The 144179-nt window shown below is 43.6% G+C and overlaps 5 protein-coding genes across 9 annotated transcripts in view; 3 read left to right on the top strand and 2 right to left on the bottom strand.

The window, feature by feature from the left end:
* LOC110500478 (sushi, von Willebrand factor type A, EGF and pentraxin domain-containing protein 1) overlaps window positions 1-1740 on the top strand; it is a 130114-nt gene extending 128374 nt beyond the window's left edge. For both annotated transcript variants that reach the window (XM_036957868.1, XM_036957867.1), the window contains 2 exons: window positions 26-119; window positions 1466-1740. In XM_036957868.1, the coding sequence (XP_036813763.1) occupies window positions 26-119; window positions 1466-1496 (125 nt within the window). In that variant the 3' untranslated portion in view covers window positions 1497-1740. The remainder of the gene's footprint in view (window positions 1-25; window positions 120-1465) is intronic.
* Window positions 1741-2448: 708 nt separating this feature from the next.
* LOC110500479 (thioredoxin) lies at window positions 2449-14828 on the bottom strand. Its single transcript, XM_021577868.2, has 5 exons — window positions 14669-14828; window positions 9526-9630; window positions 3970-4035; window positions 3013-3078; window positions 2449-2855 (listed from the first exon to the last, which is right to left on the bottom strand). Exons 1-5 carry the CDS (start codon window positions 14792-14794, stop codon window positions 2790-2792), a joined length of 429 nt encoding a protein of 142 aa, XP_021433543.2. The 5' UTR covers window positions 14795-14828; the 3' UTR covers window positions 2449-2789.
* Window positions 14829-25704: 10876 nt separating this feature from the next.
* On the top strand, window positions 25705-58291 carry haus3 (HAUS augmin-like complex, subunit 3). 3 transcript variants are annotated; one of them, XM_036957884.1, is made up of 6 exons: window positions 25705-25833; window positions 47987-49021; window positions 49213-49425; window positions 49659-49897; window positions 56491-56785; window positions 57591-58291. In XM_036957884.1, the coding sequence occupies exons 2-6, from the start codon at window positions 48014-48016 to the stop codon at window positions 57819-57821; spliced, it is 1986 nt and encodes a 661-aa protein (XP_036813779.1). In that variant the 5' UTR covers window positions 25705-25833; window positions 47987-48013; the 3' UTR covers window positions 57822-58291. The 3 variants fall into 3 exon arrangements, with proteins under 3 accessions (XP_036813779.1, XP_021433539.2, XP_021433538.2); XM_021577864.2 differs by lacking the exon at window positions 25705-25833 and adding an exon at window positions 45985-46129 and having other exon boundaries at window positions 56491-56734; XM_021577863.2 differs by lacking the exon at window positions 25705-25833 and adding an exon at window positions 45985-46129.
* Window positions 35995-45939, bottom strand: LOC110500477 (prostaglandin reductase 1). Of its 2 annotated transcripts, none has more exons than XM_021577865.2 (10): window positions 45805-45939; window positions 44476-44600; window positions 44296-44341; window positions 43472-43531; window positions 42551-42718; window positions 41397-41553; window positions 41170-41286; window positions 40845-40950; window positions 39614-39732; window positions 35995-36339 (listed from the first exon to the last, which is right to left on the bottom strand). In XM_021577865.2, exons 2-10 carry the CDS (start codon window positions 44579-44581, stop codon window positions 36229-36231), a joined length of 990 nt encoding a protein of 329 aa, XP_021433540.2. In that variant the 5' UTR covers window positions 44582-44600; window positions 45805-45939; the 3' UTR covers window positions 35995-36228. The 2 variants fall into 2 exon arrangements, with proteins under 2 accessions (XP_021433540.2, XP_036813787.1); XM_036957892.1 differs by having other exon boundaries at window positions 44476-44613; window positions 45805-45892.
* Window positions 58292-58468: 177 nt separating the features above from the next.
* On the top strand, window positions 58469-140074 carry poln (polymerase (DNA directed) nu). Its single transcript, XM_036956511.1, has 24 exons — window positions 58469-58615; window positions 63411-63584; window positions 68992-69837; window positions 71331-71512; window positions 71610-71722; window positions 71819-71961; window positions 72694-72762; window positions 73115-73175; window positions 73365-73429; window positions 75889-75972; window positions 76051-76146; window positions 76236-76292; window positions 76408-76464; window positions 76866-76931; window positions 107470-107527; window positions 110353-110430; window positions 114859-114970; window positions 117769-117851; window positions 125769-125900; window positions 136907-137017; window positions 137224-137302; window positions 138132-138199; window positions 138547-138608; window positions 139358-140074. The coding sequence occupies exons 1-24, from the start codon at window positions 58469-58471 to the stop codon at window positions 139448-139450; spliced, it is 3036 nt and encodes a 1011-aa protein (XP_036812406.1). The 3' UTR covers window positions 139451-140074.
* Window positions 140075-144179: the final 4105 nt, after the last annotated feature.

The following is a 144179-nucleotide window of genomic DNA, read 5'->3' as shown; positions in this document are numbered from 1 at the left end:
CTTGACAGTGCGTGTGTTTTCACAGCGGTGTGCTTGTCGCCCTGTCTGAATGGTGGAAGGTGTATCAGGCCCAACCGGTGTCAATGTAGTCCAGGATGGAACGGGCACGACTGCTCGAGGTGAGAGGACAAACATACACACACGGAGACAGACAGACTCACACTACAAACATAAGTACATCCTCACAAATACACACAAATCCCTTCTCACATTCACACACAAACTGACAATCAACACATGCATGTTCACACAATACTGTACTTACTGTCGTTCCTGCAAATACACATACTAGTACTATCAGACCACCCACAGAACTAGTGTGCTTGAGTATCCCTAGACTGGATAGAATGACAAAGCAACATTTCCCAGGAAATAATATGCACTCCACTTCCTTTTTCCCTGAATGAGGCTTTGTTTGTGTCATCATTTGAGACGCACACTAGCACAGTATTCCAAAGTGCACTATACAATCTCTCTGTAATATGAGTGGGGGAGAGGAGCACTCTCACCAGACCTGGGTTCAGATACTACTAGAAATCATTTCACATACTTTACCAGTGCTTGATTGAGCTTGCCTGGCTTAAAGGCTAATAGAATAGTCCCAAAACGGCAAACCCACCCCATCTGGCATTCTAGGCAGGCTAGAGCAAGCACTCAAAGTATTTGAAAGATTTCAAATAGTAATTGAACCCAGGTGTCTCTCACCTCAGCTCTCCCTCTGTTGGAGGTAGGCCAAGGTGTGGGTGGATAGAGATAGAGGCCCAGTACTAACTCAGCACATGTCAGCTTAATTGGAAGTAGATATACTGCACCACTCGAAAACAGAACGCTCTTCTCATCTGACCACGTTGATTTTTTCCTGACAATGTGAATTCTTGGAATCTCTACCTATTATTTATTTTTTTAAAGAAAAAACTCAGCTTTGGGAGTCAGTTGTGGGAACTCTGTTGAGCAGTGGAGGCTGGTGGGAGTAGCTATAGAGTGATGATGTCATTGTAATGGCTGTAATGGAATGGTATCAGACAGATTTGGAAACCACATTTGACTCCGTTCCATTTAATCCATACCATTCATTACAATGAGCAGGCCCTCCTATAGCTTCCCCCACCAGCCGCCACTGCCTTCGAGTCCGTTCCAATGTACTGTAAAACTTAAGGCTGACAGGTATAACTGATTGAGAAACCACTCACTTCTGTCTCCACGGAGTCATCATATAACCCATTTGGCTCAGCTACGCTGTAGGGCTATCCATTTATTGTGAAGCTTTCTCACATGGAGAACAGCCAACGGGGCTTTTTAAAACCCCAACAGTCAGCGCAAAACAGGAGGGCACCAATAGGACATCTATACTGGCTAATGGCAATGTTGTTCTCCATTTAAAAGCTCAGGCCAGAAAGAAAAGGATTTGAAAATGCGATAAAAAAGAAAGCTGTAGTCTAATTCTCTTTTTCTCTCCACTTTACAGGAAAAGAAAATCAGGATATTTTCATTTTTAAGAAGTCCAGTGTGAAAGAGCTTGCTCTCAAATGAGAGTTTTGTATAATTATTTCATAATTGTAAACCATGCATTTGCCTCTCAAAAAACAAACCCGATACATTGTAAAATAAAGCTGTATTTTTTCATATAGAAAATCAACAGTATTAACTATATGCTGCTATATACTTGTATGATGTGTAAAAACTGTGATTGTCCAATGTGTAAACTATTCTCACATTTTTATTAAAGCAGAAAATACAGTACAACGTTCCATTCCCTCCTTTTTCAGATGCAAGCATAGTGTATCATTAGCCTCTCCTTCACTTTACTTCTTTAATGATGCTTCTAGTCAATAGCCATAGTGCTTGAGATGCATAGGAGTAAATAGTCATTTAGAAGTCTTAATGGTCTATCCCTCCACTGTAGTTACTAAATTAGGCATTACATGATGCTTTAGAACATATAGAATCTAAAAGGCCAAAACAGACATTTCTATAATGTTATATCAAAAAAGTCAAATTGGGGATGCTTATGTTTATCCTCTGTCAAACATGTATAAGGGAGTGTAAACTGTAAAAGTGGCATGAAATAGATTTGTTGTTGCACATCCCACTCCCCCAGAGACACCAACGGTAAGGGATTCATTACTGACCGTGACCATGGAGCAAGGGTTAAGTGCCTAGCTCAAGGGCAGAGCAGATTTTATACCTAGTCGGCTCGGGGATTTGAACTAGCAATGTTTTGTGTACTGGCCAAATGCACTAACCACTAAGCTACCTGCCGCCTAATAATTCTAGATAAACATTAGGCTATAAACAAACCATCCAGATGTCACACATGCACTCAATTCTAATCTAGAAGGTTAAATATACAAGTATTGACTACACCCGCATGCATAGTGCAACACTTACAGTATGTGTCCCATCCTGTCCCTTAACTCATCCATAAAAAGCATGGGAACACAAACCAAATTTCAGAATGAATCTTAATTTATTGAGCGCACCCACACAACAGAATATAAACAATACAACATAGCTCTAAGATTTAAAAACAGGTTTATAATATGGTCCTTTTAAAGAGAAACTCCTGAGATGAATAATAACATAATACTCATACACTGGAGGATTTAGAGGTATGATTTGGTCTGAACATTTAGAAGAGAAAATAATATAATTAAGATGTACTTTTTTTTAAACTGAGTGTTAGATTGTACATATGGTGGAATCTTTCCGTTGAGAGGGAGTTGGAATATGTTTTATAGACATGGTTGGTGGAGGTTTTTCTACAGCGTCTGTGTGTGGCAGCATTAGCCTCATGACCTCAGGGCCTTGACCTTCTCCTCCAGCGTGGCTTGGTTGGCCCCAGAAAAATCATCCACCTGGGAACGACACCAGGAGAACTTACAATCACTTTCAATGTACTGTAGCAACGGTTCAAAAACATGGGCTAGTATAGTAGTATAAACACTATACTACTAGGCCTGTACTAAATCTAACATCGTCTTAGTCATATAGAAAAAAGCATAAAAGACCCACCTTTTGCCCATTCTTGTAGAAATGGAACGTTGGCATGCATTTGATTTCACAGTGTTGGGCCACATCCTACAGTAACAGAGAGAGTGAATGGTGATTTAAACAGACCCTTGTTTTTAAACCCCTTATCCATGGGGATAAGGAGCTATGATAAGGTAGTAGTCCAAAAATAGTCAGAGTCTATAAAAAAACATCCATGTGGTTGAGTAACACCCAGTAAGGAAGGTCTTAGTTAGGACAACCCTGTCCAGCTTAACTGACTGTGCAGAATGCCTCAAGCCTTCTGTAATCAAGCAAACGAGTAGGTCTTGGAAAACCCCACCTTTACACAAAGCGACTCCTTGTAACCACAGCAACCACAGTTTACCGCAAAACAAAGATAAACTGAGACAGGAAAGCAGGGTCATTAGTAGAGCTGTCTAACTAGTGGAGTATGAGTTGGAGCCGTGCACCACTAGTTAGACAGCTACTAATGACCCTGCTTTACAAAATCTTGGTGACTCAATCTTGGATATTTCTGAAGCGCACTCTACACTGAGCCTATTCTTTGCCATGTTATAGCCCTATTCGGACGGGTATTAGAGACGTTGGTTATGTGCGTTATTCCAGAAGACGATTCACACAGGATTAGTCCCCACTCCCCAAACTGTAATTCTGAATTTTATTGACGGAAACCGGGAGGTTTTTATTGTAGGCGTGAACATATCTAAAACGCCATGTCTAGACGATAATAGGCTATACGGATAACTTGTGCTTGGCTGACAAATGTATAGGTGTCCCCACAATATTAAAATAGTAGAGAGAAGGAAAAAAAAAAGTGATCCTTATTATTTTAGCGATCCATGGTAGACGTCCTTCCTAATAACTTAACTATCTTCTTAAAAATCGTTAAGTCTCCCAGGTACATTTAAGCGTCCATATCCCTAATCTGTATTCAGAGGACACTGCTGTGTGACTCACCGCTGCGTCGTCAACGTCCACCTTGAGGAAAACCACGTTACTGTTCTCTGGTTTTTCCGACAGCCCCTGTACAGAAGTAAAGAGCAGAGGTTAAAAGGTCATGGGTCAGCAAAACATCAATGGAAAAACAAGCCTAATACTGTACTGTCTCGTCTCAACCAGTTGACTTGGGCATAACAGCTCGTGTTCATAGTCATAACATACAATTGACAGATAGAGGACGCACACCATTGTTTTGTGGCGGACTTGATTTACACTACCACCATGTAATAGAAGTTGCAGAGGTGACAATGAATCTTTTGAGTCAGTGTAACATGGGTTGCAGGCAGCAGTATCACATCTACAGCTGTGGTGAGAACATGCTTTACTTTGCCCCAAGCCATAATGCCCCAAGTCGTGTTCAAATGGACTGAAACTACTGGAGTTGTCCAATAGAAAAGTCATTTTTGTTTTCTGTTTCCTCTTACTGAACATCCTCAGTGGGCTTTTGATTCACCATCACACATTAGCATTCTGGTTAGAGACCATATTATGGGTCTTTCACATGATAAGCGCCGAGTCCTGGAGGAGGCTCTCCCGATGGTCACCAAGACAACACACGACTCAGTCAGAGACACGGTCAGTGTTCCAAATGCCACCCCATTCCCTATATAGGGCACTACTTTGACCAGAGCCCATATGGACCATGGTCAAAAGTAGTGCACTATGTAGGGAATAGGGTGGCACTTGGGATACAAGCCAGGGTTCTCTCATTATAGCTCTGGCTCAGTCCAACCGCTTCAGACAACTCCCACTTGGCATGAGGCCCCTCACTGGAGAACGTCAGACAGCTACAACTAGCAGAGGCGGTTGTTCCATGTCATTTCTGGAAGCCATGACACCCACCAGCGCCGATTTTCTGGAAATAATTTCTGTAGTTAGAAACAGATAAGATTAGCGTTCCTACAACATTTTGTAACCAAATTGTGCGTTTTGTCGCGTTATTTGTTACTTATTTTGTACATGATGTTTCTGCCACCGTCTCCTACGACCAAAAGAGGTTCTAGATATGACAGCGCTTACTCACAAAATACAAACACAAATATCCTACCAACAAGACATTAAAAACAAATATCTTATGTTTCATCGAGTCGTGGCCGAATGACGACATGAGTAACATACAGCTGGCGGGTTAAACACTGTATCGGCAGCATAGAACAACAGCCTCTAGTAAGACAAGAGGTGGCGGTCTATGTATATTTGTAAACAGCTGGTGCATGAGATCTAAGGAAGTCTCAAGGTTTTGCTCATCTGAGGTAGAGTATCTCATGATAAGCTGTAGACCACACCATCTACCTAGAGAGTAGCTATATTCTTCGCTTCGTAACTGTCCATTTACCAACACAAACTGATGCTGGCACAAAGTCCGCACTCATGGAGCTGTATACGGCCATAAGCAAACAGGAAAATGCTCATCCAGAGGCGGAACTCCTAGTGGCCAGGGACTTTAATGCAGGGAAACTTAAATCCGTTTTTATAAATGTCTACCAGCATGTTAAAATGTGCAACCAGAGAAACAAAATAACTCTAGACCACCTTTACTCCACACAGATGCGTACAAAGCGTTCCCTCACCCTTCATTTGGCAAATCTGACCATAATTCAATCCTCCTAATTCCTGCTTACAAGCAAAAACTAAAGCAAGAGGCACCAGTGACTCGGTCAATAAAGTGGTCGGATGACGCTGATGCTAAGCTCCAGGATTGTTTTGCTAGCACAGACTGGAATAGGTTCCGTTATTCTTCAAATGGCATTGAGGAGTACACCACATCAGTCACTGGCTTCATCAATAAGTGCATCGATGACGCCGTCCCCACAGTGACCGTGTGTACTTACCCCAACCAGAAGCCATGGATTACAGACAATATCCTCACTGAGCTGAAGTGTAGAGCTGTCGCTTTCAAGGAGCGGGACTCTAACCCGGAAGCTTAAGAAATCCCGCTATGCCCTCCAACGAACCATCAAACAGGCAAAGCGTCAATACAGGACTAAGACTTAATTATACTACACCATCTCCAATGCTCGTCGGATGTGGCAGGGCTTGCAAACTATTACAGACTACAAAACGGAAGCACAGCTGCAAGTTGTCCAATGACACGAGCCTACAAGACAAGCTAAATCACTTCTATGCTCGCTTCGAAGCAAGCAACACTGAAGCATGCAACTGGCAAGTGTCTTCACTGACATTTTTCAACCTGTCCCTGACCGAGTCTGTAATAACAACACGTTTCAAGCAGACCACCATAGTCCCTGTGCCCAAGAACACTAAAAGTAACCTGCCTAAATGACTACCAACTAGTAGCACTCCCGTCTGTAGCCATGAAGTGCTTTGAAAGGCTGGTCAAGGCTCACAAAACCATTATCCCTAAAATACTAGACCCACTCCAATTTGCATACCGCCCCAACAGATGATGCAATCTCAATCACACTCCACACTGCCCTTTCACACCGGGACAAAAGGAATTCTACTAATTGACTACAAAGCGCATCACTAAGCTAAGGACCCTGGGACTAAACACCTCCCTCTGCAACTGGATCCTGGACTTCCCGACAGGCCACTCCCAGGTGGTATAGGTAGGTAACAACACATCCGCCATGCTGATCCTCAACACGGGGCCCCTCAGGGGTGCGTGGTCAGTTCCCTCCTGTACTCCCTGTTCACTCACGACTGCAACACCATCATTAAGTTTGCATACGACACAACAGTGGTAGGCCTGATCACCGACAACGAGACAGCCTATAGGGGAGGTCCGAGACCTGGCCGTGTGGTGCCAGGATAACAACCTCTCCGTCAATGTGATCAAGACAAAAGGTAATGATTGTGGACTACAGGAAAAGGAGTACCGAGCACGCCCCCAATTCTCATCGACGGGGTTGTAGTGGAGCAGGTTGTGAGCGTCAAGTTCCTTGGTGTCCACATCACCAACAAACTATCATGGTTCAAACACCTCAAGACAGTTGTGAAGAGGGTATGACAAAGCCTATTCCCCCCAGGAGACTGAAAGGATTTGGCATGGGTCCTCAGATCCTCAAAAAAAGTTATACAGCTACACCATCGAGAGCATGGTTGCATCACTGCCTGGTATGGCAACTGCTCGGCCTCCGACCACAAGGCACTACACATAGGGTAGTGCATACGGCCCAGTACATCACTGGGGCCAAGCTGCCTGCAATCCAGGATTTCTATACCAGGCAGTGTAAGAGGAAGGCCCTAAAAATAGTCAAAGACTCCAGCCACCCTTGTCATAGACTGTTCTCTCTGCTACCGCATGGTAAGCGGCACTGGAGCACCAAGTCCAAAAGTCTTCTCAACAGCTTCTACCCCCATGCCATAAGACTCCTGAACAGCTAATCAAACAGCTACCCAGACTATTTGCATTGTCCCCCCCTCTTTTACACTGCTGCTACCCTTTATTGTCTACTCCCTTTTTCCACCCCAATTTCATGGTAGCCAATTGGTCGTTAGTCGTCCCATCGCTTGTCCCGTACGGACTCGGGAGTCCAAGGTCGAGAGTCATGCGTCCTCCGAAAGACAACCCAATCAAGTCGCACTGCTTCTTGACACAACGCCCACTTAACCAGGGAAGCCAGCCGCACCAATGTGTTGGAAGAAACCCCTTACACCTGGCGACCATATCAGTGCGCACTACGCCCGGCCCGCCACAGGAGTCGCTAGTGCGCGATGGGACATTGACATCCCTCCTGGCCTTAGACCACTGCGCCAATCTATGCGTAGTCACTTTAATAACTCTACCTACATATTACCTCGACTGACCTGTACCCCCACATATTGACTCTGTACTGGTACCCCCTGTATATAGCCACCCTACTTTGAGATATCAGCTGATGTACGAAGGGCTATATAAATAAACTTGATTTGATAGCCTGGCTAATGTTATTTTACTGCTGCTCTTTAATTAACCTACAACGCAGTTAAGAAATAAGTGTTAAAGGGCATATAAGTAAGTATTTCACTGTAAGGTCTACACCGGTTGTATTCGACACGTGACAAATAAAATGTGAAATATAATTTGATGTGATAATTGATTACACCCAAATTGGCCATTTTAATGTTTAAGATTCAAATAATGGCATGGGGAGGGGGCTTTTTACCATTTATTTGGATTCCTCATGTCTAACTCATTAATAGAAAAAAGTTTGGGCCAAATCAGATGTTAGGTATACATTTATTGAATATATGAATCCTATCGATTAAAAAAAAATTGCCAATTTGGGTGCAAGCAATTACATTAATTTCTGAGATAAAATAATATTTCAACAAAATAATGTTGCAGGAATGCTAATAAAATACTCTTTCTTGAGCTTTTTGAGGTTGACTGACCCTAGGGGACACATCATGGACCCATAGACATACACTACATGACCAAGAATGTGGACACCTGCTCGTCAAACACCTCATTCCAAAATCATGAGCATTCATATGGAGTTGGTCCCCCCTTTGCTGCTATAATAGCCTATACTCTTCTGGGAAGGTTTTCCACTAGATGTTAGAACATGGTTGTGGGGACTTGCTGCCATTCAGCCACAAGAGCATTAGTTAGGTTGGGCGATTAGGCCTGGCTCGCAGTTGGCATTCCAATTCATCCCAAACGTGTTCAATGGGGTTGAGGTCAGGGCTCTGTGCAGGCCAGTCAAGGTCTTCCACACAGATCAACAAACCATTTCTATATGGACCTCACTTGTGCATGGGGGAATTGTCATGCTGAAACAAAAGATGGCCTTCCCAAACTGTTGCCACAAAGTTGTAGGCACAGAATCATCCAGAATGTCATTGTATGATCTAGCGTGAAAATGTCCCTTCACTGTAACTAAGGGGCCTGGCCCGAACCATGAGAGCCCCAAACCATTATTTCGCCAATGGCAGCGAGCTTTAGACCCCTCCAGCCAATACTTGGTATTGCGCATGGTGATCTTAGGCTTGTGTACGGCTGCTCAGGCCATGGAAACCCATTTCACGAAGCTCCCAAAATGTTACTGAGTCGACGTTGCGTTTTTCCAGAGGAAGTTTGGAACTCGGTAGGGAGTGTTGCAACCAAGGACAAATGACTGGTACGCTACAGCACTCAGGGGTCCCTTTCTGTGAGCTTGTGAGGCCTACCATTGTTGCTCCTAGAATTTTCCACTTCACAATAACCGCACAGTTGACCGGGGCAGCTCTAGCAGGGCAGAAATTTGACTGACTTGTTGGACGGTGACAGTGCCACATTGACATTGCCACATTGAAAGTCAATGAGCTATTCAGTACGGGCCATTCTACTGTCGATGTTTGTCTATGGAGATTGCATGGCTGTGTGCTTGATTCTAAACACCTGACAGCAACAGGTGTGGCTGAAATGGCCAAATCCACTAATTTGAAGGGGTGTCCACATACTTTTGTATATTCTGCATCTGAAATGGTACCCTATCCCCTATATAGTGTACCCTTTTCAAAAGTAGTGTACTAGGGAGTAGGTCGCCATTTCAGGGGCAGACATCTCTAGGCTGGTAGACCACTCACTTTGAAGAAGGGAGCAATGTTCTTGCAAGGGCCGCACCAGGTGGCTGTGAAGTCCACTACCACCAGCTTGTCTCCTGCTTCTGTCAGGGCACTGAGAAAGGCCTCCTACAGAACAATAGAGTATACAAATAGGTTATTGGCAAACAATGGAGAATATAGAATACTTTATTGGTTGACAGGAACATGATAGTAGGACCTTGCTTAGTGCTAGGACAATAAGAAACATCTTAATCCAACAGTCAAAAATAAAGTAAAAAGCACACATCTCTGTAGACGAAGCAAATGTCTGTGCATCTTATAAGACCACACAAGAGCATGATTTAATCAATGACTTCAGAGGATTCATTCATCCCATGTCAAGATCACAACAGACATCAGTAATCGACTGCCTATGCGCTCTGTTATCATACACTTGCAATTAACCATTGATGCTCCTCAGGCTCGATTGAGCAGATCACAAGTCCTCTCCAAAGGGAGTCTTATCTACTAAAAGCCCACACTAATTCATATGTCAACTCGTTTGAGGCTGGACCAGGAGCCTTGATTGATAGCTTATTTTAACACCACCATCCATACTGCCTGGGTGAGATGCCATCTTCTCAACAATGAAGTCAAAGAATAGCCTCTACCTAGACAAAAGAAGTACTCAAGGAGCCTACCGTTACTCCTTTAGGGCCAAGGACCTAATTGAATATATTCAAAGGTAGACTGGCTCTGGCAAGCCAAAAACTCCATCTAAGTGTGATTTGATTCTAAATTGCGATACAGTTCTAGAAATAGGAAAGTAAATCCCTTTCACATCACATCAAAATGTCATTAATGCAACAAAAAAACACGGTTTCTACCGTCTTCATCACATTTTCAGCCGAGAGTATTTCAGTGACAACACATTTCTGTCAGCCTTCTTCCGTTACACACAGGTGTTCAGAGCATGCTAGATAGCTAATTAACACAGATGGTCCCTCGGTATTCCAGAAACCCTATAAAGAAAAGGTGTGCATCAATGTAATGTTTTTTGAAAATTATTGCTTGCTGATATGAAAAGGTCCTTATGCTTCCAACATTGTACCGCAAGCAACGCATGTTGATGTTCAGACTTAACAAAATACATCTTAGTCCAATGACTTGTGCAATGTAATGGAACTGAGATTCATGATCAAGGGCTAGCTTTTGCTCAGTCCCCAACACCCAGATGTTCCTGTTATCAGGGAAAATTTAGAGCCTGTGACGTAGCTTCCACTTTTGGCATTAACAAAGCGACATATTAGCTTCCACTTTTGGCGTTAACAAAGCGACACGTCATCTCAACTACTCTTCCACATTTACTGGATTGGTTTAACAGTGCAGAAGAGAAAATGGACAGTTCCCTCCCTCCCCACTAGTTATCGCCAGTTATTGTTGTCCATGGTGATATGTCTAACATAGCATGTGTGCCCATGAGCTGCCATGTGTAGATAGCTGGGTCTCTTGGCATCCACGATTAGCTAGCTAGTTGGCTACTGCATGGTCCCTTCTACTATAGCCATGATCATACTTGCATGGCCAGTGAGACAGAACACTAGCTAGCCAACCAGCTATCCTAAATGTGATGCTCACTGGATAAACTAGGAGTTGAATAGTAGCCGGTTGCTGCCACTCATGGTGGAATCATATCAAACCCGCAGGCTCCTGAAACCTAGCATGTCCACACTCGCTTCAGAGTTTATTTTACACCTCCTACATTATACAAGATATCCACATAGCACATTGGGGGTTATGAAACAACGGAAGCTCATTCAATTTCATTGAAGAAATCAAAGTGGGCAGAGACGATTGGGCAATGACAGCATTGGCGAGGGACATGAATAGGGCATGACCAAAGTTGGGGAAAGCTGAACTTTATGCAAATACTCTGCGACAGAGTTACTATTGACCAATCAAAGCGGACTTTAGTTTCCAGACGCTACTGGATTGGCTGTTGATACCTAGCCTGCTTGCACCAACATGAGTGTGAAGCAAGCGTGGCTATTACATTTAAACTGGTTAATCTACATAATCCCCAAAAGTAAATGATTTATCATGAGGAACATACTTTAAAAAAAACTTGTAATGCTGCATACTCAAAGGTTCAAAATCTCACTTTTCTGGTTATACATTTGATAAATTCCTGAGGTGCAGTCAATTGAGGACACATGCTCAAGTACACAGTACAAATATGATCAAAACATGACATTTGATATGACTTTCCTAGTGAACAAAATTGTATAAATAAGGCTTGAAATGACATGCTTTATAAATATAAAAACATATTTTTCAGGACCTTGTCTTTCAAAGATATTTGGATTTTTACGAATTAACTTCAGATCTTCATTGTAAAGGGTTTAAACTGTTTCCCATGCTTGTTCAATGAACCACAAACAATTAATCAACATGCACCTGTGGAACGGTCATTAAGACACTAACAACTTAGACGGGAGGCAATTAAGGTCACAGTTATGAAAACTTAGGACACTAAAAGAGGCCTTTCTACTGACTGAAAAACACCAAAGACGCCCAGGCTCCCAACTCATCTGCGTGAACATGCCTTAGGCATGCTGCAAGGAGGCATGAGGACTGCAGACAGTGCTACAGGGAGACAGGACAGACAGCTGATCATCCTCACAGTGGCAGACCACGTGTAACACCTGCACAGGATCGCTACATCTGAACATTACACTACGGGACAGGTACAGGATGGCAACAACTGCCCGAGTTACACCAGGAACGCACAATCCCTCCATCAGTGCTCAGACTGTCCGCAATAGGCTGAGAGAGGCTGGACTGAGGGCTTGTAGGCCTGTCCTCACCAGATATCACCGGCAACAACGTCGCCTATGGGCACAAACCCACCGTCGCTGGACCAGACAGGTCTGGCAAAAAGTGCTCTTCACTGACGAGTCACGGTTTTGTCTCACCAGTGATGGTCGGATTTGTGTTTGTTGTCGAAGGAATGAGCATTACACCGAGGCCTGTACTCAGGAGCAGGATCAATTTGGAGGTGGAGGGTCCGTCATGGTCTGGGGCGGTGTGTCACAGCATCAGACTGAGCTTGTCGTCATTGCAGGTAATCAAAACACTCTGCATTACAGGGAAGATATCCTCCTCCCTCATGTGGTACTCTTCCTGAAGGCTCATCCTAACATGAACCTCTGGCATGACAATGCCATACTGCTCATTCAGTACGTGATTTCCTGCAAGACAGGAATGTCAGTGTTCTGCCATGGCCAGAGAAGAACCCGGATCGCAATTCCATTGAGCACGTCTGGATTGGAGGGTGAGGGCTAGGGCCATTCCCCCCAGGAATGTCAGAGAATTTGCAGGTGCCTTGGTGGAAGAGTGGGGTGACATCTCACAGCAAGAACTGTCAAATCTTGTGCAGTCCTTGAGGAAGAGATGCACTGCAGTACTTAAAGCAGCTGGTGGCCACACCAGATACTGACTTTTACTTTTGATTTTGACCCCCCCTTTGTTCAGGGGCACAATATTCCATTTCTGTGGAACTTATTCCGTTTTTCAAATCTTATGTTCATACAAATGTTTACACATGTTACATTTGCTAAAAATAAAAAGAGTTGACAGTGAGGACGTTTCTTTTTTTGCTGAGTCTAGTATAATCAAATTATGAAATGATTAACTAAGATTTCACCTTCCTTAACTGTAAAATGCATATTTGTATGTATAGTTAAAGAAAATGTGCTTATTTTCTACAGGTCTCATGAGCAAAAGGTCTGCCCCAATCGCTGTGAACATCTCCCAGATTTTGGCTTCCTGAACTCGTTAGAAATTCACCTTTCATCTCACATTTATCTTGTCAGTCTATGACAAACAGAAAGTGTTGTTTTAAACACTGAATTATTTTAGATGAATGGCTATAAAATTGATCTCTAAAATGTGCTGCGGCTATGAAACCAATCTGCCCTGCAATGTGTGGTTCAGACAGGAGTTGATGGGGAGTGAAATGGTAGGAGGGACATCCCAGCTTCAAGTGGTTTCAGATTTCACATTACATCACACAGACTTAGAAGAAGAAAAAAAAAAGAAGAAGAAAAAAAAAAAAAAAAAAAAAAGTCTGTGGGAACCAGAGCCATCACTCAACATAAGCCATTTCCTTAGATGTAAGGTCCCCTGTTTTGGGGATCTTAAATCTAAGAGGTAAAATGCACTATGCAGAAATCTCTAACAGTTTGCCTAATTGAGTGGAGCTTGAAGGGTGGGACTAAAAACTACAAGATAACTCATGTATAATATACTGTGGCCATAAAATGTATGCATGTTCAGAACCTCTGAAACAGCACAGTTAAAAATATTTGGCAAATATAAATCAAGACTATGGTTTTCAGAGAGATGGCAGAGCTGCTGAAGGATGGGACTAAAAACAAAAGATAACTACTGTAAAATACACTGCGTCTAAAATGTATATAAAACTGGAAGTAGAAGCCCACATGCTGTGGTCCATTAGTTTACTCCAATTATTGAAACGCTGGTAGGGTTAAGTGAAAATACATATTTAAAAATGTGTGATTGGAAAGGCAAACTATATTGACGGAAACGACCATGTGCAATATTAAAGCTGATCTAACCCCTACTTTTTAAAATTAGTTTGCCTAGTTTCAGTTTGTGACAAAACAAGCTAACAATGTTGAGAATCATTGTACCATCTACAGTAAAATATATTTTCTATAACCAAAAATATTATATTTGTACCTGTTTGAAGCTGGTGTAGGCTACAAAACAGAAAGTGAAGGATGCGAAAAATTAACGGGAAGCATAGAACACATTCAAGGGATCTAAAGTTTAGACTTGCGTTCAATGACTGACAGATTTATAACTCCCATTTCTATGTGAATTTGGTCGTTTCGCCCAAACAAAAACATTTGATCTAGCCATGTTGATATTTAGCCCGCAAACTATCGCGATGAACACGTTTCCTTGGCCCTTAGGTAGCTAGCTAGTGCTATGGGTGTAAAATGGCATCAACGTGCCATTTTACACCCATAACAAAATGACATTCAAACAGCTAGTTAGCGGTAAACTAGGAATTAACATTTGATGACAGGCGCGGCAACGGGAACACTAATCTAAATGCTCTAAACGTTTCAAAACGAGCAAACTGAATAGGTCTTACCTTATCGTCAATGATAATAATCATGTTGACAGTACGCAAAGTTACAGCACACTCCTGTAGAAGCAAGCAGTTTCCTGGGTGAAGTGTGACAAACCCTGACGGTCTGGGCTTATAAACGCCGCGCATAAGCCCTGCCCTTCGAGGCCAAAGAATGAACAAACTTTTTGATCGGGATGATACATATAAATATTGTAGCATCTGCTACATGCAATGTATAGGACACATTCTCGGAAATTGTCGTTATTGAAATGTTTTATGTAATTTTCATATTTTATGTGTAGTCTGCAGATCAAGTATGCTAATGACTTGGGTCATGTAGATGGGGTAGTTTATAGTATTTCCTAACATGAATCAAAAGTGATCATACTTGGTTTGAAACAGTATAGTATAAATACTTAATCTCATCTGCCCACGGGAGATTAATGAATACTGCATGTTGTGTAGTTAGGCAACATGTACAGTAGTTTATTTTACAAGTCATCGTGGTAGTTTATAGTATTTCCTAACATGAATAAAAAGTGATCATACTTGGTTTGAAACAGTATAGTAAAAATACTTAATCTCACAACATGTACAGTAGTTTATTTTACAAGTCATCGTGACTTGACAAATTCCTGGTTTTACTACGGTCATGGGATTGGTTGAGAGACCCGGTGATTCAGAAGCGTCCAATAGCGTTGGAGCTGGGAAGTGCATGCGCAGACTCTGGATTTATGCAGCGTTCATGTGCTAATCGGAAACAGAAAATCGGAAATGTCCGACTTTTCTAACTGGTTATACACGTGCCGCGTGGTACCAGTTAGCATGTTCGACATTTCCGAGTTGCCTACCTCAGACTAGTGTGTGAACGCGGCATTAGGAGTTGCTTGTCAAGTGTGAAAGTAAACAGAGAGGAAGAGGCGATAAGTGTGCAGGATGGCATGAGACGAATGAACGTGAAGTATCGGTGGAGAAAGTTGTGTGTGTGTGTACATTGTGGCTGGAGATCGGAGGTGTCAGGTGAGAGAAAAGGCAGGTTGCTAGGGTAACAGTAGTACAGAAAATGTCGTATGCTGAAGCAGTGAAGAGAGTGGTAGAGGAAGATGGGTACAGGGTGAGGGATCCTTGAGGATTCCTGTGAGTACGCAGAGACCAATAGAGAGGGATGGGAATAATGTGCTTCAGTAAGGTGGGTTTCTTAGCATTCATAGCCATTGTTGTTAACTGTACTGCAGAAATGAAATGTCAATCACAGAAAATAGGTTGTGGTGGCTGCTGCAGAGAAGTGCTCGGGATTGACAGGTTTTACTGTAGAAGATTTCCAGGGGGTGTTGTGTGTTGAGTGTTCTGTCCTCCCGGAGTAGGATTAGATAGGGTTAAATAGTGGAATGGGGTGGTGTTTGTTTTTTGTTGTTGTGAGGGATAATTGTTGGCAGCAGGGTAATTTTTATTTTTCACAATTTTGTATTACCGGAAGTTAATGTAGGTGGGCCGTGACACTCAAGTACAGTAGTAGAAGAAGAGTCGATTCGATTCCGAAAACCTGCTGAAATGGCTGCAAATACACAACCTTGTCCTACTAGTAGTTGGTGGGCCAATGCCGAATATAGTGAAGTTGATCTATCCCTAGCGAGGGAGGAGGAGCAGATTTATTTTCTATTTGAGAGTAAGACATTGTTATGATGACAACAATTTGTTGGAACCTACAATTCTAGGACATTTTCTCATAAAGTATATTTAAACACTGTCTTCTCAGGCAAATTTGCCGAAATGTTAAACTTGGAACCAATCAGAACTCCTGTATATACCCCTCGTGATGTATGCAGCCAATGGCCTGCTTATATCTACAACGTAAATGCAGCCTCTATTGAAAACGCAAGCTACTGTCTGATGAAGACGAACATATAGCTAGCTAGCTCCCAAAGACTGAAATAAGACTAACAGGTCTTGGAGTCAAATTTGATGACTTGAGACTCGCCCAGAAGAGCCTCCAGGCTTCCTTCATGACATTCAAGTTTGAATGAGGAAAAAAAATGATTTCAGGGCCAGTTTGGAAAAACTAATCCGTTCCGAATCATCCACTGGAAATACTGTGCCAAGAACCCGAAGGTCATTCTGACAGAGCTCCAGAGTTCCTCTGTGGAGATGGGAGAACCTTCTAGAAGGACAACAATCTCTGCAGCACTCCACCTATCAGGCCTTTATGGTAGAATAGCCAGACGGAAGACACTTCTCAGTAAAAGGCACATGAAGATTTTGAACTTTTTGGCCTGAATGCCAAGCATCACGTCTGGAGGAAACCTGGTACCATCCCGAAGGTGAAGCATGGTGGTGGCAGCATCATGCTCTGGGGATGTTTTTCAGTGGCATGGACTGGGAGACTAGTCAGGATCGAGGCAAAGATAAACGGAGCAAAGTGCAGAGAGATCCTTGATGAAAACCTGCTCCAGGGCGCTCCGGACCTCAGACTGACGACGAAGGTTAACCTTCCAACAGGACAACGACCCTAAGCACTTCTAAAACTCGAACATCTCTGGAGATAACTGAAAATAGAGGTGCAACGACGCTCCCCGTCCAACTTGACAGAGCTTGAGAGGATCTGCAGAGAACAATGGGAGAAACTCCCAAAATATAGGTTTGCCAAACTTCATTCCCAAGAAGACTTGAGACTGTAAATTGCTGCCAAAGGTGCTTCAAAGTACTGAGAAAAGGGTCTGAATACTTACATAACTGTGATATCATTTTTTCTTTATACATTTGCAAAAAAATCTAAAAACGTGTTTTTGTCATTATGGGGTATTGTGTGTAGATTAATAAAAAATATAATACATTTTAGAATAAGGCTGTGGAATGTGGAATAATTCATGGGGTCTGAATACTTTCCGAATGCACTGTATGTCTAAAGACAGCTGTAACATGCACTACCTTCAATACATATGGGGTGAAGATATATTCTGATGAATTAATTACAATATTTGTGAGGAAGAAAAAGCCTACAGATAGATCATGCTTTCCATCCAATCCTGCAACCTCCGCTGCATACAGGTAGGCCATATGATCCTGCTTGCTCTTGACTCCAGAGAAGTAACGATATGACATGATATCCCTAGTTGTTAATTACTGCTAACATGAATGACTGACTTTAAAATGCATGTGTAAAACGCGGTTTATTTCTGTGTCTTACATTTTGAAAATGCATCACCGTTTTTGGCTGTAATGACAGGCTACATTTGCGCGGGGATTGCAAGCTTTGAACCACTCCTTGTTGGGGGTCAAGGGTCAAAAAGTTTGAAAACTGGCGCAATGTGCGACTGACGTGTTTTCCATTTGCTCCCACATTATTCTTAAAGTTTGTGAATTTTACAGCAAAACCATATTTATTTTCAAATATTAGCTTGGTGATCCTTTTCTGTAATACCCAAGATTACTTTTCTTTCAAATGTCTGCATGTCAACGAAACATAAGGCCAAAAACACGACTTTGAGAAAACCCGGCCTACAAGACACATTTTTATCACCGCCCTCTCCTGAGTCAGAGGGCCTAGAGACTCGCACTTTACCCAGGGGTGCGGCTTTGCCTGGTGGCGCTGAAATTAAAAATCTCGAGGCCATCAAGCTACCACGCTCTGAGATAGTTGAAAGGAAAACGGATGTAGTTGCTACGATTGAGGTCCGAATACAAGATGTTTCTGATACTTTTAAAAGCAGATTTAACTATCCTGCGAAACGAGACGGTGCCAGCTGTCACTCAAAACAACAGAGTTGCACACCATGACGATTGCAGCACTGGAGACCTCTGCTACCAGTGTCTCCAACCTGACTACCTCCTTGGAGGCTGACGTGAAACGCCTGGCTGCAGATCTGAAAAAGGTACAGGAGAGCTGTGTGAACTTTGAGGGATTTTCTCTCAGCAATAACTTGAGACTGGTATCGGTCCCAGAGTCAACGGAAATGCCTTGCACCACAGATTTCATCTCCAGGCTGCTGAAGGATGTTCTTGCCATGGATGAGAAACCCCTGATTGATCGTTCCCACCGGTCACTGCGCCCAAAGCTTTTTATTTTTAATTGTTTTATTTTTATTAATATCAAATCAATACATAAAGCACATGAGGGAACACAAGCATACATAGATTACAAACAATAGACAATCGAGCTAGGGGGTACAATATCACATTACAATTACACAAGGACCTTAAGGGACATGCATATACTTACAATTCTAACAGCTTTTTTGTTAGTAGAGCATTTAACCGTCTTAAAATACAGTTCAATTTATTTTTGTAGGGTACGAAAATGTGGTTTTCTGTTTGTAAATTTACATTTGTGTATATGAAATTTGGCCAAAAGAATAATGAAATTAATTACATAAAAATGATTCCGCTTATTTCTATTGTATGTAAAGAATCCAAACAGTACATCTCTCCACAATAGTGTAAAATCTCCATAAATGTGTTCAATTATAAACCTACTGATGTCTTGCCACAGTTTTCTTACATGCATACAATGCCAAAAAAGATGCACAACTGTTTCTGGGTGGTCATTACAAAAGGAGCAATTTGAGTTGATGTTTTCCTTAAACTTCTTCATATAGTGGTTGGCAGGAAAATATTTATGAATAATTTTAAAGGAAACTTCCTTAATTTTGTTAACAAGTAGGTATGTGTGTGGCAACATCCAAACTTTTTTTCCAACAGATATTATCAATAAATCCATTCCAATAAGGCATGACATCCTGCTGAAACAAGGATCATATCGCTCTGTTGTTGAATGGACCAAAAGAGAAACAAATCTTTCCTACTGATGAGTCAACAGGGTCAACAGAAGGTAGGCTCTGAGGGTCAGGTCTTGACACGTTCCTGAATAACATAGCAACACCTGAGGGAATGGCATCTAAAACAATTGCAAAATCTTTAGGTGTTACAGGGACCTTGTAAAGTGATAAGAATTCTTTATAACTGAGTAAAAGACCCTCTGCATTTACCAGTTGGCTCACCAATAGGATATTATTTCGGAACCAATATTCTAAAAACAGAGAGGTATTTTTAATACAATATATCCCGATTATTCCATATATAATATCTGTGTGGAGAAAAATTGTGTTTATAAATTAAGGACCATGACAAGAAAACCTGCCGATGAAAAGCAGAAAGTTTCACTGGAACTTTGTCAATATTATAATTGCAAAACAACATGAAGTTAAGGCCACCAAAAGTAGAGAAGACATGATGAGGAATAAAATTCCAGACAGAAGTGGGTCTTCTTAGGAATTGTTTTATCCAATTGATCTTAAAAGTATTATTTAAAGTAGTCACTGCGCCCAAAGCTCCGGGACGGTGATAGGCACCGTGACATCATTTTTCGAGTGCCCTTTTTCCATGAGAAGATGGATATTCTCACGAGCCCGCAAGACCACTGAGCTATCAAATCAAACTTTATCTGTGTTGTTGTATGTGTCGATCTGCTTTGCTTTATCTTGGCCAGGTCGCTGTTGTAAAATAACTTGTTCTCAACTAGCCTACCTGATTTAATAAAGGTGAAATAAATAAAAACATTATATGCAAAATAATTTAAAAAAATAAGTTAACAAAACAATGCAAAAAAACTAACAAAATAGCACAATTGGCCAGGAGCATGTAAAACGTCAGCCATCCACTTTGGCGCCATCTTAATATGCCAAGGACAGAGTTTCTCTATCTACCAGGACTACTCCCCCACTGTGTCGAGGCAGCGTGCAGCTTTCGGGCAGACCAAACGACTACCACGGGACCATCCATTTTTCATGATGGAAAATACTACACCTTTGATTCTCCGGAGGAGACTATGGCTCACATTCAACTCCACATCAAGAAGTCTTGAACTTGCTCATAGATCAGCAACTGTTGCTTGCTAACTGTGGATAGTAAGTAAGTAGTACCCGACCTGTGGAATAACTATGTTTAGTTATAACTAAAATTCCTGTAAAGTTCGGGAGTTGGCGAACCCAGGAGAGCTACTACTCAGGCTTATTTGATGTGATCGAATGTTTTGATCATCTAGTGTGCTTGCCTTAAAAGCATTCTGTAACGCTTGTCGTTGTAAGGAAGAGTGGACCAAAGCGCAGCGTGGAAAGTGTTCATGATCTTTATTGTCAAGAGTCACTCAAACAAAAATAACGACTACGAAAGCGAACAGATACTAAACGGAAAACAACACCCCTACAAAACCCAAACGGAAAATGACAACTTATATATGATCCCCAATCAGAGACAACGATAGACAGCTGCCTCTGATTGGGAACCACACTAGGCAAAAACAACAAAGAAATAGAAAACATAGATTCTCCCACCCGAGTCACACCCTGACCTAACCAAACATAGAGAATAAATTAGGATCTCTAAGGTCAGGGCGTGACACATAGTCATTTTTATTTCATTTTATTAAGGTTTTACGTAATTCCTTTGTTTCTATGCTGTCTCAATGACCTATTCAGTATGTTTACATATTATCTCATTGACTTTTGGTTATTTGTTTACCACATCCGTTTGTCTCAACCCAGTAAACAGTAAATGTTCTGAGGCTACATGTTTTTGGGGGTCTTTACTTCAATGTTGAAGGCTTTGAACATAATTTATACCCAGCAAACGTTCAATGTTGCACAGACATAGTTTTGTGGTCTTGGCTGTACATTGTCACATCGTCCAACTAGATAATTTTTTTTCTGGGGTTGTTTTACTACAATTTGCTTACATCAAATGAGAGGTTTTTGGCTGAGAGCTTGTCGTGGCAGAATCAGAATCCTTTAGGTAACATTTATAAATAAGATGTTTTATACATTTTTATAAGTATGCTTATGTGGAAAAGGTTACTTGGGCCCAGAGAGGGGAGAGGTCGGGTTAGTCTTATCTGTGAATGTGTCTAACTATTCCTAAACCATGTGAAGGGATGGTGTGATAAATGGGGAACCAGTTAGGTTGGCTTCACAATGTCTGTGTGCCAGTCACGTCTCTCTGTAAGCTTGTCCAGGAGGGGGTGTATTTGATATGGAGAAATGGGCCAAAATACCAACACCAGTGTGTGAAAACCTTGTGAAGACTTACAGAAAACGTTTGACCTCTGTCATTGCCAACAAAGGGTATATAACAAAGTATTGAGATAAACTTTTGTTATTGACCAAATACTTATTTTCCACCATAATTTGCAAATAAATTCATTAAAAATCCTACAATGTGATTTTCTGGATTTTTTTTCTCTCATTTTGTCTGCCATAGTTGAAGTGTACCTATGATGAAAATTGCAGGCCTCTCATCTTTTTAAGTGGGAGAACTTGCACAATTGGTGGCTGACTAAATACTTTTTTGCCCCACTGTATGCCATTGGGTGAGGTAATGTCTGGGTCCTAAGTGGTACCAAGAACGAGGTAAGAGCTTCGGTTTAGGAGACCAAACTGAACGATAATTTATAGCTAATGCTATAAATAATGGGATACTCTTTTTTCTGGTAAAAGGTTCTTTGTATAATGTTCCTAAGATCTGTTATTTATCTTGTGAGTTTTGATGGGTGTGTCTTGGCTATAATGATACTAAGGACTGTTTTGTAAGCACTCTCAGAGAATTCATTTATAGACACTGAATTGATCTGAGAGTCACAGGGCTATGGTGAAGCTCATATAATTAAAAATTAACTTTATGATAACTCTGACTTGTGTGTGGTTTGCTCTCTCATGATTTGGTAATACAGGAAATGTCCACGACAAGCCTTAGTACATTTTATTTATTTTCTCTCTCAATACCTGTTATAAGACTGGGAATATAATTGTATAAATCTGGTGCTTTTCAAATTTTGTTTGCACATGGGATTCACTTTTTTAAATTCATTTTTTTGCTGCTTGATTCACTAACGCAGAACGCTACTTTAAATGGCGGGACTGTGGGTTTGGGTTTAACACCGCACTCTCACACACATACTGTGTGAAGAAAACATGTTTGTACCTCGTTTGGGGAGGTATTGTCTGGGTTGGGGGGAGGAAAGAGTTTGAATTGTTCAGTTCTAATGTTGTCATTCTGTCTTCTTTTTAGTTTTTTCCCTGTACTTTTTCCAAGTATCTTACACCGTACATTATTACTCTGTGACAGGTTATTCTGGGGTTTTTGGCTATTCATTGTTTTTCCACACTATGCTCTAATGACAGGGTTGTATAACGGGAGTGCTCGGGGTGGCCAAAATAATACCATCAAGTACATTTCATGGAACATCAAATGGGCTAACAAGAGGGTGCTGACACATTTTAAAGGGTTTTAATTATTATTATTTTTTTTTTAATTTAGCAAGAGGCTTTCTTGAAGACTGGTGAGCACTTTAAGATTAGCAGGGACTGGGTTGGTCAACTGTGTCACTCAGACTTTCATAGTAAATCAAAGGGTGCTGCCATTTTGGTTGATAAATCTACTCCCTTTGTAGCTTCTGAGGTTATTGCTGATCCTAAGGGACAGTGCGTCATAGTAACTGTTAAACTTTTCTACCCCTCTTGTTTTGGCTAGGGTTTATGCCCCCAATTGGGATGACACAAGTTTCACTTCTACCTTTTTATCTGCTATACCCAATGTAGATTCCCATTTGTTGATTTTAGGGGGGGATTTCAATTGTACAATATCCCCAGTTCTTGACAAGTCCTCATAAAGAAATACAGGGCCATCTAAATGTACTCTACTTATTCAATCTTTTCTTCAGAAATATGCTATGTGTGAGGCCTGCAGTTTCCTTGACAGTATTCCTTTTTTTTTATCATGTTCATCAAACATACTCCAGCATTGATTACTTCTTTGTGGACAAAAAACGTCTGCCTAACCTTCGGCAGTGTACTTATGAGAGTATTGTTATTTCTGACCATTCACCGTTAATGCTTGAACTAGAGTTTCCCCAGCGACCTCTTATGTGTTATCAATGGCGTCTTAACCCCATTTTACTCTCAGATAAGGAGTTTGTCAATTTCATTTCTTCTGAAATCACCTTATTCCTAGAAATTAATTCAACCGCAGGGATGTCCTGCTCTTCCATATTGGAGTCCTTCAAAGCATACCTACGTTGCCAAATTATTTCTTATACAACCAATAAAAACAAAGCTCGCTCTCAGCGGCTTCGAGACCTGAGCGAAGCCATAGCTACATTGGATGAGAAGTATGCCACAAATCCGTTCCTCTGATCAATATAAAGAACGCCAGCTACTCCGATCTGAATTTGACAAGCTCTCTACCAGACAAGCTGAACAATTACTTTAATGAGGTCGATACAGAGTGTATGAGCAAGGCGACAATGCCAATAAATTACTTGCACATCAGATCTGTAAATCGGGGGACCCGGATGTGGTGGTTTCGCTCGATGCCTAAAAAGCTTTTGACCGCGTTGAGTGGGACTACCTAACAACTGCTCTTTATAGATTTGGCTTTGGTCCCAAATTCATTGCTTGGATAAAGACAATGTATTTCTCTCCCATAGCTTCAGTATGGACTAATAACTTGTCTTCTGACAATGTTCCCTTGCACTGTGGATCCAGACAGGGTTGTTTTTTTTTTGTAATCGAGCCCTTCGCCGTCATACTGCACACTAATGATGCTATTCAAGGTATACTCAGGAAAGGCTTAGATCAGAAAGTCTCGCTATATGCTGACGACCTCCTTTTGTTTATCTCCAACCCTGATGCCTCATTACCACATGCCTTGTCTATTCTTAAACAGTTGATTTGCTGTACAGCTTTTGGATCGGGTTCAGCGCAAACTGAAAATTGTAGGGAGAGAGGATTGACAAATTAATTTGCAGCTCCAATTGTTTTTTAGAATATGTTGATCAAGAATATGAACATTTTACTTTGCAAGCTCACCAGCAACGGGGAATAAAGCAACAATACTAGCATAGGACTGCTGGTCTTTTGGTAAGTCAAAATTGCTTGAAACATTTAGACCGACTTATGAAACTTGCATTTGGAATTTGTTAAAATGAATTACATAACCAAAATGTGTTGTCGACAAAATAATGGAATGGTCTATCTGGTAGCCTCAATAAATAAACAAAGATTTGTAGTTTAACAAGTCATTGCCTGTATAGATTTTTTATACTTGACTTAACTTGTGGCCTGACTTAACTTGCTCTTAGAATGCAAGATTTGGACGTGACTGAAGACTCGACCCATTCTACTGGAGACTCGACCCATTCTACTGGAGACTCGACCCATTCTACTGGAGACTCGACCCATTCTACTTGGGACTCGACTTGAGACTTAGAACTTGCTTGTGGCTCAAATAATAGTGACTCGAAAACCGATATGGGACCGAGTGCACTTAAAATATGCTGCATGCAATACGAATTGCCTTGATCGTAATGAAGAGGTACTCCGTTACTATCTACAGGCTTAAAGAAACATTCAATTATATACTTTGCATAGAAGCCAAATAAAAGCATGTTGATAAATGCAGGCATTAAACGAAAGCTGCATATGCATAGTAGCCAATACATGTGGCATAGCCTACACATATAGCATACCTTGCAATACAATCTTAACAGTTGTACAATGTACTCTGCAATAAGAACCAGAGTTTGATTTCTAAACCAGATCAGTTTTTAAATACCATCTGCCAAATACCATGGTGGGCATGCATAGGAATATAAGGTATGGAGAATGATAAAGACCCAGTAGGATTATAGAAAAAGCAGTTAGGAAATTAATGTTAATGAGTTTCAAATACTAAATGTTCAGTGAATGTGAGTGTTGGAGCCAATTTGGGTTTATCTTATTATGGTAATATTTGGGCAATTACACTCCAGACCACTAGGTACAGATAAATGGTGGCGGTAAACACACATCAGGGATCTATAAACACCAGTGGAGGCTGCTGAGGGGAGAACAGCTCATAATACTGGCCGGAACAGAGCAAATGGAATGGTAAACACCTGTAAACCATGTGTTTGATGTATTTGATTCCATTCCACTGGTTCCGCTCCAGTCATTACCACAAGCCCGTTCTCCCCAATTAAGGTGCCACCAACCAACTGCGATAAACACTGGTGTTTGAACATATGGTGTGTGTGCGTGGATGGTGGGAGAGCTCACGGTTCTTACTGCAATCAAACAAAGGTAAGAAAACGCACGGAACTCCAAACAAGATACAAAGATTTGCTACAGTCAACTCTACGGATCAAGAGTCATTCATTCAAGGTAACCCCTACTGCTAGTTTGAAGCACGTAAAGAAGTCTAACTGCTACCATCCACTCACCTGACTGAGTATATGTAGGTGGTTTACATGATTAACTTTCCTACTAACCTAAAAGTTGACAGTGCCAAAATCTTGTCAATCCATTCATTATTCTACTAAATATGACTTAAGTGTGAGACATGTTTTCTATAATGTACATTTCATGCATATACAGTCCATTCCAACAAAGAACACCATGTAATAGTGTTTCAGTATTTGAGTGCAGAGACAAGTAGCAAAATGTGTCTCAGGCAGTGTTTGAAGTATCTAAATATAATGTAACCTACCAACCAAGTGCCGTGGAGGGCACAATCTTACAATGCTGTAGTCCAGGAATTAGAGCTTTTCCAGCTATGCCAAAAGCCTGGGCTTCTGATGGAGACTGTAGAACTGCTGTGGCATGTATTCAAATCAAAGTTTGTCACGTGCACTGAATACAACTAGTGCCAAGGGAAGCCAGACTTCCCCAAAGATATTGACCAAGGATTTATTTTAAATTTATATTTGCTTTCGTCTCTGTGTTCCATAATTTTCCTTCAGTTCACAAGGCTGAATGTATCTGATCGGAAAAAGAATCAGAGTTAGTGAAACAGCGTGTCTCTGTATGTGTAGCCCATCTGACGCTGTCTGGTCAAAGTTTAATTTCAGTTGAATTGTTGAAGATGATGGGATGGTTAACGAAGATACAAAAGCATACATGGTAGTGATTTTCTATAAACCAAATACAGATTAACAAATGCTCATGAACTCAATAACATGAAAAAGTTCATGAACGAACATAGGCGAACATGAGTAAAGGAAATGCATAAAGCAAACATATTGATCAAATACAGTGAATGTTCTCAATCAAATTAGAGTATCAATTTAAGAAGTAAGAACAAACTTACTTTGTCATAAATGCATCCAAAATACACAAAGAAAGGGCTGTAAGACAGAAGGTGTCTTGTAACAAACTGAAATGGTAAGGTCTGCCACACTGATTATTGGCAGGTGTGGGTATTTAAAGGTGGTGAAGGCGCTGGAGTCCAGCCTCTGCTGGAGAGGGTTTGGACAGGGGATGGTGGTTGGTGATAGTCTCAGGGTAGGGGCAATTCGACCACAGCTGCCCCAAATATGGAAACATATTTCCCTCTAAGAATAGCCATTTCCATCTTCCTCCTTCATGGCTGGTGTAGGTGGAGATGGGAAGAAGGTAGGTCTAACATTTTGGGGACATTGGGCTTGGCTTTCCATTCCCTGCACTTGAGGCAGGAATGTTGGTGTTGACGCACAGCTTGACGTCCCTCCAGAACCCAGAAATGGTGGCGGATGTCAGTAAACACCGTATCGGCACCAGGATGGACAAGCTTGTCATCATAGTGATTGATGAGGAGCCAAGCGATTGGGTTATTCGGATCCAGCACCACTGGGTGCACCAAGTCTGGTTTAAGAGTCTCAGCTCTCCAGAGCCTGCCCCCAACTCAAAGGAGACCTGTAGACTTGTCCAATTCAGGAGAGAGGTTTTGAAGGTGGCTTTTCAAGGGGGCCACTTTACTTACTAATTAACAGCGAATGGAGGTGGGGATGGATGTTCTCTGGGAGTGCTGGAGAAAGAGGATCTCACATTAAATGTTCAGTAGCTGGAGAACCAGGGTTTTGAGAGTGAGTTTGGTTGATGGACCGGTAAGTGGCTTCAATCAGGTCCTTCCAGGTACTGAAGTGACTTGCACCTGGCAGAGGAAGCACAGCTTCCTGGGGGGCTTGGGTAAGTGGTTTCCTCAACTCTGGTAGTTGCTCCTGTGGCGCTATTGGGGGGGGGGGGGGGGGGGGGGGGGGGGGGGGGGGGGGGGGTGGGTGAAGGAAAGGAGGGCCATGATTCCACATGTGAAGAGCAAACAATTTAGCCAGACTCTTTCCTTGGGTGATGTCATCTGCTGTGGTGTTCTGTGTGTCAACATATCTCCAGTCGTGGGTGATATGTGGTCCAGGATTTCAGTTACAGGGTCGGCAACAACAAAGACTTTGTATCGACTGAATTCTGAGCGCAACCAAGTCAACAGTAGTGGAGTCTGACCACAGAACTGTCCTGTCCATAGGTAAGGTGATCTCGGTCTGTAACAGCTTGGCCAGCTGGTCACCTGTAAGGGTAGCGCAAAGTTCAAGGTGGGGAATGGCGAGAGGATGTTTAGGAGGTACTCGAGTGAGCCATGGCAGTAGGAGACATGGACTTGTGCCTGCTGGGTTTCTATCCTGAGAAATGCCACTGACTCATAAGCATTCTCTGAAGAATCATAGAACACACGCAACTCTTTGGAAAGTGGCTCTATGGGATGTACACTGGGACTATAGCATCTGGACCTTGATCAAGTCAGGGAGCTCACCTTCCCACTCAGTCCAGGCCTGATGGATAGTGCTCTCTGGGGGGGATTGGGTCATCCCACTCTGTTATTCATCCACAGTCACTGTAGCAGGACTTTACCTTGGGCGGTGAAGGTTGATATGAAACACAGCGGGTTATACTGACTTTCCAAGACTTTGTACACATTTTGTAGCGGTATTGTTAGAGAAAGGTAAAGATTTTAGTTTTGGCGCCAGGCAAGTATTAACTCCGCCGATATGAATGGAGAAGCATAGGGATATCGCTACCAGACACGCGCACACATCAGCAGAGGAGACTGCCTAGAATTTAGCCTGTTTGCTAGCTAGTTAGTGGAGAGAAAGGATAAGACACACCATATAACCACAAGTCACAGCACAGGGGTATCCCAACCAATAATGAATCATACACTAATAATAAATAGATCAACTCAGAGGCAATTTCGTAGAGGCAACAGACAATAACGAACCCAGTTATTAGATTTGCAAATATCTATATTCCTTACATAGAGTGAAAAGGGAGTTAGGTACATTAATGTGTGACTGTGTAGTTCAAAACATAAAAGCACTTTAAAAATGTCCCCAAAGTCTCATTGGCCAATACAAAATAAATCAAAATTGTAATACATAAAATCAATAATGTAATAACAAGCGATATACTCAAACCCACACCCCCTTTAACGCAAATGTCAATACCAGTGCATTTACAGATCCCATCTGCACTGAACAGAAAAAAGTCAGCTCCAGTGTAAAGCACTAGAGAGAGACGGAGGGAGAGGGCTATGGTTTTTGCTGTGAACTTCCGGCTTGCAGCGCATTTACTTCCTCCTACCTGACAGCTGGTGTGCTCTTAAAGTGCAGGATTTCGCCACACAATTATCAGGGTAAGGCTCTTGTACTCAACTGGTCAGTGCTTGCAGCCCAATCTATCCGATAGACAGTGCCAACTCAGGCCCAGGGTACCCTGTCTTGGTTTTGTTCGGTCATGACAACCAGAGTTTAGGCTTTCAGATCGTGCTTCAGGAGGTATGTGGTCAACTCCAGATAAACGATTTCAGAGCCCCTTGAAGCTAGCAGTTGTCGCATTCTGACCAGTAGTTGTTTGGACTCCTGGATGGTGGGAAGGCTTTGTAGAGTTTTGTAGAGGCTTTGTATGAGTGCAGTACTGAGTTGTTCTCTCAGTTGTACAGCACGTTTCTGCAATGCATATGTGGCACAACATGGACTGCAGGTGGTGCCAAAGGATAAGACTTGCCACTCATATACATCTGGGGTTTTTCCTTTCTCATTCCCCTCCACATGAATCTCAGGAGAGAGCAGTGTTTGGGAGGCAGTCGTACCTGGTGAAACATGGACTCGATGTCAGCACTGCTGGCGATGCTGTTCTGGTGGAATCAGAGGAACACATTGAGCAAGGGTGGGTCCAGGGAGATGTTCATTCTGGGATTCTCCTTGGTACAGGAAGGAGTAATTGAACATCATGATGATGCGGGATTTACCAGAATGCTTTGTTGGGGTCCCTCTACTTGATCTGTGTTGAGATGGCAATGTAGCCAGCATTGACCAACTTCATTACCTTTTGGTAGTAGATGGTAGCCAACTCAGGTTTGCGCTCTAATTGCTTCTCTCTACGTCGGAGGATAGGTATGACTGCTACCTTGGGGGCATGGATTTGGGGTGCCATATTAGTGTGAAGGAGGTGTGTTGAGTAGTGGTCAATCCCATTAATGGAGTCTAAGGACATGGCTTCTGTAACTTGCTTGGATCAAGTGGTTATCTTCTCATCCTGGAAAGGGAGCACATCAACTTGCCATAGTTTCTCTATGTTGTAGAGTAAGTTAGATTTAGGAGCAAGGGATGTTGTGAGCAGGCACTGCTGCAGAGTAGACTGGTCTAGGAGTTGGGTATGGCCTTGGAGTGTCCATCCAAGTCTAGTCTTTAAGGCTGCTGGTGCTCCTGGTGGACCTAGGTGAACGTGCTCAATTGGAGTGATGAGATGGGGGGTTATCAGATCCAATGAGGAGGAGGTTAAACTCTGGAGAAGGCACGCAAAGGGAGGCCTTTGAGGTGATGGTGGCATCTCTGCATTATATCTACTGGGTAGCTTTGTTCTACAAGGCCCATCTTGTTGGAGGTGAATGCACCCTGGATGGTGAATGTCTTGTTGCAAGTGGACTGTGGCTCCTGCTAGTGTGTCTGTCTCTTGTAGGATTGTCCAAAGCACTAGGTCTTCAGCTGCTCCTTTGCGCCCTAAGTGCTTGGTAGCAGCTGACAGTAGCAGTATGCGTTGTGAGCCATCATCCAGAATAACAAAGATCAACATCTTGAGATTTATGCCACTCAGGAAGACTTAAACAACCTTCAAGAGTACTTTGGGGGAATGGCTTTGTGGGTTGACATAGACTCTAGAGTCTGGTTTTCTGTTGTGGACATCATGCAGGATGCCAAGATGCTTTCTGTGACACTTGGTGCAGGGTTTCTTTAAGTTACACTCTGAAGCCATATGTGGGTGTATGGAACATTGTCTGGTGGGTGAGGATTTGGAGGTAGAATTGGAACCATGCAGGACTGTAGCTGTATTAGATGAGGGCTTGGAGAATGTCTGGCAACCTTTCCTTTGTGTCCAAGATGGTGCTTGGTGGAGCTCACAAACCTGGGCAGTAACGGCTTGACACTCTGCTTCATCTTGCAGCCACAAGGAGAAGTCCTTCAGATTGTACTGGACACCTGGCCTGGTTCTGTGGGCATGATGGGCATAACTGGCAACTTGTTCTCCTTGTTCTAACTTACTGAGGAGTTGCTAAACATGGGAGGAGCAGGCCAGCTCAGCAGATCCCTCGCCGTGCTGGAATGACTGGAGCATCCCCACCAGTGAGCGGATTCTAAGGGCAAAGCTACTGAAAGCTCTTGCTTGAATCACCTGGGCATATTCTGAATGGTTGCTATCTCTCTCAGGACTAGGTGGTGGGGTTGGCCATACTTCTGGTCCAGTGCTGAGGAGTATGGCTGGGGGTCATTAGCATAAGCCAGGCCCATGTGGCAGGCAGAGACCAAGGGGGGGGGGGGGGGTGGGGGGGGGGTTCACCTGAGGTCTCTCTGGGTTCAGGACGTTCTGGGTTTGAGTGGTGGGGACGTTTCAAGGTTTGTACGCTGGGTAACGAGGCCGACTTGGTGTAGGACTGGCATAGGACGGGGTAGGATAAATCTCTGGGTGGAGGAGGCTGTTCAAGGTTGGAATAGACTTGAGGTTCTGGGTAGTATTGTGGTTGTTGGTGAAACTGCACAGTAGGTTGAGAGTTCATGAGAGATTCCGAGTGCACAGGAGGTCGATAGCGTATGGAAGGCCGGTACACATCAGGTAGGGATGGAGCTTGTGAGGATGCTGATTGTTCAGGCTGAGGGGTTGGTAACATGTAACCTGTAGGGAGGGGAAGAGACTCCGGTTTACTTTGTGGAGGGTTGGGGGGATATGCTTCTTAATAAAAACCTATTTGAAGCAAGCCATTACACTTCGTTAATATCATGGCATTGCATTATTATTATTCATGTTATTACTTAAATCAACAAATTAAGAAATGCCAGGCTGGAGAGGATACGTCACATTTTTTTATTGACATTATTGGAATCAAAATAAAGATATAATGTATGCCTACCTGGTCTTTGTCTGTTGGCTTTTCTGCATATAATTTGTTATAATACAGGTCCTATTTCGACGCACAACCATTCAAGCAAAGTCCGATGGGTTTCCTCGGATAATGTCACAAACCCTGCTGCTGCGGTCCTTCGATGGCCGTGGCATTGACATATGTTCTTCAAAGAGAGGATGGCGTAATGAGAGAAATAAGGTAGCCTAAGCTACTGAAAACAGGCATTTTATAAGATTAAATCCTGACAGGCGCATTTCATTCTTATTAAAGAGAGATGGAGTCCAGACATGCTACTTTAGGAAACTTTCTGAATAGAGATAGGCCTATGGAAAGAATCTCTCTCTCTCTCTCCCTCTCCTCTCTTTCTCACTCTCTCTCTCCTCTCCTTTTTCTCTCTTCCTCTCCTCTCTATCTCTCTCTTCTTCTTCTCTCTCTCTCAGCACCCGTCAATCATATCAGTTACAAGAGCAAATATTTATCCTTTGCTTAAAATTGATTTAAAAACCTAACTTAGGCTATAAGATAATGAATTGACAAGGAACGTATGAAGGGGACAGCTATGCCATAGTATGGAGAGGAAATAGACAATCATTAAAATAGAAACGAAGACACGTAACATGTCCATAGACCTTTTTATCAGCGACGTCACTTATCGAGGGGGCGAGTGTTGGAAATGTTTTTCAAATACTGTGAGGAGCTATTATAATTTGAACGGCTGTTAAAACAGATATTTACTTTGACTCACGGTGTTGAAGAATTATTATTATTATTATTTTACTGAGAAGGTGAGCTTGGAACTTTCCTACATTTGTGAGAAGCAGGTTTACTTTATTTACTATCAAGTTAGCAAGCAATGAAAACGTGCATTGTATAAAAGAAAGTACACACAATGTTTTTACTAAAGTCCCATAGCTGATAGGCTCTACATACCTGCGCGTCTAGGGATTAGCTGGTCAAGCATCAAAGGTCAATTGGAAAGAGATGTAGAACATTTGAATAGACAGTTAGAAAAACAACTGCTTTATAATCATTAGTAAATACTCCCGCTATTAGGTCAAGTTTATCTTCATAAAAATACAGTTCATAAAAATAAATCCTAAAATGAATGTAGGCCTATTTAAAATGGTTTTTATTTTATTTTCATGGTCTTCATCCCTGTCAGTTACATGGTAAACGTCGCAGCCCTATGCATTTGGGGTCTCAATGTCTTAATAGTGATGGCAGGGCTAGTTCTAACTGCAGGACTCGGTGACTAGATAATGGGAGACGAAAGTGAGAGACGATAATGAGTCATGAGTAAAGACGAGTAAAGACGCCTGGCCTTCCATCTTTGCATTTCCATTGTTAGAGCGGTCACTCTACAGTGTAGACATTGTTAATGTCATAAATGACTATTGTAGCTGGAAACGGCTGACTTTTTAAAAATTGAATATCTACATAGGCGTAAAGAGGCCCATTATCAAATCAAATTTTATTTGTCACATACACATGGTTAGCAGATGTTAATGCGAGTGTAGCGAAATGCTTGTGCTTCTAGTTCCGACAATGCAGTAATAACAAGTAATCTAACTAACAATTCCAAAACTACTGTCTTGTACACAGTGTAAGGGGATAAAGAATATGTACATAAGGATATATGAATGAGTGATGGTACAGAGCAGCATAGGCAAGATACAGTAGATGGTATCGAGTACAGTATATACATATGAGATGAGTATGTAAACAAAGTGGCATAGTTTAAAGTGGCTAGTGATACATGTATTACATAAGAATACAGTCGATGATATAGAGTACAGTATATACGTATGCATATGAGATGAATAATGTAGGGTAAGTAACATTATATAAGGTAGCATTGTTTAAAGTGGCTAGTGATATATTTACATCATTTCCCATCAATTCCCATTATTAAAGTGGCTGGAGTTGAGTCAGTGTCAGTGTGTTGGCAGCAGCCACTCAGTGTTAGTGGTGGCTGTTTAACAGTCTGATGGCCTTGAGATAGAAGCTGTTTTTCAGGCTCTCGGTCCCAGCTTTGATGCACCTGTACTGACCTCGCCTTCTGGATGATAGCGGGGTGAACAGGCAGTGGCTCGGGTGGTTGATGTCCTTGATGATCTTTATGGCCTTCCTGTGACATCGGGTGGTGTAGGTGTCCTGGAGGGCAGGTAGTTTGCCCCCGGTGATGCGTTGTGCAGACCTCACTACCCTCTGGAGAGCCTTACGGTTGAGGGCGGAGCAGTTGCCGTACCAGGCGGTGATACAGCCCGCCAGGATGCTCTCGATTGTGCATCTGTAGAAGTTTGTGAGTGCTTTTGGTGACAAGCCGAATTTCTTCAGCCTCCTGAGGTTGAAGAGGCGCTGCTGCGCCTTCTTCACAATGCTGTCTGTGTGAGTGGACCAATTCAGTTTGTCTGTGATGTGTATGCCGAGGAACTTAAAACTTGCTACCCTCTCCACTACTGTTCCATCGATGTGGATAGGGGGGTGTTCCCTCTGCTGTTTCCTGAAGTCCACAATCATCTCCTTAGTTTTGTTGACGTTGAGTGTGAGGTTATTTTCCTGACACCACACTCCGAGGGCCCTCACCTCCTCCCTGTAGGCCGTCTCGTTGTTGTTGGTAATCAAGCCTACCACTGTTGTGTCGTCCGCAAACTTGATGATTGAGTTGGAGGCGTGCGTGGCCACGCAGTCGTGGGTGAACAGGGAGTACAGGAGAGGGCTCAGAACGCACCCTTGTGGGGCCCCAGTGTTGAGGATCAGCGGGGAGGAGATGTTGTTGCCTACCCTCACCACCTGGGGGCGGCCCGTCAGGAAGTCCAGTACCCAGTTGCACAGGGCGGGGTCGAGACCCAGGGTCTCGAGCTTGATGACGAGCTTGGAGGGTACTATGGTGTTGAATGCCGAGCTGTAGTCGATGAACACATTCTCACATCCTCTTGTCCAGATGGGTTAGGGCAGTGTGCAGTGTGGTTGAGATTGCATCGTCTGTGGACCTATTTGGGCGGTAAGCAAATTGGAGTGGGTCTAGGGTGTCAGGTAGGGTGGAGGTGATATGGTCCTTGACTAGTCTCTCAAAGCACTTCATGATGATGGAAGTGAGTGCTACGGGGCGGTAGTCGTTTAGCTCAGTTAGCTTAGCTTTCTTGGGAACAGGAACAATGGTGGCCCTCTTGAAGCATGTGGGAACAGCAGACTGGTATAGGGATTGATTGAATATGTCCGTAAACACACCGGCCAGCTGGTCTGCGCATGCTCTGAGGGCGCGGCTGGGGATGCCATCTGGTCCTGCAGCCTTGCGAGGGTTAACACGTTTAAATGTCTTACTCACCTCGGCTGCAGTGAAGGAGAGACCGCATGTTTTCGTTGCAGGCCGTGTCAGTGGCACTGTATTGTCCTCAAAGCGGGCAAAAAAGTTATTTAGTCTGCCTGGGAGCAGGACATCCTGGTCCGTGACTGGGCTGGATTTCTTCCTGTAGTCCGTGATTGACTGTAGACCCTGCCACATGCCTCTTGTGTCTGAGCCGTTGAATTGAGATTCTACTTTGTCTCTGTACTGACGCTTAGCTTGTTTGATAGCCTTGCGGAGGGAATAGGCAACCATCACTCCTGTGTTCCAATGGCACGTTGTTTTAGCTAATCCATGATTATAATTTTAAAAGACTAATTGATCATTAGAAAACCCCTTTGCAATTGTTAGCACAGCTGAAAACTGTTGTACTTATTAAAGAAGCAATTCAACTCGCCTTCTTTAGACTAATGTTACGTAAAAGAAAGTTACAAATAATTAAAGAGCAGCAGTAAAATAACAGTAGAGAGGCTATGTACAAGGGGTACCGGTACAGTGAATATGTGGGGGCACAGGTTAGTCGAGGTAATTTAAGTAATATGTACATGTAGGTAGAGTTAGTGACTATGCATAGATAATAAAGAGTATCAGCAGTGTAAAAGGGGGGGGGGCAATGCAAATAGTCTGGGTAGCCATTTGATTAGCTGTTCAAGAGTCTTATTGCTTTGGGGTAGAAGCTGGTAAGAAGCCTTTTGAACCTAGACTTGCTTGCCTTCGAAACCCTATTCATTCATTTGAAACTGATTTGTGAGTAAAAATATGTAGTCAGACAACCTTTTTACAAAACAAAAGCCTGAAAGGACTTTAATACTTCATACAAAGTTAACATTTTTGAGTCAAGGACAGACTATGATGTGCTGGTATAATAGGGTTGTTCTACGAATACACTCTACAATACAAATAATTCCAAAATGCATTGTCATAGTTACACTGTGGCTTTCCTATGGGTAGAATAGAATGCTCCTTGAATCCTAATTCTATGGGTTATAGAGTATCTATTGAAGCCACATCAAACTTTAACAATAGCTTTTCCAATGTTTTCTCCCTGCAGCATTCCCATAAAGGCAGCAGGCATGTTCTCAAAGCCTTCAGTGACTTGCTCACGACACTGCAGTTTCCCCTGTGGATGAAAACACTACATTATGACATGGTCATTCAGCAGTCACCTCCCAGCTAGCACATTTGGTTCCTTGGAAGTTGTGGGAATGTACGTTTTTGGTTTCCCATTGATTCTGGGAACGAAGCCATAATTTTCTTGATTGTTAAAACAAAATGTTTTTTAAACGTTCTGAGTACGAAAGTGAAAATTGCAAAAGCTGGCAATTAGGCCTACCGGCTAATGGAAACACTGGTGTGCATGTGTGTAGACAACCTGCCCCTCCCCTCAGAAGCATAGTCTAGTAGCCTACTGACATTACAAGTGATTCAGACATTTTTAATTAGAGAAGATTTGATAAGCCTTATCAATTCTAGTTAAGGATACGATAGTTATCACGTGTTTTTATTTTAATTCTGATGCCACAAAAAAAACGATATACAGTCACTTTTCTGGGGTTCGAACTGGTTCAGAACTTTATTTAGCTTGTCAGAACAGTGGAACGGAACGAAAAAACATTGGAAAATCATTTGTTCCAACCCTGCTATTAACTTATTTAACTCATACAAAGCTGTTCATTTTAGTCTATTAAAACAGACCCTATTTCAAAGGAAACTAGCGCTCAATAAGATCAGGTGTGGCCAATTAGTGTGCGCGGCCAACAAACATGAACACACTTTCAGCAAGAAAGAGATAAAAAAAAAAAAAAAAAATCAAATAACATTCTTTGAACGTTGCTAATGTTTTCTTATAGGTTTTCTTAATGTTCTGAGAACGACTAATTAGAACCATGAGGAAACCTGTCAAACGGTATGCTGAACTACTGAAATTCCCACAGAAGAACGTTGTTTCTTAAGGTTTCAGACGATTGCTTTAAATAGAACCATGAGGAAACATTATGGGAAGGTTGTATGCAATATAACAACCATGCTTTAAGAAACATATGGTTCTCAGAAAGTTATGTGCTAGCTGGGTATAATCTAAAGTATACAGTGGCAAGAAAAAGTATGTGAACCCTTTGGAATTACCTGGATTTATGCATCAATTTGATCTGATCTTCATCTAACTCACAACAATAGACAAACAGTGTGGTTAAACTAGGAACATAACATAATTTAAACATTCATAGTGTAGGTTGGGAAAAGTATGCGAACCCCTAGGCTAATGGCTTCTCAAAGCTAATTGGAATCAACTAACCAATCAATGAGACGAGATTGGAGATTTTGGTTAGGGCTGCCCTGCCCCATAAACACTCAGAAAATTTGAGGGTTGCTATTCACAAGAAGCATTGCCTGATGTGAACCATGCCTCGAACAAAATAGATCTCAGAAGACCTAAGACTAAGAATGGTTGACTTGCATAAAGCTGGAAAGGGTTACAAAATTATCTCTAAAAGTCAGTCCACGGTAAGACAAATGGTCTATAAATAAAATGTCAGCACTGTTGCTACTCTCCCTAGGAGTGGCCGTTCTGCAAAGATGACTGCAAGAGCACAGTGCAGAATGAGGTTAAGAAGAATCCTAGTGTCAGCTAAAGACTTCCAGAAATCTCTGGAAGATGCTAACATCTCTGGACGAGTCTTCAATACGTAAAACACTAAACAAAAAAGGTGTATATGGGAAGATACCATGGAAGAAGCCACTGCTGTCAAAATAAACATTGCTGTACATTTGAAGTTCGCAAAAGAGCACCTGGATGTTGCACAGCGCTACTGGCAAAAATATTCTGCGGACAGATGAAACTAAAGTTGTGTTGTTTGGAAGGAACACACAACACTATGTGTGGGGGAAAAAAAGGGACACCACACCAACATAAAACCTCATCCCAACTAAACTATGATGGAGGGAGCGTCATGGTTTGGACAGCTTGCTATCATCGACAGAAAATTAAACATTCTGTCTGCCAATTGAAGCTCAACAGAAGTTAGGTGACGCAACAGGACAACAACCCAAAAGACAGAATTAAATCAACAACAGAATGGCTTGAACAGAAGGAAATACGCCTTCTGGAGTGGCCTAGTCAGTCCTGACCTCAACCCTATAGAGATGCTGTGGCATGACCTCAAGCTGTTCACACCAGACATCCCAAGAATATTGTGGAACTGAAGAGGAATGTTCCAAAATTCCCCCTGACCGTTGTGCAGGTCTGATCCGCAACTACAGAAAATGTTTGGTTGAGGTTATTGCTGCCAAAGGAGGGTCAACCTGTTATTACATCCAATGGATCACATACTTTGTCATACTGCACTGTGAATGTTTACACGGTGTGTTCAATAAAGACATGAACAATTATAAAAGGTTTGTGTTATTAGTTTAAGCAGACTGTTTGTCTATAGTTACATGAATGACTTTCAGAGCATTCTCCTGAGTAGCAGAGCGCAGAATAATGAATTTACGAGTGCTCAACACCGGTTGAATATGGCCTGTGTGAGTTAACGTCGGCAAAAACGCGTAATTAAATTGTTGCCAGAAACAGTCACCAACGCTCTGGATAACAAACTGCCTAACCAGCTCTGTCAGGGTGAGTAAAATTGACAGAGTGGTCACTCATTTGTGTCTGGAAGTAGCTAGCAAGCTAGCCAGTGTTAGCTTGGGTGCTTGACTGCAGTTATAAGGTCAGAACGCTCAAATCAACCCTATTCCTCGGCCCCAGCGTCCAGTGTGCGCTCCGAGAGCAAAATGTTAGTTTGTAAATTCAGAGCCTTGTCAGATTGTTAGTTTGTAAATTCAGAGCGATCTGACAACGCTCTGAATTTACGAGCGCACTCTGACACTCCAGATTGAACTTAAGAACACACCCTAAATCGTAAAATGTCAAACTAGTAATTTGTTATGCTACCTAGCTAGCAGGTGGTTGCATAGCAACATCATCAACTTCTGCTAGACCGGCGAAGAGCTAGTAGGCTCAACTGAAAGGATACTGTTCCGTTTACAGTGTACTAAAATGAACTAATACTATGTAGTATACACTATGTTAGTATGGGTATTTGAACACAGCTATAGTCTGTGACAAACATTTCATATTGTAAATGTGAATACCTGCAAGCAGGGTGTACAGTTAACAGACATATTCAGAATATGTAAAACATGGTGTCCAAATTGATTACCATAGAATTGTCATGGTATGATTATGATTGGACAGTTTTATCTAGCCTGAAATCTCAAACCTGTTTTGTGCTAACATTCCACTCCTGTACTCCATGTCAATGCTAAACTGTGTGCATGACAATGAACAAGGAGTGGAATGATGGCACAGACTGATACCCAGGCTAGTTTTTTATCCCAAGTACTGTACTTGCCTCTTTCTTCCAAGCCATGAGTCTCCTTAGAGACTCTGGGTTCTTATGCTCCCACCTGCCCACCATGAAGCCCTCCATCTTTAGCTGCTTGAAGATCATGGTCAGGTGGGGGTATGGGCCTGATAGATAAGATTAGATACAGTGCATTCAGAAAGTATTCAGACCCCTACACTTCTTCCAAATTTTGTTGTGGAAAAAAACTGAAATTACATTTACATCAGTATTCAGACCCTTTACTCAGTACTTTGTTGAAGCACCTTTGGCAGCGATTACAGCCTTGAGTCTTCTTGGGTATGACGCTACAAGCGTGGAATACCTATATCGCAATTTAGAGTCCCAAAGGGTCTGAATACATATGTAAATAAGGTATGTTTTTTAAAAATGTTAATCACTGTGCACTAATTTCTAAAAACCTGTTTTCGCTTTGTCATTATGGGGTATTGTGTGTAGATTGCGGAACATTTTTTAATGTTATCCCCTTTAGAATAAGGCTGTAACTTAACAAAATGTGGAAAAAGTCAAGTGTTCTGAATACTTTCTAAATGCACTGTAGATAGATTGATATAGACAGAAATAGGAGAGAGGTGATGTATAGGCATATTTCTTATGTTGATTTGACCATTTAAAATATATAAAGAAGCCACACCAAGCAACAAATACATCTACCGAAAGGGCAGAGGATTATATACACACAAAGTCTAGACTTGTTTCCATTGTGGTCCTTTTATAATGGAACACAGAGTTCCAATATGTTAATTCATATATTTCTATGTAATCTCTCACGGCCAGATCTATGTAAACATAACTGGTACAGTAGAATATTTTGTGACTGAGCGAGAGGCATACGGTTGTTCCGGTGTTTGGGTTATTCGTTACTGGTTTTTCGGTGCTAGCATCTATTCAAACATGGGACATTCAGAGAGGGTGAATGAAGCGTCTTGTTCCGGTTCCTCTCCTTGTTTTAGCATTTCTTGATCCCTTCTCTTTAACATGTTTGGACCCAGAACTTAATCGAGTAGTTGACCAATTACGTGAGACTAGTTCTGCGTTAATCAAGATGATTTTCTATGCAATGAAACATGAGTGAAATGCATTCAGTTGGTCACAGGTCAGTCTGAGTGTAATGCTGGCTAATGGTGCTCTCTAGTGGAACGTACCAATACAGTATGAGAGTTAGGCAATGTAGACTTGAGATCTTTGAATGGTTTTGAAGATGAGAGAGAGATCAGACCTGTCTGTGGATTGGTGTCATTATAGGTTGAGATGCTGCCGCACACAGCTATCCTTCCAAACTCCTTCATCTGAGGAATGGCGACACTGGAGAAAAGTCCTCCCACCTTGAAAACGGAGAAATGTCCATTATGTCGAGCTAAATATGTTAAGATGAAGTAACTATTACCCAATACTGACAATTTATATCCATGTCTAACAATATTAAAACCAGAGAAATACTACTTTATCACTAAATATTAACCCTCCATATCTAACAATATTACCAACTACCAGAGTGAATTACTACACTTTATATAACTACAACTAACTACTTTATAACCTACGTTCTCAAAGAAGCAATCGTATCCGTCGGGCGAGGCAGTCTTCAGGACCTCCTCCAGTGAGTTGACTGTTTTGTAGTTGAAGGCCTCATCGAAGCCTAGCTCCTTGAGGAAGGCCACCTTGGGGGAAAAAAAAGTGAGTGCTGGCCCCTTTTTCATTTTCAGGATAAGTAAGGATAGAGATCACTAGAATTTGTGCCTCCCAGTATTTCATCTTAATCCCTTTTTACCTTGCCGTTGGACCCAGTGGAGCCCACAACTCTGCAGCCCTTGATCTTAGCGATCTGGCCCACGATGGAGCCCACGGCCCCGGCTGCAGCGTTGACCAGTAGGGTCTCTCCAGCCTGAAGTCCCAGTACCTCCTCCAGACCGTACAGGGCTGTCAACCTGAAGTCAGAGCACAAAGGGAAGATGGAAATGGTTTGAATGTTCCGCGCTCACTTTTAGTAAGGGAGATCGGGGAAATTGTAACAGTGTTTATCTATTATAGGCCTGTTTGAGTTCGGAATCATTTGTAGAGTGGCACTCTATTTGCCCTCAGCATCCATTTGTTTCGCCATTCTGACTGGCTAAAGAATCCATATGTTGTTCTGAAATATGAACACAGAAATACTGGACATTTTTTGCTCTTATAATGGTGGCGATTTGACAAAATTACAATTTGCTTCGGTCTCGAACCCAACACTGCTTGTAATATTTTAAATTCAAAATAGTTGTGATTATCGAATTAAAAGAGTTGTGATTCAGTAAAATCTGCTTTTTGTTCTATGTTGCTATGTCTGTATACTACGTCTTGCTTGTCCTATGTTGCTATTATCTATATATTGTAATTGTTTTTAATAACCCGCCCAGGGACTGCGGTTGAAAATTAGCCGGCTGGCTAAAACCGGCACTTTTACTGAAACGTTGATTTAATGTGCACTGTCCCTGTAAAAATAAAATAAACTCAAACTCAAAAACTCTTTAAAAGAGTTCTGTGGAAAAGCGAAACAGGACCATAAGTGGTGACCGTGACCTGCTCGCGAAGATTGCTGGGGCCCAAATGTTTATTTTATCAACCTAGAAGGAAAACCTGCAGCTGCTTTTCCTGGCAGACTTGAAGTCCCCCAAAAATTCTGCCTTTATTCTGTGAGCTAAAACTATGAAACAGTTGTGCTGTAAGCTCTCCCACACTAGCTCCACTGTTAGCATAAACGGTTATGTTAGCATTTTAGCATCCCTCTTTACCCAGGACGCCAGAGCGTGACATGCATTTCTCTTCTGGCATGAAAATATAAATGTTCTACTCTTTGTGGCCAGAGGTTCATAGTGACCCCCCCCCCCCCCCCCCCCCCCCATATTTTACCCAGAAAGCACTGGCACTCAGGAAGCCCCTCCTCCTTACCCTGGCATGCCGATGGCCCCCAGAGCCAGGGACATGGAGACATCCTGAGGCCAGTCAGACAGAAGGCATCTCAGACCTGTCCCGTCAGACACAGTGTGGGTCCTCCAGCCGCATCTACCAACCACATGGCACCCCACAGGGAAGGCTGGGTTGATGCTCTGGATCACCCTACAAAAAAAACACACACACACAAATAAACAAACAGAATTAATGAGGGTTGTTTATTATAATTAAAGTCTGTCTACAACAAGCCTGTGTCAGAAGACACAGATTGTAAAGTATGCTTAATGGAGAATCTTCCATTGAAAGTGCTTTTTAGTTACAGAGAATGCTTAATCTGGGTCTATATGAACCACCCTTAGTGGTTGTTAAATGGTTTTCTCTGGAGGCTAGATCGAAGACATGCTGTAGGAAGAGTCAATGGAAGCCTTTGGGATTTTCCCGAAGTATCTGTACTCCTTTATAAAGACAGTACTCAGGCAATTTAAATTAGTGATTTTTTTTTAAAAGCCCTAGGGGGCAGGGAAGAGTCATTGGGTTCTGTATATTTTCCCAGACTGACTCACTCTCACAAACAAACTTTCTCAGTGAAAACACATTGAACCACTCACTTGTGGCAGGAATGGAACCTCGGAACACACTGCCAAGTACATGCAATTTGATCTCTTACAACTGAAGTCATGAAGAATAATCTATGGCCTCAGAAATTAAAAACAGGTGCAGGACTTTTTTTCTTCCAGTAAACAGCAGGCATGCATGTCACCTCATGGTAGAGAGATGAAATGCAGATAACTTGGCCTGCATCCAAAATGGCACCTCATTCCCTGCATAGTGCACTGCTTTTGACCAGGGGCCTAAAAGCAGTGCACTATATAGGGAATAGGGTGCCATTTGGGATGCAAACTTGTTTATTTTCCTTACTTGGCCACTTGAGTTCCGATCATCACTTCCCCCTCCTTCATACGCACTCGGCTGAACGGTCTGGAAACAACCACAGATGGCAGGAGAACAATCAGATGCAATGTTTTTCTGTACTATCTACTGAAGTATGTGATTTAGTAATGTCATGGAAAAGTCAATACTGTTCAGAGAACTTTCAATGTTCTAATATGCCACACTGATCCTCAACACTGGGGCCCCTCAGGGGTGCGCGCTCAGTCCCCTCCTGTACTCCCTGTTCACCCCCAAGAGCGTAACCAACCACAACACCATCATTAAGTTTGCTGACGACACAACAGCGGTAGGCCTGATCACCAACAACGATGAGACCGCCAATGGGTAGGAGATCAGAGACCTGGCAGTGTGGTGCCAGGACAACAACCTCTCCCTCAATGTGAGTAAGACAAAGGAGCTTATCGTGGACTACAGGGCCGAACAGGCACCCATTAGCATCGACAGAGCTGAAGTGGAGCGGGTCGAGAGTTTCAAGTTCCTTGGTTTCCACATCAAGACAGTTGTGAAGAGAGCATGAAAACACCTTTTCCTTCTCAGGAGACTGAAAAGATTTTGCATGGGTCCCCAGATCCGGCAGTGCCGGAGCGCCAAGTCTGGAACCAAAAGGCTCCTTAACAGCTTCTACCCCCAAGCCATAAGGCTGCTGAACAATTAAATGGCCACCCAGACTATTTACATTTGATCATATTCCGTATAGATATCACATTACATGAGTCATGACAAAAAGCGTTCAGTGGCAAACGTTAGGAGAATCCCTCCCTGTCCATTTTTCTGTCTGAATTTTCTCCTACCTCATGTATGGATCTACACTGAGAAACAGTGCCTCCAAAAGCACCTCTGAAACAGAAAAAAACAAAAACATTAATGTATGACATCACTTGGCTTTAGTCAGGTACAGGAATGTTGTATTTAGTACAAGTACAGGTCCAGATAGCCTCAGTAATAGTGCAGATGAGACCTTCAGTCATTACCTCCATCTTTAGGCTCTGGCAGCTGCTCCAGCTTCAGCTCAAAGTTGCTGTCCTTCGGGAAGCCTTCAAAGTGACGTGTCAGGACCCAGGTCTTGGCTTGAACCATGGCTCTTTGCTTTGGACAACTGAAAGAATAGGCTGTTTACTTACTACTTAGTTAGTTACTTGCTATGCCAAAATCTGAAGTGATCTCAGAGCTCATCTTGAGAACCGTTTTCTTCTTTTCTATATGTGCTAGGAATTTTAAGGTAAAGAGAAGAGCAGTCAAACAATATCTATTTGCTTTATTACAAGTTGTAAGAGGGAGACACCTCCAGCACAGAAGCAGAGAAAATGTCTAGCAAACCTCTTGGAGACCCTTTATATCCTAATCAGACAGCACCAAACGTTCTGTTAACACCAGCCCGGGAGGCTTGTAAGGAAGACAAACAAAAAGGAAGTGACTGAGCTGCAACAGAATCACACCGTGTTCACACAATGTCATCAATGCAACAGTGAATAATCTGTGTCCTCTGTCCTTGTTCTTGGACCTCCAGTCTGGTGTCAATCACTATCAACCCAGATGAGGATAATCCATAACTTTCAGGATCAAGTCGAGTGACCATCAACCCACACCTAGAGTTTCACAAACAGAACACTGGAAATAATGTGTATTTCAGAGAGGGAAAATATATAAATATGCTAAAGATCACTAAACTGAATTTGAACTTCAGTTACATTTCCCCATAACAGCAACCTTTTCTACTTCAGTATCCTACATTAAGCAACATGTTACTGTCAAGTCACCTATATACAAATATCATACTTTGAGATCTAAAATAGCCAAAATGAAGAAATGTAAAAGAGACAGTTGAAATACCCACATGCGTCTATCATAGCAGGAAGATGAGAAACTTGAATACTTCAACAAAGGTTGTTATTCAAAGACTTTAACTCACTCACTCACTCACTCACTCACTCACTCTCTCACTCACACACACACACACACACACACACGGGGGGGTGGGAAGATGCTGCACAACTTAAAAAATGCTGTTTACTTTGTTTAGTATATGCATTGATTTACAGTACTGAACAATTCTGACTGTAGTGCAGGTTGCTATCTAGAATAGCTAAATTCACATGGATTTATTTGAAATCTACTGCACTAGCTTAGCTTGCTAGATAAAGGACTTGCAGAACCTAGGAGAGCGCTGTGCATTGGTGCAAAGTGAATGCCATGCAAGCCCGCTTCACAGTGGGCTGTCAACCACAACCGGTGAAGAAACTATCTAAACATTTGTCTCCAAGAACGTGGTTTAATATCATGCGGTACTCGGTAAAACTCACCTCGAATCAATGATCAACAAATGGACACCTACAGGTCACTGCTCTCCATGCAGAATGAAAGAACTATCAACATTTCACAGAAAGGACAAAGAGAGCGTGGGTAGGCTGTGCTCGACTACTTTCTCATTGGCTAAAAACGGTTGTTAGTCGATCCGCCTCCGCGTGACGTACTCTACACAATGTTTCCGGCGTGAATTCATTTTGGATGAGAACGCGCGCATTTATCTAGCCGACCTTCGGCTAACTGTTACCCGTTTCCTTCTACCAGAGAAACTGTCGGAAAACAAGTCTGAAACTGATTTCTTCGTCGAAATTACTTGGCAAGGTAAAATAATACTTAAAACAGATGGACAAATTACTTCAGAATTGATGGTGGTTTTGGAAAAATTATTCACGAACCTCAGGCGTTATATAGCATGAATGATGCTGTGGCTAGCGGTTAATTAGCTAACGTTAGCTAGCTTGCATAGCTATCCGTGAAACAACTTCTTCTATCGTTAGCTAGCTAGCCTGTAACGTAAAGGACACTGATAGTTTCACTGTCATACCAGTTATAGGTAAACAAAACAAGTGTTTGGTTAAGTATTTCTACAATGATCAGCTCTATAATGCCTTTGCATGAGTAAAGTAACTTAGCTAGCAATCCTTGTTGTGATTTCTTTCAATTTCCTCGCCTCCTAATAAACGTGGGCTAACTAGCTACCCATCTAATAAATAGTGGATATTTTTGACTGACAGGCGATCATCAGGGCGGAGAAGCTCTGCTCCTGGCAACTTGTTTGTCCTTATAGATTTCACATTAAAATGGCAAGTTAAGACTGGGGAGGATGCCTCATTTCAGGGACCGTCTTCTCCACAGGAAATTGTCTCGCTTTAATCAGTGTTTCCCCTAGGATTTATTTCTGCAGGGTGGAAGCACCCCTGATAAATGAATATAGGGGAAGCACTGCTTGATGGTACCATTTCTATTAGGGGTGTAACGGTTCACCATGGTTCAGTACTTATTGTGGTTTTGGGGGTAATGATTTGTTTTCTGAACAGTGGAAAATGAGATGCCAACAGTTACTGTAGTTAATTTGTTTAAGAAAATAGAAAGAGTGTTGGTATTCCATATGAACATGAGTCATATAATGCCTGATGACTGCACAATCAGGAATAACAACACTTTTTATTTTCTTAAATCAACAACACTATCTGTGTGAAATCAACATGTTAACATGGCTCAGACAATGTATAAGCTTATGCTATGTTGCAAATAGGACAAATATGCTCACTTGTGTCACTCATAAAGGGGGCGTGTGTTTAGCACAGTAGTCCTACTTTTCGTTTCCCTCTTTTCATTTCCACTGCGGTGTAATGTGATGGGCTGTCACTTAACTAGCGATCTGTAATCCTGGAGGTCCATCCATCTGCAGAAAGGGGATACCCAGTCAGTTAAACAAATCAAAACTGGTTGAGAGAATGCCAAGAGTGCAAAGCTGTCATCAAGGCAAGGGGTGGCTACTTTGAAGAATCTCAAATATAAACACTTTTTTTTGGTTTCTACATGATTCCATATGTGTTATTTCATAGATTTGTGGTATTCACTATTATTCTACAATGTAAAAAATAAAGGAAAACCCTGGAATAGTAGGTGTCCAAACTGTTTGACTGGTACTCCCTAGGTGCGAGAAGACAAAGTTCGTAATTAACTGAGCACTTCCACGAGGCGTTGAAACTCCCCATTCTTCTCAACCACCGAGAATGGTCGCACATCTGTGGCTATAAGCAGACCTATTGCTCATGTAATTTATTTGGCCCGGTCAGAATCGACTGCGGTTCGTCTTGCTCCGGTGGTAGGAATACTGGGTTTATGTCACCGTAAATGTGTCAACATGTTTGAGGTGTTGGCAGTTGCATAGGCCGTTCTCATTCAGCAGTGGCGACACACACACTCTTTCCAGGCATAGCCTATAGGCCTAGTGTTTAATATTTTTATTTATAATTTTTATATGTATTAATTTGGGTTCACTGTGCGGACCGAAGAGGTCCCCATACCGAACAGTTTGTTACGAATACGTGCACCGCTACACCCCTAATTTCTATTAAGTGACTATGATTTCACAGTGTAAATATCGTTGATTATCTTTCTGTCAATTGTCATCTGTATAACTCCCACCCTTGACCCTACTGCTTCTGACAGTTTGGTAGCCTGTAGAGTGCTGTCATCATGTTAGACGGTGGTCAGTTCGTGGAGGCGTTGGGTCGCCTAGGTTACCCAGGCACCGCATCCCTGAAGGGCTCTGAGTTTGACTGGCTCTTCGACTGCGCTCCGGAAAACCTCCAACTCCTACGCTTCGTCTGCCGCACCCTCAACCAGGGAAATGTGCTCACCCCGGAGGAGGCCCGGGCCTTCGAGGCCCTCCGCAACTCTGGCAAGCCCATCCTCGATGGGACTGCGCTTGATGAGGTCCTCAAGACCTGTGGGCCTGCTGCTGGAATAGGTGTGGTCGGTCCTTCCTCAGCGGAGGGGGAGGTGAGCGTGGAGGATCTAGAGGCAGAACTATCTGCTCTGAAAAAGGAGAAGCAGCTAAAACAGCGCAGGTACAAGAAGCTGCAGGTGCTCGCCACCGCCCGGGCTGACGTTGCGCTCCGATTGGCCTCCCAGCAGGACGCTGCTGCCAGCAGGCTGAAGGACGCCAACGTGGCGCTGGGGGCGGAGAACGCTGGAACCAACGCCGCGCTACAGAACCTCATGGACGAGGTGAAAAAGCTAGGATCATTCCTCAAAATAGACCCAGTGTCCAACGAAGGAAAGGCCCAGGGAGAGGCTGCTGCCTCTGGTTCTGTGACCATCACCGCCCCTCCAGGGCCCCCTGTCCTGCTCTCCCAGCTGTCCCTGGAGCCCTACCTCCACCAGGAGGAGCTTAACACAAAGGCCCTGGCCGCCCTCACCCAGCGCCAGTTCTTCCAGGGCATCAGCAACATGGTGGAGACGTCCTGCTCCGAACGCTTCCAGCTCCTGGACCTCAGCCTCTGCGATGACGGGGATGAAATAAAGGAGAAGGGTGGAAAAGAGACGGAGGAGAGAGTTGTGGAGGAGAGGAGGAAGGAGATGGCCAGGCTCCAGTGGGGTCATATGGTGGCCCAGCACCAGCTGATCAAGGCCAGGGCAGAAGAGCAGGGAGCCAGGGTTGGGCTGGAGTGGATCACAGGGAACCTGCAGTCATTCACCAAGGTAAGGCACTGGAGTGTTAGAGACTAGAGTAGTACATCTACCACAGTTCAGCCTTAGTCTTTAGTGCTGTTGGTTTTGTAAGTGTTGCATGCTCTGTAGTCTGTACACACAATCACACCAGCCTTACAAACAAAAATCATCATACTTACTCTCTAATGCAACCTTTTATCGTTCTTTCTCTCCTCTCCCAGGGCACCACCAACTCCACCTCTGCTCTCCAGGCGCGTGAAGCTGTGTCTAGGCGTGAGCTGCAGGGCGTGGCGGCTGATCTGGAGTCTCTCCTCCAGGGGTCTCTACCGGCTGCTCTGAGGGAGAGCGCCAGGCTGCTCAACGTGCCTGTGGTGAGGGGAGACCTGGACCTGCAGCTGGCCAGACAGGACTACTACACCTCCAGACAGGAGCAGGTACAGTTACTTAGTTTTGTACAAATGCTGTTTTGGATCTTGTTGTTAGAAATCCATACTCAGATCTGCATGGGTTTTCCCATCATTTAGTTTTAAACACCAGGTGAAACAATTATCATCGTTCAGTCCATCATTATCATCTTGTACGTAATTTCAATGTTTCTATTGTTGCCATCCTTAGAGGATAATAATGTTCTTTCTCTATCCATCCATTCCTTCATCTCTCCATCTAGGTCCGAGACCACCTCCTGCGGCAAAAGGCCTCATTCGAGCTGCTCCTCCTGGCCCAGGAGATGGAACTGAGGATGGGTAGGCAGGTGTTGAAGCAGCTTGGGGAGGTGGCAGGCCGGTTGGGGGAGGGAGGAGAGGAGGCAGCCCTCAGGATCCAGGCCCTAGCCCATCCTGAGCTGTCCCATAACCCCAGACCCAGTCCTCAGTCCATCATCAGCTCCAAGGATGCATCCTTCACCAGGTAAGGATTAGAGGAGGACAGGAACCAGGGTCGTGCTCAGTCAGGGACACTGAAGCAAAATGCTTTTCAATGGAAAACAAGGCGTTCTTATTGGACGGGTTTAGGTAGTTATTTCCTGTTTCACTGAAAGCGACCCAGATGTATTTGCTTCTCTCACACTAAAATAAATATGGAACACAGTGCATTGATAATCAGTACAGTAGTGATTGGGGTGGGGGGGGTATCAATACAGTTGCATATCACAGTATTCTTTTTGGAAGCTATATCGATATTTGACTCCAAGTGTTGATTTGTAAATAAATAAATAAAAATATACAGTGAGGGAAAAAAGTATTTGATCCCCTGCTGATTTTTCACGTTTGCCCACTGACAAAGAAATGATCAGTCTATCATTTTAATGGTAGATTTATTTGAACAGTGAGACAGAATAACAACAAAAAAATCCAGAAAAACGCATGTCAAAAATGTTATAAATTGATTTGCATTTTAATGAGGGGCCCCCTCTTAATCAGAAAGATTTCTGGCTCCCAGGTGTCTTTTATACAGGTAACGAGCTGAGATTAGGCGCACACTCTTAAAGGCAGTGCTCCTAATCTCAGTTTGTTACCTGTATAAAAGACACCTGTCCACAGAAGCAATCAATCAATCAGATTCCAAACTCTCCACCATGGCCAAGACCAAAGAGCTCTCCAAGGATGTCAGGGACAAGATTGTAGACCTACACAAGGCTGGAATGGGCTACAAGACCATCGCCAAGCAGCTTGGTGAGAAGGTGACAGTTGGTGCGTTTATTCGCAAATGGAAGAAACACAAAATAACTGTCAATCTCCCTTGGCCTGGGGCTCCATGCAAGATCTCACCTCGTAGTCGCTCGTGCGCGATGGGACAAGAACATCCCTGCCAGCCAAACCCTCTAACCCAGAAGACGCTGGGCCAATTGTGCTGCCCCCCATGGGTCCTCCCGGTCACGGCCGGCTGCGACAGAGTCTGGACTCAAACCAAGATCTCTAGTGGCACAGCTAGCACTGCGATGCAGTGACATAGACCCCTCCACCACTCGGGAGGCCCCACCTGACCATCATTCGGTGAAATTGCAGAGCTCCAAATTCAAAAACAGAAATACTCATTATAAAAATTAAAAAATATACAAGTGTTATACATCGGCTTAAAGATGAACTTCTTGTTAATCCAACCGTTGTGCCAGATTTCAAAAAGGCTTTACGGCGAAAGCATACCATGCGATTATCTGAAGACAGCGCCCAGCACACAAAACATTACAAACACTTACCTGCCAAGTAGAGGGGTAACAGAAGTCAGAAATCATGATAAAATTAATCACTTACCTTTATGATCTTCATATTTTTTTTATTTCACCTTTATTTTACCAGGTAGGCTAGTTGAGAACAAGTTCTCATTTGCAACTGCGACCTGGCCAAGATAATGCATAGCAGTGTGAACAGACAACAACACAGTTACACATGGAGTAAACAATTAACAAGTCAATAACACAGTAGAAAAAAGAGTCTATATACATTGTGTGCAAAAGGCATGAGGAGGTAGGCGAATAATTACAATTTTGCAGATTAACACGAGTGATAAATGATCAGATGGTAATGTACAGGTAGAGATTGGTGTGCAAAAGAGCAGAAAAGTAAATAAATATAAACAGTATGGGGAAGAGGTAGGAAAAATTGGGTGGGCTATTTACCGATAGACTATGTACAGCTGCAGCGATCGGTTAGCTGCTCAGATAGCAGATGTTTGAAGTTGGTGAGGGAGATAAGTCTCCAACTTCAGCGATTTTTGCAATTCGTTCCAGTCACAGGCAGCAGAGAACTGGAACGAAAGGCGGCCAAATGAGGTGTTGGCTTTAGGGATGATCAGTGAGATACACCTGCTGGAGCGCGTGCTACGGGTGGGTGTTGCCATCGTGACCAGTGAACTGAGATAAGGCGGAGCTTAACCTAGCATGGACTTGTAGATGACCTGGAGCCAGTGGGTCTGGCGACTAGAGCATACAGGTCGCATTGGTGGGTGGTATAAGGTGCTTTAGTAACAAAACGGATGGCACTGTGATAAACTGCATCCAGTTTGCTGAGTAGAGTGTTGGAAGCTATTTTGTAGATGACATCGCGGAAGTCGAGGATCGGTAGGATAGTCAGTTTTACTAGGGTAAGTTTGGCGGCGTGAGTGAAGGAGGCTTTGTTGCGGAATAGAAAGCCAACTCTAGATTTGATTTTAGATTGGAGATGTTTGATATGAGTCTGGAAGGAGAGTTTACAGTCTAGCCAGACACCTAGGTACTTATAGATGTCCACATATTCTAGGTCGGAACCATCCAGGGTGGTGATGCTAGTCGGGCGTGCGGGTGCAGGCAGCGATCAGTTGAAAAGCATGCATTTGGTTTTACTAGCGTTTAAGAGCAGTTGGAGGCCACGGAAAGAGTGTTGTATGGCATTGAAGCTCGTTTGGAGGTTAGATAGCACAGTGTCCAAGGACGGGCCGGTATACAGAATGGTGTCGTCTGCGTAGAGGTGGATCAGGGAATCGCCCGCAGCAAGAGCAACATCATTGATATATACAGAGAAAAGAGTCGGCCCGAGAATTGAACCCTGTGGCACCCCCATAGAGACTGCCAGAGGACCGGACAGCATGCCCTCCGATTTGACACACTGAACTCTGTCTGCAAAGTAGTTGGTGAACCAGGCAAGGCAGTCATCAGAAAAACCGAGGCTACTGAGTCTGCCGATAAGAATATGGTGATTGACAGAGTCGAAAGCCTTGGCAAGGTCGCTGAAGACGGCTGCACAGTACTGTCTTTTATCGATGGCGGTTATGATATCGTTTAGTACCTTGAGCGTGGCTGAGGTGCGCCCGTGACCGGCTAGGAAACCAGATTGCACAGCGGAGAAGGTACGGTGGGATTCGAGATGGTCAGTGACCTGTTTGTTGACTTGGCTTTCAAAGACCTTAAATAAGCGGGGCAGGATGGATATACAGTGCCTTGCGAAAGTATTCGGCCCCCTTGAACTTTGCGACCTTTTGCCACATTTCAGGCTTCAAACATAAAGATATAAAACTGTATTTTTTTGTGAAGAATCAACAACAAGTGGGACACAATCATGAAGTGGAACGACATTTATTGGATATTTCAAACTTTTTTAACAAATCAAAAACTGAAAAATTGGGCGTGCAAAATTATTCAGCCCCTTTACTTTCAGTGCAGCAAACTCTCTCCAGAAGTTCAGCGAGGATCTCTGAATGATCCAATGTTGACCTAAATGACTAATGATGATAAATACAATCCACCTGTGTGTAATCAAGTCTCCGTATAAATGCACCTGCACTGTGATAGTCTCAGAGGTCCGTTAAAAGCGCAGAGAGCATCATGAAGAACAAGGAACACACCAGGCAGGTCCGAGATACTGTTGTGAAGAAGTTTAAAGCCGGATTTGGATACAAAAAGATTTCCCAAGCTTTAAACATCCCAAGGAGCACTGTGAAAGCGATAATATTGAAATGGAAGGAGTATCAGACCACTGCAAATCTACCAAGACATGGCCGTCCCTCTAAACTTTCAGCTCATACAAGGAGAAGACTAATCAGAGATGCAGCCAAGAGGCCCATGATCACTCTGGATGAACTGCAGAGATCTACAGCTGAGGTGGGAGACTCTGTCCATAGGACAACAATCAGTCGTATATTGCACAAATCTGGCCTTTATGGAAGAGTGGCAAGAAGAAAGCCATTTCTTAAAGATATCCATAAAAAGTGTCGTTTAAAGTTTGCCACAAGCCACCTGGGAGACACACCAAACATGTGGAAGAAGGTGCTCTGGTCAGATGAAACCAAAATTGAACTTTTTGGCAACAATGCAAAACGTTATGTTTGGCGTAAAAGCAACACAGCTGAACACACCATCCCCACTGTCAAACATGGTGGTGGCAGCATCATGGTTTGGGCCTGCTTTTCTTCATCAGGGACAGGGAAGATGGTTAAAATTGATGGGAAGATGGATGGAGCCAAATACAGGACCATTCTGGAAGAAAACCTGATGGTCTGCAAAAGACCTGAGACTGGGACGGAGATTTGTCTTCCAACAAGACAATGATACAAAACATAAAGCAAAATCTACAATGGAATGGTTCAAAAATAAACATATCCAGCTGTTAGAATGGCCAAGTCAAAGTCCAGTCCTGAATCCAATCGAGAATCTGTGGAAAGAACTGAAAACTGCTATTCACAAATGCTTTCCATCCAACCTCACTGAGCTCGAGCTGTTTTGCAAGGAGGAATGGGAAAAAATGTCAGTCTCTCGATGTGCAAAACTGATAGAGACATACCCCAAGCGACTTACAGCTGTAATCGCAGCAAAAGGTGGCGTTACAAAGTATTAACTTAAAGGGGCTGAATAATTTTGCACGCCCAATTTTTCAGTTTTTGATTTGTTAAAAAAGTTTGAAATATCCAATAAATGTCGTTCCACTTCATGATTGTGTCCCACTTGTTGTTGATTCTTCACAAAAAAATACAGTTTTATATCTTTATGTTTCAAGCCTGAAATGTGGCAAAAGGTTGCAAAGTTCAAGGGGGCCGAATACTTTCGCAAGGCACTGTAGGTCTGTAACAGTTTGGGTCCAGGATGTCTCCCCCTTTGAAGAGGGGGATGACTGCGGCACCTTTCCAATCCTTGGGGATCTCAGACGATATGAAAGAGGTTGAACAGGCTGGTAATAGGGGTTGCGACAATGGCGGCGGAGAGTTTCAGAAATAGAGGGTCCAGATTGTCAAGCCCAGCTGATTTGTACGGGTCCAGGTTTTGCAGCTCTTTCAGAACATCTGCTATCTGGATTTGGGTAAAGGAGAACCTGGAGAGGCTTGGGCGAGTAGCTGCGGGGGGGTGGAGCTGTTGGCCGAGGTTGGAGTAGCCAGGAGGAAGGCATGGCCAGCCGTTGAGAAATGCTTGTTGAAGTTTTCGATAATCATGGATTTATCGGTGGTGACCGTGTTACCGAGCCTCAGTGCAGTGGGCAGCTGGGAGGAGGTGCTCTTGTTCTCCATGGACTTCAGTGTCCCAGAACTTTTTGGAGTTAGAGCTACAAGTGGCACATTTCTGCCTGAAGAAGCTGGCCTTTGCTTTCCTGACTGACTGCGTGTATTGGTTCCTGACTTCCCTGAACAGTTGCATATCGCGGGGACTATTCGATGCTATTGCAGTCCGCCACAGGATGTTTTTGTGCTGGTCGAGGGCAGTCAGGTCTGGAGTGAACCAAGGGCTATATCTGTTCTTAGTTCTGCATTTTTTGAACGGAGCATGCTTATCTAAAATGGTGAGGAAGTTACTTTTAAAGAATGACCAGGCATCTTCAACTGACGGGATGAGGTCAATGTCCTTCCAGGATACCCGGGCCAGGTTGATTTAGAAAGGCCTGCTCACAGAAGTGTTTTAGGGAGCGTTTGACATATGGTTGCACTCACAAGACTCCCAGTTACCCAATACATTTTTGTTTTGTTCGATAAAGTCCCTCTTTATATCCAAAAACCTCAGTTTTGTTGGCGAGTTTTGTTCAGTAATCCAATGGCTCCAAGGCGGTCACAGTAAGTATAAACATGTCGAACGATGTTTATAATCAATCCTCAGTTTGTTTTTTAGTCATAATAATCAATAATATTTCAATAGCTTCTTCAATATAAAAGAAAAGCAAGAAAGGTGCGCTCTCGGTTGTGCGCAGTAAACAGCTCTGGGACACTGCAGGGTCCACTCATTCAGAGTGGTCTTACACTCTCATTTTTCAGAATACAAGCCTGAAACTATTTCTAAAGACTGTTGACATCTAGTGGAAGCCATAGGATGTGCAATCTGAGTCCTAAGTCATTGGACCATGTAAAGGCAGTCAATGTAAAATTACAAACATAAATCCATCCAGGAAGTAGGATTTTTTTCTCTCAGGTTTTTGCCTGCCATAAGTTCTGTTTTTTTTTTAAAATCAGTTCTGACATTTTTTAAACAGTTCTGGAAACTTTTCATTCCAAATCTACCAATTATATGCATATCCTAGCTTCTGGGCTTGAGTAACAGGCCGTTTACTTTTGGGGCACGCTTTTCATCCGGAGGTGAAAATAGTGCCCCCTACCCTTTTTTTGGGGGGGGGGGGGCTCTACTGTTGGTTTTGTCACAAACATTTTGTTTGCGCTCTGGTATTAGCCTACATAATAAGATTATGGACAAAATGGCACAATTATTTTAATTTGTCAAACGGCAGCAAAGCTTCGATCACCAGAATAAAACACTCAATATTTATTAGAAACAAGCATCAAGGTCATCACTGTGCACTTTCACCACCCTGTGAAGTTCATCATTTATTTCATCTGTAGCCAAATAAACTGTATGGTTTCCCGAGTCGTAGTGTGAGGACCACACACCATATCATCGTGTGACTCCAAGTTTACTTCGATATGATGGTTATTACATCATTATTTGCGCATAAAAGCGTTTCCACCTCCATTTCTCCCATGATGCAAAAAGATCCCACCTAATCTAGTGTGTTTACAGTATGTAAATATACAGTATGTGACACACCTCACTCCCCCAGGCTTCTCCGGATCCTAGAGTCAGGCCACGCCTCAGAACGTGGTGGCCGCGAGGAGCCCTTCCGTACCTATGAGGGGTTGGAAAGTGCTGCCCGTGACCTCCAGGAGGAGCTCCAATCCTGCCGCGAGGCCCTGGCCGGGGCCGCCCGCCAACAGCACTACACGGGCGCCCGTCTCCACGGCGACTGCGAGGCGTTGCGCCGGGCAACCTTCTCGGGGTTGCAGCAGCTGCTCTTGGCGCCGCAGGTATGTCCTACGGCGACGTCACTTGACCAGGATCTCTGCCCCAACGCACAGGTACGTTTATGAACACCCACACACTTCCTCGTTATCATCGTCTTCTTCTCAAAGTAGCGTGAGTTAGCAGAGTTTTATTATAACACACGTTTGGGAGATGAAGTGGTAGCACAGGTTCTATGGATTTTATACGTAATTTGCACTGCTGCCGGAGTAATTGCCCGTTGTTTGATAAATACAGTATTTTGAAATGAATGGAATTCTGTTTAGTGGTGGATTCACTGGAGATGTTTCACTTTTATAACACTGCATTTGTATATGGGTTTTGTATAGTGACTGGACAATGAGGCACTGGCACTTCTGTAATGTACAATATGTAAAGAGCACACGTTTTTTTCTTCCAGGTCAACAGGGATCCTTTTCACCCCCTCGGTTCTCTTCTTCTTCCTCTATGTAAAATGTACTAAATTCATGTTTGCTTCATACAGGGTTTCATCTCAGTTCCCCCTGCAGTAAAGAGAGACACTTTAGTTTCTCTCTAAAAACGTGTCGTTGTTTTTAAATGTCTTATTGTCAATAAAGCTGTGAATAACCATCTGTGCGAGGAACTGTTGGTGTATGTCAGTCAGTATTCTAGAAAAGCTCAACCACTTGTGGTATGCAGATGTGAGAAAATACTGAGTACTGTTCTTGCAGTACAGGATAGGACTTTTAAGTTAGTGTCCCCACTTCGTTACTTTATCAGCACTAGCTAGCAGTTATCTGATGTCTCTCTGGATGTCTACTAAAAGCCTCTTTCCCTCCACCCTTCCTCTCCCCTGTCTTTCCTTTCCATCGTACCCTCTCTTCCTCCCCCTCTCTCCAGGAGTTGACAGTGAAGCTGGGAGAACTGGAGGTCCAGCAGAACAGTCTGTACAGGCTGATGCAGGACGTGATGGGGGAGGTCCGGGGTAAACGCTCCCAGCTGGACCACAGCCCCCTCCTCAGGAGAGAGAGGGAGCTGTACGTTTACTTCCACCTGGACCCCAGGCTGCTGAACAAAGTAGTGGAGGAGCTGGAGAGCAAAGCGGCTGCTGCCAAGAAGGGCCGGTTGTAACGGGGCTCTCTTACCACCTCCTACTTCACCTCTCTTCCCCTCTCCACGACCCCTTTCTCTGGGTGTGAGCGCAAAACACAGCTCATACAGAACAGTGGAGAATCCTGCAGAAAGTAGTGGCGGTGCTTCATGGTGAAGTGGCCACTGAGAAAGGTTCCTGCTCTGCCTTAATGAACCCTGGCTTACCCATTTCCTCTTCCCTCTCGCCACCCCTGGTGCCAGTTAAATGTCAAGCACCTTGGATTTGGAAATACAATATGGAGAGAGGGTTCTGACCAAAAGACAATTGGATGAGGATGACTATTGGATCTCTTCTCTGTTTTCTTGTGGAAAAGTTTCAATTCAGATGTAATGTCACTTGTTTTACTGCTAGTGTTCTTTGTTAATGTTCCTGTAAGCGCCTTTGTGTAATTTGTTTGTTTCGTAAGAAATTATAATAAATATTAATGTCTTCACAACTAATAGAAAAATGTTTTGTGCGTGTGAGTATTCCGTTTTATATATTCCCCCCCCCCCCCCCCAATTTATTTGAAGACAATTCGGCTCCATCAACCAGCTTGATATAACCAGTGACAGGACAGAGAAAGCATGATCATAACTCTGATATTCTTCCTGTTCTTTGTGTAGGCAGCTAGGAGGAATAGGAAATGGAGAGGTACAGTAGCAGCAGTAATAGGCTGTACTCGGGGCCTCTGTCTGCGTCTGGACAGAAGATCCTAGCAGCTCTCCGAGCCCAGAGCCACAACCACTACTCTGACACAGCCAGGGCCCAAAGCTACAGACAGCGTGAGTCGGCAAGGACTGAATAGTGCAGTGCAATATTTAGAATGATGCCGATAGAAATGTGACCTACATATATTCTATAGACCTGACACCATTATTTTATTCTAAACAATCGTAAGCAGTGATGTAGTGGTAAAAAAGTGGGTAAAGTAAGTATTCTCTATTCTACTGTACTTGTAAAAATATATATTTTAAATTGTAAAGAAATTGTAAAAAAAAATTAAAAAGCCTATCTGTTCAAATGTTAGATGAGCGGTATGACAGCAGACCGAGAGGGTACCAGTCAGAGGCCAGCTGGAGTAGAGGAACACAGGAGGAGAGGAGAGGGAGAGAGGCAGACCGGTGAGGAGATGATACAGTAGTAGGGGAATAAAACATTTAAAAAAGCAATTGGGTTGGGTGTATAGGCAGTGTTAGTTGTCATTAGCAACCAAACATGGTACAGAATGAAGTGACATAAAATAGTTTATTTGGTTAGGGATAGGCAGGTAAGAGGTGTCGTTAGAAACCTGAAATGCAGTAAGACGGTATGCTCTTCAGGGAGATGGATTGAGTCCTTACTATATGACAGTGGTGCATGTGGTGAAATTCAATTAACTATTGGTCCCTTGAGGAAACATCTGGTGTGGTATTTCTTGTGCATGCAACAGACACAGAACATATAGGCCAGTTTCCCAGACGCAGATTATACCTATAGTCCTAGACCAGGGATGAGTAATTGGCGGGGTCCCTATTTTGAAGGCCCTTAGAACTCAGTCGGGGTCTCGACTTAATGTTGCGAGTTAGCATATAGTATAATAGATAATGTGCCACTTTGAAATTTGGTTGTGCATCGTCAGTTTTTCTCTTCTTTCGGTCACTGATAGTCAAGTAGCCCATGTCAGCCATTTTTTTTTTTTTTTAGATCGCTACATAATTTAGCGGCCAGCTAAATGGGTGCCCCCATTGATTTTGTTTGTCTCATTCAGATGTCATTTAAAATCTACTAACATTTCTTTCCACCCTCTGACAAAATGTGTAGAATTGCAGGAAATTTGTTGTACAACAGCTTATTTTCCTATCCGCCCCATGGCAAAATGAGTAGAATTGTATGAAATTAGTTATATAGTTGCAATATCTTCTCTAGGCTCCATGGCAAAATGTGTGGAGTTGCAGCAAACTTGCTTTAAAACTAGTGTTGTGTTTGAGACCAGCTAAAGCGAGACCGGTTCAAGACCAGAGGGCGGGGCGAGACTGAATAAAGACCGGGAGGAGGACAACGAGACCGAGTCGAGACCAGAAACATGCGAGTCCAATTCAAGACGACGATTGTGATTTTGTCAAATTGCCACTATAAAAAGAGTTTAAGATGTCCAGTATTTCTTGTGGTCATATTTCAGAAGAACATATGGATTCTTTATACATTCAGAATGTTAAAAAAAAAAAAAAAGGCATACTGAGCCCAAATAGAGCCACTACAAATGATTACGAACCCAAACACTGGGGAACAATGAGGGCTTTTATATTATTACATTCAATGATGTTCTGATTTAATCTCTTCAGTTTTTGTTTGAAAGGAAACCGTTAACACTGAATTTGAAATAAAATGTTTCTTTGGTCTCTGGGGAAATAAATCTAGCTAACTAAGTCAGCCATTGGCTAGGCCACCAGAAGCTAGATAATAAGCCTCTGCCATTCAACTGTATTAATTAGGGCAACATTTTTGGAGTGACAGTGGACTCATCACTTTTTGACTGGGACCGTTTTTACAAAAGCTTATGGAAACGTCTGCCTTCTGGAAGGCCAAGAACTCACTGCAATACCAAAGAGTAGTTTTCCCAAGATCTAGCTAGCCAGCTTTTGCTTTAGGCTTGTTTGCAGGGGCTGTAGCAGGTGTTATTCGAAGAGGATGTTTTGTTAGCTTCTCCCTTTTCAAAAATAACTTTTAAGAGATTAACTTTCAAATGATCATCGTATGAGTGGAAGTTATTTTTAATTGCTGCTTGCTATTGTTAGCCATCTCTTGGAAAATAACTTGTGTGTGAAACATGGTTGCATTTAAACTTTAGATCATCGGTTACTTTGTGTGCTAAATGTGAAATGTTTTTTTGCAATGGAAAGTAATAGTTGTACATTTCGATTAGGAAATACACATCATGACCAAAAGTAAGTGGTCACCTGCTCGTCGAACATTCCAAAATCATGGGCATTAAAATGGAGTTGGTCCCCCCTTTGCTGCTATAACAGCCTCCACTCTTCTGGGAAGGCTTTACACTAGAAGTTAGAACATTGCAGAGATATGCTTCCATTCACCCTCAAGCATTAGTGAGGTTGGGCGGTTAGGCTTGGCTCGCTGTCTGCGTTCCAATTAATTCCATAGGCAATCTGGGGTTGAGGTCAGGGCTCTGTGCAGGCCAGTCAAGTTCTTCCACACCGATATCGACGAACCATTTTCGTATGGACCTCACTTTGTGCACGTGGGCATTGTCATGCTGAAACAGGAAAGGGCCTTCCCCAAAGTGTTGCCACAAAGTTGGAAGCACAGAACCGTCTAGAATGACATTGTAAGCTGTAGCGTTAAGATTTCCCTTCATTGGAACTAAGGGGCCTAGTCCAAACCATGAAAAACAGCCCCAGACCATTATTCCTCCTCCACCAAACTTTACAGTTGTCACTATGCATTCGGGCAGGTAGCATTCTCCTGGAAACCGCCAAACCCAGATTCATCTGTCGGACTGCCAGATGGTGAAGAGTTCCAAAGAACAAGTTTCCACTGCTCCAGAGTCCAATGGCGGCGTGCTTTACACCACTCCAGGCGAGGCTTGGCATTGCGCATGGTGATTGTAGGCTTGTGTGCGGCTGCTCGGCCATGGAAACCCATTTCATGAAGCTCCCGACGAACAGTTCTTGTGCTGACGTTGCTTCCAGAGGCGGTTTGGAACTCGGTCGTGAATGTTGCAACCGAGGACAGACGATTTGTATGTGCTTCAGCACTTGGTGGCCCCGTTCTGTGAGCTTGTGCGGCCTACCACTTTGCGGCTGAGCCGTTGTTGCTCCAAACGTTTCCACTTCACAACAACAGCACTTACAGTTGACCAGGGCAGAAATTTGACGACCTGAAATGTGGCGTCCTATGACGGGGCCATGTTGAAAGTCACTGAACTCTTCAGTAAGGCCATTCTACTGCCAATGTTTGTCTATGTAGATTGCATGTAGATAGCCTACTACATAATTTATCAATTATATACAACTACACTACTTGAATATGCATAAATGAGGGTTAAGAAGTGAATATACGCAATATGAAAACAAAGTGGGTATAGGACGTATATCTGCATGTAGCATACACTACACCACTGGCCTTTTTTGTATTACAAAAAATCAGAGGTGTGAAGTACTTAAGTAAAAAGTACTTTAAAGTACTACTTAAGGTGTTTTTTGGGGTATCTGTGCTCTACTATTCATATTTTTGGTCACTTTTACTTCACTACATTCTTAAAGAAAATAATGTACCTTTTACTCCATATATTTTCCCTGACACCTAAAAGTTTGAATGCTTAGCAGGACTGAAAAATGGTCCAATTCACACACTTATCAAGAGGTCATTCCTACTGCCTTTGATCTGGAAAACTCACTAAACACACATGCTTCGTTTGTAAATGATGTCCCGAGTGTTGGAGTGCCCCTGGCTGTCCGTAAATGTAAAAATAAAGAGAATTGTGCTGTCTGGTTTGCTTAATATGATGATTTTGAAATGATTTATACTTTTATTTTTTACTTTTGATACTTAAGTATATTTTAGCAATTACATTTACTTTTTAAACTTAAGTATATTTAAAACCAAATACTTTTAGACTTTTACGCAAGTAGTATTTTACTGGGTTACTTTAATTTTTACTTGAGTCATTTTCTAATAAGGTATCTTTACTTTTACTCAAGTATGACAATTCTGTACTTTTCCCACCACTGCAAAAAGTACATTCTCCTACATAAGTGCCCTGGTATTACGGTTGTTATCCTTTCAGCATCACGAGCCTGTCACACACTGTAGCCTAGGTCCAATAGGTTTGCCACTGTGCAAACATGTCTATAATAGATATAAAAACTGTTACAAATCCCCCTCTCTCCCCTTACTAATAGTGAGGGCACAACTTTCCAACAATTTCCCTCACTCTTCCTTACCAGCGACTCAAGGAAATGCGTACATTTTGAGGATATTTTTTATTGAAAGTAAAGGACAGTACTGTTACTAGTAAAGTAGGAATCCCAGGTTTCAATACGTGATAAGATATTCATGTTTCAAGAAAGGAGTGTGTATATTTGACCTGGCGAAGCGGTTTTTATGCGCTGACTGAATGGAAGCTGATAATTCTGTGTTTTTTTACTCAGCTTGTCTCGGGAAGAAATTACAAGTCCTCATGTCCAAGATCAAGTAAAGATTTATCCAAATCTTGGAGGGGGGTGGGGGTGGATGTGGATACGCAGACCTGCGAGCAACTGCGGCCCCTCATGATGAGTTAATATTTTTTTGTGGCCCCCAGCCCCATTAAAGTTGCCCATCCCTGTCCTAGACAAACAAATATCATATTCAATGGAGATTCTCCATAAAAATGCTTCAAAACTAGGCTTAATCTGTGTCTGTGAAACTGTCCTGTAAATAATTAAATGGTACTATCCTTCTCTGTTCATGTATTTTTAGTACATGTAAAAGAGACAAAACATAGAAATAAATGGTAATATCCTTCTCTGTGCATGTATTTTTAGTACATGTAAAAGAGACAAAACATAGAAATAAATTGTAATATCCTTCTCTGTGCTGTGTACCAGGCCTTGGTCCAGACCCCAGTCCTATTCCCAGTCTTCCTCCTCATGGGACGCTGCATCCCAGAGGGACTACTCTCAGACCCCAGCACTGTCCCAGGACTCTGCCTCCTCTTCTACCCACAGAATGAGGTACCCTCTGGCCCTCCACACGCCCTCAAACGAGCCTCACTGGAGAGAGTGAGTATCTAAGCACCTTTCTAATACATAACAACAACTAGCCACTAGTACTCCTAGATTCTTATTTCTCCTCAGAGTGACGGATGCATCAAGCTCGGGTTCAGTAGGGGATTTTTTAATTTAAGAATCGGAGAGGTACTATCTCCGAACAGATTTTCATTTTCTCTGTTGACTGATAACTTTTGGTCTTTTCCCATAGCGCTCCTGAAGAGACAGAACCCACCTTCTCACTCCACTTCGCCTTGGAAGACCAGGGCCCTTCCAGACCACCCTTGCCCAGAGTGGAGTACCAAAGAGAGAAGCCAACTGGGGCCTGTGGACCACCATTCTCCAGAGCTAATGTTAGCGTAGCCCCAAAGAACCACGTAATAAGCCTAGAAACTCAAAGTGAAGGCTGGCACTTAGGCAGTGGAGATGGGGAATGGCAATGTCCTGAACGTAGCCAAGAAGAAACCTCCATAGAGGACCAAAGAGAGAGGCTGGCTAAAGCCAAGCCCATTGAAGTAGCCTTAGCTGGTGGAGGAGATGCTGACCGTCGGGCCCCAGTGCCTGTTACTAAATGGCAGTTTGGGAGTATAGTACTGCCTCCACCTCAGAGAGCTTACAAGGCCGAAGAGAAGGCAGACTGTGACAAAAAGAGGCCAGCGAGAGGGCTGTTACTTCCTGCACCAGAGAGTGAGGACTTCACAATGAAGGACATGGACAGTGGTCCGAGCTTTGAACTAAGAATGGAGGATGACATTGGAGAAAGTTGTGCATTGGAGAAGGATAGCTTTGGAGCAAGTCACACAGTAGAAAGGGATGGCTTTGGAGCAAGTCACACAGTAGAAAGGGATGGCTTTGGAGCAAGTCAAGGTTTGGAGAGGGGTGGCTTTGGAGCAAGTCACATAGTAGAAAGAGATGGCTTTGGAGCAAGTCAAGGTTTGGAGAGGGATGGCTTTGGAGAAAGTCACACAGTAGAAAGGGATGGCTTTGGAGCAAGTCACACAGTAGAAAGGGATGGCTTTGGAGCAAGTCACACAGTAGAAAGGGATAGCTTTGGAGCAAGTCAAGGTTTGGAGAGGGATGGCTTTGGAGCAAGTCACACAGTAGAAAGGGATGGCTTTGGAGCAAGTCATGCTTTGGAGAGGAATGGCTTTGGAGCAAGTCAAGGTTTGGAGACTGACTTTGGAGCAAGTCACACAGTAGAAAGAGATGGCTTTGGGGCAAGTCATTCAATGGAGCGAGATGGTTTTGGAGCAAGTCATTCATTGAAGAGAGATGGCTTTGGAGCAAGTCATGCTTTACAGAGGGATGGCATTGGAGAAAAACTGCTATTCAATGAGGGTGACGTCACTGGGGGCCACAGGGACAGCACAGAAAGCCCGTGTGTAGTTGGGTTAGCTGATCAGCAGGGGACGCTGCATGGAGACACAGCCCAGTCAGAGGAGGAGATCGTGACAGGAGGAGGACCAAGGGAGAACCTCAGCGAGAGAGACCCCTTTAAGAGGAAACGGCTCTTCAGTGATATGACTACTGACAACCAGAGAGGGATGGGGGGTGGAGAGATGGGGGGAAGAGTGGAGAGGGAGAGAAAGGATGACATCAATAAAGGGGGGTTGAAGAAAAAGCGGGAGAGGAAGAACAGCAGGAGTAGTACCAAACCCCACCAGCAGAGGAAGGTGTCACCCTCACTGGGGCAGATGAGGGATGGAGAGGGCCAGGGGGTGACAGAGATGGATAGTCACCCAGAAGAGAGAAGGAACATGGATGGGCCATTGGTGACAGCTGCACAGAGGAACAGTGGAGGAAACACAGGTTAGTTCAGGACAGGACCCGCACACACACACACACACACACACACACACAGGCTAGTTTAGGACACGGATAGATAGGTTGCCTTTTAGTACAATATATGAGTGCGGAATGTTGGGGATTTTATATGCTGGACATATTGGCACTTTAGTAATAAGCCACTAGATGGCGGTACAGCACTTCAGTCAGTAGTTACTCAATGAAGTTGTCCATAGATGCTGTTTTATCATCAGTTTTGCATTTTCCTTCTAAGCTGATCCTGGATCTGTGCCATGGGCAGCGCTGCTATGTCCAGCAATCTATAGGGCCCTGAGTTTTCCCCTGACCACAAGACCTGACTAGGGAAAACTCAGGGCCCCAGTGAGCTCATATATCACAGTGCTGATTAAATAAAAAGTGTGAACAAGTATACTGCAATTATAAAGGGCCAGTCTGAACACGCTGACAAAATCTGGACTGCTCTTGTTTCAGTACACAGGAAGTGTGTGCGTGTGTTGTGTGAAATGCTCAGTCAAGAACAGCGTAGTGTAGTGACAGAATATCAGTCCTGAGCAATGCGTCTGAGTTTAGCTGACCTCACTCAATATTCAGACACAGGTCTCATATTCTCATACTCATATTCAAAAAATTCAATCACACACACATTTACTCATTCAGACAGAAGCACACACACACACAATTTTAAGCAGAGAGAACGCATATTTATTTGTAATTTTTCCAGAACCCTTAGCTGCTGGACATTTCATTCCGAAGCCGTCTCAGGAGGGTGGGAGAGTATTCAGAGCCCCGACTCTGCGGGGCACCTGTCTGGGACAGACCCCCCTGGCTACTAATCATCACAACGACACTCAGGTATTTTACCGCTTCAGCCAGAGGACCATACTGCTTCACATAATAGAATGTTTTATCTGCAGTCCGTAATTCAAAAAAACAATACAAAATGGCCTCCCAGACACCATTTGTTGTGCTGAACAGTGAGGGATGGGCCTGGAGAAATGTAAGCTTGTAATAGTTGGTATTTAGCTACCGTGCAGAAAACCACTGAAACCTCAACCCCCTGTCCCTCTCACAGAAACCCCTTTTGCTGCATCCTAAATGTAACATTTTCGTCATTTAGTAGACGCTCTTATCCAGAGTTAGTGCATTCATCTTAAAGGGATACTTTGGGATTTTGGCAATGAGGCCCTTCATCTACTTCCTCAGAGTCAGATGAACTTATGGATACCCTTTTTATCTCTCTGTATCCAGTATGAAGAAAGTTGGCGCAATGACTGGAAGTCTATGGGTATCTGAAAATAGTCAAGCGCGAGTGTTAGTTCAATCGAGTACAGGCTTAACTGAATGAACAACAGAGACGAATACAATATGGAATTTTCTTAACTAGTTTGGGGTAAGGCCTCAACTCTGAGGGATGCTCCTCGGAGGCAGATGCTGATGACAGGTTGCTATGCTTTTATTTCTTTTTTTACGGGCAGGGGGGTGCTGTGGGGTTATTATGGATACTCTTTGAAGAGGTTTCAGATGTTTTCGGGGGTTGGGCAGGGACTCTGCTGTCCTACCATCAGGGAGAAGCAGGTTCAACTATTGGGGTGCCAGGACAGGGAAGAGATTTGACTGGGCTGAGCGGGAGCTGCCCTCCCATAGGGGTCAGAGGGCCAAGAGACCAGAGGTGGCAGAACGGAGTACTCGGGTTGGGGTGTTGGGTTTGAGCAGAGCCTGAAGGTAAGGAGGGACAGTTCCTCTTGCTGCTCCGTAGGTAAGCACCATGGTCTTGAAGGCGATGCGAGCTTCGACTGGAAGCCAGTGGAGTGCGCGAAGGAGCGGGGTGACATGGAGAACTTGGGGAAGGTTGATCTTGGGAACTACTTTTGACCAGAGCTCTATGGGTCTTGGTCTAAAGTATTGCACTACATAGGGAATAGGGTGCCATATGGGACGCACCCTAGAGGGTGAGGGGAGTGAAATAGAGAGAATTCCCCCAATGCTCATTCCCCTTCATTTCCATGGAAATGGAAGACTTCAGCAGTATTACACCACACCACAGGAAAGAGAAGTGATGACTCCCAGTTGGGTACTAAAGTAAAAGGCCTGGCGATCGGGCCTTCTAGTCTATTTACTGTATGTGTCTCTGTGTGTGTGTGTGCGCGTGTGTGTGTGTGTGTGTCAGTGTCAGCAAGTAAGCGTTTCTGTTTACAAGGAAATGAGCAGAGCTCTCCCTAGAGAGCTGAATCAGTTGATGATGTTCTCTTGGTAGAACACACACACACTGTTCCGGCTGACTATTTACCTCTACAGTCCTATATTCCCTAGAGCACAATTCAGTTCACTCACACACATACACACACACACACATTGACTCGAACTCTGCACTCACTTTGCATTAAAAATTGAGTTTCTTCCTTTGAATAATGCCGGTGTTCCAGTGCAGAGTAGAGAGACTTGGAAGGTTAGATGGCGGTTAACCTGTTTTCTCTGGACTGGGAAGTCTGGACTCACTGTCTGGGACTAGCTGTGTCGTAGAGAGCACTGTCTGGGACTAGCTGTGCCGTAGAGAGCACTGTCTGGGACTAGCTGTGCCGTAGAGAGCACTGTCTGGGACTAGCTGTGCTGTAGAGAGCACTGTCTGTGACTAGCTGTGCCGTAGAGAGCACTGTCTGGGACTAGCTGTGCCCTAGAGAGCACTGTCTGGGACTAGCTGTGCCGTAGAGAGCACTGTCTGGGACTAGCTGTGTCGTAGACAGCACTGTCTGTGAATAGCTGTGCCGTAGAGAGCCGTGTCTGGGACTAGCTGTGCCGTAGAGATCACTGTCTGGGACTAGCTGTGTCGTAGAGAGCACTGTCTGGGACTAGCTGTGCTCTAGAGAGCACTGTCTGGGACTAGCTGTGCTCTAGAGAGCACTGTCTGGGACTAGCTGTGCTCTAGAGAGCACTGTCTGGGACTAGCTGTGCCCTAGAGAGCACTGTCTGGGACTAGCCGTGCCCTAGAGAGCAATGTCTGGGACTAGATGTGCCCTAGAGAGCACTGTCTGGGACTAGCTGTGCCGTAGAGAGCACTGTCTGGGACTGACAGGTTTGCTCTGTTAACGCAACTAGACACCCACTCTCTTTCTCTCTTACTCTCCTCTCTTTGGCTCTTCATCCTTTCACTTTCTTTCTCTATCTGGCTCTCTGTTGCGGTCTCTCTGTCTCTCACTCACTCACACACACAAACACACACTCTCTTGCTCACAGGTGGAAGGAATTGAGAGAATAGCAAGGTTTATTTTCAGTCTACTCATGCTCATTATCTGTAACCAGAGAATTTAATCACCATCCTTCTGGACTTGAGCCTTCACACTTATCTCTCCATTCATCTAATCTGCACCCCAAATTGCATCCTATTCCCTACATAGTGCACTGCTTTTGACCAGGGCCCATAAGGTAGTGTGGTATATAGGGGATTTGGTAGTGCACTATATAGGGAATAGGGTGCCATTTGGGTCGCAACCATTGACTGTAGTAGTAATAGAATCAGAGCCCAGTCTATTTTAAGTTTCAGAATGAATCGCTTCCTGTGACTGGAATAATGCTTCTCTTGTTCTCTCTTCTCTTCCTCTCTCTCTATGTTGTGAAGGCTGGTGATGGAGGCTCCAGAGAGAGGGGGTTGAGTATAGATCCTGCACTAACCAACCCCTCTCTTGCTGGGCATGGAAGGGCCGCAGGGCTGGGGTCCGGCCTGACCTCTATACGTACTAGTGGTGAGGAGGAGAGCAGCGGCCATCACCCTCTCCTCTCTGCCCAACAACCGCCCCTGACCCCTACCTTCTCCCTCAAAAGTGAACACGGCACCCCTCTGCCCAAAATCGCCCTTTTCAGGCGGCCGGTGAAATGGGAACCCCCTCAGTCCTGTCAGGAAAAAGCAAGGACCTTGCAAAGGGGCCAGGAGTGGTGCAAAACCCAAACCCCCAAACACCCAGACCTGACCCCAGCCTTTAGCCTAGACCCCCGAGCCAAGACCAAGACCCTCCACAAGACTGAGGGAACCAAGAGTGTTGCTCTAATCCCTAACCCTCCACATCGACCCCCAGCCAACCCAGTTAGGCCAAGACAGGGGGTCCCAATGGGGGAGAGGGGGCTTGAATCAACCAGGGACCATTCTAGTTCAGACACTCCTCAGCATAGATCCTCCAAAACCCCCAAACCACCCAAGCCGAAGCGGGCCAAACCTGGACCTAACCAGTGTCAACTCACCCCAGAAACTGAACCAGAGGGGGGAAGCGGTGCCGGTGACCCCCGGGCCCAGTCCAACCAATCCAAAATCTGTCTGACTACAGCCATGATCTCTGACCCCAGAGTAAGGGATGCTGGGAAGTTGAGTCCTGAAGAGAGAGGCAGGGTGCTGGAGGAGGCAGGGCAGGCCAGTGCGCTGGTTCTGACCATGGTGTACCAGGACGGAACCACTCAGATGGACCCAGAACAGGTGGGCAAGAAAGTCAAAGAAAGTCCAAAAAGTCAAAAGCAATGTTTCTAACCTCAGTCCAGTAGACCTGGGCAGAATAGTTTTTATTTAGTAGCTTATAGAAATCCCAAATTTTCAAATACTCAAGGTGGTCAAATATAACCAATCAACTAATGGCAATTATTTCCTTTGATATCCGAATACAGGTCTTAGAAAATACAACATATAAACCAATATTTTAAAATATTTTGAATACTTTTCAGAAAAACAAATCATATTTGAAGTCATTTGATATGCAAGTTATTTGAAAACCGACCAAATATTTATTTGATGAAGAACCAAAAAAAAACTACAACAGTTACTTTAATCAGTCAAAATATGTACAATCATTAGCACATATATCCTCGAATGAAATACGTAATGATTGAAGAAAAATAAATAAAGACACGCTAAACAATATGAACTAAGTAATGGAAAGTAATAGAAACGTAAACCAAACAGGCATTTAGCTAGATGTAGAAATGTGTTTGTGAGGGACTTGGAGTCATCTCAACATTAGAGTAGACCACTTTTGCATTTTCAAAATGACTGAAATACATTTTCATAATGAGACATAGGGTGATACAATACCTATGTAACAACACTAGACATGTCATTTTGTTATTACTACATTGTTACATAGACATTGCTTTATAATTGCATAATAATGGAATGATTAGGAACAGTCACTATTCCTCTTGTGTACAGTAGTGACAAAACATCTCAGCTCGTTGCAATGCAATTTAAATACAATTACCAAAGTATTGTGTAACATGCTAATAAAATGTTGCTCTAAAAGTAATTCCAGGCACTAGAACACTTTAATTTGACTGAAAATACTAACAATAACTGTTCAAACATGACTATTAGGTCAAGGGAACTAAATATCTCAAAACTGCCTTGTTGAATCAACTACAGCGACATAAGTGGAAAATCATGTTGATTTGTGTTCTGATTAAAATATCCCTTTGTAGCTCGAAATGTGAGCATCCAACTTCCTGTTCGCAACGTTACCAAATGGCCTTGCATTACTCTGCAGTATTTTCAGGTATCGCAAAATGAATTGTAGCTTTCGACCTTTTCAGCGGCACGTTGGAACAGTCATACAATAGTGGAGTGTCGCAACTTATTTATACTCATCCTCTGTACTTCGTCTGTGCTATGCTATATCACCTGGATGTAGTGGTGCTACTGCTGTAAGCCTGGCAAGCAAGGCTAATCTGTGTCCCAAATGGCACCCTCATTCCCTACGTAGTGCACTACTTTTGACCTGGGCTTATAGGGAATAGGCACTATATAGGAAATAGGGTGCCATTTGGGACGGACTGCATTTACGTTGTTATGTCTACTCTCTGTGTGTCCTATAGACCCTCAGTCTGTCTGTGTGTGTGTCCTATAGCTGCAGCAACTACGTAAGTATGCTGGTTGGCCATATTCACTGACATTAACTGCTCTCTTGTCTATGTGTCCCGTAGAAGCTCAGTCCGTCAGTGTGTGGGGTGCTGGTGATGTTGAAAAGAGATCTGGACCAGACTGGACCAGTACCAGGACCAGAGGAGGGGGTGGCACAACGAGACAGTCTGGTCTACCTCAGACTGGAACAGAAACCTGCATGGGCCCAGAGCCACCAAGACCACAACCTAGACCTCTTCAATAGGTATGGGAGGGAGGATAGGTGCACTACATAGTACAAGTCTGGGGGTGAAAATCCCACTGATGATTTGCGTCCCTCCCTGTGTTTGTGTGTCCTGTAGAGAGATGCTGCTGCAGGTAGTGTCAGGGTCTCAACTGGTGGTGTGTTACAAGGCCAAAGACCTGCTCCGTACAGCACTGCAGCACTACAGACCAGACCTACACTGGAAACAATGTAACTTTGATAAGGCTGTTAAGAACTCCCTCCAACTGAGCTCTGTTGGGATTTGGGATTACAACATTATTCTGTTGTGTTCATTCCCCCCCCCAGTCTCATCTTGTCGCGTCCAGGACCCCCAGGTTGCAGCCTGGCTGTTGGACCCAGCTGACCCCTCTTCCTGCTTCACCAACCTGCTCACCAAACACTGTAGGACACCCCCCAGAACTCCCACACCTGCCCTGGGGGCAAGGAAGGTCTGTAGCACCAAACAATACAACTAGTCTCTCTGGCACACCGGCCATCAATTCCGCCATTGAAGCAGAAGACACCACCAATCCTGGTCCAGAATATCGATACGGTGTGCAGGCTTTATTTCCAGCCCAGCATCACCACACCTAATTCAACTGATCTCTCATTTTGTCCTTTATTTAGAGCCCTGCACAAGCATGAAATTTAGGCCCGAGCTCTACCCATGCCCGCGATGTTCAGGCCCTACCCAACCCGGGCCCCATTGCTCCTGCCAAATTGAAGACCCGGCCGTACCCGAAATCAGAAATAACTTCCTCTGTCAGTATATCCATTAGCTGCTCCTCTGTCCGTCCCCTGCTCCCTGCACGGCCCCCTCTTCCCTGCGTGTGTGAGTATCCACAGCAACGGCTCCGCCGGGCCGCCTGCTCAATGACTACGAGACGTGAGAGAGCTGTTAGCCGGCTACATTTCGTCACTCGAAACTCTGACCAAACTCACAGAACATTACTGTTTTCTGTGATTGATATAATCTCTCCTGTCGACTCCTTACATTTGACGAGGTTGAAGCACCTCTAACGCCATGTTATGATCTTAGTCAGGCACGGCTGTACAGAGAGACACTGCGCAGCGAAGTATGAGCAAATAGCTCTGCCTCAAAATGTAAGGGATCAATTTAGTCTTGAAAATGATACCCTACACCAGCCCGTACCCCCCCCCCCCCCATCTCTCTCTGTCAGGTGTACCAGGTCATCTCCAGTCTGTCTCTGCTCTACCAGCTGAATATGGAGCTACGCTCTAAACTACAGGTCAGTCCCTCCCTGAGGATCCATGAGAACACACACACACACACACACACACACACACACACACACTGATACACAAACACATTTTGTTCTCCTGTCCTCGTGGGGATTTCCATTCAAAATCCTAGTTTCCCTTTGCCACAAGGGAGAATTGTCCATGTTTTACTATGCTTGTTGGGACTTTTGTGGATTTCAGGTCTTTATTTGTATTGCATTTAAGTCTTTTAATTAATTTGTATCTTATTAACACTTTATTCTAGCTAGCTATTTGTGTAGGTAGCTGTCAAGTAAACAAAATGATAAAAACCCCACACACACACACACATCCTACCTTACTGTCTCTCTGTGTATCCAGAGCCAAGGTCTGTGGGAGCTGTACTCTAACATGGAGCTGACTATGATCCCTGTGCTGGCAGGTAAGGACACCATGTTGAGAGGTCATCACGATCCTATGACCTGACCATGCTGAGCTCCTATAACTAGAGGTGAAAGGAGACAAGCAGGAAGGACATGAGGAATCAAGGAAATGCAGTTGACATTCTGTCTAGGCCTATATGTATGTGTACTCTGCTACTATTTATATCATGCTACTCTCGTTCTCTAAGCCATGGAGAGCCACAGGATCCATGTGGACACGGAGTCCCTAAAGACAACATCAGAGATGCTGGGGGTAAGAACTATAATTACAGTACTGTAAAAGGGAGAAAACAGAGGGTTTAAGTAGTACACACACACACACACCATGATGCCTCCAGTAGGTGGATGTTTGGAGAGTGTGTCCTGTGTCTTGCTGTGCTCTATAAATAGAAAGGAGAGTATGTCTGTCTGTTTCCTTCCTTTAGGGTGGAGTGTTGCAGTAGGAATGAGCATCGCCGTCTTACACACACTCACTAACGCACGCACACACACGCTAGCGTGCGCGCGCACACCACGCACGGATTAAAAATTGCTGTGATAATCCAGCAGAATACTAACCAAACTTTTCTTTTGTTTCTCACGACGACCCACACACAACATATGATGAGGATGCAGAGGAGGAGAGAGAGAGGGAGGAAGGGAGAGAGAGAGAGAGAGAGAGAGAGAGGGAGGAAGAGAGAGAGAGAGAGAGAATGATTTAGGGATAATAAGTTCCAAGGGAGAATGGAGAAGTACTAACATAATCATATTCTGAACCGAAGTGTTTGTTTTTCAGTGTGTGTGTGTGTGTGTGTGTGACACCTACACAGTGTAAGCACATTACAAGTCTAACTGAAACAGACAGTGCTTTTAAACGACTGACAGAGACCTGGAGAGAGAAAGAGAGAAGAAAAAGGGGAGGGAGAGACTCATGGAGGAGGCGAGGGAGAGACGCACCGAAGACTGACAGAGAGAAAGGGAGAAAACGGAGAGAGGAGGGAAACAGAAGGGAGGACGAGAGGGGTGGTAAATGGAGATGCAGGGACAAATAAAAAAAGAGAGTAAAGTGGGAGAGAGAGTGACAGAACAAAGTGACGTTTTAGATGTACATTCCCCACCGCAGGAGGACAATTAGGAAAATGTTAATTCAGATATCTGACAGTATATCAAATCAAATGTTATTTGTCACATGCGTCGAATACAACAGGTGTACGCCTCACCGTGAAACACTTACTTACAAGCCCTTCAACAATGTAGTTTTAAGGGAAATAGGTTTTGAAAATATTGACACAATAAACTAAAGTAAAAAATAAATAAATGAAAGAGTAACAATAAAATAGCAATAACGAGGCAATATACAGAGGGTGCTGGTGCCAAGTCAATGTGCGGAGGTACAGGTTAGTCGAGGTAAATGAGGTAGTATGTACAGTACCTGTCAAACTTTTAGACATACCTACTCACATACCTAAACTCTTTTCTACATTGTGGATTAACAGTGAAGACATCACAACTATGAAATAACACATTTTCATTCATGTAGTAACCAAAAACAGTGTTCAACAAATCAAAATATATTTATATTTGGCTTCAAAGTAGCCACCCTTTGCCTTGATGACAGCTTTGCACTCTCTTGGCATTCTCTCAACCAGCTTCATGAGGAATGCTTTTCCAACAGTCTTGATGGAGTTCCCACATATGCTTTTCCTTCACTCCTCGGTCCAAACCACCTCAATTGGGTTGAGGTCGGGTTAATTTGGCTGTCAGGTCACCTGATAAAGCACTCCATCACTGCCTTTCGTCAAATAGCCCTTACACAGCCTGGAGGTGTGTTTTGGGTCATTGTCCTGAAAAACAAATGATAGTCATGTAGGTAGGGGTAAAGTGAACAGTGAGTAGCAACAGCAGCGTAAAATAAGGGGGGTGGCAATGCAAATAGACCGGGTAGGCATTTGACTAGGTGTTCAGGAGTCTTATGTCTTGGGGGTAGAAGCTGTTCAGAAGCTATTCAAGTCTCTTGAACTTAGATTTGGCGCTCTGGTACCGCTTGCCGTGCGGTAGCAGAGAGAACCATCTATGACTTGGGTGGCTGGAGCCAATAGAGGTATTGGATGGCAATTGAGTCTTCATGTATTTGTCTGTCTCTCTCTCTTAACATGAAAGGACACTCTTAACAACAGAACATGTTGCATCTCTCTCTGAGATAAAATAACTGATTACCATATGCTTTGAAACAGAAAAAGAGAACAGAAGCAACGCACACACACACACAGACACACACGCTATTGTGCTGTGTTGTCTGAAAGCCAGAGGGAAAGCCTTTGGTGGAATGTGTTGTTTGATTTCGAGAACGTAGATGAAATACATCAAACATAGGAGAACACACACACACACACTCTGGCACACGTATACTGGCACACAGACATTGAAGAGTGTGTATAGCAGTCAGATTAGCCCAGCTCTGCCCGAGGTTTAGGAGAGAGCAGTGATAAGTCCCTGTACTGACGATTATCTCCCTGTCCTCACAGCAACCCTTCTCTCTCCCCCTTTCTCTCCCATCCTCTCTCTCCGCCTCTCTCTCTCCCCTCTCTCCCCCTCTCTGTTCCAGCTCTCACCCCTTCTCAACCTCCCCCTCTCTCACCCCTCTCTTCCCCTCTTTCTGTCCCTCCCTCTCCCCCCTCCCCACTCTCTTTCTCCCCCCTCCTTTCTCTCTCTCTCTCCCCCCCTCCCTGTCAGACTAAGATGAAGCAGCTAGAGCACGAGGCCCACCAGGCAGCAGGCCAGATGTTTCTAGTGTCCAGCAGCACCCAGCTCAGGACGGTCAGTGTGTGTGTATAGGCGTGTTTATAGGTACTATGTGTGTGTGTGTGTGCTGTCCTAATCCTGCTCTCTCTACAGGTTCTGTTTGAAAAGTTGCGTCTGCAGGAGCGCTGTGAAAACAAGAAGCTCCCCAAGACTCTCAACAAACAACAGCAGTCTACATCTGAGGCTGTTGTGAGAGATGCACTCGCTGATACAAACACACACATTTGCATTGCCCTTCAGTAGTATGAGGTAGTGACGCCTCTCTTCTCTGTGTGTAGTTGTTGCAGCTCCAGGACCTGCACCCCCTGCCGAAGATCATTCTCGAATACAGACAGGTCAGTGATGAACACAATATGTTTGACTGACTGACTGATTGATTGATTCATTGGTATCTGCTCACATTACTACATTACTATATGACTTTGCGTGTGTTTTTTTCTTACCCCCCAGGTTCATAAGATCAAGTCCACCTTCGTCGACGGGGTTCTGTCTTGTATGATGAGTAAGGTGAGCACAGACGCTCAGGCTGGGACTAAAGCATCTCTAAAGTAGCTGATCTTCTGCACTCCTACTCTGACAAGCTTTGTGAATAAGGGGCCCAGGAGTAAAAACATTTAAATGGAGGGACCTTTCTATCTCTTCTTCATTCCCTAAAACAAACACTAGAGGGCAGTACTAGTTAATTGTCTTTTGAAGCTTTTGTTTATTGCAAAAGCTCTGTAAGGAAATGTAGCTTTGAGTCTGTTCTTTGGAATTTCTTAATGACATGTACAAAGAGACTTTTGATGTTTGGTTGGTTGTTACATGCTGAACTGCTCTCTTCCTCTCCCGCTTCTCTCCCTCTCCTCCCTCTCTTTATGTCCTCCCTCTTTCATTGCTCTCTCCCTCTCTCTGTCTCTGTCCCCAAGAACTTCATCTCGTCCACATGGTACCAGACCAGTGCAGTGACTGGAAGAATCTCTGCCAAACACCCAGTGAGTCCCTCATCCTCCATCGCAGGGTTACTCATCCTTTCAACCCATCCCTTTCCTCAGCAATGTCCTTGGCTTAATTTCAACACTGAGGCTCTCTCTTTCTCGCTCCCTCTTTCTCGTTCTCTCTCTTTCTCACTCTCGCACGCTCTCTTTTTCAAACGTTCTCTCTTTCTCCATCTCGCTCTCTGTCTTTCTCCCTCTCTCGCTCTTTCTCTATCTCTCTCTTATGCACACACTCTAATGTCTGATGTATTTTTGCTGAGAAAAGCTACTCTCTCTTGTCCGAACTAGAGGTCGACCGATTATGATTTTTCAACGCCAATCCCGATACCGATTATTGGAGGACCAAAAAAAGGCAATACCGATTAATCAGCCGATGTTTATATATATATATTTGTAATGATGACAATTACAACAATATTGAATGAACCCTTTTAATTTAACTTAATATAATGCATAAATAAAATCAATTTAGTCTCAAATAAATAATGAAAGATGTTAAATTTGGTTTAAATAATGCAAAAACACAGTGTTGGATAAGAAAGTAAAAGTGCAATATGTGCCATGTAAAAAAGCTAACTTTTAAGTTCCTTGCTCAGAACATGAGAACATATGAAAGCTGGTGGTTCAAATAACATGAGTCTTCAATATTCCCAGCTAAGAACTTATAGATTGTAGTTATTATAGGACTATTTCTCTCTATACCATTTGTATTTCATATACCTTTGACTATTGGATTTTCTTATAGGCACTATAGTATTGCCAGCCTGAATCTTTAAATTCATAAACCGCTGTGCTTCAAGTACTGCGAAGAGCTGCTGGCAAACGCAGGAAAGTGCTGTTTGAATGAATGCTTACGAGCCTGCTGCTGCCTACCACCGCTCAGTCAGACTGCTCTATCAAATATCAAATCATAGACCTAATTATAATATAATAAACACACAGAAATACGAGCCTTAGGTCATTAATATGGTCAAATCCAGAAACTATCATTAAGAAAACAAAACGTTTATTCTTTCAGTTAAATACGGAACCGTTACGCATTTTATAGAATGGGTGACAACCACACACAACCTTCAATGTTATGTCATAATTATGTAAAATTCTGGCAAATTAACTACGGTCTTTGTTATGAAGAAATGGTCTTCACAAAGTTCGCAACGAGCCAGGCGGCACAAACTGCTGGTAATACCCGGACTCTGCTTGCACTGAACGCAAGAGAAGCGACACAATTTCCCTAGTTAATATTGCCTGCTAACATTAATTTATTTGAACTAAATATGCAGGTTTAAAAAAATATACCTGTGTATTGATTTTAAGAAAGGCATTGATGTTGATGGTTAGGTTGATTTGTGCAATGATTTAGCTTTTTTCCCGAATGCGCTTTAGTTAAATCATCAGCCGTTTGGCGAAGTAGGCTGTGATTCGATGATAAATTGACAGGCACCGCATTGATTATATGCAACGCAGGACAGGCTAGTTAAACTAGTAATATCATCAACCATGTGTAGTTAACTAGTGATTATGTTAAGATTTATAGTTTTTTTTACAAGATAAGTTTAATGCTAGCTAGCAACTTAGCTTGGCTCCTTCAGGTGGTCAGCCTGCCACGCAGTCTCCTCGTGGATTGCAATGTAATCGGAGTCACCGATTGTTGTGAAAAATTTAAATTGGCCCTAATTAATCAGCCGTATCGATTAATCGGTCGACCTCTAGTGCGAACCTTTCACTCAGGTTTTATTTTAGTCACAGACAGGAGAGAGAGAACTGTCTGGGTCAGAGTACTGTGGTGCGTTCATGTGTGCCCATGTGTGCTTGTAGGCTGTGGTTGTGATAGGCTCCATGGACTAGAGGGGCTCTTGCGCGCAACCACGCACACAACTAGTGAGTCGGGGTGATTGAGTGATTGAGTGAGTGAGTGCAGTAAAGCCTTTAGCTTTTAGATTTGAGATTCTTCAAAGTAGCCACCCTTTGCCTGGATGACTGCTTTGCACACTCAACCAGCTTCATGAGGTAGTCAGTCACCTTGAATGCATTTCAATTAACAGGTGTGCCTTGTTAAATGTTAATTTGTGGAATTTATTTTTGTTTGAGCCATTCAGTTGTGTTGAGACAAGGTAGGGGTGGTATACAGAAGATAGACCTATTTGGTAAAAGACCAAGTCCATATTATGGCAAGAACAGCTCAAATAAGCAAAATGAAACGACAGTCGATCAATACTTTAACACATGAAGGTCAGTGAATCCGGAAATTCAACATCAATTGTTCTGAAGCGACTGCGTGAATCAGGCCTTCATGGTCGAATTGCTGCAAAGAAACCACTACTAAAGGACACCAATAAGAAGAAGAGTCCAAATTTGAGATTTTTGGTTCCAACCGCCGTGTCTTTGTGAGATGCAGAGATGATCTCCGCATGTGTGGTTCCCACGGGGAAGCATGGAGGAGGTGGTGTTTGGCTGGTGACACTCAGTGATTTATTTAGAATTCAAGGCACACTTAACCAGCATGGCTACCACAGCATTCTGCAGCGATAAGCCATCCCATCTGGTTTGCGCTTAGTGGGACTGTCATTTGTTTTTCAACAGGACAATCACCCAAAACACATCTCCAGGCTGTGTAAGGGCTATTTGACAAAGAAGGAGAGGGATGGAGTGCTGCATCATGTCACGTCTGCTCCTGCTCCTCCCCTCCGACGTCGCCAGAGAACAAACCACCGGTCCTGGGATTCATCATTACGCACACCTTCCAGGCAGTAGCAGCTTCCAGTGGATGGAATGAGCCTGCGCTCAGCACGTTATTTAGAAGAGGTCTGCGCGAGGAGGTCCAGACGGAACTGGCCTGCCGAGATGACAACCTCACCCTGAACTCATTGCGATGGCCATCCATCTGGATAACCTCAGGGAGCATTGGCATCTACATTGCTTCTCTCCCTCTTTCTGGGAGAGTTTGGGATCAGAGCCTGAACCCATGGAGGTAGGGGTCACACGCCTTCCCGCGGCGGAATGTCACAGACGGATGCAGCTGGGGCTCTGACTGTACTGTGGCCAGGGAGGGCACAAGCGCCAGCGGTGTCCGTTACATCAGAATTCGGGATCCACTGGAGCAAAGGGACGGTCATGTGATGTTACATCCCTGGACTAGGAGTGATTATTACATCTACTGCTCTTCCTGTCAGACTCTTTTTAGTACCCATCATTCTGGCTGACTGTCCCTCATGCCCTGTGTCTACAGCTTTAGTAGATTCCGGTGCCGCAGGGAATTTTATGGATCAGACCCTTGTCTCCTCTCTCAATATTACTACCTACCCGCTCTCCTCTCCTTTTCCGGTTCAAGGTCTTGACTGTCAGCCTCTATCACACACATCACCCAACCACTCACCCTCACCGTGGAGCCCAATCACCAGGAAAACATCCCCTTCTTCATCACCAGTGCACCAGTTCACAAGATCATCCTTGGCCTACCTTGGCTTCAGTGCCATAACCCTACCATCTCACGGTCGAGGATGAGAATCACTGACTGGTCACCTGAATGCCGGAAGACCTGCTTTCCTGTCCCCTGTCGTTCCACGTCGGTTGAGAGTCCTGTGGTTTCCCTCCAGCCCAACATCCCGGAGGAATATCAGGATCTAAGGGAAGTATTCTCCAAGACCCGCACTACCTGTCTCCCTCCTCATCACCCCTGGGACAGTACCATTGACCAGTTTTCCAGTGCTACACCTCCGCACAGATGCATCTACCCTGTGTCAGTGGCTGAGACCCAGGTCATGGAGGACTACATACAAGAGGCGCTCCAACAGGGTTTCATCCAAAGGTCCACGTCCCCTGCGTCAGCTGGTTTCTTCTACGCGGCCAAGTAGGGAGGATTACGCCCTTGTATCGACTACTGTGGACTCGATGATATCACCACAAAGTATCGGTACCCTCTCCCGCTGGTGCCGTCAGCCATCAAGCAGCTCCTCGGAGCCCGGTTATTCACAAAACTGGACCTGAGGAGTGCCTACAATCTCTTTCGCATCCGGGAGGGGGATGAGTAGAAGACGGCGTTCAGCACGATGTCTGGTCACTACGAGTACTTGGTTATGCCTTTGGCTCAGCCAATGCTCCGTCAGTGTTCCAGGCATTCGTCAACGAGGTGTTCAGGGACATGCTTGGACTTCAGGTGATTTTGTACATCGTTCGAGCAGTACTGTAACGCCTCTTGGCTAACCATCTGTTCATCAAGGCGGAGAAGTGCCAATTCCACCAGAGGGCGGTCTCCTTCTTGGGCTACCAAATCAGCCAGGGAGTGAAGATGGAGGACAAGAGGGTAGATGCGGTAAGATCATGGCCAGTCCCAACCACCATCAACGGGTTACAACGGTTTACAATGGTTTTTGGGGTTTGCCAACATTTTACCGCCGCTTCATCAGGAACTTCAGTGCCGTCGTCGCCCCTCTCACCTCCCTCCTCAAGGGTGGGCCTCGTAGGTTGGTTTGGTCTCCAGCAGACGACGAGGCCTTTCGTCTCCTCAAGGGGCGTTTCACCTCCTCCCTATTGCTAAAACACCCAGACCCAACGCTACCTTTTGTGGTTGAGGTAGACACATCGGAGGTGGGTGTGGGGTAATTGTGTCACAAAGACAGGGGGACCCACTAAAATTGTGTCCTTGTGCTTTCTTCTCCAAGAAACTGTCCTCCACAGAGAGGAATGATGACGTTGGCGATCAGGAGCTCTTGGCGGTGAAGTTGGCATTACAGGAGTGGAGACACTGGCTGGAGGGTACCAAGGAATCATTCGTCATCCTCACCGACCATCGGCACCTTGAATACATGCAGACAGCGAGGAGAATCCGCGCCAAGCCAGGTGGGCCCTCTTCTTCACCAGGTTTGACATCACGCTGACCTATCGCCCAGGTTCTAAGAACATCAAGGCTGATGCCCTGTCCTGTATCTACGATTCGGGAGAGGCTCCTGTCCAGAGGGCACCCATAATCCCATCCTCCCGAGTGGGTCCATTGGTTTGGGACGTAGATGTGGACTTCCGCCAAGCTCTAGAGAGGGAGCCCGCACCCCGGAATTGTCCTCCCACACGCATTTACATTCCCACAGGGATAAGGGATCGGAAGATGACCTGGGCACACACATCTGTCGTTGCTTGACATCCAGGTATTTCTCGCACCGTCCATTCCATCACTGAGAAATACTGGTGGCCCACCTTGGTGCAGGATGTTACTCGGTATGTAAACTCCTGTTCCATGTGTGGTCAAACCAAGTTCCCCCATAGTGCTCCAGCAGGGAAGCTCCTGCCGCTTCTTGTGCCTCAGCGACCTTGGTCCCATCTATCCATTGACTTTGTTACTGATCTTCCCCCTTTTGATGGTTTCACCAACATTCTGGTGGATGTGGATATATTCTCCAAGTCATGTCGTATATTCCCTGAGCCTGGTCTTCCCACTGCTCTCCAGGTCGCTGAGGCACTCTTCCAGCAGGTCTTCTGGCATTATGGCCTTCCGTAGGACATCGTCTCGGACCGTGGCCCCCAATTCACATCCCGAGTATGGAAGGCCTTCTTGGAGAAGCTCGGGGTCACGGTTAGCCTCACATCTGTATATCAACCTCAGTTTAATGGGCAGGTGGAGAGGATGAATCAGGAGCTGGGGAGGTTCCTGAGGAGTAACTGTCAGGACTGAAAGGGTGAGTGGGCACGTTTCCTTCCTTAGGCAGAGTACGCCCAGAACTCTCTTCGTCACTCCTCCAATGGGTTGACCCCCTTCCAGTGTGTGTTGGGTTTCCAGTTGGCCCTTGCCTCATGGACCCCGGTCCAGACTGCGGTTCCTGCGGAAGATGAGTGGTTCCGGTGCGTGGAGGAGGTGTGGAACAACGCGCACTTGAGACTCCAGCGCGCTGTCCATCGTCAGAAGGAACAGGCAAACCGTCACTGCAGTGAGAGCCCTGTGTTCCATCCTGGGGATCGCGTCTGGTTCTCTACCAGGAACCTCCCACTCCGGCTGTTCTGCAAGAAACTGAGCCCCTGGTTTGTGGAGACGTTCAAGGTTCTCTGGAGGGTCAATGAGGTGACATACAGGTTACAATTGCCCAGTCACTTCCGTATCTCACCCTCTTTTCATGTCTCTCTTTTCTGGCCGGTGGCCACCCCCCCTGGATATTGAGGGGAGCCCGGCGTACGCTGACAAATCCATACTGGACTCCTGGCGTCGTGGGGGTCGGCTCCAATATGCTGTTCATTGACTACAGCTCAGCGTTCAACACCATAATGCCCTCCAAGCTCATCACTAAGCTAAGGACCCTGGGACTGAACACCTCCCTCTGCAACTAAATCCTGGACTCCCTGACAGGCCGCCGGCAGCAACAACAGATCCACCATGCTGACCCTCAAAACAGGTGCCCCTCAGGGGTGCATGCTTTGTCCCCTTCTCTACTCCCTGTTTACCCACAACTATGTGGCCATGCACAACTCCAACACAATCATTAAGTTTGTTGACGACACGATGGTGGTAGACCTGATCCCCGACCACAATGAGACAGCTTATAGGGAGGTGGTCAGGGCTGTGTGCTGCCAGGACAATAACCTCTCCCTCAATGTCAGTAAGACAAAGGAACTGGGCCGAGCACACCCCCGTTTACATCGATGGGGCTGTAGTGGAGCGGATCGAGAGCTTCAAGTTCCCCGTTGTCCACATCACTAAGGACCTATCGCGGTTCAAACACACCAACACAGTGGTGAAGAGGGCATGACAACGCCTCTTCCTCAGGAGGCTGAAAATATTTGGCATCAACCCTCAGATCCTCAAAGTTCCCCAGCTGCACCATTGAGAACATATTGACTGGCTGCATCACTACTTAGTATGGCAACAGCTTGGCATGCGACCGCAAGGCTCTACAGAGGATATTTATCAATACTTTCTATTATTTCTCTATTTTCTTTCTCGCTGCGTTGTCGGGAATGGCCCGTAAGTAAGCATTTCACTATTAGTCTGCACCTGTTGTTGTCAAATAACTTTTAATTTTATTTGACACACACAGGCACTGATGCGCTTTACCTTATACACACAACCACATATTCAAATGAGGCATATTGCAGAGCGATACGCTTTCATCTGAAAGGAGTTCATTTGAGGTAACTGCAATCTGCAATAACAAAATGGAACAACTATAAACGCACAGAGTTTGAAAAGACGTAACGCATCGACCAAGCCAAAACAAAGGGATTCTTCTCTTTCTGCCAGCTTTATCTTGCCCCAAAAATATGTGCAGCATGTCCCAATCTCTCATCTCACGCACACAGAAGCAGACGGCTCACACACACCCTCTATCTCTCTCTCCTCTCTTTCTCTCTTTCGTTCTCTGTGTCTCCCCCCCCCCCACCCCCCACAGAGACACACACCCAAAAGCAGTTGGCACATACACACACACTCTGACATGGATGCCCTTGACAGTGAAACCAAAGAATGCAAATGAGATCAAGCTTCCTCTCTCCTTTTTCCCCCTCTCTCTTCCTTTTTTCTCTCGTTTGGCTGGTTTGAAACGACGGGGCCCAAAAAGCATTCAGATTTTCGGGCCTCTCTTCTCTGCAGCATTTTCTTTCTTTCTCTCTCTCTCTCTTTCAGTCTCTCTATCACTTTCTTTCTCTCCCCCTCTCTTTCTACCTCCATTCTCTCTCTTCTGAGTTTGTCTGCCAAAGCTTTGAATCAGGTTCATTTCTGGTCCTTTTATGTTTATGGTGATGTTCACACACACTTGAATACGATTTAAACACCCTCACGCATGTGCTTGCGAGCACACACACACACACACACTCTCTCTTTCTCTACCTCTCAGCCTGTGTATATGTGTGTGGGTTAGAGATGAGAGCAGCACAGGGGACCTCATTCATGACTGTGTAATTTTAAAAAGGCAGTAGTCTTGCACTGTGCTATCCAGGGCAGGAGAGAGGAGCAGCAGTCAGGGACATAGACTACAAATGAATAAGGTGCAGGGTGGTAGTCCATTCAGTATGGGATCACTGTGAGGGAACCCAGTATGGGATCACTGTTAGGGAGCCATTTGATGTAGGATTGAGTTGGGGTTGTGTGTGTTTGGGGAGGGTGTGTGTGTGTGTGTGTGCGTGCGTGCGTGCGTGCGTGCGTGTGTGCTTTTCTCCTGTGATGACTGGTGCAGTGTGATTAAATCACTGCACACCCGCACAGCAATCCCCATCTGTTTAACATGGGGGTCCACTGGGACCATTCTCTCTTTCTCCATCTCCCCATCCTTTCTCCTCACTGTCACTCCCCAACCTCTCTCTCTCTCTCTCTCTCTCTCTCTCTCTCTCTCTCTCTCTCTCTCTCTCTCTCTCTCTCTCTCTCTTTCTTTCTTTCTTTCTTTCTTTCTTTCTTTCTTTCTTTCTTTCTTTCGTTCGTTCTCTTTCTCTTCCCCCAACCTATCTTTTCTCCTCACTGTCACTCCCCAACCTCCTCCTCTTAGAGCACTGTCATGAGTCTCACCCCCTCTAGGGAGTCTCAAAGAAGAAACTGCATACATAGAAGCATCTCAGACACAATGTGTGTGTGTATGTTGGTGAGGAGGGTGCTCTTGAAGAAGGGGAAGATGGTGCCTCAGCACAGGCTCATTTGTGTTGAGTTGCTTAGATGTACAGTGTCTTGCGAAAGTATTCACCCTCCTTGGTATTTTTCCTAATTTGTTGCCTTACAACCAGGAATTTAAATTGATTTTTGGGGGGTTTGTATCATTTGATTTACACAACATGCCTACCACTTTGAATATGCAAAATATGTTTTATTGTGAAACAAACAAGAAATAAGACAAAAAAAAAACAGAAAACTTGAGCGTGCATAACTATTCACCCCCCCCCCCCCAACGTCAATACTTTGTAGAGACACCTTTTGCAGCAATTACAGCTGCAAGTCTCTTGGGTATGTCTCTATAAGCTTGGCACATCTAGCCACTGGGATTTTTGCCCATTCTTCAAGGCAAAACTGCTCCAGCTCCTTCAAGTTGGATGGGTTCCGCTGGTGTACAGAAATCTTTGTCCTACCACAGATTCTCAATTGAATTGAGGTCTGGGCTTTGACTAGGCCATTCCAAGACATTTAAATGTTTCCCCTTAAACCACTCAAGTGTTGCTTTAGCAGTTTGCTTAGGGTCATTGTCCTGCTGGAAGGTGAACCTCCGTCCCAGTCTCAAATCTCTGGAAGACTGAAACAGGTTTCCCTCAAGAATTTCCCTGTATTTAACGCCATCCATCATTCCTTCAATTCTGACCAGTTTCCCAGATGCTGCCACCACCATGCTTCACTATGGGGATGATGTTCTCGGGATGATGAAAGGTGTTGGGTGTGCACCAGACATAGCGTTTCCCTTGATGGCCAAAAAGCTCAATTTTAGTCTCAACTGACCAGAGTACCTTCTTCCATATGTTTGGGGAGTCTCCCACATGCCTTTTGGCGAACACCAAACGTGTTTGCTTATTTTTTTCTTTAAGCAATTACTTTTTTCTGGCCACTCTTCCATAAGGCCCAGCTCTGTGGAGTGTACAGCTTAAAGTGGTCCTATGGACAGATACTCCCATCTCCACTGTGTGGCTTTGCAGCTCCTTCAGGGTTATCTTTGGTCTCTTTGTTGCCTCTCTGAATAATGCCATCCTTGCCTGGTCCGTGAGTTTTGGTGGGCGGCCTTCTCTTGGCAGGTTTGTAGTGATGCCATATTCTTTCCATTTTTTAATAATGTATTTAATGGTGCTCCGTGGGATGTTCAAATTCGTGGATATTTTTTTATAACCCAACACTGATCAGTACTTCTCCACAACTTTGTCCCTGACCTGTTTGGAGAGCTCCTTGCTTGGTGGTGCCCCTTGCTTAGTGGTGTTGCAGACTCTGGGGCCTTTCAGAACAGGTGTATATGTACTGAGATCATGTGACACTTCGATTGCACACATGTGGATTTAATTTAACTAATTATGTGACTTTTGAAGTTAATTGGTTGCACCAGATCTTATTTAGGGGCTTCATAGCAAAGGGGGTGAATACATATGCACGCACCACTTTTCATTTTTAAATTTTACATTTTTTGAAACAAGTTATTTTTTAAATTTAACTTCATCAATTTTGGACTGTTTTGTGTATGTCCATTACATGAAATCCAAATAAAAATCCATTTAAATTACAGGTTGTAATGCAACGAAATAAGAAAAACACCAAGGGGTGAATACTTTTGCAAGGCACTGTACAGCAGTGTCATCCACCCACCCGCACACTATCTCAATCTGTCTTTCTCTTTCACACACACACTGCGCTCACACACACACACACACACACACTCACTTTCTTTTTAACACACATTAATTGTGCGCAGTGCACACACTGCACACTAGAGGTCAACCGACTATGATTTTTCAACGCCGATACCGATTATTGGAGGACCAAAAAAAGCCAAAACTGATTAATCGGCCGATTTTTATATACATATGTAATAATGACAATTGCAACATTATTGAATGAACTTTTACTTTAACAAATAAATCAAATAAATTTAGTCTCAAATAAATAATGAAACATGTTCAATTTGGTTTAAATAATGCAAAAACACAGTTGGAGAAGAAAGCAAAAGTGCAATATGTGCCATGTAAAAAAGCTAACATTTAGAAAATGTTTAGAACATGAGAAAAAATGAAAGTTGGTGGTTCCTTTTAACATGAGTCGTCAATATTCCCAGTTAAGAAGTTTTTTAGGTTGTCATTATTCTAGGAAATATGACACATCGACTATTTCTCTCTATACCATTTGTATTTCATATATCCTTTTGACTATTGGATGTTCTTATAGGCACTTTAGTATTGCCAGCCTAATCTCAGGAGTTTGATAGGCTTGAAGTCATAAACAGCACTGTGCTTCAAACATTACTAAGAGCTGCTGGCAAACGCAGTGAAGTGCTGTTTGAATGAATGCTTACGAGCCTGCTGCTGCCTTCCGCCACTCAGTCAGATTGCTCTATCAAATATCAAATCATAGACTTAATTATAGTATAATTAACACACAGAAATACGAGCCTTTGGTCAGTAATATGGTAAAATCCGGAAACTATAATTTTGAAAACAAAACGTTTATTCTTTCAGTGAAATACGTAACCGTTCCGTATTTTATCGAACAGGTGGCAACCCTAAGTCTACATATTGAGGTTACATTGCACAACCTTCAATGTTATGTCATAATTATGTAAAATTCTGGCAAATTAATTACGGTCTTTGTTAGGAAGAAATGGTCTTTACAAAGTTCGCAACGAGCCAGGTGGCCCAAACTGCTGCTTATATCCTGACTCTGCTTGTACTGAACGCAAGAGAAGTGACAATTTATCTAGTTAATATTGCCTGCTAACATGCATTTATTTTAACTAAATATGCAGGTTTCAAAAAATATACTTCTGTTTATTGATTTTAAGAAAGGCATTGATGTTGATGGTTAGGTACATTTGTGCAACGATTGTGTTTTTTTTTGTTGCGAAGTTGAAGTAGGCTGTGATTCGATAATAAATTAACAGGCACCGCATTGATTATGGACAAGCTAGTTAAACTAGTAATATCATCAACCATGTGTAGTTAACTAGTGATTATGTTAGGATTGTTAAAAATAAAAAATAAAGCAACTTAGCTTGGCTCCTGCACTCGCGTAACAGGTGGTCAGCCTGCCACGCAGTCTCCACGTGGATTGCAATGTAATCGGACATAATCGGCACCAAAAAAGGCCGATTGTTATGAAAACTTGAAATCTGCCCTAATTAATTGGCCGACCTCTACTGCACACACACACACACTACCGCACACAGCGGTAGCTGCCAGACCCATGTGGTGTATATTTTTTATTTCACCTTTATTTAACCAGTTAGGCCAGTTGAGAAGTTCTCATTTACAACTGTGACCTGGCCAAGAGGGAGGTAAGGCAATAAATAGGCCATGGTGTGGAAATAATTACAATTTAGCAATTAAACACTGGCGTGATAGATGTGCAGAAGATGAATGTGCAAGTTGAGATACTGGGGTGCAAAGGAGCAAAAAATAACAGTATGGGGATGAGGTAGTTGGATAGGCTATTTACAGATGGGCTATGTACAGGTGCAGTGATGTTTGAGCTGCTCTAACAGCTGGTGCTTAAAGTTAGTGAGTCTCCAGCTTCAGTGATTTTTGCACTTCGTTCCAGTCATTGGCAGCAGAGAACTGGAAAGAAAGGCGGCCAAAGAGGAATTGGCTTTGCCGGTGACCAGTGAAATATACCTGCTGGAGCGTGTGCTACGGGTGGGTGCTGCTATGGTGACCAGTGAGCTGAGATAAGGCGGGGCTTTACCTAGCATCTATATTTACCTAGCATCTATATCTCAGAATCCTGTATTCCTCCACCACTTCTGCTAGTTTACCCACCTAGCATTAGCTTGTATCTCATTAGCACAACTCTGTGTATGAGCCGATTCCCATATTATTACCATTCTAATTCACAAGCACTGTGTTAGCATAGTGCTTAGCGGTCAGTGTGCCATCCATCCATCCATAGACACAGACAGACAGACAGAGACAGGCAGGCAGGCAGAGCTAAACCACACCCATTAAGGACAGCGTATTGTTTCCAAGCTAATTGAATCAAACATAAAACATGAATAAAACATAGCTGACACACGCTCTTGTCACAAACACAAAACATCACACACACTGTTGTTCATATAAACACACACCTGCTTATAAACACCTGCTCACAAACACACACACACTCCCTTTCCCAGGCTCATTGATTCTGAATGGGCCACTCATACAGACCACTCATAGTTTTCATATTGTCTCCCCTCCCTCTGACTATGAATGGACACCCTTGGAAATGAGTCCATGTTTTTGTTTCCTTATTGCCTTGTCAGCCTCATAAGAGCTGACAATGCCAAAACACCGGCTAGTAGTGTTAACCAGGGGATTGTTTAACATTTAAATATTTGTGTTGTTTTGGTTGCTTGTGGCCCGTGTTGCTTTCCACCATGTGGCCTGCGGAGAATAAACAGAGTTGGTAGTCTATACAACATCCTAATGGGATCTGGTCTAAACGTTTTGCAGTATTACATACGCCGTATGTTTAAACATGCATAGTCTTATTTATAGAAATTAGGGCCAAGAGTTATTTTTTTTCTGGATCCTAGTTATAGCTAGAACTAGTTTCAATCGTTTTGTCATGAACAAGTTTCGAATTGTAACAAGGGTTTTTACTGACCATGTGACCTGACTTCAGACAGTAGAAGCTGAGATGTGATGTGGCCTTAGAGAAAGTAGTGTTGACTGATGGGCTACAGAGAGTAGTGATATCTGTCTCTCTGTCTGCCTTTCTGTTTCTCTTTCGGTCTGTCGGTCTGCCTGTCAGAGAGCCTCATTGAGCTGCAGGGTGTCTCGGTAAGAACAGTGCAGTGTTAGTGGTTGTCACTTCAACATGCTGCCCCTGTGTGATGATTGAGCTTTGCTGTGTTATCTCGTTGTTGCTCTTTTTGCTGACGGGGGATGATTTGAAGGGTGTGTTGTCATAACAACACTTTCAGAATTACAGTTTGAGGAGACTTTAAAAAGATAGACAGTTGTGTGTGCGAGCGTGTGTGTGTCTTCAGATGTATTACTCTTGAAGTTTGAGGCAGTTCAAGGATGTCTGGGTCATTCCACAAAAAGGGTACCTTTTGCGTCCCTTTGATATTTTAAGGAGAAATTGTGCACCAATATTGCATTTTTACAAGGCTGTTATATTAAAGGGCCTATCAGCAGTTGAAAAAAAGAACAGACACTATTCCAGTAAAGAGGCAATACAGTGTTCTTCTACATTTACCTTGTTTAAAAACATTGGTGTAGAACAAGCTTATATTTGGGTTCTGATGGAGTCCAACAGTTAAACTAAGCTCATGAGGCATACAATAAGTTATATTCTTCAAGAATCAATGGGTACATATAATTAATTTATAAGTTCAAAAATGTATGTACCAATTTATTTATGTGCTGCTTGCCCCTTTAAATGAAGTGCCCTTTAACAACTTTTCATGTTCAAAATTGTGCACTCTCAAACAATAGCATGGTATTCTTTCACTGTAATAGCTACTGTAAATGAGATTAACAAGAATTTAAGCTTTCTGCCAATATCAGATATGTCTATGTACTGGGAAATGTTCTTGTTACTGACAACCTCATGCCAATCGCATTAGCCTACGTAAGCTCAACCGTCCCGTGGAAGGGACACCAATCCCGAAAAAGTTTTAATATACAAATTAGGCACATTTGGGCAGTCTTGATACAAAATGTTGAACACAAATGCAATGTTTCATTGGATCAGTTTAAACCGTCGCACATACACTGATGCCACCTAGTGGCTAAAATGTAAATTGCACCTGGGCTGGAATAATACATTATGGCCTTTCTCTTGCATTTCAAAGATGATGGTACAAAAAAAAACAAAAGAACAGTTGTTTTTTTCTTTGTATTATCTTTTACCAGATCTATTGTTTTATATTCTACTGCATTCCTTTCACATTTCCATAATCTTCAAAAGTGTTTCCTTTCAAATGGTACCAAGAATATGCATATCCTTGCTTCAGGGCCTGAGCTACAGACAGTTAGATTTGGGTATGTCATTTTAGGCGAAAATTGAAAAAAAGGGGCTGATCTTTAATAAAGACCACATAATTTTTTTAAATGAATAAAGACTTGGTGAAGTGCCAAAATTCTGCAAGTTGACATGTCCTCTGTGCACCCTCTTTGACTTTCTCCACATTTTCACCATCGTTGTAAAGCCCTAGTTATTTAGTTGCTTGACAAAGTCATTAAGGAGATTATTATTTATTGAATGTGATTAATGATTCATTTATGTCTGTCCCTCATTTTAAGGTCAAACCTGTTACGTGAACTGAAGTCTCGTTTTAATATGGTGAAACTCTTCCTTTAAACATTTGATAGTCAAATTATAGTGTAAAAGCAGGTGAGCTGGTTCGACTCTTTTTGTCCATTTTGTGTTGGAAAACTGAGATGGTCGAGCATAACAGCACAGACTGGAATATGTTCCAGGATTCTTCCGATGGCATTGAGGAGTACACCACATAAGTCTCCGGCTTCATCAATAAGATGACGTGACTGTACGTACATACCCAACTACTTTGCAGGCACAGTTCAGTGTGTCAAATCGGAGGGCATGTTGTCCGGACCTCTGGCAGTCTCTATGGGGGTACCACAGGGTTCAAATCTCGGGCCGACTCTTTTCTCTGTATATATCAATGATGTCGCTCTTGCTGCGGGCGATTCCCTGATCCACCTCTATGCAGACGACACCATTCTGTATACTTCTGGCCCTTCCTTGGACACTGTGCTCACTAAGCTCCAAACGAGCTTCAATGCCATACAACACTCTTTCCGTGGCCTCCAACTGCTCTTAAACGCTAGTAAAACCAAATGCATGCTCTTCAACCATTCGCTGCCCGCACCCGCTCGCCCGACTAGCATCACCACCCTGGATGGTTCCGACCTAGAATATGTGGACTGCTATAAATACCATAGGTGTCTGGCTAGACTGTAAACTCTCCTTCCAGACTCATATTAAACATCTCCAATCCCAAATCAAATCTAGAATTGGCTTTCTATTTCGCAACAAAGCCTCCTTCACTCACGCCGCCAAACTTACCCTAGTAAAATGACTATCCTACCGATCCTCGACTTCCGCGATGTCATCTACAAAATAGCTTCCAACACTCTACTCAGCAAACTGGGTGCAGTCTATCACAGTGCCATCCGTTTTGTCACCAAATCACCTTATACCACCCACCACTGCGACCTGTATGCTCTAGTCGACTGGCCCTCGCTACATATTTGTCGCTAGACCCACTGGCTCCAGGTCATCTATAAGTCTATGCTCGGTAAAGCTCCGCCTTATCTCAGTTCACTGGTCACGATAACAACACCCACCCGTAGCACACGTTCCAGCAGGTACAGTGGGGCAAAAAAGTATTTAGTCAGCCACCAATTGTGCAAGTTCTCCCACTTAAAAAGATGAGAGAGGCCTGTAATTTTCATCATAGGTACACTTCAACTATGACAGACAAAATGAGAATAAAAAATCCAGAAAATAACATTGTAGGATTTTTAATGAATGTATTTGCAAATTATGGTGGAAAATAAGTATTTGGTCAATAACAAAAGTTTATCTCAATACTTTGTTATATACCCTTTGTTGGCAAGGACAGAGGTCAAACATTTTCTGTAAGTCTTCACAAGGTTTTCACACACTGTTGCTGGTATTTTGGTCCATTCCTCCATGCAGATCTCCTCTAGAGCGGTGATGTTTTGGGGCTGTTGCTGGGCAACACGGACTTTCAACTCCCTCAGGCTGACTGGTGTAGAATAGAAGTATATATGGCATTCTGGCAGAGTCCGTCTTAGTTATTTAAACATATACAGGATTTCTACACAAGAGGACTGACAAATACAGCGATGAAAATAAAATGAGGATCAAGTCCTGGGGGGGCAGCCAGACACTATGGTGGTTTTGTCTGTTGTTTGTTTTCCATGATTGACTCCACACAGACACACACAATCTTAACCTAAACCATTAGTGGGAAAAATGCTAAACTGACCCGAGATCAGCATCTAGGGGCAACTTACCCTACACCGTAAGAACTAAGAGAGTGGTGTAGATAAGATAAGGACCTGGGTGAAGAACTCTCTGTGTTCTGTGTAAGAGGAGTAACTGATTCAGGGTCAGTTTTTCTGAGAGCACTGAGCAGAATGCAGGTTCAGCAGTGACAGTGTAGAGCTGTGTGTTTGACAGAGCGGTATAATCAGCCGCGTGTGTGTGTCTCGTACTGTCAGCAGTAGCAGAGGTAGCTGATCCAAGCTTCTTTATAGCCTTCCCTCATTCATCCATCTTCGGTGTCCGCCGTGACGTAGTTGACACGGAGGCTGAATCTCACAAACACACACACACTCTCACACACCGCACACACGCCATCCATCACCCTTAACCCTTCACTGCAAGCCGAGGTGAGTAAGACACTTAAACGTGTTAACCCTCGCAAGGCTGCAGGCCCAGATGGCATCCCCAGCCGCGCCCTCAGAGCATGCGCAGACCAGCTGGCCGGTGTGTTTACGGACATATTCAATCAATCCCTATACCAGTCTACTGTTCCCACATGCTTCAAGAGGGCCACCATTGTTCCTGTTCCCAAGAAAGCTAAGGTAACTGAGCTAAATGACTACCGCCCCGTAGCACTCACATCCGTCATCATGAAGTGCTTTGAGAGACTAGTCAAGGACCATATCACCTCCACCCTACCTGACACCCTAGACCCACTCCAATTTGCTTACCGCCCAAATAGGTCCACAGACGATGCAATCTCAACCACACTGCACACTGCCCTAACCCATCTGGACAAGAGGAATACCTATGTGAGAATGCTGTTCATCGACTACAGCTCGGCATTCAACACCATAGTACCCTCCAAGCTCGTCATCAAGCTCGAGACCCTGGGTCTCGACCCCGCCCTGTGCAACTGGGTACTGGACTTCCTGACGGGCCGCCCCCAGGTGGTGAGGGTAGGCAACAACATCTCCTCCCCGCTGATCCTCAACACTGGGGCCCCACAAGGGTGCGTTCTGAGCCCTCTCCTGTACTCCCTGTTCACCCACGACTGCGTGGCCACGCACGCCTCCAACTCAATCATCAAGTTTGCGGACGACACAACAGTGGTAGGCTTGATTACCAACAACGATGAGACGGCCTACAGGGAGGAGGTGAGGGCCCTCGGAGTGTGGTGTCAGGAAAATAACCTCACACTCAACGTCAACAAAACTAAGGAGATGATTGTGGACTTCAGGAAACAGCAGAGGGAACACCCCCCTATCCACATCGATGGAACAGTAGTGGAGAGGGTAGCAAGTTTTAAGTTCCTCGGCATACACATCACAGACAAACTGAATTGGTCCACTCACACAGACAGCATCGTGAAGAAGGCGCAGCAGCGCCTCTTCAACCTCAGGAGGCTGAAGAAATTCGGCTTGTCACCAAAAGCACTCACAAACTTCTACAGATGCACAATCGAGAGCATCCTGGCGGGCTGTATCACCGCCTGGTATGGCAACTGCACCGCCCTCAACCGTAAGGCTCTCCAGAGGGTAGTGAGGTCTGCACAACGCATCACCGGGGGCAAACTACCTGCCCTCCAGGACACCTACACCACCCGATGTCACAGGAAGGCCATAAAGATCATCAAGGACATCAACCACCCGAGCCACTGCCTGTTCACCCCGCTATCATCCAGAAGGCGAGGTCAGTACAGGTGCATCAAAGCTGGGACCGAGAGACTGAAAAACAGCTTCTATCTCAAGGCCATCAGACTGTTAAACAGCCACCACTAACACTGAGTGGCTGCTGCCAACACACTGACACTGACTCAACTCCAGCCACTTTAATAATGGGAATTGATGGGAAATGATGTAAATATATCACTAGCCACTTTAAACAATGCTACCTTATATAAATGTTACTTACCCTACATTATTCATCTCATATGCATACGTATATACTGTACTCTATATCATCGACGGTATCCTTATGTAATACATGTATCACTAGCCACTTTATACTATACTATGCCACTTTGTTTACATACTCATCTCATTTGTACATACTGTACCCGATACCATCTACTGTATCTTGCCTATGCTGCTCTGTACCATCACTCATTCATATATCCTTATGTACATATTCTTTATCCCCTTACACTGTGTACAAGACAGTAGTTTTGGAATTGTTAGTTAGATTACTTGTTATTACTGCATTGTCGGAACTAGAAGCACAAGCATTTCGCTACACTCGCATTAACATCTGCTAACCATGTGTATGTGACAAATAAAATTTGATTTGATTTGATTTACATTTGTGGGAATTGGCCTATATGTATAGTGCTAAATTGAAATGTTTCTTACAGAAGGAATATGATAAGCATGGTAGTGTTGTCTTTACTATCATTAAATTGAAGGCATAGTTTTATCAAAGATTCCCTGTAATTAGTATAACGCGATCAAAGTAATTAATCGTGTAACTGTAATTAACTAGGAAATAGGGGGCACCAAGGAAAGTATTCAGATTACAAAGTTATAATTTCTCAATATAACCTTTCAGATATTTTCATATCTGATCAATAGTCTTCTGATTAATTATTTATTTATTTGATCTCACATTAGTCTCATTCCAAACGTCGTAAATTGTTGGTTATCTGCACGAATCCGGTCTTGACTATGAGTCATCAATACATCAATTGTCTTAAATCATTTATTTATTACTAACTAAGTAATTCACAGAAATGCATAAACAAACAGTAAATATGGTTACATGAAATGATAGAATGTGCCCTAGTGGGCTGAACCGACATGGCAGCTTGTTAGACAGAGGGGCAATGGTGGGTCGACTAAGAAGTCCCTACAGAGTTAATTATAACAATTAAAATGCTAATCCTTTTCACATGAACGCTCACTCATTCGGGAACAATTGCAATCAATATATATATTTACGCTCAGTGTGTCGTCTTGATCACTGGTGAAAAGTTCATTTCTTTTGCAGAATTGTCCGTTTCTCTCCCTCTCTCGGTTGTGGTTAGAGGGGATTGTTCAGAGTCACATTCGTTATAGAATGGGTGTTTCGGCGGTTGTCGTTCTTCTCGTTCAATGATGACGAATTCCTAGCTGCAGACTAGTAATTAGTATCAAAGACTTATTCTTATTCTGTCGGTATCGATAGTCTAAGAGTTTTAACCACGTGGTATGGTTAAAAGATTCAGCAATGGTCTACAACCTTCAATCCCTCTCCTACTGGAGAAAAACATGGTCTCAACCTTATAGTCCTCCCCTAATGGAGAAAAACATGGTCTACTGATAATTTCTCAAAGTGGGGTTTTATTCAGAGTGGCAGAAGAGGGCTGTCTCAGGATGTCGGGCCCTAACTGGGCTCAGGGGCGGTCCTCTGATTTAGTTCAAATCAAAAGGGAATTGTACTTTTCTTCATTAAACAGTCCACAATCATATTACACCATTATTCAAACAGTATCATCCTCACTCATTCATCTTATACAACCATTAGATGTAAACCTCATATCTGAGGGTATCATATAAACAGCGTTATGGTAATGTGGCCACACCGTCTCTCTTGAGCTTCCCAAGTTGGTCCAAACGCACCAGTTCGTAGCTGGATTCTTCACCGATCTTTTACACTTTCTCTGGAACATGAAATTTGTTCGTACCTCACGTTCTGTGAGGTGGAAGGATTTCCTTTGTCTCCATGAAAACTACTCTCTATAACTGTATGTCCATGAGGCAGGGTCTTCCTTAGGAATTTACGACCTCACTCTGCCCACAGCAGTCTGGTTGTAGAAGCAGAGAGTGGGGGATGGTGCTCGATGTACTCAAAGAGGGCGACATCATGACAGTAGCAATTTAAACATCTGGTAGCAGTTACATCTCTTTGGAGATTATGGGGACATTTTCAGGCTGAAGGTGAGGACACAACAGTTCACCTGACACAAGCCTGAATCCAAAAACATCACACTGTTGATTTTATATGCGATCGCTGATGAATTTGTTTTTGTACAACGTCCCTTATTTTGAAGTCACACGTACAACTTCTAGGATGGCAGTTACAGATTGAAGGTATGTAGCGATCGATAGAGCAGCGGAATGAAATTCTGGGTGAGTCGTCAGGCAAAGAGCTTTCAACTTTTAGGTGCATTTTTTTTTTTGTGGCTCTCCTAGCTGTGCCGTTGAGGCAAGCACGCTTGTAGTTTTTTGTTTGGAAGACAGTCTTGCATCCCCACCATCACACAATTACTGTTGTTGTTTACGCAATTCAAAAACAGGCCATTATAAATCTCAATCTGGGTCAGGTGGGCATCTTTTGAAACCTTGTTCTATTGCCAACATGACTAGCTAAATGATCAAATACGATCTTACGGTTTTGTTGCGCATAGAATGGAGTCATTCAGGTGCATGTTTCCGCAAAACAAATTTTCTCCACTATAGAGCTCGCCAGTTTGTAGTCCTAAAAGCCTTATGCATTTTGTTCTATGATGTAATATCAGGCAGTTAACTTTTATAAATTATAAATGAACGAAGCAAAGTACAGAGAGATCCTTGATGAAAACCTGCTCCAGAGCCCTCAGGACCTCAGACTGGGGCGAAGGTTCACCTTCCAACAGGACAACGACCCTACGCACACAGCCAAGACAAGGCAGGAGTGGCTTCAGTACAAGTCTCTGAATGTCCTTGAGTGGCCCAGTCAGAGCCCGGACTTGAACCCGATCGAACATCTCTGGAGTGACCTTAAAATAGCTGTGCAGCGACGCTCCCCATCCAACCTGAAGAAACTCCCCAAATACAGGTGTGCCAAGCTTGTAGTGTCATACCCAAGAGGACTTGATGCTGTAATCACTGCCAAAGGTGCTTCAACAAAGTAGTAAAGGGTCTGAATATTTATGTAAAACTGATATTTTTTCTTTGTCATTATGGGCTATTGTGTGTAGATTGATGAGGAAAATGTTTTTTGTAATCCATTTTAGTAATGTAATGTAACAGAATGTAGAAAAAGTCAAGGGGGTCTGAATACTTTCCGAAAACATCTGGATTTAGAGAGCCGGTTACTAGCACTCAGTGTGCACTGAAGCAGACAGTGGATGAATATGAAATGTTTGGCTGTGAGTAATAATTTAAAAAAACAAACATCTGCCTCTAAGAAAATTACTTGAAGAATGTTATGGATGTTTTGTGTACAAAGGTAATGACTGAAGTGTCTTATTTAAAAATTAATAATAATTTGACTTGTCTCTGAGAATTGTCATTTTGGGCATGACTTCAACTAAACTGCAATACCAGAGTGGGCCTGTAGGTTCAGTGAATAGCGTGCTTCCAGACCGGAAACACTGGGACTGGTTCTCAACCCCGACACGGTTGTAAAGGGTTAATGAGAGATGACAGATCTGCTGGGACTGGCAGACACACTCCTTCTCTTTCCTCTCCTTTTTTTCTCTCCTCTCTTCTCCTTCTTTCCCTTATTTAGGCTACCTTCCCTCTCTTTTCTCCTCTCTACCTTGTTTTGTCTTCTCTGATTCCTCCCTCACATTTAGTCTTCTGTAACTCTTGCTCTGTCTGTCACTCTCACTGTTTGTTTGTCTGTCTGTCTCTCTCTCACACTGTCACTCTCTCTCATCTGTCTTGTGGTGGTGTGTTCGCTGTGCTGCAGGATTGGGTTTTTGTGTCTGTGTGCATTTCTGTCGTCTGCAGTTGTCTGTATCTGTCATTTTCTTTGTGTGTGTGTGTGTCTGTCTGTCGTTCTGTCTCTCTCCCTGTGTGTGTGTGTATTTGTGTGTATGTGTGTGTGTCTGTGTCTGTGTGTGGTCACAGTGCTGTGCTTCAACATATGCTGTGTAGGAGCAGAGGCCGGGAGAGAGACCTGCAGGGGCGGGGTCAAGCCTTCTGTCAACCTGGCAGCTCTCTCTGTGTGTGTGTGTGAGGGGAGGTTTTAGCCTGATCCTGATATCTGCTGCCCTCGAAGGAATACAGTGCATGATGGGAAAGCTGAGCAGACACATCTGACACTGTGAATCACCTGCCATGCCACTGCCAGAAACCTCTCTGTTTTACAGACACACACACACACACACACACACACACTTGACACAATATGGTTATACCTAGAAAACGTGTCATTACACACATTCAACAACACACACTCAGCATTATTTTGCTGCCAGTTACTGTTTTCTATGTCCACTGTGGGAATATGCTCAGCTCTGTCCCCACCCTACTGCTGCAGTATCTCTCTCTTTCCTCCCTTCCCCTCTCCCTCTTTCTCTCTCTCACACCATCCCCTCTATCTCTCCCCCCTCTCTCCCTTCCCCTCTCTTCCCTCTCTCTCTCCCTTACCCCCTCTTTCCTCTCTCTCTCCCGCTCCTTCTCTCTTCCCCTCTCTCTCTTCCCCTCTCTGTCTCCCCTCACTTCCATCTCTCTCGCTTCCCCTCTCTCACCTCTCTCTCTCCCGCCCCCTCTCTCTTCCCATCTCTCTCTCCTCCCCCACCTCACTCTCCCGCTCCCCCTTTTCTCTTTCCCTCGCCCTCCATCTCTCCCTCCCCATATCACCCCGCCCCTCTCTCTGTCGAGTGAATAATAGATGATGTGCTGTAGGTACAGAGTGCTGCTTTCTCTGTCAGATGACACAGACTGGGAGGAGGTGGCTCGTGTTAATGTCTGTTTCTACTGCAAGTATGTGTTTCTACTGTGATGATGTGTGTTTCTACTGCAAGTGTGTGTCTACATTACATTTCAGTACTGCAGATCTTCTTTCCTGGTTCTCCCCTATTTAACCATCACCATCACACACACACACCCACACACACACCCTCTGCAGCAGTGTCAGTTCCAGTGTTATAGATCGTGCGGTGTGTGTGAATGTAGTGGGAGCAGTGTGGACTGGTCTGGATAAACAGGGATTACAGGGAAAACAGTTGAGCCTGGCCCAATCTCTCCCTGCGCCTCATCAATCCTGTGTGTGCGTGTGTGCAAAGGCTCAAATTCCTTCGTGGATCGATAGTGTTGATCTGAGGTTATTTAAAGTTCTGCCTCGGCTCAGAGAACTCAATAGACCTGAAGACATCTTAGCTACCCAACCTCATCTGACATCACACTTTGGTTTAAATACTATTCAAAATCATATCAGCTACTTTATCTGGGCATAGTCCCAAAACTGCAAACCCTGCCCATCTGGCACTCCAAGCAGGCTAGAGAAAACACTCAAAAGTATTTGAAGGATTTTCAAATACTAATTGACCCCAGGTCTGGAAGACATTTTAGTTGTTCTATCTCCACCCTGATCTGAGGCCAGGGTTTATATGTGGTCACAGGTTATGTGACGAGAATCAGTGTACCATCTAAACTGCTGTGAAATGTCTTTTCCATAACCAAAAATATTGTGTTTTCAGCTGTTGGAAGCTGGTGTACACAACCGAAAGTAAAAGCCGCAAAAATTAAACTTAAGGGCAGACGGGATAAAACGCATCTACCGCTTCTTAGACTTACTTTCAATGAAAATTACATATCTATAACTCACATTTCTATGTGAATTTGGTCGGGTTGCGCAAAAAGTTACATATTGTACCTTTAAAATCTCTACGAGATCGGTGTCCCTATACTGGGACGGTTGAGTTAACGTCCGCTAATATGATTAGCATGACATTGGAAAGAACAAGAACATTTCCCAGGGCATAGACATGTCTTATATGGGCAGAAAGCGTCAATTCTTGTTAATCTAACTGCACTGTCCAATTTACAGTAGCTATTACAGTGAAAAAATACCATGCTATTGTTTGAGGAGAGTGCACAACAGCAAAAAACTGTTATCACTGCAACTGGTTTGATACATTCACTTCTGAAGGTAAATAATGTACTTACATTCAGTAATCTTGCTCTGATTTGTAATTCTGAGGACCCCAGAGATAAAGATTTAGCATAGTTTTGTTTTATAAAATCAATTTTTATATTCAAATGTAGTAACTGGGTTCTACAGTTTGAACTACTGCTGTCTCTGGCTCCACACCCACCCCGCCCGGCCATCTAGATGTGTGAAAGTTAGTATATAAGATAATGATCCATCATGCATGACATTCCTGGCAGTGTGTAAACTTAAATGTTTTATTACGATATAATTTTTGTATGTTCTCCATAGTTATGTGTTTGAAAATTTATCAATTGACCAATTTGGCACATTTGGGCAGGCTTGATTTAAAATACTGTCCAGTATTGCAATGCTTCACTGGATCAACCTGAAACTTTGCACACACACTCCTTCCATCTAGTGGCCAAAATATGAATTGCACCTGAACTGCAATACTATATTATGGCCTTTCTCCTGCATTTCAAAGATTAATTTTATTTTACTTTTTTTTGAAAACACGTTTTTTTGTTTGTATTGTCTTTTACTAGATCTAATGTGTTATATTCTCCTACATTAATTTCACATTTCCACCCACTTCAGAGTGTTTCCTTTCAAATGGTATCAAGAATATGCATATCCTTGCTACAGGCAGTTAGAAATAAAAATGTAAAAAAGGGTCAGATCCTTAAGAGGTTGCGTCAAACTGATCAGGGAACAGTGTTTATGATTATTCCAAAAACATCCATCTTGCTTGCAACGAGACACTAAAGTAATACTGCAAAAAATACAACACATTACTGAGTACCGCTCTCCATATTTTCAAGCATAGTGGTGGCTGCATAATTTTACGAGTATGCTTGTAATCGTTGAGGACTGGTGAGTTTGTCAGGATACAAAATTAACAGAATGGGGCTAAGCACAGGCAAAATCCTAGAAGAAAACTTGGATCAGTGTACTTTCTGCTAGACACTGGGAGATTAATTCACCTTTCACCAGGACAATAACCTAAAACACAAACACTAATCTACACTGGAGTTGCTTACCAAGAAGACAATGAATGTTCCTCAGTGGCCGAGTTACAGTTAAAGACTTACATCTTCTTGAAAATCTATGGCAAGACCTGAAAATTGTTGTCTAGCAATGATCAACAGCTAATTTGACAGAGCTTGAATAATAAATAAATAATAATCGGCCAATGTTGCACAATCCAGGTGTGGAAAGCTCTTAAAAACTTGTTGTTTTCACTTTGTGATTGTGGGGTTTGTGTGAAGATAAGTGTTAGGAAAAATGTATATTTAATACATTTTTCATTCAGGCTGTAACACAACACATGTGGAGTAAGACAAAGGTGTATGAATACTTTCTGAAGGCACTGTATATACTGTACAGTACAGAGGCCCAGCCCGTATCCCTGATCTTATTAGTGTGTGAACAGCATCCCATTGCTATAACCCCATCCCATACTGACTAGTAATAAACTAGGGGTCGCCAATTAATTTCAGCCTTGGGCCAATTTTTCCTTGAGTGGATGGTCGGGGGACATAGTACATACCGGTACATAGTTATAAATAATTTGCACACTGAAAAATGACTGCAAGAATCCCAAACAGATATATTATTAGATATTTTTTTAATATTTTTTTTTTACAAACCTTGATTAAGTTTGCCTGGCTACCCAGACTTCTTGCTCCGGCCAAACGCTACACCACACCCAGAAGACGTTAGTTTTGTCTCCACAATGAGTCTGGATCTGAGTACCTCCCCGATGATTTCTAGAACGGAAAAATATTCTAGCTGTTCTGACCGGTCCCGGAAACCGGTTGGGCCAGAGCCAGAACACACGTGGGTGAAGTGGCGGCTTGAAAATGTCTCTTTGGCTTTGATACTCTGGTTGGAGATGATCCTCTGGTTGGAGATGAGAGGCCAGTACATCAGGAGATGTGGAGGAGGCCGTAGGAGGGCAACAACCCAGCAGCAGGACCGCTACCTCCGCCTTTGTGCAAGGAGAAGCAGGAGGAGCACTGCCAGAGCCCTGCAAAAGGACCTCCAGCAGGCCACAAATGTGCATGTGTCTGCTCAAACCGTCAGAAACAGACTCCATGAGGGTGGTATGAGGGCCCGGCATCCACAGGTGGGGGTTGTGCTTGCAGCCCAACACCGTGCAGGACATTTGGCATTTGCCAGAGAACACCAAGATTGGCAAATTTGCCACTGGCGCCCTGTGCTCTTCACAGATGAAAGCAGGTTCACACTGAGCACATGTGACAGACGTGACAGAGTCTGGAGACGCCGTGGAGAACGTTCTGCTGCCTGCAACATCCTCCAGCATGACCGGTTTGGCGGTGGGTCAGTCATGATGTGGGGTGGCATTTCTTTGGGGGGCCGCACAGCCCTCCATGTGTTCGCCAGAGATAGCCTGACTGCCATTAGGTACCGAGATGAGATCCAAAGACCCCTTGTGAGACCATATGCTGGTGCGGTTGGCCCTGGGTTCCTCCTAATGCAAGACAATGCTAGACCTCCTGTGTCTGGAGTGTGTCAGCAGTTCCTGCAAGAGGAAAGCATTGATGCTATGGACTGGCCCGCCCGTTCCCCAGACCTGAATCCAATTGAGCACATCTGGAACATCGTGTCTAGCTCCATCCACCAACGCCACGTTGCACCACAGACTGTCCAGGAGTTGGCGGATGCTTTAGTCCAGGTCTGGGAGGAGATCCCTCAGGAGACCATCCACCACCTCATCAGGAGCATGCCCAGGCGTTGTAGGGAGGTCATACTGAGCCTACTGAGCCTCATTTTGACTTGTTTTAAGGACATTACATCAAAGTTGGATCAGCCTGTAGTGTGGTTTTCCACTTTAATTTTGAGTGTGACTCCAAATCCAGACCTCCATGGGTTGATAAATTTGATTTCCATTGATCATTTTTGTGTGATTTTGTTGTCAGCACATTCAACTATGTAAAGAAAAAAGTTCATTCATTCAGATCTAGGATGTGTTATTTTAGTGTTCCCTTTATTTTTTTGAGCAGTGTAGTATCCCTGCACATTGTAAATATGGTACTGGAACTGACCCTGTATATACTTTGCTTACTTACTTTATTGTGTTCTTATTCTTATTTTTATATCTTGTTTATTTTTGTTCTACCTTGTTATTTCTAGTATTACAGTGTTATTGATTACTGCATTGTTGGGGTTAGAGCTAGCAAGAAAGGCATTTCACTGTACTTCTGCATGTGACATTCAAACTTGAAACACAGATTTACCACCCTACACCACCTCCTGGGTCTATGATGTGAAATAGAAATTGGATGAATCAGACTGTGGCTGTGAGACAAATGAATTATATTACTTTTATATTACTTTAGAATCCCTGAGGGGAAATGGATTTGTCAACGCAGCAAACAAAATAGACTACTATAAAAACTCTCCCTTCTGAATGAACGCTCCATCCACTCCACCACTGTTTTGATCTCCTCCCATCAGGTCGGACATACCAGACAATGAAATGTCGCTCTGAACTCTTCGGTAGGAGTTTCATCCCTGGGGCTGTCACTATAATGAACAATTCTATGTACTGTGCCTTCAGAAAGTATTCAGACCCCTTGCCTTACAGTGCCTTCGGAAAGTATTCAGACCCCTTGCCTTACAGTGCCCTCAGAAAGTATTCATACCCCTTGCCTTACAGTGCCTTCAGAAAGTATTCAGACCCCTTGCCTTACAGTGCCTTCGGAAAGTATTCAGACCCCTTGCCTTACAGTGCCCTCAGAAAGTATTCATACCCCTTGCCTTACAGTGCCTTCAGAAAGTATTCATACCCCTTGCCTTACAGTGCCTTCAGAAAGTATTCAGACCCCTTGCCTTACAGTGCCTTCAGAACGTTTTCAGACCCCTTGCCCTTGACCAATTTGTTACTTTACAGCCTTATTCTAAAATGGATTAAATATTTTTTAAATCATCAGCAATCTACACACAATATCCCACAATGACAGTGAAAGAAACTTTTTCAAATGCATAACAAATTAAAACAGAAATACCTTATTTACATAAGTATTTAGACCTTTTGGTATGAGACTCAAAATTGAGCTCAGGTGCATCCTGTTTCCATTGATCATCCTTGAGATGTTTCTACAACTTGATTGGAGTCCACATGTGGTAAATTCAATTGATTGGACATGATTTGGAAAGGCACACACCTGTTTATGTAAGGTCCCACAGTTGACAGTGCATGTAGGAGCAAAAACCAAGCCATGAGGTTGGAGGAATTGTCCATAGAACTCCGAGACAGGATTGTGTCGAGGCACAGATCTGGGGAAGGGTACCAAAACATGTCTGCAGCATTGAAGGTCGCCAAGAACACAGTGCCCTTCATCATTCTTAAATGGAAGAAGTTTGGAACCACTAGAGCTGGCCTCCCGGCCAAACTAAGCAATTGGGGGAGAAGGGCCTTGGTCAGGGAGGTGACCAAGAACCCGATGGTCACACTGACAGAGCTCCAGAGTTCCTCTCTAAAGAAGGGAGAAACTTCCAGAAGGGCAACCATCTCTGCAACACTCCACCAATCACGCCTTTATGGTAGAGTGGCCAGACGGAAGCCACTCCTCAATAAAAGGCACATGACAGCCCGCTTGTTTGCCAAAAGGCACCTAAAGACTCTCAGACCATGAGAAACAAGATTCTCTGGTCTGATTAAAACCAAGAATGAACTCTTTCAGGTTCTCTTTCTCCCTGCCTGAATGCCAAGCGTCACGCCTGGAGGAAACCTGGCACCATCCCTACGGTGAAGCATGCTGGTGGCAGCATCATGCTGTGGGGATGTTATTCAGCGGCAGGGACTGCGAGACTAGTCAGGATCGAGGGAAAGATGAACAGAGCAAAGTACAGAGAGATCCTTGATGAAAACCTGCTCAGGACCTCAGATTGGGCCGAAGGTTCACCTTCCAACATGACAACGACCCTAAGCACACAGCCAAGACAAGGAAGGAATGGCTTCAGTACAAGTCTCTGAATGTCCTTGAGTGGCCCAGTCAGAGCCCGGACTTGAACCAGATCGAACATCTCTGGAGTGACCTTAAAATAGCTGTGCAGCGACGCTCCCCATCCAACCTGACAGAGCTTGAGAGGATCTGCAGAAAAGAATGGGAGAAACTCCCCAAGTACAGGTGTGCGAAGCTTGTAGCGTCATACCCAAGAAGACTCGAGGCTGTAATCGCTGTTAAAGGTGCTTCAAAAAAGTATTGAGTTAAGGGTCTGAATACTTATGTAAATGTAATATTTGCTAAAATTTCAGAAAATATGCTTTTGATTTGTCATTATGGGGTATTGTGTATGGTTTGATGAGGGATTTAATAACATCCATTTTAGAATAAGGCTGTGACGTTACAAAATGTGGAAAAAGTCAAGGCGTCTGAATACTTTCCGAATGCAATGTATTGTGGAGTGACACTTAAATACATTTTTCTAACTAGAACATTAGTCTCCATTACTAACACCTGTGTGTGGCATGGGGCACTGCATGCCAGCTTTGTCTGTGTGCCAGCCTTTGCCAAGTCTCCAACCATCCCTCTCTCCATCTCTCTCTCTCTCTCCTTCCTCCCAATCTCTTTCGCCAACCCCCCCATCTCTCTCCTTCCTCCCCATCTCTTTCGCCAACCCCCCTATCTCTCTCCTTCCTCCCCATCTCTTTCGCCAACCCCCCCATCTCTCTCCCGCCTCTCTCTCCCCCTCCCTCCGACCGTCTACCTCCCTTTCTCCAGTCTCTCTTGTTAACAGTGGTAGCTGTTCAGATCTAATGATGTCGTAGTAGTAGAGCCAGTCAGTGTTAAATATCAACCGCTCCTGTGCCTTTTAACACTCACTGACTGAAGGTTGGGATTCATTACCTGGGCAACGCTATTTTGTGCATTCTAAAAAGCCTCCGAGGAAAGGTATCTTGCTCTCTTATTTTCTCTAATTACCATGCATTTTGATATATTTCTCTAGGTGTAAGGTCTCTTGCGCTCTTATTTTCTCTAATTATCATGCATATAAATATGTTTCTCTAAGTGTGTTGTGCTTTGCTGGACTATAAATGTTTTGTGATTTTAGAACTTCCAGGCCCTCCCAAGGCAGCCGGTGCAGATCACTAAGAAGCAATATGTTCAAGGTACAGTTAATCACACAACACACACACATTCAAATTCAAATCCGGTCGAATTATGCATTATGCACAGCCTCTCCATATGTTTAAGGTAAAATGAATCACCCCTCCCACACTCGCACACAAATACACACACACACACACACACACTGATCTTTTTTTGTACAGGCTTCCTACTTTTCACTCTGTCATTTATGTTAGTATTGTGGAGTAACTACAATGTTGTTGATCCATTCTCAGTTTTCTCCTATCACAGCCATTAAACCCTGTAAATGTTTTAAAGTCACCATTGGCCTCAATCCCCGATTTCCTTCCTCTCCGGCAATAGTTGTGTACAGGAGATTCGTCACACTAGTCATGCAGACATGTACACGTTCTCCTTTTATTCACCCTGGTCATCACTAGTTCTATGGTTCTCTTTCTCCCTGCCTTCGGTGAGTCGTAGGTGCTAGCATTAGCACCCCCTGCCCTGCCACTCACCCATCATATCCCCAGAGCACCTACTCATCAACTCTATCTCTCTCTCACTCTCTCTCACTCTCTTTTTCTCTCTCTCTCTCAATTCAAGGACTTTATTGGCATGGGAAACATATGTTAACTTTGCCAAAGCAAGTGAAGTACACAATAAACAAAAGTGAAATAAACAATAACAATTAACAGTATACGTTACACAGAAGTTCCAAAAGAATAAAGAGATTTCAAATGTTTTCTACTGCCAAGTTTACACCTTCACTATTACAGTGGAACGCTTTGTCCATGAAGTTGTCTATAAGGAATTTAATTTGTTGTTGCCTAATTGTTTTTTGGAAGGTTTCCACACTACTTTCCTTCTATTTATAGAATTTCTTAATATTATTCACTTACTTTGACGCCTCATGATTGAGTATTGCTCTGTTCAAGTAGACTGATTTTGCTGTGATCTGATAAGGGTGTCAGTGGGCTGACTGAACGCTCTGAGAGACTCTAGAATTGAGGTCAGTGATAAAGTAGTCTACAGTACTACTGCCAAGAGATGAGCTATAGGTGTACCTACCATAGTAGTCCTCTCTCTCTCTCTCTCTCTCTCTCTCTCTCTCTCTCTCTCTCTCTCTCTCTCTCTCTCTCTCTCTCTCTCTCTCTCTGTCTGTCTGTCTGTCTGTCTGTCTGTCTGTCTGTCTGTCTGTCTGTCTGTCTGTCTGTCTGTCTGTCTGTCTGTCTGTCTGTCTGTCTGTCTGTCTGTCTGTCTGTCTGTCTGTCTGTCTGTCTGTCTGTCTGTCTGTCTGTCTGTCTGTCTGTCTGTCTGTCTGTCTGTCTGTCTGTCTGTCTGTCTGTCTGTCTGTCTGTCTGTCTGTCTGTCTGTCTGTCTGTCTGTCTGTCTGTCTGTCTGTCTGTCTGTCTGTCTGTCTGTCTGTCTGTCTGTCTGTCTGTCTGTCTGTCTGTCTGTCTGTCTGTCTGTCTCCCTCCCTCCCTCCCTCCCTCCCTCCCTCCCTCCCTCCCTCCCTCCCTCCCTCCCTCCCTCCCTCCCTCCCTCCCTCCCTCCCTCCCTCCCTCCCTCCCTCCCTCCCTCCGTCTCCCTCCCTCCCTCCCTCCCTCCCTCCTCCTACGCTCTCCTTTTTTCACCTCTCTTCCTCCATCAGTCACCCAGCCCCTCTTTGAAGGTGATTGAAGCCCTAATCAGTCCTTATTAGAGGTGTTACACTGGGTTTTGTTGCCCTGTGTGTGTGTGCGAGTGTCCAACGTGTGTGTGTGCCTGTGACGTTGATGGTGAACAGTAGGGGACGTTTTTCCTCTTTTACTCAGTCGGGGTCAGCACTTACCTGCCCAGGATAATGACGTGGCGTTAGATTCGTCCTGATGGGATTCTGATTACCTCAACCAACGACCCAGTTCCTTACCTAGCTAGTTTACTGCTAACCACGACCCAGTTTCTTACCTAGCTAGTTTACTGCTTACCACGACCCAGTTTCTTACCTAGCTAGTTTACTGCTAACCACGACCTAGTTTCTTACCTAGCTAGTTTACTGCTAACCACGACCCAGTTTCTTACCTAGCTAGTTTACTGCTAACCACGACCTAGTTTCTTACCTAGCTAGTTTACTGCTAACTACGACCTAGTTTCTTACCTAGCTAGTTTACTGCTAACCATGACCCAGTTTCTTACCTAGCTAGTTTAATGCTAACCATGACCTAGTTTCTTACCTAGCTAGTTTAATGCTAACCATATAGTGGATGATGGACTAACTGTTCATCTCTCCCTCTTGTCTCTTTTTTTCTCTCATCTGTCTACTACATCTCTTTCTTTCTCTCTCTCTCGCTCTCTCGCTGTCTTCTCCATCGCTCCTATATATTTTCCCTACCTCACTATTTCTCACTATTTCCTTCTCATGTTTCCATATAGAAAAAAAACACTTACTTAATTATTTTTTCCTCTTTTAATTGAAGTCAGGAGATGTCCTCTAGTTAACTTCTCACACATGTTGTATTTATAGGGCTGCCAGTTAATTAAAGCACTGACTGACTGGCTGACTGGCTAGGAAACTCACCAGCACTACTCACTATAGAATGGAGAGATGACAAGGCGGTTATAACACATGTATAACCTGAACAGTGTAATTACATTATTCAGGCTCACCGTAGGCTGGTAGCTGTGTTATATCTTTATAAAAGTGGAAGTTGGGTTTTATAGCTGGGTATTTCATTTGAAATTCACTTTATTTTCTTTAGTCCATTCAGTAACACTTGCCACTGTTTTCCGGGGAGTCCTGGGTAATAGGATTGTACTATATTAACATGGTTGGTACAGTAATGTGGTACGGTAGGTTCATGGTGGCTGTGTGTTTTGGTTCTCTAAGGAAAGGAAGCGGAGGTGGTGACGGTTCACCCACGGGCCATGTTCATCCCCCAGGATGGCTACACCTTCCTGGCTGCAGGTAGGCAAAAGTCACACTGGCCATATTATTCATTATTAGTGTACTTGTGTCAGCAAGTTATTCCACATGCTTATTGTTATTATTCTCTTTTTTTATACTGCTTGAAGCAAGCACTCTTTTTTTTGGGGGGGGGGGGGGGGGGGGGGGGAATGTACCTTTTCTAGTTGTTGTTTTTTTGTAAAAAAAAAACTTTTAGAACCAAGACACACACAAAATATCAATTGAGTGAATGTTTCACTTTCAGGGGTTAATGTCGTTTTCCCTTCATTTTATTTTGCCAGGCTCTAATAACCAGCCATCTGAGATGTAGGCGTAGATTATACTGTATGTATGTATGTACAGTTGAAGTCGGAAGTTTACATACATGTTAGCCAAATACATTTAAACTCAGTTTTTCACAATTCCTGACATTTAATCCTAGTAAAAATTCCCTGTCTTAGGTCAGTTAGGATCACCACTTTATTTTAAGAATGTGAAATGTCAGAATAAGAGTAGAGAGAATTATTTATTTCAGCTTTTATTTCTTTCATCACATTCCAAGTGGGTCAGAAGTTTACACACACGCAATTAGTATTTGGTAGCATTGCCTTTAAATTGTTTAACTTGGGTAAAATGTTTTGAGCAGCCTTCCACAAGCTTTCCACAATAAGTTTGGGGAATTTTGGCCCATTCCTCCTGACAGAGCTGGTGTAACTGAGTCAGATTTGTAGGCCTCCTTGCTCGCACACACTTTTTCAGTTCTGCCCACAAATTTTCTATGGGACTGAGGTCAAGGCTTTGTGATGGCCACTCCAATACCTTGCCTTTGTTGTCCTTAAGCCATTTTGCCACAACTTTGGAAGTATGCTTGGGGTCATTGTTCATTTGGAAGACCCATTTGCGACCAAGCTTTAACTTCCTGACTGATGTCTTGAGATATTGCTTCAATATATCCACATAATTGTCCTACCTCATGGTGCCATCTATTTTGTGAAGTGCACCAGTCCCTCCTGCAGCAAAGCACCCCCACAACATGATGCTGCCACCCCCGTGCTTCACGGTTGGGATGGTGTTCTTTGGCTTGCAAGCCTCCCCCTTTTTCCTCCAAACATAACGATGGTCATTATGGCCAAACAGTTTTATTTTTGTTTCATCAGACCAGAGAACAGTTCTCCAAAAAGTATGATCGTTGTCCCCATGTGCAGTTGCAAACCGTAGTCTAGCTTTTTTATGGCGGTTTTGGAGCAGTGGTTTCTTCCTTGCTGAGCGGCCCTTCAGGTTATGTCGATATAGGACTCGTTTTACTGTGGATATAGATACTTTTGTACCTGTTTCCTCCAGCATCTTCACAAGGTCCTTTGCTGTTGTTCTGGGATTGATTTGCACTTTTCGCACCAAATGTTCATCTCTAGGAGACAGAATGTGTCTCCTTCCTGAGCGGTATGACGGTTGCGTTGTCCCATGGTGTTTATACTTACGTACTATTGTTTGTACAAATGAACGTGGTACCTTCAGGCGTTTGGAAATTGCTCCCAAGGATGAACCAGACTTATGGAGGTTTACAATTTTTTTTCTGATGTCTTGACTGATTTCTTTTGATTTTCCCATGATGTCAAGCAAAGAGGCACTGAGTTTGAAGGTAGGCCTTGAAACACATCAAGAGGTACACTTCCAGTTGACTCAAATTATGTCAATTACCCTATCAGAAGCTTCTAAAACCATGACATCATTTTCTGGAATTTTCCAAGCTGTTTAAAGGCACAGTCAACTTAGTTTATGTAAACTTCTACACAAAGTAGATGTCATAACCGACTTGCCAAAACTATAGTTTGTTAACAAGACATTTGTGGAGTGGTTGAAAAACAAGTTTTAATGACTCCAACCTAAGTGTATGTAAACTTCCGACTTCAACTGTATGTATGTATGTGTGTGTGTGTGTGTGTGCTTAGGCCAAGATGATATGACCCTTAGGACTTATCGATTGTCGATGCTCTATCTTTGGCCATCTTATTTTCTTCCTGTTGGGATCAGTAGGAAGATGCTAGTTGGTAGTGATTTTGTCACTAAACAAAATCTCGCTGGAGCAGACCTTGCCGAAACAACTATTACACACACACACATGGGCAAAGCACGTCCAGACACACACACACAACCCCCCATCCCACACGTAGTATTCTCTGGGCTACAAATGTGATCTGACGCATAAAACAATGATGGAGAGATCTTTAGAAACTCCCCTTTATAAGCCTATCATCATCAGAAACACACACACACACACACACACACACACACACACACACACACACACACACACACACACACACCCACACCCTTTATCAGCCTATTATCAAAGCACACTGCACTAAACTAGCTATATTTATTACCAGCCAACCAATATTAAACCCAGACAGGCCCAGCTCATCTAGCACAGTCAGGCAGACACTATTTATAATTTTATAGCCGATTTCATTCGGCTGCAGGAGGGAAATGTGATTGTTTTGTCATTTTTATGAGAGGAGAGGGGGTGATAGGGTTCCGGCGGAGAAAATTGTCTAGGCCGCTGTCGAGAGTGACACTGTTGAGATAGACCAATGACTGTATATGAATGGACAAAGCCATCGATCATGTGACATCATTCATTCCTATGTGAAGACTCAGTAGTGCATTTGAAACCAAGGAAGCCGGTTAAGATGGCATCTCATGGCGACAGCATGCGCAGTTTGAGCTACTCCAGGAAGAGACGTTGCAGGCTAGCTCAGTGCTGCCGTTTCTCATTGAGTATCTCAAGTTGAAGGCCGACCGGGGTGCTGCCATTGGCAACTCAATTAACCTTATAACTTATTCTATGTGCAATTTTTAAATAATCTGTTCAAGGACATACATCTGGTGTCCTAGAAGCCAATGTGCCGGTATGTGTGTGTCTACATTTGCAAGATGGGAGTGACTCGTGTGTGTGTGTGTGTGTGTGTGTGTGTGTGTGTGTGTGTGTGTGTGTGTTTGTGTTTGTGTGTCATGTATGTTCTTGTTTTCTTGTGTGTACATGTGTTTGTGTGTCCTTGTGTTTGTGTGTCCTCGTGTGTGTGCATGTGTTATGAAGCTCATCAAAAGACATCGGTAGCTAGCTAGATAGTAATTTGGCTAAAAACAATGTATTACCGCGCTTATCGTTGCTGCTCAGCGTTACCATGGCTTCAAACATCGCTGTCGGTGATGTCGAATCCAGCGTTTTTAGCTTCAGAGTTATTCGTTAATGTTCTGTAGCTGTACCGTTTCGTAGTTAGATGTACTTTCTCTGTTAAAAAACGGAGCCAGTGGCTTGTGCGTGAGTATCAACAACATACGCTGTGACATTGTTGCGTGAGACCAGTCATTGAGTACGGCCATGTGTAACCCCACCCACCAGCCTACTTGGTTGGAGGTCAGTACCGGGTATCAAACGAGGCTGGATATATCCCGCTTGGTTCCAGGAATCAAGCGGGCCATGGGCAAGTGGGAATGAAATAGAGGAACCGTGATATTCACAGCAAGGCATGGCCCTGCAGTGGAAAAACATCATTAGAGGCTAATAGCTGAGTACGTTTGTTTTACTGTGGAGAGAGAATACAGGGCCGGCCATCGACATTCTCATCAAGTCCAGTTTGGAGCCCCAGCACTAAAATCAATGCTCAATCCACTAATTGAATTACACTGAATTACAGTGTGATGTGTGTGTCAGCATTCCCCCTCTATCTCTTTCTCTCCAGTAGGTGTATGTCAGTAATAATAATTATCTTGAACATTCCAGCCTGACAGCAGTATGATAAGGGATAGCAAGGTGTGGCTCACACATACACACACAACAGAGACCGTGGTCTGTCTGTCTATCCGGAGAGGAACATGCGCAAGTGTGTCATCATCATGTGATAGGCTGCGTTTGGGAGGGAGGGTTCTTGGAGATGGGAGGTGGGGGGGGGGGGGGGGGTCACAGATTATAAGGGGTCAGGGGGTTCGGGGTGTTAATGGGATTGGGGTAAGGTAACTCGGGCCCCCAGGCGTCTCACAGGAGGGGCTGGCTGGCTGGCTGGCTTGCTGCCTGCCTCATCAGCCATTCTCTCTCATCTGACAACAGGATCAGGGTGGGAGGAACACTCATCTGTTCCCCTCCTCTCTTTTTTCCTCTCTCTCTCGCTCTCCCTCTCTTTGTGTATCTACCTCCTCCCCATTATTTTCTCTCTCTCCACCTCTCCCATCCCTCTCTCTCTCTCGCTCTCAACACACGTGTTGTTTACAACCTCTCCCTCTATTCTCTTATCTCTCTTTGCCTTTCTGTTAAATGACATTACCGCTGACTACCTGGTTCATTATCAGCTGATTACATTGTCAGTTAATATACAAATGTTGAGCGATGATGGTAGTGAAAATGAACAGTAGTGTGGAGGAGAATGATGGTGGTGTGTGTGTGTGTGTCAGATTTCTGCCAGGTGGAACTGCGTCTGCTGGCTCACCTCTCGTCAGATCCTGAGCTGCAGAGGATCTTCAACAACCCACAGGCCGACGTCTTCACCATGCTGGCCTCACAGTGGTGGGTCTCACACACACACACACACACACACACACAAACAGTCTCGCAGTGGGGGGTACCACAGACAAACACAGTCTCTCAAACTCTGACACACACACACACAGTCTCGCAGTTTGTAGTATCTCACACACACACTAATATGATATCCACGCATCTCACACAGTTTTGCCTCTCATTTCATAGTTCTATGACCTCTGATTTCCTCCCTGCTACACTAGCTAGTTTCCTCCTCTCTGTCTGTCTTTTAGTTGTACTCAACAGGACTGCTTTGGGCATGCTCAGTTCACACACCACTCAGCCGTTTGGGATGAGCCTATCAACCCAGACATACACACACACTCATCCACAGAGCCTCATACCGTATTCCCACGTTCACACTCTCTCACACACACACACACAGCCCATCAGTCTGCCCAAACCGCAGCATCACTTCAAACGCTTGCAGCCTTGTTGCCATGACTACAGCAGCAACCGGCGTATGAAGCTCCTTCCTCTCTGTCAGGGCACCCCCAGGCCGATCGCCGCAGTGATTACACTTTTTGAAATGTGTGCGTGCATGTTAAAAAGGGACCCTGTGGTGAGAAAAACAAGGGAGACCATTAGAACTGTTAGAACCCTCTGTCAAAACACTGTTAACCCACTGATAGAACTGTTGGTACACTGATAGAACTGTTGGTACACTGATAGAACTGTTGGTACACTGTTAGATCTGTTGGTACACTGATAGAACTGTTAACCCACTTATAGAACTGTTGGTACACTGATAGAACTGTTGGTACACTGATAGAACTGTTGGTACACTGATAGAACTGTTGGTACACTGATAGAACTGTTAACCCACTTATAGAACTGTTGGTACACTGATAGAACTGTTGGTACACTGATAGAACTGTTAGATCTGTTGGAACGCTGTTAGAACTGTTAGAACTGTTAGTATACTGTTAGAACACTGCTAGAACGCTGTTAGAACTGTTAGAACGCTGTTAGAACTGTTAGTATACTGTTAGAACACTGCTAGAACGCTGTTAGAACTGTTAGAACGCTGTTAGTATACTGTTAGAACACTGCTAGAACGCTGTTAGAACTGTTAGTATACTGTTAGAACTGTTAGATCTGTTGGAACGCTGTTAGATCTGTTGGAACGCTGTTAGAACTGTTAGAACACTGTTAGAACTGTTAGTATATTGTTAGAACTGTTAGAATACTGTTAGAACACTGTTAGAACTGTTAGTATACTGTTAGAACACTGCTAGAACGCTGTTAGAATTGTTAGAATACTGTTAGAACACTGTTAGAACTTGCCTAGTTAAATAAAGGTGTAAAAAATATATATTTATATATATATTTTTTAATCGGCCAAATCGGTGTCCAAATCGGTGTCCAAAAATACAGATTTCTGATTGTTATGAAAACTTGAAATCGGCCCCAATTAATCGGCCATTCCGATTAATCGGTCGACCTCTAGTTAGAACACTGTTAGAACGTTGTTAGAACGCTGTTAGAACTGTTAGAACGCTGCTAGAATGCTGTTAGAACGCTGTTATAATGCTGTTAGTATACTGTTAGAACACTGTTAGAACTGTTAGAACGCTGCTAGAACGCTGTTAGTACACTGTTTGAACACTGTTTGAACACTGTTAGAACGCTGTTATAATGCTGTTAGTATACTGTTAGAACACTGTTAGAACTGTTAGAACGCTGCTAGAATGCTGTTAGAACGCTGTTATAATGCTGTTAGTATACTGTTAGAACACTGTTAGAACTGTTAGAACGCTGTTAGTACACTGTTTGAACACTGTTTGAACACTGTTAGAACGCTGTTAGAACGCTGTTTGAACACTGTTTGAACGCTGTTAGTATACTGTTAGAACACTGTTAGAACACTGTTAGAACACTGCTAGAATGCTGTTAGTATACTGTTAGAACACTGTTAGAACACTGTTAGAACACTGTTAGAACGATGATTGAACACTGTTTGAACACTATTAGAACTGTTAGAACACTGTTAAAAGTGTTAATAACACTGTTAGAACTGTTAGAACGCTGTTTGAACACTGTTAGAATACTGTTTGAACACTGTTAGAACACTGTTAGAATACTGTTAGAACACTGTTTGAACACTGTTAGAATAGTGTTAGACTACTGTTTGAACACTGTTAGAATAGTGTTAGACTACTGTTTGAACACTGTTTGAACACTGTTTGAACACTGTTTGAACACTATTAGAACTGATAGAACACTGTTAGAATGCTGTCTAGAATAGATAAATACTCTGTCCACCAGGTGGTGCTGAGCACTTTTAATTTGTCTTTAGGCCCAACCATCTGACTCCACCATTTGACAGCTCTGTGTGTGCGCGCGCGTGCGTGCGTGAAAGAGAGTGAGCGGGCCGGAGGTACTACAGATAAAACGGTTTGAAAGTCTGTCCCTGGGGCTACAGGCAATGAAACTAGGAGAGAGAAATAACAGGTAGAGATGGAGAGAACAGATAGAGAGAGAGAGAAAACAAAGAGGGCGAGAGGACATAAAGAGAAAGATAAACCAGAGAGAGAGAGGGAATAACAGAGAGAGAGAGTGTATGTATGGGCCCATGTGTGTGTGCATGTCTCTGTGCATCTGTGTGTGAGTATGTTCTGTGACGTGATGTTGCAGTCCCTTGTCAGGCCCTTTGGGACTCTCACTTTGCAGACAGAGGAGTTGCACTCCAGTAGGACTTCCTTACATAACGTCTCTCTCTTTCTCCCCACCCCCTCTCTCTTCCCCTACTCTCTCTCTTCCTTCTCTCTCTGTCTCTCTAGGAAGGGTGTGAGTGAAGGAGAAGTGAGTTCAGAGGATAGAGAGCATGCCAAGCGTATCGTCTACTCTGTGGTGTATGGAGCAGGTGAGAAGAACTACCCACATGACTCAGTTAGTTAGCCACATCACTTCAGTCACCCTTAACCAGGGAAGGAGAGAGTGGGAGAGGAAGAGAGAGAGTGGGAAAGGAAGAAAGAGGGAGAGTGGGAGAGGAAGAAAGAGAGAGCGAGTGGGAGAGGAAGAAAGAGAGAGCAAGTGGGAGAGGAAGAATGAGAGAGAGAGAGAGTGGGAAAGGAAGAAAGACGGAGAGAGTGGGAGAGGAAGAAAGAGAGAGCGAGTGGGAGAGGAAGAGAGCGAGTGGGAGAGGAAGAAACAGAGAGAGAGAGTAGTGGCGTGGGTAGTAGGGTGATGGTAATGATATTGTTGTGTTGGTAGTAGTAGTAATGATGATGGTAGTTGTAGTACTGATGTAATGGTGAAGATGACAGTTATTTAGTTATAAGTTAGTTATAGTTTCATTTTCCATGTTTAGCTTTTTATATTTATTACATTTCTACTATATTGTTGTTATTTTTGTATTCAGTTTTGTATTATTATTTACTACCATTTTATGTAATTCTTTATTGTTTATAATTGTATTACAATGTATATTGCAAACATTGTTGCTTTGGCAGTATTGACACACTGTTTTTCATGCCAATAAAGCAGCTTGAATTTGAATTTGAGAGAGAGAGGAGGAAAGAGATCGAATGGGAGAGGAAAAAACAGAGAGGGAGCAGGAATGTAGAAAGGGCCCGTGTGGCCTAAGTATGCCTTCTTCATTTGTGGCCCGTTTTAATACTCACACACTCGCACACGCAACACATTTCCCTGCTGTAGCCAATGGAAACTATTTCAAAACACTGGCCCCGTGACCATAGATTTCTAACGTGGAGGGAATGTGCATCGTGAAAGTGTAATGTGTGTGTGTCTGTGTGTGTAAGACTATTCTGTATCTGGGTCACTTTGCATAGTCTGTTATGTATTTCTAGCCTGTTGATTAACAGCCTGTTATATGAGTGTTGTTGTTTGTGTGAGACTGAGTCACACACTCTGCTGCTGTATCTGGACCTCACTGTTGGCTCACACTCATCAAGAGGCACACACACACACAGCCTTGTACAACTAACCTTGTGGGGACACACGATTCAGTCCCATTCAAAAATCTAATTGTCCCCAACCTTTACCTGTAAACCTTAACTTAACCTTAAACCTAACCCTAGCCCCTAACCCCAACCCTAAACCTAATTCTAACACTAATTTTAACCTTAACCCTAAACCCCTGAGAAATCACATTTCCCCTTGTGTGACTAATAAAATGTCCCCTGTTGGTAAAATGTTTGTAAATGTACTATTCTTGTGAGTATAGTTAAACATGTCCACACACACACACACACATGCGTGCGTAGTAGTAAGGGTGCCTTCAGGCTGTGCTGTCAGGCAGGCAGTAGTAGAGGATTGGGAGACGTTGAGAGGTTGTGATGGCTGGCAGTGGTCTGTCAATGGTAGTGTGTGTGTGTGACTGGCTGGCTGGCGTGAGTCGACAAGCCTCTCCCGTCCGCAGTTCAGAGATCAGACGAGTGCAGTATCATTGCCCGGAAACCACCACTCAGACTCACGCACACAGTTACAGCTCTGACATGTATGGGTGTTTGTCTTTTCACAGATGAGTGCGTTCAGTGACAAAGGGACTTGATGATGGAGTATTCTTTGGTCTTTCAATGACATGTTTCATTATGACTGTGTGTGTGTGTGTGTGTGTGTGTGTGCGTGCGTGCGTGCGCATGGTAGAGAGGGAAGGAAGCCTCACGGCTGATTTGAATGTTTTTAATAGCATAAGACGTGATACATTGTGTATCTGTTGTCAATGAGGATAAGAGAAGCTGAGAAAGGAGGAGAAAAACACAGGGAGGAAAGGAGAGGGGGTTAGTGGAGTGAGGGAGAGCGTTCGTTTTCAGCGTAGACAGCCTAGGCCTTCCTAGTGGCTCGTCTCCTTGGTTACGGAATACTAAAAGGAAGCTTTCTCCCGGAGACAATAATCAGGCAGAGGGAGAAGAGGAGGGGGGAGGGGAGGTATTGGCCATGGAGACAGACGCACACACAAATGGGTCAGAAGAGAAAGAGGCCAAGTGTTGACTGTTGCACTCTGGGGGAGGGACAGGGGGAACGAGAGAGGAAGAAAGAGAGGCGAGAAAAAGAGACGGAATTGGAAAAGAGGTGGGAGAGAGAAAGAAAGAAAGAAAGAGGAGAGAGATGGATGTGGAGGAGAGAGAGAGATTGATGTGGAGGAGAGAGCTAGAGAGATGTGGAGGAGAGAGAGAGATTGATGTGGAGGAGTGAGATATGGAGGAGAAGGAGAGAGAGAGATGTGGAGGAGAGAGAGAGATTGATGTGGAGGAGAGAGAGAGAGAGATGTGGAGGAGAGAGATAGAGAGATGTGGAGGAGAGAGATTGATGTGGAGGAGAGAGATGTGGAGGAGAAGGAGAGAGAGAGAGAGAGATGTGGAGGAGAGAGAGAGAGATGTGGAGGAGAAGGAGAGAGAGAGATTGATGTGGAGGAGAGAGATAGAGAGATGTGGAGGAGAGAGAGAGATTGATGTGGAGGAGAGAGAGAGATGTGGAGGAGAGAGAGAGATTGATGTGGAGGAGAGAGAGAGATTGATGTGGAGGAGAGAGAGAGAGAGAGAGAGAGATGTGCGTGAGCAGTAACGAGGCTGGAGGGTCACACAGGACTGACCTCATTCAGCTGGTATGTGGTGCCTCACACACACACTCCATTGTAGACTTCCTCACACACACACACACTACTGCCTTCTTGCACTCCTTACCTGCCCTGTGGCAACCGGTTGCCTTCGCTCACTCCCTACAATAGACCTTCTCCTCACTCACACACACACATCTCCAGTGGTAAACTGTTATCAGGTGAAGGGTCAAAAATGATTAGCTAATCACACCCCTTTAGTATGTCATTTCTAGCCTGATCATATGGTGTGTTTAAATCAGTGTTGCTCATTTTAAATTCATTGGATTTCATTTCTACCAACTGAGGTACTCAAAGCGCTTCACATAGTAGGGGCAAACTCACCTCATCCCCCACCAATGTGTGGATGAGGCGGCCACACTTCAGCTATCAGGTGTAGAGGTGAGAAGTGATATATGCCAATTTGGAATGAGGGGGATGATTAGGTGGCCATGATGCAATGGGGCCAGGTTGGGAATTTAGCCACGATATCGGTTAACACCCCTACTCTTACGATAAGTCAGGATACCTGTTTTAACGTCCCATCCGAAAGACGGCACCCAAAGGGCAATTTCCCCTTCACTGCCCTAGGGCAGAGGGAGTTCCACCTACTGGCCCTCCAACACTGCTTCCAGCAGCATATGTCCTCCCATCCAGGCAGCAACCCTGCTTAGGTTCAGAAGCAAGCCAGCAATGGGATGCAGAGTGGTATGCTGCTGAAGGGAAATAACATTAGATTTGAGCATTTGTGGCCTCAATTTACCTAAAATGTATCATTGGTGTTCCCACTCCTACTGGTGGTACAATGTTATCATAGTGGTAAGTCATTGAGCTACCATATTACAGATGTAGGATCTTAATTTGAGCCAGTTTGCTACAGCAGGAAAGTAATCCTGAAGCAACAGGAAATGTGAATGATCAAGTCAGAAATGTCAGAATGGAAATTACAAAATTCAGAAGCCTTTTGAAATGGAGACATTTTATTTTTTACAGCCAAATCTCTATTTTTGATGTAACTGGCATCTTATAGGATGGTCCAGAAACCTTTTTTGTGATTTCATTTGTTTTTGAGAAAATCAGCACTGTGTCAATTACCTCTATCTCATACTCGCCTGTACACGCTCACACACTCTTTAGCGTGCACACACACACACACACACACACACACACACACATCCAAACTGCACTGATACATACTGACACTCACACAGAAGTATATGATTTTCACAAACAGACCAACTCCATCTCTCTGTGTGACATAGATCCGCCCTCCCCCCAAAACACACTCACACTATCCCTGCATGTTCTCACACTCTCCCTGTGTTTCCCTGGGTGTGTGTGTGTGTAGAGGGCACGGGGGGCACGTCCACCCAGGCAGGGGCCCCAGACTGGCACAGATTTGGGGCTTAGCGCTTGTCTCCGCTGGGCCAACTGCCCCCTCCTGCTGCACCATCCCTGGCGCTCCCTCTGTCTGGCAGAACATTATGCATCACCAGCCGCGCGTTAACCCACAGAACACAGACACACACACACAGTGCCACGGGAACGCACACACGCTGCGAATAAACACACTGTGAACACACAAACACAGTGCTGCAGAACACGGACACACACGCAGTCTGTGAACACAAATATACACAAACATTCTGACCCTATGAACACACATACACGCACAGGCTCACATACTGAGCACACAGAGCCACGACTCTCTCGACTCGAATCTCCTTTGGGCCAGAGCTAGGGTGGAATGGCCGATAGTGATCTCTGCACTCACATCGTAGATGATTTCCTGATATAACTTTTTCTATATATTTACAGTACCAGTCAAGAGTTTGGACACACCTACTCATTCAAATCAAATCAAAGAGTATTTGTCACGTGCACCGAATACAACCTTACAGTGAAATGTTTACTTTACAATAGTGCAAAAAAGGTATTAGGTGACCAATAGGTAAGTAAAGAAATAAAACAACAGTAAAAAGACAGGCTATATACATTAACAAGGCTATAAAAGTAGCGAGGCTACATACAGACACCGGTTAGTCAGGCTGATTGAGGTAGTATGTACATGTAGATATGGTTAAAGTGACTATGCATATATGATGAACAGAGAGTAGCAGTAGCGTAAAAGAGGGGTTGGCGGGTAGTGGGTGGCGGGACACAATGTAGATAGCCCGGTTAGCCAATATGCGGGTGTCACGATGTTCGTAATAATGGTCGGACCATTACGCTGCGTATGTTGAGTTCCACATATTTTAATGAAAGTGGAACTAAGCAAGGGGCCTCCCGGGTGGCGCAGTGGTTAAGGGCGCTGTACTGCAGCGCCAGCTGTGCCATCAGAGTCCCTGGGTTCGCGCCCAGGCTCTGTCGTAACCGGCCGCGACCGGGAGGTCCGTGGGGCGACGCACAATTGGCCTAGCTTCGCCCGGGTTAGGGAGGGATTGGTCTCATCGCGCACCAGCGACTCCTGTGGCGGGCTGGGCGCAGTGTGCGCTAACCAAGGTGGTGCGGCTGGCTTCCGGGTTGGATGTGCGCTGTGTTAAGAAGCAGTGCGGCTTGGTTGGGTTGTGTATCGGAGGACGCACGACTTTCAACCTTCGTCCCTCCCGAGCCCGTACGGGAGTTGTAGCGATGAGACAAGATAGTAGCTACTACAACAATTGGATACCACGAAATTGGGGAGAAAAAGGGGTAAAACATTTTTTAAAGAAGTACGACAAAAACAAATAAACAATAAACTAACAACGAACCGTGACTACAGATATGCTATGTGCACTAACTCAAAACACATACGTTCAAACAATATCCCATAACCCACAGGTGGAAAAATGCAACTTAAATATGATCCCCAATTAGAGATGACGATTACCAGCTGCCTCTAATTGGGAATCATACACAAACCCCAACATAGAAAATTAAACCTAGAACCCCACATAGAAATAATAAACTAGACTAAACCCCTAGTCACGCCCTGACCCACTCTACCATAGAAAATAATAGCTTTCTATGGTCAGGACGTGACAGCGGGAGCACTGTTTGGTCGGCCCAATTGAGGTAGTATGTACATGAATGTATAGTTAAAGTGACTATGCATATATGATAAAAGGGGGTAGCAGCAGCGTAAAAAGAGGGGTTGGTGTGGGCACACAATGCAAATAGTCCGGGTAGCCATTTGATTACCTGTTCAGGAGTCTTATGGCTTGGGGGTAAAAACTGTTGAGAAGCCTTTTTGTCCTAGACTTGGCACTCCGGTACCGCTTGCCATGCGGTAGTAGAGAGAACAGTCTATGAGGGGTGGCTGGAGTCTATGAGGGGTGGCTGAAGACATCAAAACTATGAAATAACACATATGGAATCATGTAGTAAGCAAAAAAGTGTTAAACAAATCCAAATCTATTTTAGATTCTTCAAAGTAGCCACCCCTTGCCTTGCTGACAGCTTTGCAGACTCTTGACATTCTCTCAACCAGCTTCGTGAGGTAGTCACCTGGAATGCATTTCAATTAACAGGTGTGCCTTGTTAAAAGTTAATTTGTGGAATGTCTTTCCTTCTTAAAGCGTTTGAACCAGTCAGTTGTGTTTTGACATAGTAGGGGTGGTATAGAGAAGATAGCCCTATTTGGTAAAATACCAAGTTCATATTATGGCAAGAACAACTCAAATAAGCAAAGAGAAACGATCATTACTTTAAGACATGAAGGTCAGTCAATCCGGAAAATTTCAAGAACTTAGAAAGTTTCTTCAACCATCAAGCGCTTTGATGAAACTGGCTCTCATGATGACCGCCACAGGAAAGGAAGACCCAGAGTTACTTCTGCTGCAGAGGATAAGTTCATTAGAGTTACTAGCCTCAGAAATTGCAGCCCAAATAAATGCTTCACGGAGTTCAAGTAACAGACACATCTCAACATCAACTGTTCACAGGAGACATCGTGAATAAGCCTTCATGGTTGGCTGTAAAGAAACCACTACTAAAGGACACCAATAAGAATAAGAGACTTGCTTGGACCAAGAAACACGAGCAATGGACATTAGACCGTTGGAAATCTGTCCTTTGAGTCCAAATTTGACATTTTTGGTACCAACCATCGTGTCTTTGTGAGACGCAGAATAGGTGAACGGATGATCTCCACATGTGTTGTTCCCACCGTGAAGCATGGAGGAGGAGGTGTGATGGTGTGGGACGTGCTTTGCTGGTGACACTGTCAAAGATTTATTTAGAATTCAAGGCACACTTAACCAGCATGGCTACCACAGCATTCTGCAGCGATAAGCCATCCCATCTGGTTTGAGCTTAGTGGGACTATCATTTGTTTTTCAAGAGGACAATGACCCAACATACCTCCAGGCTGTGTAAGGGCTATTTTGGACCAAACACACTTCCAGGCTGTGTAAGGGCTATTTTTGACCAAGAAGGAGAGTGATGGAGCACTGCAGCAGATGACCTGGCCTCCACAATCACCTAACCACAACCCAATTGAGATGGTTTGGGATGATTTGGACCACAGAGTGAAGGAAAAGCAGCCAACAAGTGCTCAGCATATGTAGGAACTCCTTCAAGACTGTTGGAAAAGTATTCCAGGTGAAGCTGGTTGAGAAAAGGCCAAGAGTGTGCAAAGCTGTCATCAAGGCAAAGGGTGGCAACTTTGAAGAATCTATAATCTAAAATATATTTGGATTTGTTTCACACTTCTTTGGTTACTACATGATTCCATATGTGTTATTTCATAGTTTTGATGTCTTAACTATTTTTCTACAATGTAGAAAATAGTAAAAAATAAGAAACCCTTGAATGACTCGGTGTGTCCAAACTTTTGACTGGTACGGTACATATTGTGGTACAAATGCTGTATCACTTTGTATCACTATGCTATGGTATATGGCAGGGGTATTCAAATTTGGACCTTGGAGGTCCAGAGTACTGTTTGTTTTCTGTTCTACCTGATAATTAATTGCACTCACCTTGTGTCCCAGGTCGAAATCAGTCCTTGATTACACATACACATTATTTTTTGTTTGTTGTATTGTTTGTATATCACATTTGGGTGAGTGTCCTTGTCTGTCAGTGTACCAGTGTTTTGTTACTTGTCATGTTTTTTGTGGACCCAGGAAGAATAGCTGCTGCCTCTGCAAAAGCTAATGGGGCTCCAAATAAATAGAGGGGAATGGATAAAACTGGCATTGAATGTGGGCAATATATGTTATGGTTGTCTGTCTCCCCCAGGTAGGGAGCGTCTGTCGGGCATCCTGGGTGTTAGTGCTGAACAGGCCAGCCACTTCCAGGACAGCTTCCTCCACACCTACAGAGAGGTCCAGACCTTCATACACACCACCATCCAGCAGTGCCACAAACGAGGTACGCGTGTTTGTGGGAGGGAGGGATCCACTTTGTGTGCATTGGTGGGCGAGGAAAAATATGTGCTTGTATTGGCAGGACTGAGACAAACTGCCTGTGGACGGGGAGGAAAGAGGTTGGTGGTGTAATGGTTCAACTAGGACACTCGATATATCCTTGCCGATATGTCTACACAGTACACCTGAGACTGTAGCACTGCGGCCTAGAGTCAACACACACACACACACTCCCTGGTCTCTGCACTCTCAATCACACTGAAAACATTTAGTTCAGGCAATAAGGCCAATCGACGTCTTTGAACGCTGAAAACACCTTTTACAGCTTAAAACTCTGATATGGAGGAAAGACGTTGGTTGGTGTGACTAAGATTTCTCAAGAATGATTCAGGAATACTTAGCTTTTCTTGCGTCTTGTGTTCATTGAGATTGACCTGCCCCCTAAACACCATGTTCTGTGTTATCCTGATATCTTATATATTGATACTTTTTACAGTTGGAACATTTTGAGAAAATATTCTGATAAAAATTCTTATCGTAGTCAGTTAAAATATGCAGTTCAAGTTTAAACTTCTAGAAAGAGTATAGCAGAGAGGGTCTCTGTCACAGTGGCATAACAGCCATCGACCCCGACACGCACTCTGTCACCCGTGGCAACCAATCACCGTTACTACACCCTCTTCATCTCTAAATGAGCCGAGCGCAACGGAATGCTCGTGAGACGCCACACAGATAGCCACAAAAATGCTGTAACTGAGCATGCTCACTGGGGACCCGTGTAATGTCGCCCGGAACGGACCGTTTTAATTTCAGTCATCGCTGTGGCGCCACTCCTGGGATTTATCAGCCTCACCTGTCAGGGCTGGAGCTCTCTCTCTCACACAAACACACTATCTCTCTCCCTAACCTCTTTCTCTGTCGCTGTCTCTCTCTCTCTCACAAACACACTATTCTCTCCCTAACCTCTTTCTCTCTTGCTGTCTCTCTCTCTCTTTATTTTTCTCCTTCTATTTCTCTCTTTTTCCCTCCTCTCACTCTCTCTTTCTCTCGCTTCGTTCTCCCTAACTCTCTCTTTCTCCCTCTATCTCTCTCACAGCCTAACAGAGATTTCAGTTGATCAATAAACATCTCAGCTTGCAATCTGCTCTAGCTAGGCCCAAGAGACACGTGTGTGTGTGTGTGTGTGTGTGTGTGTGTGTGTGTGTGTAGCCATTTTCTCTAACTGAATATAGTGCTATCTAGCAGTGCATGCCTCTCATCAAAGCAGAATTGTTGATTTATACTCTGATGTTGAAATTAGCTCTGGCCCCATTTCGCACTGGCATCCTCCTTATTTTCCATATACTTCCTTAGCCATCACACACTATCAGGGAGGTCCCCAAAGGACAAGTGTCATACCTATACTTCTAAAGACATGATGAAGGGAAGAGGAGGAGGTGGCGGGGAGCTTTATATATCCAGTACCAACAGGGGAAATTAAAAGAGAGGGAGAGAAAATAGGACAAGTCATCAAGAGGACACAGTGAAAAGGGGATTTACAGATGCATCTTCAGTTCACAAACACTGATGTGTAATAGATAGTAAACCTACACACACACATCAAGAGACTGTCCATCTTCACAGACTTCACTGCCTCCGCGGCCAAGAAACGAGCAGCGTTTGACAACGCAAAGCGGCTTCTGCACACCTGTCCGGGAGTAAAGTTTGGCCTCTTCTTCCCAGGCGAGCTGAGGATCATGCTACGGAGCAGAGCTCTTCACAAGTTCAACGACCCGACCGCCGCAAACTTTATCTAGAACTTGAAGGAAACTGCTCCCCCGGCCTGACCGGAGCAACGAGATGGACACTTAGCCTATCTGCAGTGCAGCGTTTGATATGTAAGGCCCAACACATGGAGCCTACTACAGTGCCTTCTAGTGTTCTATTTGCCTGATATGTACATTCTCCTTGTCGTCAGCTGAAATAGTAAGTCTTAATTCAAATAAAAAATCTTAGATCTTTCTTCACTGTTTTCTATGTGGGCTTGTGAAACAGGTCCATTTTTATTTTGATGAGTGACACTAGATCGGCCATAAGCTGTCATACTGCCTATGTTATTAGATTTAACACCCTGTTGTTACTTTACTTGTCACTATTGGTAAACTGTGCTTTCTATAGTTTTTGTTGTTGTTGTATATACAAAGTATGTGGACACCCCTTCAAATTAGTGGATTCGGCTATTTCAGCCACACCCGTTGCTGCTGACCAGTGGTGGAAAAGGTAGTCAGTTGTCATACTTGAGTAAAAGTAAAGATACCTTAATAGAAAATGACTCAAGTAAAAGTGAAAGTCACCCAGTATCCACTACTTGAGTAAAAATCTAAAAGTATTTGATTTAAAATATCTGATACTAAGAAAAGTATCAGAAGTAAATGGAATTGCTAAAATGTACTTAAGTATCAAAAGTAAAAGTAGACACCATTTTAAAAATGTGTTATATTAAGCAAACCAGACGTCACAATAAAACATTTGTAAAAAAAATAATAATAATGATCAATTAAAAAAATTTAAATAAAAAATTGAAAGATAGCCAGTGGCACACTCCAACTCTCAGACATAATTTACAAACGAAGAATTTGTGTTTAGTGAGTCCACCAAATCAGAGGCAGTAGGGATGATCAGGTATGTTCTCTTGTTAAGTGTGTCAATTGGACCATTTTCCTGTCAAAATGTAACGAGTACTTTTGGGTGTCAAGGAAAATGTATAGAATAAAAAGTACATTCTTTTCTTTAGGAATGTAATGAAGTAAGAGTAAAAGTTGGCAAAAAGATAAATAGTAAAGTACAGATACCCCAGAAAACTACTTAAGTAGTACTTTAAAGTATTTTTACTTAAGTACGTTACACTACTGCCGGTGTATAAAATCGAGCACACAGCCATGCAATCTCCATAGACAAACATTGGCAGTAGAATAGCCTAACTAAAGAGCTCAGTGACTTTCAGCGTGGCACCGTCATAGGATGCCACCTTTCCAACAAGTCAGTTTGTCAAATGTTTGCCCTGCTAGAGCTGCCCCTGTCAACTGTAAGGGCTGTTATTGTGAAGTGAAAATGTCTAGGAGAAGCAACGGCTCAGCCGCGAAGTGGTAGGCCACACAAGCTCACACAACGGGACCACTGATTGCTGAAGCACGTAGCACGTAAAAATTATTCAAAACTGCCTCTGGAAGCAATGTCAGCCTAATAACTCTTTGTCGGGAGCTTCATACAATGGGTTTCAATGGCTCGCCGCCATTGGACTCTGGAGCAGTGTAAACGCGATCTCTAGAGCGATGAATCACGCTTCACCAACTGGCAGTCCAACGGACAAATCTGGGTTTGGCGGTTGCCAGGAGAACACTACCTGCCCGAATGCATAGTGCCAACAGTAACGTTTGGTGGAGGAGGAATAATGGTCTGGGCTAGGCTTCTTAGTTCCGGTGAAGGGAAATCTTAATGCTAAGGCATACAATGACATTCTAGACGATTCTGTGCTGTAGCAACAGTTTGTAGCAACAGTTTGGGGAAGGCCCTTTCTTGTTTCAGCATGACAATGCCCCCGTGCACAAAGGGAGGCCCATACAGAAATGGTTTGACGAGATCGGTGTGGAAGAACTTAACTGGCCTGCATAGAGCCCTGACCTCGAACACCTTTGGGATGAATTGGAACGCAGACTGCGAGCCAGGCAAAATCGCGAGTGCCCGACCTCACTAATGCCCTTGTGGCTAAATGGAAGCAAGTCCCCGCAGCAATGTTCCAAGCTTTCCCAGAAGAGTTTAGGCTGTTATAGCAGCAAAGGGGGGGACCAACTCCATATGAATGCCCACGATTTTGGAATGAGGTGTTCAACGAGAAGGTGTCCACATACTTTTGGTCATGTAGTGAAATTGTCACCACGCTCCACTTGGTAAGAGTTTAGCCTAGCTACTGTAACCACTATGTTTCCTAGAGCGTATTTAGGAGCTTGTGTACTAGCATGGGATGCGCGGGTCTTGTTTGGGAAGACACTTCAACTGATGGGAGGTAGTTCAACTGTTTTCTTGTATGTCAAGTTTGGTCTTCTGCTAATATTTAAATTAATTTAAATTAAAGGATGATGACTCAACAACCTAATTTAATAGGGTAGTCGGCTGGGAGGATACTTACATGTTCTAGTTGGAACTGTACATTTTTGAACCAACCAGTCAAACGTGGTAGAGTACTTCAGCATCTTCAACATCTGGAAACACAGTTTGCTTTCTTACAAGAGACCCATCTGAGAGTTTCTGATCACTTTAGAATGCAGAAAGGTTGGGTAGGTCATCTTTATCAAAGTAAAGGGAGAAAAGCTGCAATTTTCATACACAAATTGGTGCCTTTTGTCAAATCATGTCACATACTACTTTTGAAAGAAAACAGAGGGAAAGGAGACTGAACTGACAATTCAAATTTTGTACGCTACCTCACCATCCCCAAATGTGTACAGGGATCGACTCTCTTTACACGCTGAATTCGATACCTTGTCAACAGGCCTCGTGACATACTCACTGTGAGTATGGCAACAAGGGAAGTAAATTGCTTTCTCATCAACTTTGCCAGTCTTCCTCTACTCACAAAATGTCTCAAATTCAAACGCCCACAGGTGCAACAATCGATCCCCAGCTAATAAATAATCCATTTAAGGACTTCTATGCATCTTTATACACTTCTGAACATTTTGATAAATGTTGTAATACTCTAGCTGCCCCTACTATTGATTCAGTTGGGCTGCCAACTTCCATGTAATTCAGTACTGGATGCATACAGATGCCCCACATGTCATTCCAGCATGGTTGAAGATAGAGTATTCCCCCTGTATGCCATTCTCATTGGCTGCTTTGGCAAACTCGCCTATTAACTCTGCTATTTCAGGTTATACCAGAACCATTTGAGTAAAAAAACACTCTCAAGATCTGGAACCAGTGTAGACGTCACATTGGATTGCAAACCTATTCATTAAGGGCCCCTCTAATCAGAAATCACATTTTCTCCGTCCATCGATAGTAGATGGAGCCTTCGCCGTTGTGTTTAACCTTGGCATCAAATCCTTCAATGATTTGTATGTCGACGGCACATTTGCATCGTTGCAACAACTCTCAGCTAAATTTCACCTTCCCAATAGTCATTTCAATAGATAGAAAGGTGCAGCTTTATCCGTGACATGAGTAGTACAGGTGCATTTTGCTCCTCCTACTGTCATAACATAACATTATTCTTTGATAATGGCAAAATATAAATCAGACTTTGTAGCCTTTTTGAGTTTGTTGTGGCAAGAAGGTTGATTTTACTTCGGTGGAAATCGCCCTCTCCTCATTTTGTGTGGATTAAAGACGTCTTACACTTTAGTAGATTGAAAAAGATAGCATTTGTCCCAGGGGGTTCTTCTGGCAAATTCTTCAGAATGTGGCAGCTTTTCTTTACCTACGTAGAGACACTACAATGTCTCTCCACAGGAAACTGCCTGTTCTTATCTGTCTTTGTGAGTGTTTAATATTAGCCTGACTTTTAATCATTATGAAAACCAGCTGTGTTTTTCTTTTCCTTTGTTGTTGTTTTTAATGTAAGTTTTGTTATGAAAGTATTATTTTAAGTATTTCATATTTTTTTATAGGCATATACATTCCTACCTCCTTTAAAAAAAACATGTTTCCATGTTATATTTCAATGTATAAATTCACATATGCAGTATATTTCAATCATTGTTTACACTGAAACAGAAAGAAATCTCAATAAAAATACTTTTCAAAAATGATTTTTTTTTAAAGAAAGACACTAATTAGATAAATAAATGTACTGATTTCAAACACTGGTCGTCAAACTAATGTATACCAATATATAAACATACACAATCCTGTTTGTTCTTATAAGACATTCTTTGAAAATCATGCAAAGTTATATTAATGAATATGACATGTCCTGACATGCACAAAGCATTAAGAACACCTTTCTAATATTGAGTTGCACCCCTCACCTCCACAGGGAAGCTGGCACATGTTGACTCCAATGCTTCCCACAGTTGTGTCAAGTTGGCTGACTGTCTTTTTGGGCGGTGGACCATTCTTGATACACACGGGAAACTGTTGAGGGTGAAAAACCCAGCAGCGCTGCAGTTCTTGACACAAACCTGTGCGCCTGGAACCTGCTACCCGTCCAAAACACTTAAGTCTTTTGTCTTGTCCATTCAACCTCTGAATGCCACACATACACAACCCATGTCTCGAGGCTTAAAAATATATATTTTTAACCTGTCTACTCCCCTTCATCTACACTGATTGAAGTGGATTTAAAAGTGACATCAATAAGGGATCATAGCTTTCACCTGGATTCACCTGGTCATGGAAAGAGCAGGTGTTCTTAATGTTTTGTACGGTCAGTGTACACACGCAAGCCTCATTCGTGGCTCCAACACAGTCAAATGTAAACATTCACACCCATGCACATTCCTATGTATGACCATCACACTAGCCATCCGTGACTCTATGAATGAATGTTGACAACCAGTTAGCCCTTTTACATGCTTGTCATTATACCCTAGACCAATAGGTCACATTCCTGTAGGCCAGGTCACGCGTGTAGCCCTTGCTGTATGGGGTGAAATAATACAACCGACACACACTCACTGCGAACACACATGCTATGAATGAACACACACACACTGCAAACACACACAAACACATTACAGAGGGTCATTCTGTGTGTATGGCTGTGGATTACCTCACTGTGTTCCAGAAGGATTTGCCTGTAAAGCCTGGGGCCTTTGTCTAATACTGGAATGCACTAGGACAGGCATGCCTGACGTGGGCACGTGTGGGTGAGTGTGCGGGTGTGTGGGTTGGTGTTTGGGAAGTCTGAGTGTCAGGGATGGGAAGTTTGTGTGTGTGTGTGTGTGTGTGTGTGTGTGTGTGTGTGTGTTTGCCACCCAACTAGTTTACAATGCTGTTATGACAGGGGACTGTGCTTACTGGAGTTAAATAAATGCAGTCATGCCATCTGTTTTTTCCCCATTGAAATTCTTGGGCCGGCCGTCAAACAGTGTAACATGATTTTTTTGTTATATGCATTTTTGGGGTATAAAAAAAAACGCTTTCATGTGTAAAATGAATCGAATAAAAGCAAGATATAACATATGTAGAAAAGATAATGGACATACAGTATATATTTTTTAGGCCGTAGCAGCGAATACTGAGTTTTCAGCCCCGCCCCTCTGGAAACATCTTGCTCAAAGCTGTGGATATGGATCAAGTTCTGCGCATTACTTATTTTACACACACAGCGCCCTTCACGGTTCTCTCTTTTAATCACCCTCTTCTGAACCATGATGATAGAGTAGGTCTCTACATCATATTTCTGCACAGCTGAAATAAAAACCCTGTGGTGATTTGAACGAGCATTCAAGGCTACATTATGAAGGCTACATAATGAAGGCTACATTATGAAGGCTATATAATGAAGGCTACATTATGAAGGCTACATTATGAAGGCTACAATGAAGGCTATATAATGAAGGCTACATTATGAAGGCTACATTATGAAGGCTACATTATGAAGGCTACAATGATGGCTATATAATGAAGGCTACATTATGAAGGCTACAATGAAGGCTATATAATGAAGGCTACATTATGAAGGCTATATAATGAAGGCTACATTATGAAGGCTACAATGATGGCTATATAATGAAGGCTACATTATGAAGGCTACATTATGAAGGCTACAATGATGGCTATATAATGAAGGCTACATTATGAAGGCTACATTATGAAGGCTACAATGAAGGCTATATAATGAAGGCTACATTATGAAGGCTATATAATGAAGGCTACATTATGAAGGCTATATATTGAAGTCTACATTATGAAGGCTACAATGAAGGCCACATTATGAAGGCTACAATGAAGGCCACATTATGAAGGCTACAATGAAGGCCACATTATGAAGGCTACATTATGAAGGCTTCATTATGAAGGCTACAATGAAGGCTATATAATGAAGGCTACATTATGAAGGCTAAATAATGAAGGCTACATTATGAAGGCTACAATGAAGGCCACATTATGAAGGCTACAATGAAGGCCACATTATGAAGGCTACATTATGAAGGCCACATTATGAAGGCTACAATGAAGGCCACATTATGAAGGCTACAATGAAGGCCACATTATGAAGGCTACATTATGAAGGCCATTATGTCTGTTGTAACGGATATTGCGGTTGAACTACACATTGCATTGGAGCAAAACAATCTGTATTTTGTGTGATGTTGTAGGCTAATCTTTATACTTGCTGCCATATCTTAGCTACTAATCAGAGTTGCTGAAAAAGAACGCTACTACTTTGACTGCTTGTCTGCCTCCTGCTTAGCCAATGTTTGCAATGATGATGAAAAAATAACATACATTTGTTAATTAGACTGCATGTCTAACCCTTTGATATTCTGCTTAGATAGCTGCATTATGAAAGCTACAATGAGTAGCCTTCATAATGTGCTGACCTCTTGACTTTATCCATTTAGTTTTACGTTACAGCCTTATTCTAAAATTGATTAAATGCTCCCCCCCACTCATCACTCTACACACAATACCCCATAATGACAAAGCGAAAACAGGTTTTTAGAAATGTTTGAAAATGTATGTAACAAAATAAATATCAGAAATGCCTTATTTACGTAAATTTGGTTTGAGACTCGAAATTGATCTCAGGTGCATCCTGTTTCCATTGATCATCCTTGAGATGTTTTTGCAACATAATTGGAGTCCACCTGTGGTAAATTCAATTGATTGGACATGATTTGGAAAGGCACACACCATAAGGTCCCACAGTTGGCAGTGCATGTCAGAGCAAAAAACAAGCCATGAGGTCAAAGGAATTGTCCGTAAAGTTCAGAGACATAATTGTGTCAAGGCACAGATCTGGGGAAGGGTACCAAAAAATGTCTGCAGCATTGAAGGTCCCCAAGAACACAGTGGCCTCCATCATTCTTAAATGGAAGAAGTTTGGAACCACCAAGAGTCTTTCTAGAGCTGGCCGCCTGGCCAAACTGAGAAATCGGGGGAGAAGGGCCTTGGTCAGAGAGGTGACCAAGAACCCTATGGTCACTCTGACAGAGCTCCAGAGTTCCTCTGTGGAGATGGGAGAACCTTCCAGAAGGACAACCATCTCTACCAATTAGGTCTTTGTGGTAGAGTGGCCAGACGGAAGCCACTCCTCAGTAAAAGGCACATGACAGCCCGCTTGGAGTTTGCCAAAAGGCACCTAAAGGACACAGACCATGAGAAACAAGATTCTCTGGTCTGATGAAACCAAGATTGAACTCTATGTCCTGAATGCCAAGCGTCACATCTGAAGGAAACCTGGCACTATCCCTATCCCTATGTTGGCCCAGCGTTGTCCGGGTTTGGCCGGTGTAGGCCGTCATTGTAAATTATAATTTGTTCTTAACGGACTTTCCTTGTTAAATAAAGGTTAAATAAAATTGTTGTGGCAGCATCATGCTTTGGGGATGTTTTTCAGCGACATGGACTTGGAGACTAGTCAGGATCGAGGAAAAATTAATGGAGCCAAGTACAGAGAGATCCTTGATGAAAACCTACAGACCTCAGACTCAGGGCAAAGGCTCACCTTCTAACAGGACAACGACCCAAAGCACACAGCCAAGACAACGCAGGAGTGGCTTCGGCACAAGTCTCTGAATGTCCTTGTGTGGCCCTGCCAGAGCCCGGACTTGAACCCGATCAAACATCTCTGGAGAGACCTGAAAATAGCGGTGCAGCGACGCTCTCCATCCAACCTGACAGAGCTTGAGAGGATCTGCAGAGAAGAATGGGAGAAACTCCCCAAATACAGGTGTGCGTCATACCCAAGAAGACACAAGGCTGTAATCACTGCCAAAGGTGCTTCAACAAAGTACTGATTAAAGGGTCTGAATACTTATGTAAATGTTATATTTCAGTTTTTTATTTTTAATACATCTGCAAAAATGACTAAAAACCTGTTTTTGCTTTGAAATTATGGGGTACTGTTTGTAGATGGATCAGGGAGAAAAACAATTTAATCCATTTTATAAAAAGTCTGTAAGGTAACAACATTTGGAAAAGGGGTCTGAATACTTTCCGAATGCACTGTAACTGCATTGGGGCAAGAAACAATCTGCGAGTTTGTACAAACACGTTGATCTTTTGTGTACAACATGTAAATAGCTGCATGTAGCCTAGCTCCCCTCCTGAAAAAAGAACATGAAAACTTGCTTATGTTTAATAGTTTACTGAGACATGGAATGCAGTAGTTGTTGACCATGTCCTTAGTGTAAAACATGAAGTGTGTAGGCTACACCAGTCAAAGGCGTTCATCACCAATCAAAGCAGCACTGAGCGGCAGCGGAGTGCGCAGCAGCTACATTTAAAAAAAAATGTGTGCACATTATTTTTATTTTATTTTTTCTCCAGAAAATCCGGAACCACAGCCACTCTGTAATTTAAAAAAATAGACATAATCTTTGAGAACTAAAAATAATCACCAAAATAAAAGCTTGAAAATTTAAAAAACAATGAATTTAGCAGTATTGAGTTTGTTATTATGTTTGAGCAAAATAACACAACATTAGCCAATGCAAAATGCATAGAATTGCAGGAAATTAGCTTTAAAACGGCCAAATGTTCTCTCAGGTACATGGCAAAAAGTGTAGAATTGCAGCAAATTAGCTTTAAAACTGCAAAAAGGGATCCCAGCTCCATTAAGAAATGTGAAGAATTGCAGGAAATTGACTTAAAAATACCAGCATTTCTCTACACAGCCAAAATGTTCTCTAAAATTCAGCCGGGCCAACCACACCCATTGCAACTACTGCGCCCACCACCTAAGCCCCCTTTTGATCCAGAATAAAACCTTAGAATACCAAACACATCATCCTTCCTCATACCTTTCAATTGCAGTGTAAATAACCTCTAGTACTGTACCTGTGTGTTGTTGTTGCCTAGGTTATGTGGTGTCTATTATGGGCCGGCGAAGGACACTTCCTCACATCCACTCAACAGACTGGGGAGTCCGCATGCAGGCTGAGAGACAGGCCGTCAACTTTGTGGTCCAAGGTAGTGTGGAGGGGACAGGTGTGTGTGTGTGTGTGTGTGTGTGTGTGTGTGTGTGTGTGTGTGTGTGTGTGTGTGTGTGTGTGTGTGTGTGTGTGTGTGTGTGTGTGTGTGTGTGTGTGTGTGTGTGTGTGTGTGTGTGTGTGTGTGTGTGTGTGTGCACGCGCTTGGGTTAACTTCTCTTCTGGCTTTCTGTTTCTTCTCTCTAGGGTCAGCTGCTGACCTGTGTAAGATGGCCATGATCCGTATCTTCTCTCAAGTCTCCTCCTCCAGCTCTCTCTCCGCCAGGTTAGACCAAGACTACATCTCAAATGGTACCTTATTCCCTATATAGTGCACTACTTTTGACCAGAGCCCTATGGGTTCTCGCCATTAGTAGTGCACTATCTACAGAATAGGGTGCCATTTGATATGCATCCCAACTTTGCCTCTCCTCACCCTTCTCTTCCTCCTGTTCTCCATACAATAATGGGCAATTTTCATTCCAGGAATTGACTTTCAATTTATCTTCTGAGTTCAAATTGAATCTACCAACCCTGCTGCCAAGATTCTCTTTCCCTTCCTCCATCCTTCCCTCTTTCCCTCCCTTTCTATCTCCCTCCATGCCTTCCCTTCCTTGCCCTCTCTCTCCCCTCCCTCCGCCCATCCCTCATAATCATAGCTCAGGGTCATCAAGTCATTCCACATCATTCACTTACCTTGCCGCAATCATCAGTTACAACCACTCATCTTTCTCTTTTTACCCTGAGTGCTCTCTCTGACGCAACCCACGTGTCTTCTCTCAATCTTCTCTACTCCCTCCCTCTATTTCTTTTTTCTTTAACCTTTACTTAACTAGGCAAGTCAGTTAAGAACAAATTCTTATTTACAATGACAGCCTACCCCGGCCAAACCCTCCCCTAACCCGGACAACGCTGGGCCAATTGTGCGCCACCCTATGGGACTTCCGATCACGCCGGTCTGTAGTGACGCCCCTAGCAATGCAGTGCCTTAGACCGCTGCTCCAGTCGGGAGGCGGTGTTTTCTTCTCTATTCCTTTGTCTGTCTCACCTCTTGTCCCCTTTTCTTTCTTTCTCTCTTTCTTTCACTATCTCTTTATGTATTATGTCCTGTCCAGGCTGATAGCTCAGCTCCATGACGAGCTGCTCTACGAGGTGGAGGACTCTCAGGTGGGGGAGTTCGCAGGTGAGACATCACACAATCACACAAAGGTCAGACGTCACACAATCCCCCTCTTCTCTCCGGGTCATACACATGAGATATAGAATCTTCACGCTTCATCCTACTTCAACTCATCAGAGATATTCATATGTAATATGTGGTCCTGTGTGGCTCAGTGGGGTCCCGTGTGGTTCCGTTGGTAGAACATGGCACTTGCAACACCAAGGGTCGTGGGTACGATTCCCGCTGGATCCACCCATACAAATGTATACACACATGACTCTAAGTTGCTTTGGATAAAAGCGTCTGCTAGATGGCTTGTATGGTATTATTTATTAGTATGTGTTTCTGTCTTTCCCTTTGTGACACAGTGTTGGTCAAGAACACTATGGAGTCCCTGCAACACATCGATTGTCTGGGAGTTCATCTCAAAGTAAGTGAATAGGACTAAAGAACTAAAAGTAAGGAAAAGCATTTTATTTTTTATTTTTATTTGTACTGTAGCAGTTGTGTGTATTTCATTTGCTGATATTGTCAACCAGGGAGACTGGTTAACTTAACCTATCGTTATGCTATTTTTTATTCTAAAGGAAATAGCGCCGGTCGCTAGCTGAGATATGTGCTTCGCCTTTAATATCTTCAGTAGTTCGCAGAGAGACTAGCAAGGAATCTAGCTAAGTTAGCTTAGCGTAGGCCTAGTACATGTTTTATTGATAAGGTAGTAGCTCCCGTAGCTAGCAAGGAAACTAGCTAAGTTAGCTTAGCGTAGGCCTAGTATGTGTTTTATTGATAAGGTAGTAGCTACAGTAGCTAGCAAGGAAACTGCTAAGTTAGCTTAGCGTAGGCTTAGTATGTGTTTTATTGGTAAGGTAGTAGCTACGGTAGCTAGCAAGGAAACTGCTAAGTTAGCTTAGCGTAGGCTTAGTATGTGTTTTATTGGTAAAGTAGTAGCAACAGTAGCTAGCTACTTCCTGTCTTGCTGTGTGACAGCGGGAGGCCAGGTGAGTGATGATGAGACCCTGAGAGAATCTAGGTCAGTGTGGTGCTACGCACACGCTGATGTCACACACACACACCTCTTCTCCACACTCCTGCCAATGCTGATGTCTTACACACGCTTACATACACACAAATACACCTCAGTTTGATGTCCCCCTCCCCCACCCGGTGTGTTTTACCCAGGTCCCCCTGAAGGTGGCGGTCTCAAGTGGCAAGTCCTGGGGCTCCATGTCCGAACTACACCTCCCCCAAACATCTCTCCCCCCCTCTTCCTGAGTCCCTCTCTCCATCTCTTACTCTATCTCTCTCCCTCATTGTGCTGCATCTCCATCGCTATGGAAACCAGGCAGCTGCAGCTCCTCCAAGCTCCCAATTCTCCTTCTCGCTCCCTCTCTCTCTCCCTCTCTCTCTATCCAATTCTCTTCCTCACACACACACACGCCTCTCTCTCTCTCTCTCTCTGCCCGTATCAGGGGGCAACGGCAGGAGCCTCCCACTGGAACGCATCAGTTTCTTTTTTTTCAACCTCCCTCCATTTTGTGGAATTGTAGTCCTCCTATCTTCACATTTTTCTGTTCTCACCCCTCTTCTTTAGATTTTTGGTTTCTGTCTTCCGTTGCCAAGGCAAAACCAGACTTTGAGAAATTTGTTTGGCACTGTTGCCTTTTTAAAAGTATTTCTCAGCTAAAGTAAATATACCTCATTAGCTAGATAACAGTCAGAGTTTTTTTTTGAAGGTTCTATACTGTTTGATTGTATTTATTAACTGATATCCTGTCTGAATTTCCTATTATTGCATTAATTGTCAAGCAAAGCTGGACTCGTCAATGTATTTCTACAATAAAGTGAAACAATCTAGTCTTTGCATTTCTTTAATAAACTTATATTTTCTTTATTCAACCTCTCGCTCTTCTCCCATTGGAGTGATTCGCTGATTTCAAACAGATCGTCTAATTCCACTCGCCCTGGGCGCAGTCAGCCATTCCTTGTTCATTCTGAACTAGTCTTTTATCAGCTTATTTGGCTACTGGAGAGCCTCGCTCTTTTGTCTCTCTGTCACACACAGTGCCTGACCCAGTTCCTGGTCGCTGCCAGAGATGGTGAGATCTTTGGCGGCAGGTAGCCGACCTATTTGATGTATGTCACAACATCACTGGGATGCTAATGTGACGTTTTTAGTTGTTGTTTAGAACTTGTTTTCTATTGTCCTGCCATGTCTTCAGACATTCAGAGTAAACAGTGTGTCTGTCCTTTTAAGTGCAGTTGCCATAGAAATAGAATAAGGATACGAGTTGCAGAGTACACCTATGTGTCTTTATGGAGATGATCTTGGAAAGTATCAGTCAGCTTACAGGGATTTTTCAACTGAGTGTATTTTACCCTGACCAATGGCCAGGTCACTACAATAGCAGGCAAGTTCCCTCCTCTCCTCCCCTCCTCCTTTTCCCTTTCATTGTTCCACAGCTCAAGGGAACCCAGCCACAGCTCAAGGGATGGGGGACGGACGGACGTAAAAGTGGCATGTGTGCAATTTTTGGAGAGCGTGTTCACTACAGGGGGAGGATGGAGGGTAGTGGAGGAGAGCCTCAGTGTGCGAGTGACTCAGCCTACTACTACACAAGTTGATAATGGTTACAACCTTTGGTAACCCAATGCTTTGTTTGTATGGAAACAGACGGTTCTGTATGTGTTATATAATGACTATTATGTGAACGAGTATGATGTGTGATGGACGGCTATTTGTGTTCATTATAATAACTAAAAGAACAGAATGGTATGTTAACAGGAAACCAAGGCCAAAGGGTCCCTTAAAAGCCTGCAGTTGTCAAGGGCAACAGAGTTATCTCCAGATAGCCTACCAGCATCCCCATGGCGACAGGGTAGATGGGTGTTGAGTGAGAGAGAGACCTAAGGCTGGATCCATGCTAATGGCAATTTAAGGTTAACAATATAGTTGTTTGATTTTTAAAGCCTCTATATCAAGGTGAATATTGTAGTTTGCTTTTTGGAGCCTCTATACCAAGGTGAATCTAAAATGATAGAGTTTTCTCTATTACCTTTAGCCTGGGTACCAGTCTGGTTGTGCTAATATCCCTGTCCTTGTACTCCATGTCATACGCCAAACAGAAGTAAGCACAAAACAGGTCTGGACTTCAGGCTATATTGCCTATAGTTCTAGTTGAATCTCTCGTGGACAGACTACATAAACATTAATGGTACCATAGATTTGTCATGATACAATGGGATGTGTGAAATATCAAGTAGCATTAGTTACGGTGCTTTGGACAAATCCCGATTTTGTAGGTGTTGGCATCTTTCGAATTTAGTTATATAGTTGGCCCATAGACTTGCCTGCAACTTGCAAAGAGAGAGGGGGGAGCTCTTTGTTCGGGTTCCGAACCCCGTTCTAGCTCTTCTCTTTACACTTAATCGAGCATCTGACCAATTACGCAAGACTTTAGTTCTGGGTTTAACCGAGATTAAGCTGAATCTAACAGTGTCCACTTTCTTTAATATGACAAACGATATGATATTACATGATCATTTAAATCAACGTTCAAATCAATTGACCGGAGGAACATATAAAAGCTTTATGCATTGTTGTTTTAATTGATACAATATGTACATCCATTTTTCTTTCACAATGCAGGAAATCTTTATCTTTACAGCTTTACAGTGTTCCCATTGATCGGCAAAAAAAAAAAAAGAAAAGAAGGTTAATCAGTAGTAACAATACAGCAGTCAAAAGAAAGGAACGTCAGAAGGAGGAACATAAAGAATAGTCCGTATTCATAAAGCGTCTCAAAGTAGGAGTGCTGATCTAGGATCAGGTTTCCCCAGTCCATAAAATCGTATTCATTGTGATCTAAAAGGTCCAACTGATCCAGCATTCCTACTCTGAGATGCTTTGTAAATACGAGCCCAGAAAGGTACACCAGGTCATCACTGCATCTACACTCTATTCAGGTAAGGTCAGGCGCGGTCTGGTCGAGCCGGCCGTACCTTAACCGCGTTTTAACCACGGTCAAATCCCTCTGCCTTGTGACCACCTTTCACCTCTTTTCTGCTTGGCTGACCTCTTGCTAAGGCCTTGAGCCAATTGAACCCGTCTCCCTTGGGTTCCCCTAGCCCTCTTCTCATTTGCTCTTCAGTCTCAGACCCTCAACTGTCTGCGATCGCACCCTGATCCATCTTCTCTGTAATAACCCTCTCTTTTCCCTGTCACTGTTTACCTAATTTTTCTTCCCCAGTGGCCTACTTTAAGCACCCAAGGCATCCTCATACAAGGTTCCCTCGCCCCTCTTAATCATAGCCTTAGCCTTGCCACACACTCACTCCCACACTCCTCCCCCTCTCCCTCAGGGGCGGCCCGGCTGGTTGACCTGCCTGCCTCCTCACTCCCTCAGTGTGGCTGCATATCATTTCCCTGCTGCGCTTTGTGTGGGTTGGTTTCCTAGCAACAGACAGCCATGACAGCTCAAGATCTGAAAGTGGAGAGAATATGTTGCTGCTGCACACTCCTAGGGCTAGCTAATACACTGGCTGAGTCTGAAATGGCACCCTATTCAGTGCAGTACTTTTGACCGTACCTCTATGAGCCATGGTCAAAAGTAGTGCCAGGGAATAAAGTTCAATTTTGGACACATCCACTAAGTGCTGTGCTACAGTGTTGGGTGCTCTCCAGCCACTGACAGGCCACTCCCTCTCCATCAGAACAGGACAACAGTAGGCTTTTCTCTCTGACTACTGAGGTTAAACCACACAGAACCTTGATCCTGGGAAAGATGGCAGTGGTCTCTGAAAGAAGTTGAAAATGAACCAACGGTCTCTGGCTTGGTGAGTTTAGTGAGGGAGTTGAAAAGATCATTACAATTGAATCTCAGGTTTGGATATATATATATTTTTTAAGTGTGTGTGATTTTGTAAAAAAAAAGTTATATTAAGGTATTTCTGTTACAAAATGATCATAAAAAATACCCCGTGGATGCTATTTACAGTAAAATACACTTTACAACTTTATTAAATTGTTGATAGTATATATAAAATAAAATAAACGTTGAATCGCTTTCATGGAAATCACACAAGATTTTCATTGAGGTTTTTTTCAGCTTGCGTTTTAAACTTTGATATGGGCTAATTGATTTTTATTTTCAGTAGTAGTGACAAACCCCTGGCTGTAGTTGAGTTACTGTGATACTCCTCCTGACTACTAGAGAATCAGAAGCAAGATGTAGACTGATAAATAAAGCTCATGACTGATAGATAACAGAGACCACTTTCAGAAACTCTGCCATCTTTCACCTCTCTGCTGGGAGGGACTTTTCTCCCCCCAATACTCCCAATAACACCTGTACAAACAATGCAAGTGGTACACCAGTAGAATTCATCTTCAAATTTAAAAAAAAAATGAAACAAAAAAACATTTGAAACCTCTTATAAAGAAAAATACAAAAATAATCATTATACAATCACACCTCTTATTCAGGCCTCAACATATCGTCAGTGGTGATGTGTTGCCATGCCAACAGTGATAACGTCACGGCGACCGACCCTCCGTCACCAGCATATGAGATATAACAACAATGCAGCATTTCGCACTAATAAAATAATTTATACGATTGTATTTCGTTATCTCATTGTTTGTTTGTTTTTATTGCTTGATTAGATGGCACGTGAGCAGGGTTTCCAAAATGATACCGATAAATACGGGATTTTGTTGACACTTCTTGAACACAACATAGCAGTTTGAGAGAAAAATGCAACAAAACTTTCACCTTTGGCAAATTTCAAACTTCAACAAATAGCCACGGGTCATAGTAATGCATTTCTTTATATAACGTTGTCTTGTATATAGGCTTATGATACATACGGTATATGAGCAAGAGGGGTAGATATTGGCTAGGAGGAGAGAAAAAATCCATACTCAAAGAAAAAAAAGACAATTGTGCTACAAGTGCTTCTGCGTTCTTGGTACCTGTGGCCACAGTGGAGAGTTAGTCATCCT

This window comes from Oncorhynchus mykiss, chromosome 21, assembly GCF_013265735.2.
Source record: "Oncorhynchus mykiss isolate Arlee chromosome 21, USDA_OmykA_1.1, whole genome shotgun sequence".
NCBI classification, from domain to species: Eukaryota; Metazoa; Chordata; class Actinopteri; order Salmoniformes; family Salmonidae; genus Oncorhynchus; species Oncorhynchus mykiss.
Note: the sequence above shows the minus strand (reverse complement) of the source record. Positions and strands in the feature narration are given on the sequence as shown.

What these genes read in the sequence shown, in the direction of transcription:
- LOC110500479 (XM_021577868.2), bottom strand. Translation starts at nt 14,794, where the DNA reads ATGCGCGGCGTTTATAAGCCCAGACCGTCAGGGTTTGTCACACTTCAC. An exon ending in TTATTATCATTGACGATAAG is followed by an intron (nt 9,631 to 14,668) that starts GTAAGACCTATT and finishes ATTGTTCTGTAG; the next exon opens with GAGGCCTTTCTCAGTGCCCT. An exon ending in ACATTGCTCCCTTCTTCAAA is followed by an intron (nt 4,036 to 9,525) that starts GTGAGTGGTCTA and finishes ACTTCTGTACAG; the next exon opens with GGGCTGTCGGAAAAACCAGA.
- LOC110500477 (XM_021577865.2), bottom strand. Translation starts at nt 44,581, where the DNA reads ATGGTTCAAGCCAAGACCTGGGTCCTGACACGTCACTTTGAAGGCTTC. An exon ending in CCACTGGGTCCAACGGCAAG is followed by an intron (nt 41,287 to 41,396) that starts GTAAAAAGGGAT and finishes TTTTCCCCCAAG; the next exon opens with GTGGCCTTCCTCAAGGAGCT. An exon ending in ACGATTGCTTCTTTGAGAAC is followed by an intron (nt 40,951 to 41,169) that starts GTAGGTTATAAA and finishes TCCGTTTTCAAG; the next exon opens with GTGGGAGGACTTTTCTCCAG.
- haus3 (XM_036957884.1), top strand. Translation starts at nt 48,014, where the DNA reads ATGTTAGACGGTGGTCAGTTCGTGGAGGCGTTGGGTCGCCTAGGTTAC. An exon ending in AAGGATGCATCCTTCACCAG is followed by an intron (nt 49,898 to 56,490) that starts GTAAGGATTAGA and finishes TCACTCCCCCAG; the next exon opens with GCTTCTCCGGATCCTAGAGT. An exon ending in ATCTCTGCCCCAACGCACAG is followed by an intron (nt 56,786 to 57,590) that starts GTACGTTTATGA and finishes CCCTCTCTCCAG; the next exon opens with GAGTTGACAGTGAAGCTGGG.
- poln (XM_036956511.1), top strand. Translation starts at nt 58,469, where the DNA reads ATGGAGAGGTACAGTAGCAGCAGTAATAGGCTGTACTCGGGGCCTCTG. An exon ending in CAACATCAGAGATGCTGGGG is followed by an intron (nt 73,430 to 75,888) that starts GTAAGAACTATA and finishes CCTCCCTGTCAG; the next exon opens with ACTAAGATGAAGCAGCTAGA. An exon ending in TAAGAAGCAATATGTTCAAG is followed by an intron (nt 107,528 to 110,352) that starts GTACAGTTAATC and finishes TGGTTCTCTAAG; the next exon opens with GAAAGGAAGCGGAGGTGGTG.